This window comes from Elephas maximus, chromosome 19, assembly GCF_024166365.1.
Source record: "Elephas maximus indicus isolate mEleMax1 chromosome 19, mEleMax1 primary haplotype, whole genome shotgun sequence".
NCBI classification, from domain to species: Eukaryota; Metazoa; Chordata; class Mammalia; order Proboscidea; family Elephantidae; genus Elephas; species Elephas maximus.
Genome location: NC_064837.1, coordinates 15,756,716 through 15,900,894, shown reverse-complemented (window position 1 = coordinate 15,900,894; position 144,179 = coordinate 15,756,716). Strand labels below are relative to the sequence as shown.

Here is a 144,179-nt window from a genome sequence, read left to right as displayed (position 1 = left end):
CGTGTCCATCCAACCTTGACAGCCAGAATCAACGATTTTTTCCCATGTGGGACTCACGAATGCCTCTAGCCCCCTCATGATTTCCATGCATCCAAAACGCCTCCAAGGGAGGGGAGGTTCACCGCGATGAAAAGAATCAGGTTCATGTGAGTTGGCATCAAGACAATTATAAAGTAATTCAATTAATTAAAAGGAAAACTTAATTGAGGTGGGAGGGATTTTTCAGCAGTCCTTCAATAGCTCGGCTTAGCCGAGATGATGTATTAGACTAGACTTCTGCTTCTGATACAGAAATGTGAAGCTGAAATAAACTCAGCAGTTTCTATTTTCAGTGGGCAATTCAGACTTTGGATTTCCACCTGTCTAATACTTGTCAATGCGTTAGACGGACTGTTCCAAACAAGCAAGAGCCATTACTACAGAAGCTGGTGGAGGCTCTACCACACCTGCTTACAGCAGATCTGAAAAACACCAACAAAAGTAAATAGTATTTAATGTGTCTAATTGACATCCAATTATCTTTATATGGAATTACTAGTCAAATCTAAGAGGTTTTAAATATCTGATATTGATAAGGAAATCATTATCGCTGAGCGTTTACTTACCATGTACGCCAATTTCAGTTAACTATATGACAGTAAGATTTATTCCCTACGTCAGCCCACTTCCAACAATGAATTGATAGCTAATTAACATAGGTCATCTCGTTAAAGTCCTATCTGGGACTGGAGGGCCCCCACCAGCTGTATTTCTAGAAGCCCCCTGGGCTTTCTTGTGTCCTTTGGGGGGCATCTCATGGTGGAGGTGAACGATGAATTACAGTGGTTCCCAATCTCGGCTGCATATTAGATCATCACCTGGGGAGCTTTTAAAAATCCATATGCCCAGGCCGGGTCCCCCATAACAATTAAATCAGAATCTCTGGGAGTGGGACCCAGGGCTCAGCGTTACTTTCAATTACCAGGATGATTCCATCGTATCTCCAGGTTGAGAGCCAGGGGCGGATCAGACTTGAGATTTGAACTGGAGGTGGCTCCCCTGCAGTAACTGGCTTGTGGGCAGGTGAGTTCTGGGCACAGGTGGTGCAAAGGTCTGTCTCCTGTCCCATAAAGGCTGGATGGTCAGCCCTGAGCCCTGGCCTGGCTCAGCCCCTGTGCACTTGACCGCGTTCCTTACGATGGAGCTCTGCCCAGTCCTCCCCAAGCCCACTGTCTCCACTCAGCATCTTGTGACCATCTTTCAGCGGGTGCCCTTGAAGGAAGACTCACTCTTCTCCCAGCCTGCTGAACCTACCTGAGGTTGGTCTTCGGCTTTACCTCATACACCCCTCTTTTCCTCTCCCAGCCCACCCAACTCTCCTGTCTTCTTCCTTGTTCTCCTACTTTCACATCTATGAGTGTGCAACTCATTCATCACCCAGGCTGCAGTGCCCAAGTCTGTCCTCCTCTGGGAAGCCCCATAGCATGGAGCTGGGCACGTTGGCCTGGGAAGGGAGTCAGCGCCACAGGGGCAGGGACCACAACAGCTTATATATATATTTTTTTATGCAGTGCCCAGCAGAGTGGAGACTTCATAAATATTGTTAAATGAGCATTTGAAAAGCAAAGCTTTGAATAATTAAATCAGGGTCTATGTGTAGATAAAAGTCCCTGGGCGGTGCCAACGGTCTGCACTCGTTGGCAAAGGTTGGCGGTTTGAACCCGCCCTGCGGCCTGCAGAAGGAAAGCCTGGCGATCTGCTTCTGTAGAGATTATAGCCAAGAAAACCTTATGGAGTAGTTCCACTCAGTACCATATGGGGTCGCCATGAGTCAGAATCGATTCCACAGCAATGGGTTTAGTTATTTTTTTGGCAGATGACAATGGGTCCACATTTGACCGTTGTGCAGGCTGTAAAGGCGAAAGGAGTTGCATCGTTTTGCTGGAAAACTAGTAGGAGTTCATTTTGCTATTTAGTGTGGCAAAATTCTCGCAGAGGAGCAGTGCGGATTGACAGATCCAGTGACGGGTGGGTGAATATGGGAATGTCCTTGTGTACACCGCATGCGGTTTGGAAGTGAATGCAGAGTGCACACAGGGGGTGTGTGTGCATGTGTGAGCCTGCACGTGCACACGTGCATTAACCAGGATTCATGGACACGTGCGTGCAGGTCTGAGTACATCCACACGTGTCTGTCTTGTCTTTTGGGGGAGGCTCTGTAAGGGGCCATTACAAATACGACTTCTGCAGGCAAAAGAGAGAACCTACTGCATGACTCCATTTATTAAAATTCTAGAAAATGCACCCTAATCTACAGTGACATAAAGCAGATCAGTGGATGCATGGGGGCAGAGGATGGCAAAGGACAGGAAAGAAGGATGAGAAAGAGGCACATGGAAGCTTCTGGGGGTGATGGACGTGTCCATTATCTTGCCTGTGGGGACGATTCTATGGGTGTGTACACATGTCAAAGCTGATCCAATTGTATACTTTAAATGTGTGCAGGCTATTCTATGTCAACTATAGCTCAATAAAACTGTAAAAAAAAAAAAAAAAACTAAAGAAAGTGGCAAATTTTTTTTTTTTAAAGCAAGGCTTCTAAAGTCAGCCTGGGTTCCAATCCTGGCGTCCCTGCTTCTTAGTTGGAATGACCTTGGGCAAGTTACTGAAGAGCTCTGTGCCTCAGTTTCTTCATCTGCAAAATGGGAACGATAATGTTATTTATTGTTCTGCTGACCCCTCATAGTTGTTTTGTGAACTGATAAGATAATCAGTGAGATAATAATGTGCTGAGTGGTTATGACCGTGCCTGGCACATTTTTATTGCTGAGTAAATGGCACCTATCACTCTTAATCCTATCCTTATCACTATTATTGGACTTGTCTGGACATGCGTATACATGTCTGTGTGCACATCTGTGCATGCCAGTGCCTGTCGGTGCCTGCAGACACGCAGGGGTGTGGATGTGTGTGTCTGTGAGGGTGTGAGGGGGTTGTGGATCGTGCTGGGAGTGTGTGTATGTGTGTGTGCTGAGCTCAGGCATGGACCCCCCTCCCCACCAGCCATTACAGCCCTCTCCCCTGCCTGCACCAGAGCTGGTGGGTATTGACTTTTTTTTAACAGTTACTAAACTGCTACACTGACTGACTCATTCAGTCTTTTATCATATCCAATAATGCAGTGCATTTTGGAAATCCCATTGCCTCGGCTCCTTCATGGCTTCTGCAAATCAAATTTATTTTACCGTTGAAAATGTCAGAAGGATTCTGCCAAAGGAAACCGGGAGCTTTCTGGGGTGGCAGGACCCTGAAGCTGGCTCTTGGCCTGCAGTGAAGGCGGGTAAAGCTCCTCCTCGGATTCAATTTCTGCGAATTCCCTGAAGCTGGTAGGGAGTTAGCACATCACCCATGAGAACAGAGGCCTCAGACCTCTCTGGAGTGGGCTCACCCAGGAGGAGGGAGTAGGCGGAGGCCTTTGGGTCTGCGTGCACGATCAGCCAGACTTCCCTGGGCCCTGTCTGAGCTGCCCTGTGCTGGGGAGGGGAAGTACAAGGATCCTGGAAATCCTTGATGTGGGGTGGGGAGGGGGTGTGGATCACAGATGAGAGGGACAGAGGAGAGATCAGTGCTGCCCCCATAGCTCCCGGCTGTGCACACACCAAGCAATGGTTTCAGGTGGTGGGCTTTGGGATCTGGCTGCTCCGGGCTTGAGTTCCAGTGCTGCCACTTGGCACCTGTGCAACCTCAGTTAGGCTGCTTAACTTCTCTGAGAGTCTTATCTGTAAAATAGGATGAGTTGCCCCCCACTCCTGCCTGCTTCCAGGTTCTCATTAATATACGTCAAGTCTGAATTTGAATTTATTCCTAGTCAGGGAATTAGGGCATCTTTATAGAAAGATCACAGCTGTACAAGGTCACAAGCCTCAGGTGCTAGGAGTGTTAGTTTCCCAGGTTTTCAGAGGTGGGAGGCATCTCCGTCAGGAGGATAAAGCTCAAAAACCTTCATAGAGAATCCTCTGTGTGCCAGTGTCTGTCCTGGTCCTTGAGAAAGCAAACACAAATGGGGCCGAGTCTTTGACTTCCAGAACTCACCACTTTTAGAAACACGGGTATGACAGGACTCCAGGTGCTGTGTTAAAGGGACGAGCCAAGTGGGACAGAGCATGAGGCAGAGACATCTGGATTCTGGGAAAAGAGATCTTCTGAGAGGGCTTCCTGGAGGGGTTGGGTGGCGACGAGTCCTAGTGAATGAATGGCAGCTGTATACAGCAGTTAGGGATAGAAGCAGGAGTGCAGACGGCCATGGGAAGGTAGGCGGGGAACAAGGAAGAGGAGGCTGAAAGGACAGGCAGAGCCAGATCACAATGGTCCTGGTGTCAGACGGAAATGTGGGATTTGTCCTGGAGGAATACTTTAAGTGTTTCAAGCAGGGTGAGTCAAAGGTCCCTAAGACCATCCCTTAGATGATTTGCTAGGATCCTCAGGACTCAGTGTATAGTCTGTCTTAGGCTGGGTTCTCTAGAGGAGCAAAACCAGTGAGGCATATATGTGTGTGTACACATACATAAAAACATACATATACACATACATTTTCATATATATACATACATTTATATATGTGTGTGCATATATATATAAATGTATATGTAGAGAGATGTATTTCAATGAAATGGCTTATGCAGTTGTGGAGGTTGGCAAGTCCCAAATCTGTGGGTCAAGCATCAGCCTGGAGGCTTCTCCTGACTCACGTGGTTGCAGGGTCTGATGAACCCAAAATAGACAAGTCAGATAGTAGGCTGCTGGTTCATGGGGCTGCGGGCAAATCCTAAAATTTGCAGGTCAGACAGCAGGCTGTTGGCTCAAGTCCCAAGAACTGGAGGTCAGAGGATGACGAGTCGGATGTGGGACTGAGAAAGAATGAGCTTTGCCAGGACATCCATATATATTGGGTGAAGGCCACACTCCCAAAGAAACTCGCCTTTCAACTGATTGACTGGTCACATCAGACCGCAAAATGGAGGATGATTACATAATATCTGCCAGACCACGGAGAATCGTGGCCTAGCCAAGCTGACACATAACCGTAACCATCACATAGTCACATTCATGGCTCAGAGTCATTGCTCACATTTATTACAGCGAAAGGATATGAAGCAAAATAAGCAAAAGGAAAAGGCATGTGGTGTGAGGTCCAGACGACACCAGGTGCAAGCTTCCAGATCCCTCTCCTGGTAGAATCACACGGGATGTTCTTAATCCCCCAGCAATGAGCTGTGACAACACATGTGAAAAGTGGTTACCAGGGAAGCTCCTGAGAGACTCGGTGCTCAGGGTTTAACTTAGGACAGGTCACCTGGGCACTCCCTGCCCAGCACGTACTGAGACTCCAGATTCCGGGAAGGAAGCAGGCGGTTTGCACAAATCACGTGGTTTGCACACACAGATTAGGCCCAGTGAGCCACTCTTATCAGAAGTGTATTGCCAGGCCTTTCTTCCGGGGCACCTCTGTGTGAACTCAGACCTCCAACCTCTCAGTTGGCAGTTGAGCGTTGTTAACCAGGGAGCTGGGGATTATACAGTATAAACATGGCTGCCCCACGAGATGGTACAAAAGGGAATGAACACATGGGATTTTGGAATCACTTACTCTGACTCTGTGATGTGTCCTCATGGTCTCCATGATTGAGTATCACCCTAAGCACCCTGAAGAAATCAGGCAATTTACTGAAAATGGGGGACAGCTAGGGCTTTGTGACATTTCAGTTCTCCTGGGGAGAAGCCAATTTCCAATTGCATTCCTATGAGTCTAGGAGAATAGGGATGTCCCAATGGGATTCAGTGTGTGTGTGTGTGTGTGTCCATGTATTCCCCAAGTATGTGTATGCGTGTGAGTGTGTGTATGCGTGTGAGTGTGAGTACTGAGTTGTGTGTATGAGTGTGTGTGTGTGTGTGTGTGTGTGTGTGTAAAATCAGAGAGCCCTCTAGAAGTGTATCTTTAGCCTGATCTTTTTTTGGCCAAAAGTCAGATTTATGTTATTGTTTTCGGTTCATAATTTCACTTCTTTTGGGTGAGGAGACATTATACTCAATATCTCTTTGGCAGTTTCACCTCTCCCATGTCCATGTCAATACCCTCCAGCTGAAGACCACGAGACACACACGTGTAACTTGACCACATCAGGTTTATTCGCTTGTCACAACAAAGGAGAAAGCCCACAGTGGGGAATCGTGACGCATCTCAGTGAGAGGCATTAGAAAGGAATTAGAGGATTTGGGTTCGTTTTGAGTGATTTGGGGAACAACGAAGTCCAGCTTTGCTCTGGATTGGATGCTGTCAGAGAGAGAGGGTAACTCTGTGATTTTGGTATCTTAATTCTTTTCTGTAAGGTGAGAAGAGCAGAGAGAGGCTAAAGGTGTGACTGATAAAGAAGCAGCAGTCATATATTTACAACAACAAGAAAAAATAAAAAGAGTGCCTGCTGAGGCTGCTTATGTACAACGGAGCACCTCGCAGGATTTGGTTCCTTGGTTTAAAGGTTTAGGGTTATGGTTTCATGGGACATCCCAGTTAATTGGCCTAAAAATGTGTTTAGTACTTCAGTTCTACCTTCTTGTTCATTGAGTAGTGACTAGGGTCTTAAAAGCTTGCAAGCAGCCATCCAAGGCACAACAATTTGTCTCTATTCACCTGGAGCAATAGAGGAAGAAGGAGAGCCAGGAATAGGAGGAAGGTATGGAATGTGTGGCTAATGGCGTCTGTGAACAACTGCCTCCTTTGTCATGAGACCAGAAGAACTGGATGGTGGCCGGCTACCATTACTGAACATTTTGATCAAAGATTCCATAGAAGAATCCTGATCAAAAAAAGGAAAACGCAGAACAAAATTTCAAATTTTCATGGACTCCAGGCTTTCTGGAGCCATGGAGGCTGGATGAACCCCTGAAACTATTGCCCTGAGAAAATCTTTAAACTCTAAACCAAAAATACCCTCTGAAGTCTTCTTAAAACCAAACAGTAGTTTAGCTTAAGTAGTAAAAGACATCTGCCTTGAGCATTATGCTGTTTTAAGAACTGTCTACATGGGATCAAGTTGACAACAGCAACTAGAAAGATTAGATAGGAACTTTGGGGGGCAGTGAGTTTATGTTAATGGAGGAGGAACAAACTCTGAAAAGGAGGGTGAGAATGGTTGCACAACTTGAAGAATATAATCAGTGTCACTAAATGGTACATGTAGAAACTGTTGAATTGGTGTGTGTGTTTTGCTGTGTATATCCTCAACAACAACAACAAAATAAAATTTAGAAAAAAAGCAGCAGCAGTAGCAGTCACTCAGGTTAGTCAGCATTGGGGCTATTTAGTCACGTGCATGTTTTGGATAACGTTCATGTTTCGGATTGGTCTTGCTTTTGTCTTGATCCATCACAGTTGTGGGGTCTCCTTGTCTGGTGTTGATGTCCTGTGAAATTGTTTATGACCCCTTGGGTGTCAAGTCACTGGAAAACAGGAAAAGGAAAATAAAGAGACAAAGGGAAAACTAAGAAAGTAGAAAACAAGGCAGCTGAAATCGGTGTGAGTAGAATCTCACTGAGGTGGATGGATTGACACAGTAGTCAAAACAATGGACTCAAGCATACCAGCGCTCACGAAGACGGCACATGGCCGGGCAACGTTTCGTTCTGTTATACATAATGTCGTCACGAGTCGGGGCTAACTCAAGGAAAACTAACAGCAACAACAAAGACAACAATATCATAAGTGACAATAAGTGCAAAAATATTAAACCTACCAATTAAAAGAGATTCCTATATGTGACTTAAAAAAAAAAATAGCCACTTGCTATTTAAGAGCAAAATAGCTAAAAGTAAAAGACATGAAATTGTTAAAAAATAAAGAGATAAAACACAATAGTCCTGCAAAAGAAATACTAAAATCAGGGAAAAAAATTAATTTAACATGAAAGATATTAAAAAGGTCAGTGATAAGCATTTCATTGTGTCAATCTCACACACATAGGCCTGAAATACATAAAGCAAAAGCTGAAATAATTAGAGGGGAAAGCTGACAAACCTACGAATCTGGAGACAAAAGAAGCTGATAGATTAAGAGTCGCGTAAGGTCATGCGGGCATGCAAGTGTAAATTGAACTCAACAAATACAAAAATACATCGGGAACGCTTATAAAAACAGGCTCTGTATTAGACCACAAAGGAAGTCTCAATAAATTCCAAAGAATCTTGGTTACCGACAGGCTCGCCAGCCAGAGTACAGTAAAATTAGTAACCACCAACAAAAAGATGGTTTAAGTAGATGTTTGGACACTAAAAGACAAGCTTCTAAATTATTCCTGGGTTAAAAAAGAAAATCATAACAAATTAACAAGGGTTTTCAACGGAAAATCATGAAAGCACTATGGACCCACGCTTGTGTGGCCTGGTTTAACGGGCTCTTCAGAGGGGTGGTTTATAGTCCTGAATGCGTTCATTAGGAATTCACAACAGCTGTGCCTACCGCCCCACAAGCCAATCAATCAGCTCAAGAATCTAGAAAAAGAAGAATAGAAACTAGAAAGAGGGAAATAATAAAGGTAAGGATAGAAATGAGTAAACGATAGAAGAAATGATAGCCCATCAACACAAAGAAAAGACATCGACAAAACTAAAATGAGTTCCTTGGAAAGGCCAACGCTTTATTGACAAATCTCAATAAGACTGATCCAGAAAGAGAGAGAGAAGGCATTCCTCAGCCATATACAGAATACAGAGAGAAAACGGCCCCAGTTAGACTAGGGATTTTTTTTTTTTTTTTTTTACCGTAGAAGAATACCATGAAGCAGCATGTGCTCATCTATCTGAATTTCTGGAGAGTGCTCCCCCAGGACAGGGCACGGAAGCCTGGGACAGAACGCAATCTCCAGGGAGATGTGTTGATTTGCAGAACTGTATTTAAATCCTAGAGAAGAACAGCACTTCATTGTTTTAAGACTCCTTTCACTCAATTTTTGGGAATAAAACGCAACCAAGTGGTATTTGTTTTGGTGTGATGCATTGAGCCAGGGGAGTTTGATCAGAGAAGGTGAGGTGGAAAATCAGAGCACGAAGCATTTACCAGGGTCTGAAGCAAAGAAAGGAACCCACTGCTAAGGGAGCAGCAATCACCTAGGGAAAGAGACCGGGTCTGGGGACTGATGGGGAGTTCTTAGCAGTGTAACTTTGAGCAAGAGTTCCTGGGTGGTGCAAACAACCAGTTAGGCTGGCAACCAAAAGATTAGAGGTTCCAGTCCACCCAGGAGCACCTCAGAAGATAGGCCTGGCAACCTCCTTCTGAAAAATCAGACATTAAAAACCCTATAGAGCACAGTTCTACTCTGACACACCTGGGGTTGCCATGAGTCAGAGGTGACTTGATGGCAAGTGGTAAGTTTGAGGAAGTCCCTTAAATGAGCTAAGGCCAAGTATCCTCACTTCCAAGCTGAGGATGGTCATAGCACCTACCTCATGGAACTGTGACAATGAAATACGATGAAGAATGCAGAGCTTCTGGTTCAGGGAGTCAGCGAGCAGTAAATGGAAGTGGTGGTGATGAGCGATGACAGCTGTTATTGGTGGTGGTAGGGAGGCACAGGATGTGTGGGGTTGGAAAGAGGAATGTTTGAAGACAAAAAGGAAGAGCAGGTTCAGGCCAGATTGTGAAGGATCACAGATGCCACCCCAAAGGGGTAAACTTCATTCCATACGAGCCACGGAGTCATCAAAGGCTTTGGAGTTAGGATCTGTGAGTAAAATAGGGCACAGCCTAGTGAAAGGGAGATGTGTGTGAGGGTCATCTATGAAGGGAGAAAGATCCCCAGGAAAGAAAACACTTTGTGGGTCTCAATCTGCCGATATGCCATAAGACTTGTTGTTGTTAGCTGCCATGGACTTGGCCCCTGACCAATGGCGAACCCATACACAACGGGATAGGACTGTTGTGATCCACAGGGCTTTCACTGGCTGACTTTTCGGAAGGAGATCACCAGGCCTTTCTTCCTAGTCCATCTGCCTGGAAGTTCTGCTGAAACCTGCTCGACATCATAGCAACACGCAAGCCTCCCACAGACAGATGGGTGGTGGCTGCTCGTGAGTTGCATTGGCCAGGAATCGAACCCAAGTCTCTCACATGGAAAGCAAGAATTCCCCAACGAACCAGCACCGCACCCAAACCAGTCGCCATGCAGTCAGCCCTGGCTCATGGCTACCCTATGTGTGTCAGAGTAAAACTTTGCTCCATACGGTTTGCAATGGCTGATTTTTTGGGGAAGTAGATCAGCAGGCCTTCCTTCCAAGGCTCCTCTGGGTAAACTCAAACCTCTGACCTTTCAGTTAGCAGCCAAGCACGTTCACTGTTTGCACCATCCAGGGATTCCACCATGGATCTTGGTGCCACTAAAATCCCTGCTTTTTGATATTTTCATCCCTTTTCGATTTTCCCTGCTGTATTCTGTAGCATTGGAGCTCTCTCTCTCTCTCTCTGGGTGTGTGTGTAAGTCACTAAAAATAGAAGAGAAGCTTTATGCACATTCACTGTGTGGCCACGTTTATTAGGCTTCATCTATTCTTTAAACAAGAGCGCGGCGGAAGACTGTTAATCAAACATGGCTAATTAGGAAAACTCTGGCCCTGCCTGACTAGAAGGCCAGGATGGGAGCATATCTGGTGTTCTCCAGCCACGTGCATTGTGGAATTGGCTGGCCTCGCTGCTGAAAAAAGCTTCAAAGGGTGCAGCCGCTGCATTTAATTTCCCTATCACTCTGTATCCTGAACACATTGGCAACCTCAGAGGACGCAAAGAGCTCCAGTCCTGATGATTCTTAATAAAATGTGCTACAGAAAGTCAATAGCCTGTCAACTGTGACCTGCTGGCTTCCTTCTGTTAAAATAACTTTTTTCTTTTTTTTTTTTTTTAAAGCTAATTTGTAGAAAAATATAGAGTCTGGTTGATGAGTTAGTGTTGCTATGCCAACTGACCCACATCTTTATTCCACATCCCACACCCCACTGGCCTCCACGTTTACACCTGGAGCCTCTCCCATGTGGATACCCTCTTCCTTTCCCTGTGCCTCCATCGGGTTTGCCAAGATAGAGGCTGAATTAATTTCTTGGACAAACATTCATGCGGCACTTACTGTGGTCCAGGTCCAATGGTGGGCACGAGTAATCCATCAATGCGGTATGTGGTCTAATTGGGGAATACGCAATGGGCAGCAGGGGTCCTGGACAGGCAGAACTTTCTAGACTGTCCAATAGAACCAGAGAAGACTTCCCTGAAAAGGTAGCATTTGAACTGAGTCTTGAAGAATTGTTGTTAGTTGTGTCAAGTTGGCTTTGACTCATGGTGACCCCAGGTATAACAGAATAAAGCATCGCCCAATCCTATGCCATCTTCATGTTGGTTGGTATGTCCATTATTGCAGGCATTGTGCCAGTCAATGTCATTGAGGGTTTTCTTCATCTTTACTGGCCCTCCATTTTACCAAATACAATGTCCTTCTCCAGTGATCCGTCCTCCATGATGATACATCCAAAGTAAGCAAGTTGAAGTCTCAGACAATATTCTGTGATCCACAGTGTTTTTCATTGCCAGGCCTTTCTTCCTAGTCTATCTTAGTCTGGAAACATAGTTTTCCAGATGAGTGTGATGGGGAGACTATTCCAAGCAGAAGGGACCACATGATCCAAGATAGAGGTACAAGGCACCCTGGTGTGATTGGCTAACTTCAAGGAGGCCCCTGGGCTAGAAAAGCCACCTTGCTCAGCAGGGAGTCTACACGGGAAGCCCCCCAGCCTGTAAAGACACCAGCGCCACCAGCTGGGAGGATTTCCTGACAGAACTTGCTGAAAGGAAGCACCATTCTCACTGCCATCTTCAGTATCCTTGTCATTGCCACCATCACCACCATCTCCATTATGATCACTGTTGTTGTTAGCTGCCATCAAGTCAACGCTGACTTATGGTGGCTTTATGTGCCACCGAAAGAAACGTTACCTGGTCCTGCATCATCATCACAATTGCCAGCATGTTTGAGTCTTTCATTGCAGCTTCTGTGCCAGGCCATCTCACCAAGGGTCTCCCTCACCCTCGTGGGGCCTCTACTTCACCAAATATGATGTCCTCTGCTGAAGATTGGTTCCTTCTTACGACATGTCCAAAGCAAATGCACTGGAGAATGTTCTGTTGTGATCCATAGGGCTCTCACTGGCTCATTTTCAGAAGCAGATCTCTAGGCCTTTCTTCCTAGCCTGTCAGTCCGGAAGCTCTGCTGAAACCTGTCCACCAGGGACGACCCCTCCGGTATTTGCAATACTGGCAGCATAGTTTCCAGCATCATAGCAACACCCAAGCCACCGCATTATGACAAATTGACACACGGGTGGTAGATGATGATTGAAGGAGGAACCACTTCCTCCCTTCCCCTACATTTCTGCCAAGGTTCATAAAAAATAAAAGCGGGAATTTCAGGAGGTGTGGGCACATCGTTTCTGCTCTCGTCTCCACTCACTCCTCTGCCAGGGAGAAGTCTTATCTGGTTGTAAGATTAGGTTAGAGGACTGAGCGTGGGGTGGCTCAGTTTTTCTGGACCACTTTCTTTCTTGACCAGCCTGACCACAGATACAGGTTGCTTTCTTCTGCCCCTCTATGTGATAAGCTCACCTGGGCAGTCATGAACGGGTGTATTTAATTTAGGTAGAAACTGGTTTTGTTCACAAATTTCAAGTAGCAATCTCCAATCAAGTTTTACCAGGAAAAAAAAAAATGTTTTGTTCCCTGTCTGTTTTGTGTATATATTTATTAATTGCTTCATTACTTATTGTCATAATAATAGTGCATAAAATTATCACGAAGCCTCAGTGGCCTACAGCCATAGGTATTTATTGTTCACGTGTCTGCGGTCAGCTGCAGCAGGCAGGTGGCTCTGTTGATCTTGGCTGGGCTCGTTCATGTATCTGGCAGTTGGTGGGCCAATGGCTGATCTAGAATGGCCTTGACTGGGGCAACTATCATGACTTGGCTCTCCTTCATGTGACTCTCATCTCCCACAGGCTAGCCCAGGCATGTTCTCACAGTGATGGCAGAGGTGCAAGAGAGAAAACAGAATCTCGTAAGGTCTCCTGAAGCTTAGATCAGGCCCATTATCACTCCCTCTGCATTCTCTTGATCCCAGCAAGTCATAAGACGCACACAGATTCAATGGGTGGGAAATAGACTCAGCCTCTTTAGGGAGAGGATACAGGGCATGGATACAGGAGGGGTCAAGACCTGGGAGAATGGGCACGACTGTTAGAAATACACTTTCACCACATCATTAACTCCAGTATCATTCATACTGTCACTTCTGTGCTCACCTCCATTATGGAAACTTCTGTCCATGTGGCATCCATCTCACAACACCTAGTTCTTCTTCTATAACGGATGTGAGCATGTCTCGCAAACTCTGAAGTTAGAATCTAATGAGGGGATGAATTATATCCTTGAGGGAAGAGTGGAAGATGTCCCTTTCATTTCATACATGAGGAAACTGAAACCTAGAGAGGTCCACAGATTTGGCCAAGGTCACCCAGCTGGGCTGTAGGAAGGACCAGGCTCTTTTCCCCATCCTGTCATTGAGCATCAGATATGTGCCTGTACCAGCATCTACAAAAGGGTTGGTGTGTCTTTTGCTTTCTCCCATCCACAAAGGCTTCCTTGTGCAAAGACTCTTCCAGGATTCGGGCTGCTGGGCTCCCTTGGATCTGGGAGGCTGCCTGCCTCACCCCTGAAGCTTAATTAAAATGAAGTGCTCTCCATGACAGGTCACGCTCCGTGGCAGTCGCTGTGCCAAGGACCCCGGCAGGGCCTCTGATGTTGAGAATTCTTCTCCAGCTTCTGCTCTGGCAGCAGCTTCCACAAGGAGCCTCATTATAATTCTTTTGGTAATTAAAACAACAGATGTTATAATTAAAAGGCTCCTCATTAAATCACAAATAACTGAAGCTTGAGGTGGGTCCTCACTGAACGGTGTCATCAAGTCACCTTTGGAGGAAATAAAAAGCATGTGAAAGGGAAGTCTCACCCCAGCTCAGAGCTGCAGAAGCCTGCTAGGTTGGGGGTGTTGTAGAGATGCTGACAGCCACTCTGAGAAAGCCCTCCAGGGATCCTTGGGCTTGAGTGGGAGAGTGGAGTTACCCCTGAGGGCTCCGTGGGGCTGAGATGGAAGAAACAGTCGAGCAGGCAGAAGCTGGTGAGATGCCTGCCTTGCTCCTTCTTTACTTGGGGATCAGGCACACTGGGGGGTCCCAAGACCAGTGGCATACTGAGATCTTGGCTCCATAGAGAAGGGAAATAGTACTCGGACTAGGGGCCAGGACATCCAGTTCTCATCCTGGCTGGGCTGTTTTCTCCCATGCTGTCTCTGAGCAAACCCCTTCCCTTCTCTGAGTCACAGTTCCCTAGTCTGGGAACTGGACAGAATGACACCTAACTCTGAGCTGTGGGGGCATGAGGTGTTTGTCAGTCCTCTAGCTCAGGGTCTGGGGAGAGGGGAGGGACCTGAGAATGTGAACCACCTAGGCTGCTGTGACTTGTTTCTAGGAGGCACATCACCAAGGAGGTACTTGAGCACAGCTGAGGATGACGGCTGACTTCTGGCAAATGTCCACCTGGGGGTCTGTTGGAAGAGCTGCCTTAGGGAGGAATTTCTCAGGAGTGTGTGTGTGTGTGTGTGTGTGTGTGTGTGTGTGTGTGTGTGTGTGTGGTGGGGGGAAACCAACCAGCTGAGGTCAAGTCACGTCCAACTCACGCTGCTGTTGGGTTGATTCTAACTCATGGTGACTGCATGTGTGTCAGAGTAGAACTGTGCTCCGTAGGGTTTTCAATGTCTCATTTTTTGGAAGTAGATCACCACGCCTTTCTTCTGAGGTGCCTCTGGGTGGGACTTGAACATCCAACCGTACAGTTAGCAGCCAAGCACGTTAACTGTTTATACCACCCAGGAACTCCACGGCGCGGGGTGGGGGTCACTATTGCTGGATCAAACTGTCACAGAGGGGTAATGCCACTGACTTCATGTCTTCAGTCGTTCCTTCCTTCCCGCTGGCAGCATCACTCAGCTGGAGGGAACCATAAACAGTGGAATAATGGGTTTTTATTGAAAGAACCTGACCTTGGTCCTTCACTGTGGTAGAGGAGAGGGTACTCTGCCAGTCATTCAAACTTCGTTTCCAGTCCCTCTTGCCTCTTCCTAGCCTTGTGTCCTTAGACAACTTTGGTTTGCTCTCTTAGCCTGTTTCCTCAGCAATAAACTGAGGGTGATATTGACCCTGCGCAAGTTGCCTTGAGCGTTACATGACACAATAGTGAAAGCCAATGCTCCAGGAGTGCTCACTACTAGAACTTTACCCACCTCAAGTCATTTAATCCTCACAACCTGTTGGGCGGGAACATTCTAGAACTTTACCCACCTCAATTCATTTAATCCTCACAACCTGATGGGGCAGAGGATATTATTATCTACATTTTATTGATAGTGAAATAAAGACAGGGAGTGATTAATTAACTTCCCAAGGCCACATAAGTAGTAAGTGTAGAAGTGGGATTCACTCCCTGGCACCTCCAGAGTCTGTGCTCTTAGTCTCTAGACTACAGGGCCACTCACATAGCACTTGCTCAATAAATGGCAGTTCTTTTTCCTTACTTCAGGATAATGAGCACTTTTAACCCATGTGATCGTCTGAATAATGCCCCTCCCCAAAGATACCTGCTTTCTAATCCCTGAAACCTGTGAAGGTTACCTTACATGGTAAAAGGGTCTTTGCAGGCGTGATTAAATTAAACCTATTGTGATGGGAAGATTATCCATGATTACCTGGGGGGGGTCCAATCCAATCACAAATAACCCCTTGCTGTCAAGATGATTTCAAGTCATGGTGACCCCGTGTGTTACAGAGCAGAACTGCTCCATAGGGTTTTCTTGACTATAATCTTTATGGAAGCAGATAACCAGGACTTTTCTTCTGTGATACTGCTGGGTGGGTTCGAACAGCCAACCTTTAGGTTAGTAGTCGAGCACCAACTCTTTGCACCACCCAGGAATCCCAATGTAATCATAAGGGTCTTTATAAGAGGGAGACAGAAGAATCGAGTTGCCATTGAGTTGACCCCAACTTGTGGGAACCCCATGTGTGTCAGAGTAGAACTGTACTCTGTAGGGTTTTCAATGGCTGACTTTTTGGAATTAGATCACCAGGCCTTTCTTCCAAGGCACCACCAGGTGGACTCAAACTGCCCACCTTTTGGTTAGCAGCTGAGCACTCAACCATTTGTGACACCCAGGGACTCCGGGAGGAATAGAGTGAGTAGTAAGAGATGAGACAATGGAAGCTTGAAGTTGGAGTGATGTGAGGAAAGGGCTGTGAGCCAAGGAATGCAGGCAGCCTCAAGAAGCTGAAAAAGGCAAGGCAGCGGATTCTCCCCTTGAGCCTCCAGAAGGAACGCAACTCTGCCGACACCTTGATTTTAGGGCTCCTGACCTCCAGAATGTAAGAGAATAAATTTACATTGTTTTCAGCCACTAAGTTTGTGGTAATTTGCTAGAACAGCCATAGGAAACTAATACAGTCCATGCCACTGATTACTGAGTTCAAAAAAGACAAGCCACCCATAACATAGTTTACAAAGAAAATGTTCTACACTAAACTTTGGTGAGTAGCATCTGGGGTCTTAAAAGCCTGTGAATGGCCATCTAGGATCCTCCACTGGTCTCATTCTTTCCAGAGCAAGGAAGAATGAAGAAAACTAAAGATGCAAGGGAAAGATTAGTCCAAAGGACTCATGGACTACATCTACCACAGCCTCCACCAGACTGAGTCCAGTATAACAGCGGCTACCACCACTGACTGCTCTGACAGAGATAACAGTAGAGGGTCCCGGACAGAGCTGGAGAGAAATGTAGAACAAAATTCTAACTCACAAAAAAAGACCAGACTTACTGATCTGACAGAGACCAGAGAAACCCCAGGAATATGGCCCCTGGACACCCTTTTAGCTCAGTAATGAAGTCACTCCTGAGGTTCGCCCTTCAGCCAAAGATTAGTCAGGCCCATAAAACAAATTGAGACTATAGGGGCACAGCAGCCCAGGGCCAGGACTAGGAGGCAGGAGGGGGCAGGAAAGTTGGTAATAGGGAACCCAAGGTCAAGAAGGGAATGTGGCATGTCCTGTGGTTGTTAATCAATGTCATAAAACAGTATGTGTACTAACTGTTTAATGAGAAGCTAGTTTGTTCTGTAAACCTTCATCTAAACTACAAAAAAAAAAAAAAAAAAAGAATAGAGTGTAATGAGAAAGAAAGAAAGAAAAAAAAGCCAGCCACTTCTTTCTCCACTCTTTGTATCCCTGTCCCTGCTGCACCCCTATCAGTGAGAATTCAGGTTGTTCACCCCAGCACCTCCCTGTTCAGACAAAGCTGGCTGTGGATGCCAGTGCCTAGGCACTGCAGCCTGACGCCATGATGGTGTGACTGCCAACACATGCGGGATCCCTGTCCTATCCGCCCAGACCTGTGGGTTGTGAGTAGACATCCTGTCAGGGTCTTGCTTCTTCCCAGAAAGCCTGAGAACCAAAGGTAACTTTCGCGGTCTTACCCGGATCACTTGCACATCCATTCGTTCATGGGCACTCACTTTCCCAGCCGCTCTCTGTGCCAGGCCTGGCACTGGGGGCTGAGGACTCAGCCCAGGGATGAAAGAGATGCATGATCTATCCTGGGAGCTTTTTTTCAAGGGGTGGGATGCATGTACTGTGATCCCAACACTGATGCAGACGGGGACTCTCTCTGTGGCCTGGCCCCCACCCTCTCTGGTCTTAGGTTCTCATCTATACCATCATGGGAGAGATGCACTCCGAGATTTCCGGTGACTTTCCGGCCCTGATTGGTGAGAAGGCGTGGGCCCTGCCACATGGTAGAGCTCCGTGCTTTGTCTCCAGGCTGCTGTAGGCATTCAGAGGGGCCAGAGTCCTCTTCCTTCTGGGACATCCTGGGAAGCTTCTGAGAAGGAGCACTAGGGCTGGCCCTTGAAACAGACACTGAATTGGAGCCTGCTGACCTAGGAAGGTTCCAGGCTGAGGGAACCTATCAGTCAAAGGAGTGCAGTGGGGCAACAGTAAGGCAGGGGAGGGGTGAGATCAGCTGGGAGGGAGTCTGTGGGAGGCCAGACCATGGCAGGGCCACACAGGAGGCCTGCAGAAGTGCCTCCGTGTGGCTTAGTGGACATCACTCAGTGCCCCAGGCCTTGTCCAGCACAATATTGAGCCTTCTTGGCCATCTCTGAGGCCCACCTCAAGGTGGCCCAGGCCCACATGCCCAGGTGGACAGGTTCAGAGGGCCAATCCTCCCCCTTTAGGTGACCTGAACCAAGCCAGGCCAGGATATCCATCCCGCTAGCTCAGAGCAACACCATGTCAGTCAGGAGTAGGGGAAATAGGAAGGGAGAGAGGCAGTGAGTGAGAATATTCCAGAGCCTTCTTGTCCTGCTTGCTCACTCCCATATCCCCAGTCTAGCAGCATGTCAAGCACACAGTAAGCACTCAATAAATATTGGTTGGTTGGTTGGACAGACGGACGGATGGACGGATGGGTCAATGGATGGAAGCAGTGATGGGTGGGCCCAAAGCTACCATTTACTGAGCACCTACTATGAGCTGGACACTATATACTTGTCTTATCTCTTCCTCACAGCAAGGGACTTTGCATGTGTGGTTAAGCGAATGTAATAAAAGTATTGTCCCCATTTTGTGGACAGAAAAGCGCAGTTAATTGACTTGCCTAAGTGCACACCCAGAGTGATGGCATGGGTATTTGAACTGGATGGGAGTGTCTCCAATTCGTATGTTTTATCTTATGCTCTTACGGACGTCTCACGTTCTTCCCAGTATGCCATGCCACTCTTCAGGACCAGTGCTGAGATCAGTTCACTGTCCCTGTTTAGATGAATTCTGGGCTTCAATACGTGTCCCCAGGATGCAGCCACCCAATATCATTATGCCTTCCATGCAAGTCCCTTTGCCGAGCTCCGGGAACACTGAGACGACTGTAGCCATGTCTCTGCCCTGGAAGAGCCTGTGGCCTGGCAGCAGAGGAGAGCTCTGGGTTTGGGGGAGGTTCAGGGCCCAGGGGCAGACTAATTCTTTCTGGTAGAGCTCAGAGAAGGATTCCCCAAGACTGTGGTATTTGAGCTGGATTTTGAAGGTGAAGTAGGAGCCAGGCAAGTAAAGGAAAGAGGAGAAAGGGCATTCTAGGTAGAAGGAGCAGCATTTGCAAAGTCCAAGAGGCATGAAGAAAAGGGCAGATTACTTGCCGGTGGCAGTAATGGGGCAGAGTGGCAGGGAGAGAAGATGAGGCAGGAAAGGAAGCTTGAGGCCAAGCTATGAAAAGTCAGGAAATGGAGACATGGTGCCATGGGCACTGAGGAACCATCAGAGGTTAAAACCGGGGTGTGTCATTAGAGGTGGGGTATGCCGTGCTCAGATGTGTGCATAAGAAAGCTCAGTAGCATTATGGGTGATGATGGCAAGAGGCTGGGAGACCTGATCACGTATCTGGGCGATTCTAGTTATGCTTGTGAATTATAACATTATAGCAGACTGGGATGGAAATGATCCTTAAAGACCATTCACAACCTGCGGGTTGCGTAGATTATGAACCCAAAGCCCAGAGAGGGGTAGCAACTGGCTCAAGGTCACACAGCAACTGGGTCACTGCCCAGGACTGGAAGCAGCACCGGGGGAGAGGTGGGCATGCGTTCCCTTTGTCTCTCGTGGCTCTTGGGTGTTGAGTAGCAACCCAGTCAGTGGCTTCATGCACTGCAGATTCCTAGCACGTTTGGGAGGTTTTTGTAAAGTGATGCTCGTAATAAATTTTCCCCCTTGAGGACAATGAAGTACAAAAGGAGGGGGTAAGTGCTTGACAAGGGCTCTGATTAAAGCCAAATACAGACGTTTTCAACAATAAAGGCTGCTGGCGCCACCGAGACATGAATAACACAAAATGCAAAGCTCTAGGCCTAGCTGGAGAGAAGGGGGGTATAGGGTGACTGTGTCAGAGGCTCAACTGGAGGCAGGGAAGAAACCTGTGGTTGCTGGTCTCCTACCTCCCCCTCCAAGGGAGAAACTCTGCACTTCACACCCAGGCTCCCTCCCTCACTCCTGTGCCTGCACATCACCCTCATTTACAGCCCGACCGCCAAACATCCCCCTGAACATTCCTCTAGTCTCCAGTCCCACCCCCTTGAGTATCACCCAGCTATCACCTCCTCCTTGAAGCCTTCTTGGACTGCACCAGTCCATACTGCTGTCCCCAGTCTGAGCTCCACAGCCTCTTCAGGCTTTCCAAAGGATGGAGCTTCAGTTCTGTCCATTGCGATCTATCTCCTCTGAACATACCACTACCCATCATCCCTCAGGGGTCAGAGCTGAGAAATTGACACAGTCCCACAGCCCAGATTCCCCTGGGCTCACTCTACCCTGGAGATACAGCTTGCAATACAGGTAAACTGAGGCTCTGACTGATCCCCCTCCCCCCCCACAGGCAGGGGAGAGCAGTCCTATACCTGGATTCCTATTTGTAAAATACACAATGTGTCCCCATACCTGCCCAGCCACTCCAGGCCACCTTGTGATTTCCTGCTTCACCAGTGTCCGTCTGTCCTCCCAGGTTGATTTGAACTCCAGGAGGAGAGGGCCTGTGGTGTCTTCCCCCCTTACTCCTGCGTCTTCTTCTTCCAAGGTGTGGCCAAGGAGTACTCCGGGGAAACCAGACTCTGATTACTCAAGTGGGGTTTCGGAGCTCACTCTTCAATGGGCCTTAGTTCTCCTGCCTATAAAGAATTGGTCTGCATACCTTTCAAGTTTGCCTGAAGAATCAATGCATATGAGATTGGACCCCAGACTGTCGTACAAGTGACACCAGCCAGCAGTTGAGATGGGGTCAGACACAGGTTCAGACAGGCTCATGCACGGAACCATAAGCCTGCAAGCCCCTGGGCCTGAGCACGAGCTTGGAGGGGCTCTAGAGGGGCCTGCCACCATCGGCGCTCGACAAGCACTGGGAGTAACAAGGGGCAGTGGGAAGGGCCCAAGGTGTGGATCCACAGGAATTAGCCTGGGCCCAGACACAGCCACTGACAAGCTGCTGAGCCCTGCATGAGACAGTTCTCTTCTCTGGGTCTCAGTTTCTTTACCTGCAAAGTGGGAATAATGCCTTCCAAGCTGTTGTAAGCACAGAATGACATCATGTGTGGGCAAATGGGTTTTTTCTTTGTCTTTTATAATTAATAGTATTTGAATTATAGAATCCCTGTGTGATACAAAACAGTTAATGCTCTCGGCTGCTAACTGAAAAGCTAGCAGTTGGAATCCACCCAGAGATGCCTCAGAAGAAAGGCTTTGTGATCTACTTTCTAAAGGTCATAAAACCAAACCAAACCTGTTGGTGTCAAGTCAATTCCAACTCAGAGCGACCCTAAACGACAGAGTAGAACTGCCCCATAGGATTTCCAAGGAGCACCTGGTGGATTCAAACTGCCAACCTTTTGGATGGCAGCCATAGCTCTAACCACTTCACTGCTAGTGTTTCCCAAAAGATCACAGCCTTTGAATAGTCTATGGAGCGCAGTTTGACCCTGAAACACATGGGGTCGCCATGAGTTGGAGTCAACTCCACGGCAGCAGGTTAACTGGTTTTATTTAAATTAGTCAAGTGGCGAATATATTCTTACTGTAAACATTCAAACAATGTTTGGATAAAATATAAGTAAGGCTTCACTAACTCTCCTCTACCCCAGACCCAGCCCCTCCTCAGAGTAACTGCTATCATCATTTAATATCTATCTTTTCAACCCTTTTATCGACATGCGTTTGAGCGCAATTATGTATGCACATATTGAAATAAACAGTTTTATTTTGCATTTTTTTTTAACATAATGAGATTATACTAGCTGGGTTCTCTGCTCAGGGTCTCAACAGGCTGCAATCAAAGGGTGTCTGAGCTCCATTCTCATCTGAAGGCTCAACGGGGAGGAATTAGCTTTCAAGTCATTCAAGTTGTTGACAGAATTTCTTTCTTTTTGAGGTGATAAGATTTTTGCATTGATAAAAATTATCCATGGTGATGGTTGCATCTTTCTGTGAATATACTAAAAAACATTTAACTGCACACCTTAAATAGGTGAATTTTATGGTATGTGAAATATATCTCAATAAAGCTGTTTTGAAAAAGTATTGCCACTGATATTTTGATCTCCATCTGCAAGACTTGTGTCTCTCCATCAGTTCTTCAGACGGCAATAACAATCATCAATAATAAGTAAGACGTGCCATTTTACCTATCAAAGTGGCAAAAATGAAAAAGCGAAAAACAATCCTAGTGACATTGCAATGAGATGGTCATTCTCATATATATGTACGGTTGTTAGTGGAATAAACTGGGGCAAACATCTTGGCATATAATTTGGAAATATGAACCAGAAGCATTAAAAGGTTTGTAATTTTTGTGCTCAGTAATTTCACTTTAGGATTTGGATAAGAAAGTGACCTGAGATCCCAGCAAAGATTTATGGGCAAAGATTAATCCCAGCGTGACAAATAAGAGGAAATCTGGAGGAGGGTAAATGTTCGTCAACAGGGAAATGGTAAAGTCAGCTACAGTATACCCAGCCCAAGAAATACTGTGGAGCCATTAAAGTGATATTTGCAATGAGTAGTTAATGATGGGAAATCTGATTATGTTATGATGTTAAGTGAAAAAAGCAGAATAGAAAATTCTTGAGCACGTGAGACCAGTTATGAAAATGTGGAGGAAAAAAGACTGGGCTGATTCTGTGTGTCGGGTATAAGCCCATCTTTACCTTTTTCTGTTTTCCATTGTAAACACGTATATCCGCCCCCCCCTTCCCCCATAGAGTTGCAGAGGAAAAGAGAGACCACGTGCCATCCGCTTTCCGAGGATCCCTGACGTTATTAAAGGGTCATAGCGTGAGCTGCAAGATGTTTCTGCACGAGTACCGTTCCCTAGTCTTTGAAAACAGGATGCTGACTTCCTGGTGTTCCTGGTGGTTGTGTCCAAGGTGCAAAGGCGGAGGAAATGCCCTCCTGAATGTTCTTTTCCTGACCTCTTATGGCACGGTTTCTGCCAGAGCTCCTGCTAGGTCTTTGTGAAACATTTCTCTCCGTGCCCTCGGAGGATGTTGGAAGTGCATTGTCCCCCTTGCACAGACTTTGCACTCCTGACATGCATTGTCACAGCGCAGAAGACTGGCTTTGAATGCTTACCCTGGACACACATCCACACCACATGTACGCTGAACTTTGGTGTTCTCTTTTATGAATATGCAAAGTTGTGTTGCCACCCTGCCCTTTGCTCTGATAGAGGAGCCCTTGTAATCACGGAAATGACCCTACTGTTCCGCCCTAGAGGAAGAACAGGAAGGGACATCAGAAGCGGGAAAGGACCAGGGCCAGGAGAGCAGCACCATCTAGTCAGCAGACAGTGCAAACCTGAGACCCGCAGAGAGGCTGCTGGAGCTGCCAGAGAGAGGGAAAGCCCAAATCTTGGTCATCTCACCAGCAGGTACCAGCCTCTGAGTCCCATTCCTGTCTGCTTTCAAGGACCCGGGAGGTCTGGGCAGCCACAATGGGAGAAAGAGTGCTCGGAGAGGTGGCCAGAGGACCTGGGAAGAGCCAGGGCCGACCCAAGGTAGCCTTGGACCACGAGCTTGTTATCAAGTATCCTCCAAAGATTAAATGTTACACATCTCTTCCTGTTTGAGATTGTAACTTCTGCTTCCCAGTTGCCATCAAGTTGATTCTGACTCGTGGCGACCCCACGTGTGTTGAAGTAGAGCTGAGCACCGACCCCACGTGTGTCGAAGTAGAGCTGGGCACCGACCCCACTTGTGTCGGAGTAGAGCTGGGCACTGACCCCACATGTGTCGAAGTAGAGCTGGGCACCATAGGATTTCCAATGGCTGATTTTTTGGAAGTAGATCACCAGGCCTTTCTTCTGAGGCTCTCTGTGTGGAATCGAACCTCCAGCCTGAGGTCAGCAGCTGAGCACATTAACCCTTTATACCACCCATGGGCTTTCATGGTTTCCTGCAATAGAAAAGCTAACTCGTAGCGTTTGGTAGGGGAGGAAGTTGGTCGGAGATTCAACAGGATCCTACTTCATTAGCAGCTGGGTAATTTGGGGAGATGGGTTAGAAATGCTTAGACCTCCAGAGGGGTGTCGGGGGGGGGTGTGCCAAGCCACCTACACTAAATTGTGACATGGACTAGGGGTTGGAGTACAGTCTGTGGACTGTGTTAGGAGCTCAGTCTGGGGCGGAGATTGGACTCAGTCTTTGGCCAGGCCAGGCCTGCGTCTGTGAAGGGGGTGATGGCTTAATCTAAGCCCACGATTGGAGGCAAGTCAGTGACCAGAGTCAGGGCTCTCGGTCTCGGCTGACCTCAGGGCCTACTGTGTGGCCAGTTCAACACTCATCCTTACTTTGGAAGAACCTGTTGCTCAGTAGGAGAGGCACAAGGATGGGCTGTTAGATTCCAGGCTGCTCTGCCCTACTCTTACCTTGATCATTGGACTTAAGAAATGAATCATTCTGAGAAGCTGAGGACTCAGAAACCCAACCTCCCATGGGGCAGTGCCCACCTGGCACAGCCCTTCCTGCCTCTTTCTCTCCTCTCACCCGGCCTTGCTTGCATGCCCTTGCCTCCTAACATGTGTTTCGTGAGCCTAGGCAGGTGTGTTGGGGAGAGCTCAGAGAGTAGGGTGTCTGGCCCCACCCTGGAGCACTTCACACTCTAGGTGGGGAGGATTCTGACCTGTGGAAACAAGAACAGTTCCATAGCCTGTGGCCCTGATTTGGAGCCCTAGTGGGGCAGTGGGTAAGCATTCAGTTGCTAACCATAAGGTCAGCAGTTCAAATCCACCAGCCGCTCCTTGGAAACCCTATAGGGCAGTTCTACTCTGTCCTAGAGGGTTGCTATGAGTCAGCATTACTTGACAACCATGGGTTATGGGTGCTCTGAGAAGAGGCAACTTCAGGGGGCTGGAATAGCCAGGGGAGACTTCCTGGAGGAGGTGGCGTTTGCACTGGCTGGTGAGACTCTGACAGGCAGTGAAGAAGGCCCCAGTGTTGTCAAGAGATACATAAAAACCTGGCAAAACTACCAAAAGCCTTTTCTGGATGTTACTTTACTTCAGACACAATATTTTGATCATTTCCACATAAGATGAATCAGAAACATATGCATTAATTTCCCCTTGAAAATATACACTTGTTTTACTTGGCAAAATGCATAATGGGATTTGATGAATGTAACACAACTGAAGAATTGTATGGGATCCAAGACTGGAAGGTCTCAGCATCTTGTGGCCTCTCCCTGGAAGCTGCTTCTTCAATGCACACTTGGCTGGGGCTTGAGCCTTTCCACTTGCCCAGCTTCTCTTGCTAGGAACATCCTGGTACCCAGAAGCCCAAACCCAAAGCCAGACCAGATCTCAACTTTTACAGAGGGCCCAGGACACAAGCTAGGCCCATCCTGGCCAAGGGGCTGGTTTCTTGGAAAAGTCATGGAAATATCTGGTCCACTAAAGTTGTTTTTTTATTTTAATCAAGCCTCCTCTCCCCCTACAAATGTCATCATGTCCCACAATGAGAAACATTGCCTACACAATTGTTAACCGACATCCATGTTGTTGTTGTCAGGTGCTGTCAGGTTGGTTCTGACTCATAGCAACCCTATGCACAACATGACGAAACACTGCCCAGTCCCGCATCATGCTCACAATCATTGTTATGTTTGAGCTCATTGTTGCAGCCACTGTGTCAATCCATCTTGTTAAGGGTCTTCCTCTTTTTCAATGATCCTCTACTTTACCAAGCATGATATCCTTCTCCAGGGACAGATCCCTCCTGACAACATGTGCAAAGTATGTGAGACACAGTCTTGCCATCCTTGCTTCTAAGGCTGGTGAGTTGGTGCTGGCTGTTGGCAGGAGCCCTCCGTCCCTCTCCGTGTGCGCCTCTCCACAGTGCTGCTTGAATGTCCCTATGACACAGTGACTGGCTTCCTTGGAGAGAGTGATTCAAGACAGCAAGGTACAAGCAATCATACTTTATGACCTAGGCTCAGAAGTCACACCCCATTCCAAACCAAACCAAACTCATTGAGGTCGAGCATATTCCAACTCGTAACAACCCTATAGGATAGAGTAGAACTGCCCTACGGGGTTTCCAAGGCTGTAACCTTTCTCCCGTGGAGTGGCTAGTGGGTTCGAACTGCCTACCTTTTGATTAGCAGCCGAGCACTTAACCACTGCTCCACTAGGGCTCCCTTACGCACACCATTACTTCTGCCATATTTTATTGGCCACATAGGCCATCCCTGATGCAATGTGAGAGGGGGCTACACAAGGGTGTGAAGACCAGATGGTGAAGGCCACTGGGGAATATGATGGGGACTGGAAGTCCTGTTTCTATGGGAACTCCCACCTATTCAGTTGGATACCCCATAAAAAAGGCAGTAAATCACCCAGATGCCCTCTGTTTTCCCTATTAAGCCACCAAAAGAGCTTCTCTACACTTGATTTGTTCCATTGGGATTGGTCTCCCACCCTGGGACCAACCTGTACTTTACAGGTTGTCACGTTACAATCATTGATCTGAGCCTTAGTCACTGAGTGAATGCCTAAATGCTTGGTGTCTGATGTTAATGATACTGGAGTCTTGGGGAGAAAACGCAGAGGCAGGCAATGGGCTAATAGAAGGGAGACTGGAGGGCTGGGAGTCAGGAAACCTGTGTCAGTAAACCAGGAGGCACTGCCCCATGGGCCAGACAGAGATAGGCATTCTCAGTTAGCAGCAGTCTAGTGAGATGGTTAAGTGAGCTGTTATGGAGCCAGATAACCCTGTCACTTTCCAGGGGACTGACTTAACTTCTCTGAGCTCTGTTTCCTCACGTGGAAAGGACATTAAACAAGGTTGTTGGGAGGTGGCTGCTGTTATTCCAGTGTTATTATGACTATGCTATCCCACCACTGAGTCCTCCTCTGGGTCAGGCCCGGTGCCACTGTGTGTTAGAGATTACCTTGTTTCACTCTCCTCAGCATGGATTTCCATTCCCACCATCCTTTCACAAGGCCATGCATGGCTGACACAGATGCAGCCACAGGGCAGGTCCGGTTTAAATCTCCGGAAGTGGGGGTGCAGATGCAGGTGGACTGGAAGAATTGGTGGCTGGTGGAGAACGAGGTCTCTCTTGTCTGGTTGAGTCTTGGGTTGGGTTCCCTAGAGAAGCAAAACCAGTAAAGCTTGTAAATATATATAGAGAGAGATTTATAACAAGGAAATGGCTCACGTGATTGTAGAGGCTGAAACATCCCAAGCCTGTGGATCAGGGTAGAGGCTTCTCCCGATTCAGGCAGGGGCAGGGGCTGGCGAAGCCAAGATTGGCAGGTTGGAGAGGAAGGCTCTTGCTCAGAGGCTGTGAAGATGGACGAATCCCAAGATCGGCAGATAGGCTGATAGCTCGAGTTCCAAGAACCGGAAGGTCAGATGAACAGGGGGCAGCCGCAGGATCCAGAGCGAGCAAAAGCCAGAACATCTGCTTATATTCAGATGCAGACAACATGCCCAAGGAAACTTCCTTTCAAATGACTGGCTACTCACAGCCTATCCCATCAGGGAGTGACTATATACAAACACTGAGAATCATGGCCCAGCCAAGCTGACACACAATCTTAACCATCATAGGTTGCTTCTATTTTCTGGGCCACTGAGAGGGGGCTGTCCCCTGGGCCTGGCCATGTGCCCTGGGCTAAGATCAGGGGAAGGGAAAGTCCCTTTGTCTGGAGTCCTCTTTCTGTAACAGCCTCCAGGACAATAGCCAGGTCAACAGCTTTACAGAGAGCAAATGGGAAAGTCCTCGGCAAAAGTCCAAGGCATCCCACCTCTTGGAACTCTGCCTGTAAAGTGCTTAGAATAGTGCCTGATGCACAAACAAGGTGCTATATAGGGTCAGCTCTGACTCATGGCAACCCCATGTGTCTCCGAGTAGAACTGTGCTCCATAGGGTTTTCATAGCTGATTTTTGGAAGCAGATCACCAGGCCTTTCTTCCAAGATGCCTCTGGGTGAACTTGAACTGCCAACCTTTTGGTGAGCAGCTGAATGCGTTCACTGTTTGTACCACTCAGGGACTCCTCCTGGTGCGTAGTTAAGTGTTACCTAAGTATTAGCTGTGGTTGTGGTTGCTGTTGCTACTACTACTCTGTAGACATCCTTTAGCCAGAGATGGAAAAGTTGTGGGGAGCAGTGGTGGTGGACAGGCAATACCTGGTAGGCGTAGGGCAATAGCAGCCAGACAGCCACTAACCAGGCTCTACCCAGCAGGAGCCTGGAAGACCTGATCAAAGACCCACACTCACGCTGGTAGTATCAGAGAGTCCAGAGGCCATCCATACAAGTTTATGAAAGGGGTAACTGAGACCCAGGAAGAGGAAAGGACTTGGCCCATACATCACAAAGAGCAGCAGAACTGGACTGGAACCCAGCGTTCCTGACTCCCCTGGCCCGAGGCTCTTTCTACTACTCGGCATTGCCTTTTCTTGTGCATCCATAAGTCTTCTTATGCATATAAATCTCATTATATATTATTGTTATGGAGCCCTGGTGGTGTAGTGGTTAAGGTCTTGGCTGCTAACCAAAATGCTGGCAGTTCAAACCCACCAGCTGCTCCTTGGAAACTCTATGAGGCAGTTCTACTCTGCCCTATAGAGTCTCTATGAGTTAGAACTGACTCAATAGCACCCAACGAGAACAATAAATCTTGTTGTCTTTGCAGAGTTCCCTTGACACTTAGCTTTTCTTTTGATTGATATCTTAGCTGTGGGCATTTCAGTCTGGACCATAGCAGTCTCCTTAGAAGTTCTGGCTCATTCATTCCTTAAGAGATACAAGCACAATTTAAGAACCAGGCTCTCTGCTAAGCATGGGGTATTCCTAAATGAGTGAGGCATAGTCAGCCCCTACCTGAGAGGAGCTCAAAGAGCAGTGCACGGGGCAGACAGGTACATGGTCAACAAACAAATAAATTGCAGTACCCAGTAATGAAGGCAGCAACAGAAGCACACCTGGGGTGTGGCAGGAGCCCGGGCGGGGGTGGTCACCCTGCCTGGCCACTTGGGGAAGGTTTGTCCAGGCAGTGACACCTGGGTCTTCAAAGATGAATAGAACTTTGCTGGGGAGGGCAAAGCAGGGAAGGGCATTGGAGACAGAAACAATGCATGAGAGAAGGCGCAAAGTTGGGGAAGGGTGAACCTGCTGAGCAAAAGACAGGAGAATACTTGGCTTTGGAAGAGACCACCTATACTGGAGATGCAATTGCAAGGCTGGCTGGAGCAGAAGTGGGTAAAGACCTGGACCTCTGCAGCTAACGCCCTGCACTACCACTTGTTAGGCCTGTGACCTTGAGCAAGACACTTAAGCTCATAGTGCCTCAGTTTTCCTGGATGTAAAATGGGAATGACAGCAGCATCTTCTTCACAGTGCTATCCTAAGGATTGAAAAACACATGTAAAGTACTAAGCACGGGCTGACGCATAGCAAACACTCAACCAATTGTGGTTGTCGTTGTTACTGTTATCATCATGGAGGCCTTTACATGGGACCTCTTCATAGGCCAAGGGGAGCCAGAAAGCACCAGGGCAGGCATGTTTGAAGGGTAGAGGGAGCCAGGTGGACCTGAAAGACAGAGCCAGACCAGTGGAGTCTGAATTCATCTCAGGAGGAGCTGAGTCACTATCACCGCTGACCAAAGAGCACAGGGTCTCACAGGGTGGGGAGCTCCCATCATCACAAGTCAATGATGAGCAGTCACTCGGTGCCAGTTGCCATCAAGTCAATTCAACTCATGGCGACCCCACGTGTGTCAGAGTAGAACTGTGCTCCATAGGATTTTCAAGAGCTGTGATTTTTCAGAGGTATATATTTTTATATCACCAATCCTTTCTTCCGAGGCACCTCTTGCTGGACTCGAAATACCAGGCTTTCGGTTAGCAGACGAGCCGGTTAACCGCTTGCACCCCCCAGGGACTCAAGTCACTTGGTAGAAATGTGGAATGTGAGTGTGTGTATGTATGTGTGGGTGTATGAGTGGGCGAGTTGTCTTCCCTGAACTGGGAGTGCCCTGCCCCCTCCATTCCTGAGCATCCATTGTTCTATTTCTAAGCCCCAGGTGCCAAAGGGCTAGGTTAAGTTAGCTTTCTGGATTTATCACAACCTCACACAATGGTCATGCTCCTGGCAGCTTTACAGTGGCTGAAAATCTTCCCTGGGTAATCCACAGATCGAGCTAACGAAGGGGCAGATATTAATTAAAGCACAGATTAGCTGTCAGTCATAGGCATCAGTGCCAGGGCTTAGAATTGCTTAATAAGAGGGTTTGTTACACTGTTTTGCCTGGAGAAGGCAATATTGATCAGAAATCCCTGGCCTGGAACTAATTGAATATTCACCCACAAATTGCAGTTCCTGATTACTTCTGAGGTCATCTCTTTCATTGTAACTTGGGAAATTGCAGATGGGTTTGGGGCACAGCAAAAGAGAGAGGGAGGGAGCAGGAGAGAGAGGGGGGCACTGAAACAGGAAGGGAGGGAGAGGCAGAAAACGAGGAGAATGAGGCAGGGAAAGAAATGGAGGCCTTTTTGCCTGAAAAATCAGATATGACAAGGCAGATAAGGCCTTCGTCTTGAAACTACTTCTTATTCCTTGGAGAGGACTTTTCTTGTTGTCCAAGTTTATCAGGAAGTGTTTGCAGTACTGCAATTTTAATGAAGGAAGCTTTCACTATGTTAACCTTGGGAATAAACTAATATGAATTCATTCCTCTCCATTCCCTCCCTCCCTCCCCATAGCAGCTGCAAAGTACAATTATAAGGGGCTCTCAGTGATGTTTGGGGAATTCTGCCACTTCCAAGGGTGAGAGTGGGATCTTGGGGATGTCTGCAGGAGCTGAGAAAGGAGGAATGGGGCTTGGGGGCCTGAGGGCTCTGCAGTTCTCAGCTCTTATGATGGGACCACAGGCCTGGGCCTGATTGCCCAAGAGGCATTGGGAGGCCTGTGTATCTTCCTGACCGCAGCTTGATGACTTGCTACCTCCTTGCCTGAACATGGACAAGGCTGGGCACTGGTTCAGCCTCGGATGCACGAACATCTTGTCTCTCGTACACCCCAGTACATGCACCCTGATTTTCGGGTTTGTGGTAGAGTGAGGGGATTAAGAAAGCAATGGAAGACACACAAGCCAGGGTCACGCAACATGCCAAGTACTCAGAGGCAAGAGCCACAAGCTCTACCCCACTGAACATGGGCTTCAAGGATGAGTGTGAGGGCTGCTGGCAGAGAAGAGAGGAGAAGCTATTCCAAGGAAAAGTGAAAAGTCAAGGGCACTAGAAATGGCACTGTCCATGTGTTCAGGAGAAATCAAGGATCTTAACAGGGTGCAGGGTCTTGCAAAGTTAAGGGTCCCAGAAAACATGGGGTGTGTTCAGGAGATATCAAGGATCTTGATAGAGTGCAAAGATCTTTAAAAGTCAAAGGTTCAAGGACAGTGTGGTCAATAATAGTAGGAAATTCAACATACCACTCTCGGTAAAGGACAGGACATCTAGAAAGAAACTAAATAAAGATACAGAAGATCTAAAGACCGTAACCAACCAACCTGACCTCATAGACATATACAGAACACTCCACCCCACAACTGCAAAGTACACATTCTTTTCCAATGCACATGGAATGTTCTTCAGAATAGGTCACATCTTAGGCCCTCAAAAACCCTCAACAAAATCCAGAAACTTGAGATAATACAAATTATCTTTTGTGATCACGACACCATCAAGTGGAAATTAATAACAGGAAGAACAAGGGAAAAAAATCAAATACCTGGAAACTGAGTAACACCCTGCTTACAAACCACTGGGCAATAGAAGAAATTAAAGATGGAATAAAAAAATTCCTAGAAATGAGAGAGAATGAAAACACATCATATCAAAACCTTTGGGACATAGCAAAGGCTGTGCTCAGAGGTCAGTTTATAGCAATGGATGCACACACATCAAAAAAGAAGACAGGGACGAAGTCAAAACATTAGCTACACAACTCGTACAAACAGAAAGAGAACAGCAAAGGAAGCCCACAGCCACCAGAAGAAAGGAAATAATAATAAAGATCAGAACAGAAATAAATGAAAGAGAAAATAGGAAAACAATAGAATCAACAAGGCCAAAAGTTGTTTCTTTGAAAGGATCACCAAAATCAACAAATCTTTGGCCAAACCGACAAAAGAAAAACAGAGCAGGAAGTAAATAACCCAAATAAGTTAAGTAGAGAACATTACAGCAGACCCAACTGAAATAAAAAGGATCATAACAGAGTACTATGAAAAACTATACTCCAACAAATTTGAAAACCTAGAGGAAATGGACAAATTTCTAGAAACGGAGCACCTACCCAAACTAACACAAAATGTTGAAAATCTGAACAGAACCATAACAAGAGAAGAGATTGAAAAGGTAATAATAATAATAAAAAAAACTCCCAACAACAACAACAAAACACCCTGGCCCAGATGGCTTCACTGGAGAAATCTACCAAACGTTCAGAGAGGAGCTTACACCAGTACTACTCAAAATTTGAGAATGTAGAAAAGGAAGGGATGCTTCCAAATTTATTCTGTAAAGCCAGCATAACCCTGATACCAAAACCAGGCAAAGACACCACAAAAAAAGAAAATTACAGACCAATATCTCTCATGAACATAGAGGCAAAAATTCTCAGCAAAATTCTAGCCAATAGATTTCAGCCTTATATCGAAAAAATAATACACCATGACCAAGTGTGATTCATACCAGGTATGCAAAGATGGTTCAACATTAGAAAATCAATCAGCATACTCCACTACATAAATAAAATAAATGAAAAGAATCATGTGATCATCTCAATGGATGCAGAAAAGGCATTTAACAAAGTCCAACACCCATTCCTGAAAAAAACTGTCAATAAAATAGGTATAGAAGGGAAATTTCAACATAATGAAGGGCATCTATGCAAAACCATCAGCCAACATCATTCTTAATGGACAGAGGTTGAAAACATTCCCCTTGAGAACAAGAACAAGACAAGGATGCCCTTTATCACCAGTTCTCATTTATCATTGTGCTGGAAGTCCTAGCTAGAGCAATAAGACTAGAAAAAGAAATAAAGGGCACCCATATTGGTAACGAAGAAGTTAAACTGTCCCTATTTGCAGATGATATGATACTAAACATAAAAAACCCAAAAGACTCCACAAGAAAACTACTAGAACTAATGGAAAGATTCAGGAGAGTAGCAGGATATAATACAAACATACAAAAATCAGTTGGATTCCTATACACCAATAAAGAGAACTACAAAAAAGAATTCAGGAAAACAATACCACTAATAATAGCCCCTAAAAAAATAAAATACTTAGGAATAAATCCAACCAGGGTCCTAAAAGACCTATACAAAGAAAACTATAAAACACTACTGCAAGAAACCAAAACAAACCTACATAAGTGGGAAAACATACCATGCTCACAGATAGGTACACTTAACGTTGTGAAAATGTCAATTCTACCCAAAGCAATCTACAAATACAATGCAATCCATCTCATTCTTTAATGAGGTGGAAAACCTAATCATTAACTCTATGTGGAAGGGAAAGAAGCTCTGGATACTATTGAAGAAGAAGAATAAAGTAGGAGGACTTGCACTACCTGACCTCAGAACCTTCTACACAGCTACGGTAGTCAAAACAGCCTGGTACTGATACACTGACACACATACTGACCAATGGAACAGAATTGAGAACCCAGAGGTAAATCCATCCACTGATGGTTGCCTGATCTTTGACAAAGGGCCGAAGTCTATCAAATGGGGCAAAAGACAGTCTTTTAACAAATGGTACTGGCAAAACTGGATGTCCATCTGCGAAAAAAATGAAACAGGACCCATACCTCACACCATACACAAAAAATAATTTGAAATGGATCAAAGAGCTAAATATAAAACCAAAAACTATGATCATAGAAGAAAAAATAGGATCAATGCTAGAGGCCCTAATACATGGATGGCATTAACAGGATATAAACCATAACTAACAAACACAAACCCAGAAGATAAGCTAGATAACTGGGACCTTCTAAAAATTAAACGCTTTTGCTCACCAAAAGACTTCAACAAAAGAAGAAAACGACAACCTATGGACTGGGAAAAAAAAAAATTGGCTATAACAAATCCAACGACGGTCTAATCTCTAAAATCTATAGGAAAATCCAACACCTCTACAACAAAAAGACAAACAATCCAATTAAAAAATGGGCAAAGGACTGCATCCCACTTTGAAATGTGGCGTCTGGGGTCTTAAATGCTAACAAGCAGCCATCTAAGATGCAGCAATTGGTCTCAACCCACCTGGAGCAAAGGAAAATGAAGAACACCAAGCCCACATGACAACTAAGAGCCCAAGAGACAGAAAGGGCCACATGAACCAGAGACCTACATCATCCTGAGACCAGAAGAACTAGTTGGTGCCCGGCCACAATCGATGACTGCCCTGACAGGGAGCTCAGCAGAGGACCCCTGAGGGAGCAGGAGAGCAGTGGGATGCAGACCCCAAATTCTCATAAGAAGACCAAACTTGATGGTCTGACTGAGACTGGAGGAATCCCGGCAGTCATGCTCTCCAGACCTTCTGTTGACACAGGACGGGAACCATCCCTGAAGACAACTCATCAGACATGAAAGGGACTGGTCAGCGGGTGGGAGAGAGACGCTGATGAAGAGTGAGCTAATTATATCAGGTGTACACTTGAGATTGTGTTGGCAACTCTTGTCTGGAGGGGGGATGGGAGGATAGAGAGAGAGGGAAGCCGGCAAAATTGTCAAGAAAGGAGAGACTGAAAGGGCTGACTCAAGACGGGGAGAGTAAGTGGGAGTAGGGAGTGAGATGTATGTAAACTTATATGTGGCAGACTGACTGGATTTGTAAACGTTCACTTGAAGCTTAATAAAAGTTATTATAAAAAAAAAAAAAAAAATGGGCAAAGGATATGAACAGATACTTCACCAAGAAGCCATTTGAGCAGCTAACAGACACATGAGGAAATGCTCGAGATCACTAGCCTTTAGAGAAATGCAAATCAAAGCTACGATGAGATGCCGTATCACCCCAACGTTACCGGCACGAATCAAAAAACAAAAAATAATAAATGTTGGAGAGGCTGCGGGGAGATTGGAACTCTTATGCACTGCTGGTGGGAATACAAAATGGTACAACCATTCTGGAAGATGATATGGCACTTCCTTAGAAAGCTAGAAATACAAATACCATATGACCCAGCAATCCCAGTCCTAGGAATATATACTAGAAAAATAAGAGCCATCGCACTAATAGACATATGCACACCCATGTTCATTGCAGCATTGTTCACAACAGCAAAAAGATGGAAACCACCTAGATGCCCATCAACAGATGAATGGATAAACAAACTATGGTATATACACACGATGGAATACTACACAACGATGAAGAACAGTGATGAATCTGCAAAGCATCTCACAATATGAATGAATCAGAGGGCATTATGCTGAGTGAAATAAGACAATCACAAAAGGGCAAATATCGTATGAGACCACAACTGTAAAAACTCATGAAAAAGTTTATACACAAAAATAAACAATCTTTGATGGTTAAGAGGGAGGGAAAGGGTGGGGAAGGAAAAACACTAAACAGACAATAAACCACTGCCCACTGTTCTATAGACAATAGATAAGTGGTAACTTTGGTGAAGGATAATACAGTACACAGTACTGGGGAAGCCAGCACAGCTTGTCCAAAGCAGGGCTGTGGAAGCTCCAGAGACACATCCAAACTTACTGAGGGACTGAATTACTGGGCTGAGGGCTGTGGGGACCATGCTCTCAGGGAACATCTAGCTCAATTGGCATAAAAGTTTATAAAGCAAATTTTCTACATTCTACTTTGGTGAGTAGCGTCTGGGGTCTTAAAAGCTTGTGAGCGGCCAGCTAAGATAATCTATTGGTCTCACCCCTTTGGGAGCAAGGGAGAATGAATAAAACCAAAAACACAAGGGAAAGATTAGTCCAAAGGACTAGTGGACTACAACTACCACAGCCTCCAGCAGACTGAGTCTATCACAACTAGATAGTGCCCGGCTACCACCAGGCTGCTCTAACAGGGATCATAATAGAGGGTCCCGGACAGAGCTGGAGAAAAATGTAGAACAAAATTCTATCACACACACACACACCACACACACACACCACACACACAAGACCAGACTTACTGGCCTGACGGAGACTGGAGAAACCCCAAGAGTATGGCCCCCAGACACCCTTATAGCTCAATAACGAAGTCACTCCCGAGGTTCACACTTCAGGCAAAGATTAGACAGGCCCATAAAACAAAACAAGACTAAAGGGGCACACCAGCCTGGGGGCAAGGACGAGAATGCAGGAGGGGACAGGAAAGCTGGTAATAGGGAACCCAAGCTCGAGAAGGGGAGAATGTTGACATGTCGTGGGGTTGGTGACCAATGTCACAAAACAATATGTATTGTTTAATGAGAAACTAGTTTGCTCTCTAAACCTTCATCTAAAGTACAATTAAGAAAACTAATTAATTAAAAAAAAAAAAAGAAACAGTGTGGTACGTTCAGGGGATATCAAGGATCTTGACAGAGAGCAGGCGGGTGTGGCGAGGCCTGGGCGGGTGGCTGGACCAGGAAGAACTTCAGTTTTAGACTTCACCCTGAGTGCTGAGGGGGAATTGGTAGAGATGCTAAGCAGGGGAGTGATGGGTCAGGTTTGTGTTCTGGGAAGAGCGTGGATTTGGAAGTTGGGGAAGAGGTTTGGAAGGAGACTGGAACTGGTGAGGCTCTGATCCAGGGAAGTGACTTGAGGTGGAAAGGAGAGGGCTGTTGATGCAGGAATGAGTGACTGATTAGGTTAGCAGTGGGGGAGAAGAGAGAGAGAGGAAGAGGTCCAAGGTGGTGTTTCTGACTTAGGTAACTGAGTGGACCGAGAGGAAGAGCACATGTTAAGGAACACATTTGGAGAGAAAATGGCATATCCAGCCTCGGCTTTGCTGAGTCTGTGGACTCCTCGGGTGGTGCAAACAGCAACACACTCGGTGGCTAGCTAAAATGTTGGGGGTTGGAGTCCACCCAGAAGATAGCCTGGAGGTAACTTCCGGTACAGCAGCCACTGAGATCCCTACTGAGCCCAGTTCTACTTCGACACACATGGGGTCGCCCTGAGTCAGGATCAACTTGACGGCAAATGGTTTGATTTTGGTTGGTGCCGAGTCTGAGGTCTTGAGAGGTGTCCAGGGCAATTGGATCATAGGCCTGGTGCTCAGGAGACAGGTACAAGACAGACAGTAGTTGAAGCCACGTGTGAGAAAGCCATTTGATGTCCAGGGGAGTGGAGAGAGTAGGAAGAGGACAGATCAAACCCCAAGGGACAGCAACACTTAAGGCAAAGATAAAAGCCTCCAGTGATAGAGAAGCCGCCACCCAAAGCCCAGGAGTGAGCATAATTAAAGGCAGCACACTACTTTAACAAATCCTCTGTCCTACAGACCTAACAGGAGAGAGGAAGCCTGAGCTTTAGTAGTAATTTATCTCAATGTAGGCTTTTAAGCCTCAATTTATCATTGTCTCTGACAACACTTGGATTAATCTCTTGCTCAGTGTCTTTCTCGCTGCTGCGAGTCCCAAAAGGATAAAAGGGAATTGATATACATAAAGAACTGAATTTCAATTAATGCAAGCCGGTGCTAATTTTCCAACACATAACCTAGAAACATTCTCATTCATTACAATTTTGTTGTTGCTGATCCTCCAGGGAAAACATGCCCACGGATTTATTTATTTTTTCTGGCATCGAATTCATCATCAAGGGCATTATGGATGAGGGAGGAAGGGAGCTAGCCGGACGGACCCCTTGCCTCTCTCCAGCAGTCCATGTTTTGCCGAGCAATAGAATGCAGTTCCAGAATGTTCCTGAAGTTTCTGGAGTGCTTTCAAAAACTCTTCACCATCTTGAGGCTTGGGTCCTGGGTGGGAGACTGTGGAAACGGAGACTGATGCAGATTCGGGTATTTTGAAATTGACCCAGTGCCTCCCCGTCTGTCAGGCCCGGACTCTACTAACTTGTCGGGGTGGGGAACCTCAGCAGAGGAATACAGTATCATGGCTTCTCTGAAGGCAGAGCTCTGATCCTCATGAGCTTTAATTCTGGTGGGGAAGATGAGCTTCACCCCAATCTGTGGGAAGAAGGTAATGTACTGAAGAAGAAGAGTGCTTCCCATTGGGCTGTACTTTCTCCTCCCCCTCCCCAACACCCCCAGTGGGCTACTTGCCATTTGCCAGACCCTGCATACGCTTGCCCACCTCTGAGCCTTTGCACTAGCACTTCCATTGGTCAGGAGTGCCCTTTTCCCATCTGCCTGTCGAGTCTTCCTTATTCACCAAGACCCAGCTAAGCTTCTGTATTAGTTTCCTAGGGCTGTCTGTAACAAAGGGACACACACTGAGCAGCTTAGAACAACAGAAATTTTTTGCCTCACAGTCCTGGAGGCTAGACGTCTGAAATCAGGGTGTGGATGGTGTTGATTCTTTCTAAGGGCTCTGAGGGAGAATCTGTTCCATGCTTCTCCCCTGGCTTCTGGTGCCGACCAGTGATCCTTGGCGTTCCTCGGCTTGCAGATGCATTACTCCAGTTCTGTCTCTGGGGTCACATAACCATTTTACCTCTGTGTGTCTCTTCTCTTTTATAAGAACAATACTCAGATTAGATTAGGACCCACACTACTCCTGTATGATCTCAGTAACCTAACTGATAACATCTTCAAAGACCCTATTTCCATAGGAGGTCGCATTCACAGGTACCGGGGATTAGGACTTCAATATATCTTTTTTGAGGACACAATTCAACCCATAACAGTTCTTTTCAGAGACTCTTTCCTCAACATACTCTCTCAAAAATGCTCCCATAGATAGCTCTTTTTATATATTTTTTTACCCTCTACTCTCTTCTCCCACCAGTCTGGGGTAACCACTAATCTACTTTTGTTTCCATGCCTTTGCTTCTTCTAGATATCTCATATAAGAGGGATCATACAATATTTGTCCAGAACCTGGCTTATTTCACTCAGCATAATGTTTTCAAGGTTCATTCATGTTGTAGCATGTATGAGAACTTCATTTCTTTTTATGGCTGAGTAACATTCCACTGTATGGATATACCACATTTTCCTTATTCATTCATGTTGATGGACACAGAAGCTCTTTGTTTATGCCTCAGTCCTAGCACGTGTCTTCTTATGGGATGACAACCCTCTGAAGGCGGACAGAAGCCTGCTGTGTACAATTGTGCTGCTGAAGTCTGTACAAAACTACCCACCTGAAGGGCCAGGGGAGGCTGTCTTCTGGTCCTCACTCTGCCCAACAAGTTGCTTGTGTCTCCTGGAGGAGGGAACACACTTTTTTTTATTTTTAATAGTCTTTATTTTTTAGGGTAGTTTTAGGTTTACAGAAAAATTGCACAGGAAGGACAGAGTTCCCGTATACTCCTGCTCCTTCCTGCACACACTTCCCTGTTATTAACATCTTGTGTTCCTGTGGTATAGCTGTTATCAACATTGATACATTATTATTAACTAAGGTCCATAGTTTACATTATTGTTGTTGGGTGCCAGGAATCATGGCAACCCCGCCCATACCGCGTGTTATAGAGGGTAGAACTGCTCCATAGGGCTTTCTGGGCTGTAATCTTTGCAGAAGCTGATCATCAGGTCTTTTTTCCAAGGAGCCGAAGGGTGAGTTCAAACCACCAGAGCACTTAACCATTGTGCTGCCAATACAGTCCTATGGGTTTTGACAAATAGATAATGTCATGTGGCCACTATCATAGCATCACGGGGAAATGTACTTTTTTTGCCCTAAAGTACATTACTTTGGCAACTGTTGGACCCAAGAGGCCGCACCTGCCCAGATGGGCAGTGTTTTTAATCTATCTATCTAATCTTTCTAAACTATCTACTAAATTGTCAAATCCACTCTGACTCACGGTGATGCCATGTATATCAGAGTAGAACTGTGCTCCATCGGGTTTTCAATGGCCGATTTATTGGAAGTAGATCGCCAGACCTTTCTTCTGGGTGGACTTGAACTGCCAACTCTTCAGTTAGCAGCTGAGGTGGTTAACCATTTGCGCCATCCAGGGACTCTCAGGGGATGCCTTATTCTGACAGGCACAAAGGCATCCATGCCTGCTGCCCTAGGCTGCCTCAGCTGAGGATATTTCTTCACTCTGGCCCCTGGGGATGTTTCTGGGTGGGGGCTGGCAATCTCGAGGAGCTGGGCCTTCCTGCCAAGCCAGACTCTGACGCTTCCCAAACAAGCTCATTACAATTCCTTTTCCACTGGGTCTCCCATGACTGTATGTGATTGGCAGGAGCAAAGCCCTGTTTAAATTGACTTGGCCCAAACATAGGGAAGAATCAGAACAGTAACCCTTTGAGACCCTCCACACAACCTCCGTCCCTACGCATGGTTAGCTCCAGTCCAGACACTGGGACATCTCTGCCCATAAATCATAGCTTTTATCTGTTCTAGTTTTCCTCTGAGGTCCTCCCACTGCTGGCCAGAAGACCACTGCTTGCCTCCTTCATGTTTGGGGAACTGGAGCCTTTGCACAGGAGAAATCCCTTTGTTTTCACTCCAGAAAGTTAAAGGAGCTGTTTGCGCTTGACCACTAACCTAAACGTTGGTGATTTGAATCTCCCCGGTAGCACTGCAGGAGAAAGCCTTGGCAATCTGCTTCCATAAAGGTTACGGCCAAGAAAACCCCATGAAGCAGTTCTACTCTGTAACATATGGGGTCACCATGAGTCAAAATCGACTCAACAGGCAAAGGGCTTGGTATGATTTTATTCCTGTGTCACAATGGACCTCAAAACTGAGTTTTGTTTTGTTAAAACAGCAACCATTTATTTGCTCACAACTCTGTGGACCTGCAACTTGGGCAAGGGTCAGCAGGGACAGCTTATTTCTGTCTGCTCCACATGGTGTTGATTGGGCCTAGAGGATCCAAGATGGCAGCCCACTCACATGTCTGATGCCTCAGCTGGGATGGCTGGAACCTCTGGGGCCTGACTGGGCCCCTCTTCCACGTGATCTCCCTGGCAGGGTTGGTAGCCAGACTCCTTTACATGGTTGGGCTCAGGGTTCCAAAAGTACAAAAGTAGAAGTGCCCAGGTTAAGGCGTTGGCCTGGAGCTGGCACAGCATCACTTCAATGGCATTGGCCAAAGCCAGTCACAAGATCAGCCCCAAGGGGAACAGACTCTTCCTCTTGCTAGGAGGACGGCTTGTCCAGACAGGGATGGGAGGAATTGTTAGTGGGTATCTTTGCAAGCAATGTACAATTGATTATGGGTATGGTGGAGGGAGGGCCACTGGAGGAAAAATGTGTCCTATTTTTGTGTTAGAGAGCACAGGTCCCACGACTCCTAAGCAAGGAATAGTTTCCATGTTTCCAACACTTCAATAGCCAGCCTCACGGGAAACAGCATGATATGGCAGCAGGGGACAAATGCAGGCTTTGAATACATGTAGCCTTTGGTTCAAATCCTCTGCCTTTTACTAGATTGGAGCTGAGTCCATCAATGACATCTCCTCTTGTTTAGAACAAGCCCCAGGTCCTTACTGAAGCTTCCAGGGCCAGGTGATCTGGGCCTGCTGCCTCTCTGCCCTCCCCTCCTCTGACGCTCCCCTTCACTCCCTGGCTCCGGCTGCAATGGGCTCCTTGCTGTACTTCCAGCGTTGCAAGCAGGCGCCGCCAGGTCCTTTGTACTCACTGCAGCATCTTCCTGGCCCTTGCTTTCCCCAGATAGCTACATGGCTCTCTCCCTGTGTTCACTCAGGTCACTGCTCAAACTTCTCCTCAGACAAACCTTCGCTGGGACCTACGTGGAGCACACCCCTAAGTATCCACTCTCTCTCCCGTGCCTTTTTCTTCATTGTTCTTATTACCACCTGACCTTATTATGCATCGTCTGTCTGTACTAGAATGTAAGGGTGAGACAGGCTGAGTTTTCTTTTGTTCACTGCTGTGCTCCAGTGCCTCCGCAAGTGACGCGCAGGATAGATGCTCAGTGTATCATCCGTCATGAAGATGGCACAGGATTGGGCAATGCTTTGTTCTGTTATGCATAAGGTCAACAGGAGTCAGGACTGACTACATGGCAACCAGCAACAACATATCAATGGTAGCATTCTTGCCCTCCATGAGGGAGACCTGGCTTCGATTCCAGCCAGTGTACCTGATGCACGGCCTCCACCCATCTCTCAGTGGAGGCTTGCATGTTGCTATGATGCTCAGCAGGTTTCAGCCAAGCCTCCAGACTAAGATGGGCTATGAAGAAAGGCCTGGTGATCTGCTTCCAAAAATCAGGCAATGAAAACCCTAAGGATCACAACGATCCAATCTGCAACTTACGATGCGGATGGCTCAGGACTGGGCAGCATTCTACTGCCTTGTACATTGGTCACCATGAGTCAGGGGCTGGTTTGATGGCAGCCAGTAACAACAGTAACATGTATGTGTTGAACGAATAAAAAAAAACCTGACCCTTGATCTTCTTACCTGTAAAATGGAGACGCCAATATCCATATCTCAGCGTTGTTGGAAAGAATGAACAAATGCTGAGTGGAAAGGCAGTGAGTGAGTGTCATGGATTGAATTATGTCCCCCCAGAAATGTTTGTATCACTTGGGCTGGGCCATGATTCCCGGTATTGTGTGATTTTCCTGTATGTTGTAAATCCTGCCTCTATGATGTTAATGAGGGAGGATGGGCAGCAGTTGTGTTAGTGAGGTAGGACTCAACCTACAAGGTTGGATTGTGTCTTGAGGTAATCTCTTGAGATATAAAAGAAAGAAGCGAGCACAGAGACGGGGACCTCATATCACCAAGAAAGCAGTTCCGGGAGCAGAGCACATCCTTTGGACCTGGGGTCTCTGTGCAGAGAAGCTCCTAGTCCAGAGGAAGATTGATGAGAAGGCCAACAGAGAGAGAAAGCCTTCCCCTGGAGCTGACGCCCTGAATTTGGACTTTTAGCCTACCTTTAAAAAAAAAAAAATTTTTTTTTTTCTTACTGTGAAGAAATAAACTTCTCTTTGGTAAAGTCACCTAGTTGTGGTATTTCTGTCATAGCAGCACTAGCTGACTAAGACAGTGAGCCTCTGTCACCCAGTGGGCCCTTGGAAGATGGGTGCTTCCCCCCTTACTGACTGGCTTCTTCAGAGGACAGCAGGTTTGGAGAGGCCCCCTCTGAGTGTCTGTCCTCAGCCGCGGTGGCTCTGCCGCTGTGGGCGCTTGCTGGCTGCTCAAGCTGCGCCTCCCCCAGCGATGACGCTATTCAACAAGTGCTGCCTCTGTTTGCCTAAAACACTTCAGGGTGTAGAGGCAACACTCCTCACAGGAGGAACACATTGTCTGCCGTCTGGGACTGAGCATGAGCGCTGGCTTCTGAACTCATCCTTACGCAGACAGTGTGCAGTAATTAGTATAATTATTAGGGGGGTTAATGAAGCTGGAAACAGCACTTCAAACGCACGTTTAAACAAAACCTTTTTTAGAAAGTGGGTGGGAAAGTTTGCCTGCTCGGCTTTCTCCTTTTTTTAGAATCAGGATTTCAGTGTTTGAACTCAATATGCCTACCTTCCCCCGAGCCCACCCAGCTCCCGGTCTCCAGCTGTTCATTATGGAATCACCACTCACCTGACACCTAGGGTGAAACTGTAGTGGTCTGAGATTCCCCCATTTCCGTCACCATCTGCATCCAGTCAGTGGCTGGTATGAGTTGAATTGTGTCCCTCAAAAAGATATTTTGGAGTCCAAACCCTTGGTACCTGTGAACATGATGTTGATTGGAAATAGGGTCTTTGATGATGTTATTAGTTGACTTAACATAAACTCATTCTGGCACAGGGTGTGGGCTCTAATCCAGTACGAGTGGGTCTTTAAAAAAAGAGAAGAGACACAGAGACAGAGACAAAGAGGGAAGATGGCTGTGATGATGGGTTGTGACGATGCGGGCAGAGGTTGGAATGAAGCATCTACAAGTGAAGGGACACTAAGGATTGCCAGGAACCACCAGAAGCTAGGAGGAGGCAAGAAAGGCTCTACCTAGAAGCTAGAGAGAGAGCAGGGTCCTTCTGACACCTTGAGTTTGCACTTCCAGCCTCCAGAACTGTGAGACGATAGCCTTTTTATTGCTTTAAGCCACCAAGCTTGTGATGCTTTGTTACTGAGACCCCAGGAAGCTAGTAAAGTGACCAAGACTGCTCATTTCAGCTCCTTAGTGTCCTTGAGTTGATCTCTTCACCATCACTATTCCCACTGTCCAAGGTGAAGGCTCCCACACCCTCTCCTGGATGACAACCTCTTATCTGGTCCCCAGGCTCCATCCAGATCCACTGCTTCCTGGTCACCTTTTTCTTGGGTGGGGTTTCCTAGAAGCAGACCCTGAGACAAAGATTCCTGTAGGAGAGACTTAGTAAGGAGTGTTCCCCAGAAAAACCAGGAGGCAAGCATGGGGATGCTACTGCTAAATCAAATTCTGACTGGAGGAGTGGGGGGCCCCGCACCCTAGCTCCCCACCCATGGAGTTGGAGATCCATGGCTGGCTTTCCCCAGGGCAAGTGAGTTCATATAATATGTACTCAGCACCCTGGGTCCACCTTTGCCCTGAAGTACACCAATGCTTTCATCCATGCCAACAGCTGCCATGAGCCTCAAGCTCAGTCTGTTCACCTGCAGAGGGGACAGAGGAAAGGAAGTGGAGCGACTGGGTTTTGGCATCAGCAAGGTCTGGGTTCGATCCTGGCTTCACCTCTCCTCTGGTTATGCATGTAATTTGCGCCGTTGTCCCCATTTCTTTTCTCCTGGTGTTGAAATTAAACATTGCCACCCTTTGCTACGTGACTTTGTAGTACCTCCCAGTAGAATAATCAGTTGTCCCTGAGTCGTTTCTGATTCATGATGACCCCATGTGTGTCAGAGTAGAACTGTGCTCCCTGGGGTTTTCAGTGGCTACGATTTTTTCCAAAGTAGATCACCAGGCCTTCCTTCTGAGGTGCCTTTGTGTGGTATCAAACCGCCAACCTTTGGGTTAGTAGCCAAGAGCTTAACAGTTTGTGGCACTCCGGATCTCCCCCAGTATAATAGGTGAAATATATTTTACCTTCCCATTGGTGTAAGGCTTGGCCATAAACTTAGTTTTTACAAAAGGCTGTTATGCATTTACATGTCTTGGCTTGAAGTCTTGTTCTTCTACCTACTGGCAAGTGGGAAATGCGCTCTGAGTAACCACTGGTCCCAGGAGAAGGAAGAGACTCCTGACACAGACCCAGCCCTCAGCCTGGAGCCAAGCCCGTCGGAGCCACAGCTGTCAGTGAGAAGTAAGTGCTCGTTGTCATCTGGAGAGTCTGGAGATTATTTGTTACAGAGATTATTGCCACAATAGCTGACCAATGGACTATGGGATGTTTGGCTAGTTCCTTATGTTAATCTCCGTGGGATGCTGTTTCCTCATCTGTAAAAAATGGGCAATAACACCTTGCAGCACTGGTGTGATGGTTTAATGGACTATGACATAAGTAAAGCACATGGCGCAGCCTCTGCTACGTGGCAGGCGTGCCATAAATGGAGATTTTTAAAAGAGGGTAGGGTCATCCCATAAAGCTTGATTTGTCAAAGGGTACTGAGTTCCCCTGGTGGAAGGCTCAGGGCCAGGCACCACGAGGGATGGATGTAAGCTCCCATTCTTGTTGCACGATTCACATCAACACCAGATGGGTCTTTGGACTGAAGCTGAGGCAGGATTGGGGACAGGGCAGAGGGAGCGAGAGAATCTCCTCCCCTGAACCTCAGCCCTCAGGACTAATAACTGAAAGAATGTACTTCCTCCATTCTTGACTTGCTCTTTTCTGAGTTTCTTGGCAACAAAAGCAACTTTACCAACCTTCTGTCACCTCCATCAAACCCTGTTGCCATTGAGTGGATTCCAACTCATAGTGACCCTATAGGATAGGGTCAAATTGCCCCCTAGCGTTTCCAAGGAGCAGCTGGAGGATTTGAACTGCCGATCTTTGGGTTAGTAGCCAAGCTCTTAACCACTGCTCCGCCACTTCAGTAGGGAGCAGTTGTTACATCATCTGAAGGACATGAGCAACGGCAGCAATGCTACACAGGTCAGTTAAGGGCATAACGCTGGCAACTTGGAGGCTCTTCACATCTCCCCAGATGCCCTCCTCCTGTCCTGCTGGTACGGCCCTCCATGTCCACACCCCTCTCCAGACCCTAGACTCCATTACAAGATGACATGATGTTGACCCTTGTTTCTAGTAACCAAAAAACTCCCACATCTGTTGCTGTCAAGTCCATTCTGACTCATGGAGGTGCCTCTGGGTGAACTCGAACCTCCAACCTTTGGATTAGCAGCTGCATGTGTTAACTGTGCCACCCAAACCCAAACCAAAACCATTGCTGTTGAGCCAATTCTGACTCATGGTAACCCCATGCGTTACAGTGTAGAACTGCTCCATAGGGTTTTCTTGACTGTAATCTTTACAGAAGCAGATTGCCAGGCCTTTCTTCTGAGGCACCATTGGGTGGGTTTGAATCACCATTTCAGTTCAAGAGTTTCTACAAAAATGGGACGGGGGGCGGAGTGCACTCTCAGGATATCACCAGGCCCTACTGGCTCATCTGGGCACATGCTGTGGTCACTCCTCTAAGGGCTCATGGGCAGAGGGCTGGAAGGTCAGTTGTGGCTAGACTCTGTCAGGTCTGGGCTTGGCTGTCTGCCTCGTGGCCCCACAGGCTTGGACTGGGAGAAGGAGCTGAGTCTGCTCAGGAGCTGGGAGTCGGGCGTGGGTCATTGTTGGATGACATCCAGGGCTGTTTTGGAGGGTGGAGCTTGGAGCAGGGGCTTGCTAACAGTGTTTCCAGGGGGTGGGAGGGGAAAGGGGCAGTGGTAAGCACTCGAATTCAGCTACCTGGATCACTGACAATATTTTTTCCCCCAAATGAAAATTGCTTCCCCTGCTCCCTGCTCAGAAGATGAATACATGTTCATGTTAGAAAATTCAAATAATACAAAAATATATCAAGAAGTAAAAGCAAAAAAAAAAAAAAAAAAAACACTCAAAATATCATTACTCAGGGAGAGGGGAAAAAAAAGAACTTAACATTTTGGTGAACATAATTCCAGACAGATTTGTCTTTACACATATGTGTGTGTATGTGTGTTGAATGCATGCTATTTACAACCCCAGCTGCTTTCTAAGGAGGGCAGGCTCTGTTTCGGGAAAGGCCCCTTGTGGGTTGACCCTGCCCTTGAAGGGTTGGATGTGTACAGGGTGGCCTGGATCTGAACGTTGGGGGGCAAGGGGCAGAAGAGGACTGAGTTTGCTCTGCTTGGGTAAGGGGAGAGCAGTGTGGAGCTCCCAGGTCGATCAGACCCAGAAGGAGAGCAACAGAGCTGGAAATAGAAAGAAAAAGAAGGGAGCAGAGCAGAAGCCAGCAGGAGGCTGGAGCCCTCAGCATGGGTGTGGCCAGCGCCCTTTGGGAAATCAGGGACACCTAAGGGCTTCTTTTCAAGTTGCTTGCTTGCGTTGTTGCTATGAAAAGCTTTGCATCTCTGCAAACCTTCAGTAATGTTTACCACGCACAGTCCTGGCGCGTGTTCTCTGACGGAGACGTTAAGGAATGGGTTCAATCCCTATCTGGGTTGTTGTGTGGAACCAAAGTAGGTGCATGGACAGCAAGGAAGACAACCCCCCCCACACCTCCACCCCAGCTAATTCAGCAGAAGAGGGGAGGAGGGAGGAGGGGGAGTGTTAAGGAAGAAGGGCTTGGGGAGGGGAGATCCAGATGTGACCATGAGAACAAAAGTCCTGGAATTCACAGAAATATTGGAATTGGGGGTTCTCCAATGTATGGATGGAAGATTCAAGCCAACTTTCTCTAGATCTCAAACTGTGAGCTGGTCCTAGATGTCTGGGATGTATTGATGTTTATAGGTTTCTACACCAATAGAGTTTTACTGCCCTTGCTGTTTGCCATGGATTGAATTATGTCCCCCCAAAAATGTATGTATCAACTTGGTTGGGCCATGTGTGGTTGTCCTCCGTTTTGTGGCTGTAATTTTATGTTGAGAGGATTAGGGTGGGGTTGTAACACCACCCTTACTCAGGTCACCTCCCTGATCCAAGGTAAAGGGAGTTTCCCTGGGGTGAGGCCTGGACCACCTTTTATCTCTCAAGAAATAGAAGGAAAGGGAAGCAAGCAGAGAGTTGGGGAACTCATACCACCAAGAAAGCAGCACCAGGAGCCAAGTGCATCCTTTGGACCCAGGATCCCTGTGCCTGAGAAGCTCCTCGACCAGGGGAAGATTGAGGACAAGGACCTTCTTCCAGAGGTGACAGAGAGAGACAGCCTTCCCCTGGAGCTAATGCCTTGAATTTGGGCTTTTAGCCTACTTTACTGTGAGGAAATAAATTTCTCTTTGATAAAGCCATCCACTCATGATATTTCTGTTAAGGTGGAACTAGATGACTAAGATGCTGATATCTTTTTTCACCCAGCCCTGTCTTCCACATCTTTGCTTGTCAATAAGTCTATATATAGCTCACTCTTTTAATGTATGTGGGGGCAGCGGTGGTTCAGTGGTAGAACTCTCACCTTTCATGTGGGAGACTTGGGTTTGATTCCCAGCCGGGGCACCTCATGTGCAGCCGTCACCCATCAGGAAGAACAGTACCAAGGTTATCGGAGCTTCCTGTCAATGATGGACTAGGAAGAAATGCCCGACGACCCACTTCCAAAAACGAACCAACGAAAACCCTATGAGTCCCCAGGGTTTGGGATGGCGTGGGACTGGGCAGTGTTTCATTCTGCACCTGGGGTCACCATGAGTCAGGGTTAACTTGACAGCAACTAACAACAATAACAATTTTTAATGTCTAGCTGGTAAATGATTGGAAGGAAAGTCTGCAGTGCTTACATCAGTGTGGCCACTCCCCTCCTGATAAGCGTTTAGAGGATTTTCGGTATTTCGGTGATAACATCCTTCTATTTGCATTTTGACTCATTTGCTGAAGTGGCCACTTTAAAAACTGGCCTCCGTTGTTAAATAGCAGAATGCCAAAAAGACAAACGCTCAGAGACAGGGCGAAGATTAGTGGTTACAGGGGCTGAGGGGATGTCGGGTGGGGAGGCATTGCTTAACGGATGCTGAGTTTCTGTCTGGGATGATGGAACAGCTTTAGACAGAAAGAGTGGTGATGGCTGTACCACATGGTGAATATAACCAATGCCGCTGAATTACATGCTCAAAAATGGTTACCGGGACAAATTTTTATGTTACATCTATTTTACCACAATAAAACTAAACAGAAAATGTGAAAAAACAAGATTCGCGTTGATTTTTTTTCATTCTACTGAACATCAGTGGTTTGAAGGCCATTCTGGCAGGCTCCACGATCCCTTCCCGCTGTCGATGATGGTGGTGGTTTTAGTAAAAATCACCTGGCCCTCTGGGCTGTAGGTGGTGCATCAGCCTGTCAGAGATGCCAGCACCTTAGCCCGGGAGAGTCAAAGAACCCAGAAGCAATTCTCCTTCTGACTTGGAAAATGGACCTGGACCATTTAGGTCTTTAACACAAACTCCCTTCACAATCCAGGGCTGTGACCACTGCTGGGGAGAGGAAGTGAGGGAAATGGATTTTGCGTCTCTGAGAAACACACCAGGTCAGGAAAGAGAATGCTGTTTGGTTCCATTGAGGATTACAGAGACTATCAGCTCTAGAAGCCTCCTTAGAGGTGACTGGGCCCACTTCTTCATCTTACAAATGGGGAGACTGAGGCCCATAATCATGAAGTTTGTAGGAAAATAATAAAAGCTAACATGGTTAGGTGCTTGACTACTAGCCGAAACGCTGGCAGTTCAAATCTACCCAGAGGTCCCTCAGAAGACAGGCCCGGCGATCTGCTTCCTAAAATCACAGCCTTGAAATCCTACATATATATATATATATATATATATATATATATATATATATATATATGTGTGTGTGTGTGTGTGTGTGTATGGAGCCCTGGTGGTGCAGTGATTAAGAGCTCAGCTGCTAACCAAAAGGTCAGCATTTCGAATCCACCAGCCACTCCTTGGAATCCCAGTGGGGAAGCACTACTCTGTCCTATAGGGTCACTATGAATCCGAATCTACTCAACAGCAGTGGGTTTGGTTTTGGTTTATGGATATATGTGTGTGTGTGTGTATTGTCGTTAGGTGCCATTGAGTCAGTTACAACTCATAGCAACCCTATGAATGAAACCCTGCCCAATCCTGCACCATCCTCACAATCACAATGTTTGAGACCATTGGTGCAGCCACTGTGTCAATCCATCTCATTGAGGGTCTTCCTCTTTTTCACTGACCCTCTACTTTACCAAGTGTGGTATCTTTTTCCAGGGACTGGTCCCTCCTGGTAACGTGTCCAAAGTATATGAGACAAAGTCTCACCATCCCCACTTTTAAGGAGCTTTCTGGCTGTGCTTCTTCCAAGACAGATTTGTTCATTCTTCCAGCAGGCCAAGGTATATTCACTATTCTTCACCAACACCGTAATTCAAAGGCATCATTTTTCTGTATTCACTGCCCAGCTTTCATATGCACCTGATGGATTAAAAATACTGGGGCTTGGGTCAGGCGCACCTCAAACCTAAGGTGACATCTTTGCTTTTTAACACTTTAAAATGTGCGTGTGTGTGTTTATATATACATACATACACACATATATATATACACATATATGTAATCAGTACTCTAATATTGCTGTTGTTGTTAGGTACCATCGAGTCAGTTTTGACTCGTAGTGACCCTATGTACAACAGAACAAAACTCTGCCCGTCCTGCTCCAACCTCACAATTGTTATGTTTAAGCCCATTGTTGCAGCGACTGTGTTGATCCATCTCATTGAGGGTCTTCCTCTTTTTTTGCCAGCCCTGTACTTTACCAAGTGTCTTAGGCTGGGTTCTCTAGAGAAGCAAAACCAGTGAAGTGTATAAATGTATACAGAAAGAGATTTATATTAAGCAAACAGCTCATGCGATTCTAGAGGCTGGACCATCCCAAGTCTGTGGATCAGGATACAGGCTTCTCTGGATTCACGTAGCCACAGGGGCTGCTGAACCCAAGACTGGCAGGTCAAGGAGAGCAGGGCTCTTGCTCACGGGCTGTGAAGATTGACAAATCCCAAGATCGGCAGATAAGCTGATAGCTCAAGTCCCAAAAGCCGTAGGCCAGACGAATAGGTGGCAGCCACAGGATCCAGAGCAAGCCAAAAAGCCAGACAATCTGCTTATATTCAGATGTAGGCCATTCCCTCAAGTAAACTTCCTTTCAACTGATCGGCTACTCACAGCAGATTCCATCAAGAGAGTGATCACATACAAACTCTGAGAATCATGGCCCAGCCGAGCTGACACAAAATCTTAACCATCACACCAAGCATGATGTCCCTCTCTAGGAACTGATCCCTCCATGGGGGTCGCTGTGAATCAGAATCGGCTCGACAGCAATGGTTTTGGTTTATATTTGTGTGTGTGGAGAGAGTATATATACTGTATATATGATATGGTGATATATATATGTGTACATATATATATTTAACTCTAAAATGCAATAACAATCCTGCTAGGTGGGTAACACGATGAGCCCATTTTTCCATTGTAGAAGCAGGAAAAGGGAAAGAGGGGAGACCTGAACCTGGGCAGTCTGAAGCCGGAGTCTGAACACCTCATCACCATAGAATCACTACCCCTTGGAACTGACAAGGGGAGGGAACTTAGGGTCTTTAACCCAAAGCTCTCTGCTTTGTCCCTGTCATTAGGTAGCTCTCAGGCAGAGCTGCCCAAGTGTGGAAGGGCCCTGGGCCACTCACCTTTCTGTCCAAGTGTCTGTCTGTCACAGTGGTGAGCCTGGAGGGATATGCTAGGTGGACTATGCAAATGAATAATTCAATAACAGTGAATAATTTCCATGGCAACCTTGCCAGCACGTGACCCACTCGGCTGCCTCTGAGGGTTGGGTTCACGCTAATAAAGAAACACATTTGTCGGACTACAGAGGGAACTGGGATCACTTTTTCTTTCCAGGGAACTGAAATGAAACTAGGTCGCTGATGGCAGCCGGGGCAGGGCTTGTAGGAGCCTTGCTGAAACACACGGCTGGCAGGTCAGGTGGTTGCTGAGGGCCTAGAGTCCCTGCAGGGTTGGGAAAACGACTGCCCTTTCTGGCAGGCAAGGGGCATGAAAGTCCGTCCCCAAGCACCCCTGAATCTGGGACAGAGAATGAAGAACACTTGATTATCCCACACTTTACAAAGGACGCACAGGCACTAGGTTATAACAGCCCTTCATGGTGAGAAAAGAAAACTGGAGTCCAGAAAATTGTCCCTCAGAACCTCACCTAAGATAACATAGCTGGTGAGTGAGGAAACCTGGACTCAGAGTCAAGTGAGGTGATCTTTCTGCTGTGACCCCAATGCTCCTGATAAGCTGGCCCACCCCGGCACGTGATATGGGAGCTGAACCCCATAAAAAGGGTGAGAGGACTGAACTGTGCCATTCAGCTTCTCTGTCACCTTTCCTGTTTAAATAAAAAACTACATCTATGAACTGAATTGGGTTGGAGAATCTGGGATCTTGTTTGGGACTCAGCCCAGGTTCAGGGTCAGAACTCAGTCTGGGGGTAAAAGCACATTGGGGCGGAGTTAGGAGATTAGCCTGGGATGAGTGTTGGGCTAAATCTGGGACATGAGTGAGAGGCAGATAAAGATATAGGTCAAGGTCAAGGCCAGGGTCAGGGTTAAGCCTGGGACAGGTCAGGTCAAGGCTCAAGGTTCAGCCTGACCTGGGGGATTAGAATCTTCTCCATGTAGAACTTGCTGAAAGTACGTAAATATTCTCTCGGTGGAGCAGTGAGACAGACTGAAGGGCTGAAGCCCTGGCCAGGCTAGACACCTATTAGGCATGAGTGGGTAGAACAGAGTTACTCCAGAAACTTCTAGAGGGTTACTGAGAGTTGCAGAGGGCAAAAACACACCCCATACCCAAGATGTGCCGGAGGGAGTTTGTCACGTCATGTGGTGTTGCTATAACAGAAGTGCCACAAGTGGATGGCTTTAACAAACAGAAGTTATTCTCTCACAGTCTAGGAGGCTAGAAGTCTGAATTCAGGGTGCCAGCTCCAGGGGAAGGCTTTCTCTCTCCATTGATTCTGGGGGAAGGTCCTTGTCATCAATCTTCCCTGGTCGAGGAGCTTCTCAACACGGGGACCGCAGGTCCAAAGGACGTGCTATTCTCCTGGCTCTTGTTTCTTGGTGGTACGAGTTCCCCAGGTCTTTCTGCTTGCTTCTGTCTTTTATATCTCAAAAGAGATTTATTGAAGACACAACCTAATCTTGTAGATTAAGTCCTGCCTCATTGACATCACTGCCTCCAATCCCACCTCATTAACATCACAGAGGTAGGATTTACAACACAGGAAAGTCACATCAGATGATAAAATGGTAGGCAATCACACGATACTGGCAATCATGGCCTAGCCAAGTTAACACATTTTTGAGGGGCAAAATTCAGTCCATAACAGAGGTGGTCTCCAAGATAAGACAATGAGGAATGAGGAGGCCAGGTGGCCTGGGGGATGGAGCAGGTTGAGAATGAGGATGGAAGTTCAAGTGAAAGCATCCGAGCAGCTTCAAGAGATGGAGGTGGTATGGGGAGAGCAGAACAAGAGCCACACTGGGGGGCTTCTAGGGCTGAGTCTTTACGAGGAAACACTGGAGAGGCACCTGCCCTGGGCTTTCCACCTATGAGGCTAGGGAGAGCTGCCTCCCCCTAAAATGCCCTCAGTGGAGCACTTCTGGGGTTCTGCAAACCTTCCCCATTCACTCAAACCCACGTATCTAAACCAGCACCTCCCAACTCCCTGCCACTGCCAACAACCCTGGTACTGTTCTTCCTGACAGGGAGCTCACTCCCTTCTAGAAATCTGCGCCTTCTTCCTTGGACAAATCTGTTGATTTTTTGGATGTTTGGGGTCCTGATCAAAAAATGGGGGAAATATGTCCCCATTATGCGCTGAACTCAAGGGCGGAAGTAGAGTTCATGGTTTGCCTAAGGTTTAGGGTTTGTGGGTTCAAGGTTTATGGGTTTGTGGTTTGGTTCTACCTCCCAACTGCTACAGGGCTGCTGCCAGCCTTATGATAAAAAAACAAAAACAAAATCAAAAACCCAAACCCATTGGTGTTGAGTCAATTCTGACTCATAGCGACCCTACAGGACAGAGCAGAACTGCCCCACAGGGTTTCCAAAGAGTGCCTGGCAGATTCAAACTGCTGACCTTTTGGTTAGCAGCCGTAGCACTTAACCACTACGCCACCAGGGTTGCCAGCCCTATGGGACTTTGATGCAAATTAAAAACAAAGACCAACCAACCGACCAAAAACACTATTGTGATCCACAAGGTTTTCATTGGCTGATTTTTGGAAGCAGGCCTTCCTTCCTAGTCTGCCTTGTTCTGGAAGCTCCGCTAAAACCTGTTCAGCATCACGGCAACATGCAAGTCTCACTGACAGGTGAGTGGTGGCTACACATGCGGTGCTTTGGCCAGGAAATGAGCCCTGGTCTCTAGGGTGGAAGCTGAGAATTCTACCACATCACCACTGCCCTGTAAGGGCAGCCAACTTGAAAATGCACTCCTGTCTTGGATCTCCCTCCTTCCCAGCTTCACTCCTGTGGTTGACTGAATAACTGCCCCTAAAGACATTCCGGTCCTAATCCTTGGAACCTGTGAATGTTAATTTAGGGAATTTGCAGATGTGATTAAGTTAAGCATCTTGAAATGGGAAGATTATCCTGGATTACCCAGTGGGCCCAGTGTAAGCACACGTGTCCATGTCATCAGATAGAGGAGAGGGACAGCTGACATACAAGAAGGTGACAACGTGATGGCTGAAGCAAGATGCGATGCTGCTGGCTTGGAAGATGGAGGAAGGTGTCATAAGCTGAGGAATGCAAGGAATGCAGCTCTAGAAACTGGAAAAGCAAGGAAAGGATTCTCTCCTAGAACCTCCAGAAGGAATGCAACCCTGTCAACACCTTGATTTCAACGCAGCGAAGCTGGTTTTAAACTACTGACCTCCAAAACTTTAAGAGGGCAAATGTGCCTTCTTGTAGGGCCACCAAACCGAAAAACCTGTTGCTGTTGAGTCGACTCCAACTCATAGCGACACTATAGGACAGAATAGAAATCCCCCATAGGGTTTCCAAGGAGTGGCTGATGGATTCGGACTGCCATCCCAGCCAAGTTCTTAACAACTGTGCAACCAGGGCTCCAGAATTGTGGCAATTTGTTACAGCAGCCAAAAGAAACACATATAGCCTCTACCTCTCCCTTCTGCTGCCTAGGACCACACTCCTTGGTCAAGGGCTTGCACGTAAGCCTCGTCATATGCTCTGCTTTTTGAGGAGCCTGGTGGGGGAAGACATCATCTAATTAGCAATCGATCCCCAGCTTCATGTACAGACACCATGGCTCTCTCAGGCCCACCATTCTTGTGGACAGCAGCGCACAGCTGCCCCATCATCCATAACAAGGCAATCAGATCGGATTCAGAGTCTGGTATGGACAGGGATGGGAATCAGGCCTCTGAGAGCCAGGGTGGTGAGAGAAGCGACCTCTGGGCTGCCTGGGGCAGTTAGGACCTGGGGCAGCTGTTCGCCTGTGTGCACCAGTGAGGCTGTGAGTTCCTGTGTTCCAAGCGCGGGCGTGGGAACACATGTCTTAGGTTCATTAACGTTTGGCCTCTCTAGGAGATGGCTGGTGGTGCAGAGGTTAAGAGTTATGGCTGCTAACCAAAAGGTCGGCTGTTCAAATCCACCAGGTGCTCTTTGGAAACCCTGTCCTATAGGGTTGCTATGAGTCAGAATCAACTCAAAGAAATGGGTTTGGTTTTTTTGGTTTAGGCCATGGCTGGGAGGCCTGGAATCTCTGTGCCCACTGCATGCTGTCATGTAAATTAGTATTTGTATTTGTCTACAATGTAAATGTGGTCCTGTTAGGTGAGATTCACTTGTGTAGTGCACAACCTGAACAACAATACTAAACCCGTTGCTGTCGATTCCAACTCATAGTGACCCTATATAGGACAGAGTAGAACTGCCCCATAGGGTTTCCATGGAGTGGCTGGTCAACTTGAACTACTGACCTTTTGGTTAGCAGCCGCGATTATTACTACTGTGCCACCAGGGCGCCGACAACCATACTAGGTAGTCCTAATGAGCTGTTTCACCTTGGTTAAGTTATCTTACCTCTCTGTCGTGGATTGAATTGTGTCCCCCCAAAATGAGTGTCAACTTGGCCAGGCCACGATTCCCAGTATTCTGTGATTGTCCACCATTTTGTCACCTGCTGTGATTTTCCTATGTGAGGTAAACTCTACCTTTAGGATGTTAATGAGGCAGGCTTAGAGACAGTTATGTTAATGTGACAAGACTCAATCTACAGGATTAGGTTGTATCTTGAGTCAATCTCTTTTGAGCTATAAAAGAGAGAAGTGAGCAGAGAGATGGGGTACCTCATACAACCAAGAAAGCAGCGCTGGGAACAGAATGCGTCCTTTGGGCCCAAGGTTCCTGTGCTGAGAAGCTCCTGGGCCAGTGGAAGATTGATGACAAGGACCTTCCCCTGGAACCAATGGAGAGAGAAAGCCTTCCCCTGGAGCTGGCACCCTGAATTCAGACTTCTAGCCTACTGGACTGTGAGAGAATAAATTTCTCTTTGTTAAAGCCAACCACTTGTGGTATTTCTGTTACAGCAGCACTAGGTAACTGAGACACTCTCTAAAGCTCTTTTTTCAAATAGGAATAATCAGATGACCTCCCTTGAGGATGTTAACCTACGGATTTGATAAGATAATGCACTTGAGCCCTGGAAGAAGTCCTTGGTAAATGGTAATGTGCCTGTCATTGCAGTTATTTTTATTTCTGTCAAGGTGATATGGGTACTTTCTTGGAACTCTGCTTTTCAAAATTATTGCCCAGCTACTTAGGAATGGATGTCCCGTGGCGATGGAGATGGTTAACGTGCTCAGTTACTAACGAAAAAATTGGAGGCTCAAGTCCACCCAGATGCACCTCAGAAGAAAGACCTGGCAATCTGCTTCCACGAAAGGAGCCATTGAAAACCCCATGGAGCAAAGTCCTGCTCTGACCCACATGGGGTTGCCATCAGTTGGCATTAACTCAATGGCAACTGGTTTTGGTTTGGGAATGAGGTAATGAGATAAACTCCTTCAAGATCAGAGGCTGCTGGTCGAACATTATAGGCCTAAGGTGGCCTTCTGTTTTGTAAGATGAAGCTACAAACCTGAAGCCTCTTTACTAAAGAGACCACAAGTTGTAACCGGCCCTGGAGGTGAGGCGAGCTGCAGGTGGCCTTTGGCAGAGGGAGATTAGAAGCACCAGGCAAATGAGAGCTCAGCTGGGCTTGTGACCAGGCCCACATGCTGTGGGCTTACTACCCCTTTCAGCTGGTGGGAGGAGAGAGCCTGAGAAGGGGGAGTTGAGTAGTCCAAGGCTACACAGCTGGCAGATTGTAGACCCAGGATTCAAAGCCGGAGCTCCTGACTCCAAGGCCTTCCTCTTACACTTCCGTCAGGCCTCTGGCAGCTGAGGAAATAAAAGGAGCTGAGGAGGGAACAGAGGAGGGAGAAGCTCCTGCGAGCCGCTTCTACTTCCTCGGAGGGGCTCTCACTTCGGCCCTTTGGACGACAGCCATGAGAAAAAAGAATGAAGTGACAATCTGAGAGTGCGGTCTCTCTTTTTCCAATTCAACTACGTCTGCCAACAGCAAATATCATCATTTCAGGCCATGGGAGAACCGCTGCTTTCGGGAACCTTTGTCATTTCAATGTAAATCTCTCGCCATTCCCTTCTGCCCTGGCAAAGACATTGGCTTAAATTACATTACACACACTGCACGCCGCTCCCACCCGCATCCTGGGCGTGCGTGTTTGACTTGGCCATCAAACACGCTCCGATTTGATTTGGGGCCTTTGTAGCCGTTAAGAATAGTGTTCCTTTATGCGCCAGCTCACCAGACTGGGTCATAATAATAGTGAAAATAATAACTGGCGTTGACTGAATGCTGACTCCTCTGATTCTGGCACTCTGCTCATCTCTTGACGTCTAGTATTTTATTTCATGCCCATGGCCACTAGATGAGGCTGCTATTACTATTATTCTCATTGTGTAGGTATGGAGGCTATAGGCATAAATGGGGGCTCAGAAAAGCTCATAGACAGAGCTGGAGCTGCAACGTGGCTGTCTCCAACACCAATGTCCATTATCTTAATATGCTGTCTCTGAGTCCTTTGTGAAGAGTTACCTACCTGACATCTCTTCCACTTCAGTTAGACCTGCATCCAATACCCAGCTGCAAGTTAGGATGCTCAGTAAAGGCGCCAATGAACTAGAGGCCTGACCCTCTGCAGGTCTAGGGCAATGGTTCTCAAGCAGGAGTGATTTTGCTCCCCAAGACACATTTGGCAGGGTCTGGAGACCATCTGGAGTCCTCGGGTGGTGTAAACGTTAAGCACTTGGCTACTAATCAAAAGGTTAGTGGTTCAAATTCACTTGGAGCTGCCCCGGAAGAAAGGCCTGGTGACCCACTTCTGAAAGATCACAGCCATTGAAAACCCCATGGAGCACAGTTCTGGGAACCCAGGCTAAAAGGAAATGGGAGGGTTAGGGAAGTTACTTTAGCTAAATTAGGTCCTGTGCTAAATATCTCAGGTAACTTGTCTCAAGTAACATGTCCAAGGCATCTCTGCAAGGGAGATGGGAAAAATGCACTGGAGTGAGATCAAGTGGCTGAACTGGGACTCGAACCCAAGACAGTTGGAACTAAAGCTCTTGCTCACTCCCCACATCCTGCTGCCTTCAGATCCTGGAGGGCTCCAGCTAGTAGACACTTTAGAAGCCGCTGGTCACCTGTCAGGCAGGGCATATGATATGATGTGAAGTTTAAATGAAGGGGGGTTCTCTGAGCCTGGACAGACATGACTTCCTTCTCAGAAAGCCTCTGGCAGCTGAAGGAAATAAAAGGAGAAGAGGAGGAAACTTTCCTGAGCCTCCTTTATACCTACAGCCCATTGCCATTGAGTTGATTTCAACTCATAGTGACCCTATAGGACAGAGTAGAACTGCCCCATAGAGTTTCCAAGGAGCGCCTGGTGGATCTGAACTGCCAACATTTTGGTTAGCAGTTATAACACTTAACCACTACACCACCAGGATTTCCTTTATACCTAAAGCCTCCCATATCTATAAAATGGGAACAATAACATTGGCCTTATCTAGAGGTTATGGGCATTAAATGAAATATTAGAAGGAGGGTAAACTAGCTCATCTCACTTGCACTGTTTGGCCTCTTGCAAAGACCAATAAGCTTGGGGAAAACTGAAGCAGCATAGCTTTTAACTTTAATTCACAAGGCAAGCTTTCTTGGAACACGCTCAGGCTGGTCATGCTAGCCAGATGGTGATCTTCAACTCTCCCGGCCCGAGTGTCTGATGGACCCAGGAAGACGAGGTGAAGCTTGACTTCAAGACCAGTGTGCACAGAGACGTCAGTCCCCTTCCAGTGGCATTAACAACAAGAGCTTCATCTTCTAATCGCATTACCTCACCCCAGGGGGTGTTTCCTGGCCCATTATCACATGGTGTGGTTGGCTGGGTCTCCATTTGTCACCGCAAACATCAGGCATATGGTAATGGTCCTCTAAAACATGCCCTGTTGGGTCTTAATGTCTATTTAATGACACCTGCTATAAAGGCTCCCATAACTGAACTCCTAATGGGAGATGAGGGGATATTAGATTTTGGAGAAGGAGAGCTCTCTGAATGACAGGCTGCCTCTCCCCGGGAGGCCAGCACTGCGAGAGGCTGGTGGGGTGGCTGTTACGGAACCACAGGGTTTAATGGCGGGAGGGACTCTAAGAGATGGGCTGGCTCAAAGTCCTCTTTGTCCTAATGGGAAGGGGGTGAGGCCCTGAGGGAGGTGCACAGAAATGGTTCCCATGGGGAAGCATGGACTACCAAGCTTGACTTAAATTTCATTTAATGACCATTGATCTATGTTCAAAATGAATCCCAACCATTGCATTTCCTATTTAGGGCAGGGAAGAAAAACTGAAGCTTGGTAGTAGTACGAAATAGCAAGGGATTTATTTCTTATCTTCCCTCTCTCTCTGCCCCCCTCCCTCAGTTGTTCTTTCTGAATCTTTTGACCTCAATTCTCACCCTTGGGTAGGGAGGGGCAGAGTGGGTCCTGGAGAAAAGAAGGTTTTAGAAAGGAGAGAGAGATTTCATTTCCCTTCCCTGCCAAAACCTTATCCTGGGAATGGTGGCAGGTCTCAAGGCACTTGAACCCTGATTCATTCATTCATCCACCTTACACTGGTTAAATGCTGAGATGCTTACTGTGGCAGAGAGTATTTTCCAGATGGCTGCAACAATAGTTTCCATCCCATATGCTTTTCTAGAATGTGACCCATGAAGAGCTGGAGTTTAATTCCCCTCTCCTCGAATCTGTGTTGCCCTTATGACCCACTTGTAACCAATAGGGTGTGGTTGGAAGTGATGCTGCTCGACTTCTGAGGCTAGGTCAGAAAAGGTCAGGCAGCTTCCACCTGCGCTCTTGAGATACCTGCTGTGGAGAAATCCAGCTACCTTAAGAAGTCTGACTAGAGAGGCTACTTATAGATGCTCCAGTCCACAAACCCATCTGAGCTCCCAGCTGACAGCCAGCATTTACTGCTGGCCATGTGAATGCGCCATTTTGGACTTCCAGCCCAGTCGAGCCTTCAGATGACTGCGGTCCCCGCTGATGTGTGACTGCAAAGTGTGTGACAGAACCTGAGTGAGAACTGCCCAGCTGAGCCCTCCCTGAAGTCTCCACCCACAAAATTGTGAGCAAAATAGAACTGATATTTCAAGCCTCTAGGTCTTGGGGTAATTTGTTACACAATAGTAAATGGAAAACTTTCAATGATGAATAAAACTCAGCCCTTGCCCTTCACACAATCACAACTTAATTAGAGATTTGAGCTTCTTTAACCACTACACAAACTATGACACAGTGGGTGCTGAAATGCAGGATCATAGAAGGAGCAAACCATTCAGCCTGGAGTGAGCAGGAGGGTTTGATAAAAAGTTGAAATGGGCCTTGAAGGAAGCACAGGAGTTTGTCAGACATCCAGGAAAAAAGTGCAATCGATGAAAAAGGAATGGCACATGGAAAGGCAAGACGTGACATGGAGAACAAATAGGTAAGCTAGATTAGGAAGGGTCTTGATGCCAGGACAAAGAGCTCTGGCATGCCTTCCACAGTAGAGAGTGGTACACGAAGAAGCACTCAGAACCACTGACTGAAGATAGCACGTCTTCCCGGAATACGAATTGAGCCCAATGGGAAGTCAGTTAAAACATTTTCATATTAAAACCATCAAGGATACATTAACACAATAACAAATGCAAAAATTACATGATTTTTCAGGATTCTAATAAATTTTGTACCACTTCAGGCCTTCTGCAACCTCCCTGGAGGTCTAGGTTTTCTTTGATGGAAACTTTGAGCAGTTCTGTGTAGGTGAAGGGGCACTCTCAGGAGGTTTTCAAACCTCACTAGAAAGGTTTCTCTGGCAAACAGTGTGGATGATAGTCTGGAGCAAGGCTGAAGGCAGGGGGCCTGTTCAGAGCCTGCTGGGATGGTCTGAGGTAGAGATTTTGTGGAATGGGAGGATAGTGGAGTGAGAAGAGGGGATGATTTGAGAAGGTCTTTCCAAGTTAGAACTGACTGTACCCCCTGACTTTCTAGGTCTCTGTTTGGACTTCTCTTTCTTCAAGAAGTTTTCATATGGTATGGACTAGAACCCCTCTTAAGTGGTTGGACAGTTCCCTGTGGTTCCCTCATCACGCCACTTATCACACTGCATGGCCACACCATCAGCAGCATTGTTGGCACATATGGAATGCTGTCTGTGCACCAGGCACTCCGTTTTCAGTTAGGAATACATCCACCTGACCAGGACAGAGACCCTCAAAAGAGGGGCTTAATCAAGAAGGTAGCTGAAGCAAGAAATATTCCTTCCATGGTAAAGAGCCTGGAAATAAGTGGAATAGAGTTAATGCAGGTGACCACAGATGCCACTTGGAAGTCAAGTTCCTTTCAGTTTCTGGCTCCATCATCCCAAGTATATGTTTTAATCCTCATTTTCTCAAGATGGCTGGCTATTTCACATACATGTTTCTGACAAGAAGATGAAAGACAGAGTCGTTCATGAAGCTGTGTCCTTTTATTCATGAACGAATGCCTTCCCAGGACTTCTATCTACTCCTCATTGGCCAGAACTGAGGTATAAGACCACCCTTAGCTGCAAGGGAGTCTGGTAAGGAGAGCATTTTAGCGGGGTGCATTGCTACTCCAATAAAATCAGAGGTGTCTCAGTGAAAAGGAGATGGATTACAGATATCAAGTAGGCAACCAGCTGTAACTGCCATAAAATGTATTAACTTACTGATTCTTATAACAATCCTATAATGTTATTATTATAATTTTATGGATGAGAGAATTGAGGGACAGAGAAATTAGGTACTTTTTTAAAGATTACATAGTAGATGGAGGAGCTGGAAATGGCATGTTTAACTATCTGTATCTCCTATTGAGCCACCACCCATCTATCATTTTGTCATAATGTAGTGGCTCGCATGTTGCTGTGATGCTGGAAGCTATGCCCTAGTATTTCAAATCCAGCAGGGTCACCCATGGTGGGCAGGCTTCTGCAAAGCTTCCAGACTAAGACAGACTAGGAAGAAAGGCCTGGTGATCTATTTCTAAAAATCAGCCAACCCAAACCTTATGGATCACAACAGAAGATTCTTCAACTCACTTGCTTTGACAAGTCATCAGGAAGGAGCAGTCACTGGAGGAGGACATCATGTTTGGTGAAGTAAAGGGCCTATGAGGGCATGGGAGACCCTCAGTGAGATGTATTGGCACAAGAGTTGCAATAATGAACTTGAACTTGCCAGTGATTGTGAGGATGATGCAGGATGGGCAATGTTTTGTTCTGTTGTACATAGGTTGCCATGAATTGGAGTCAATGTAATAGCTGCTAACAACATCTCCTATGAGACCATAAGCAACCTGAGGGCAGGACCATATATTTATTAACTTATTCCTGTGCGCCTATCACCTGGCATAGCATTGTTAAATTGACTTGATGGCAGATTGGATGCTTTATTGACGACCTAATAAAAATCTGTACTTATCCTCTAGCTGGCTTTCCCTGTCCTCCAACTCAGAACGGAAAAAGAGATCAGAAAGAGTCTCCACCCTGGTATACCATTCCTCTTGGTCACGGTCAGCCTGGACTTAGTATAAAGACTAAGCTCTGCTGACTGCCAGCCCAGCCATGCTTGGCTGAGCACACCAGGACCTAACAAGGCCTGAACTGTTTCAAGGAGTGTTTTTAACAAGTTGTAAATGTATTTCACTGAGTCCCATTGCTGTATATAATTGATGTAGCTGATGAAAAGCAATCATAATTCCGTGAATCATTTCTGCCTGTTTACAAGTGCTTTTCATTCCCCATCTTCCAGAAGGATGCATAAAGCACACTTTAAAAGAAAACGTATTTGATATTGACATATGGTAAGACTGTCTTGCGTTGCACTTCTTCACTGGCTCATGAGATAAGTGCAAAAGAAAAAGACAAACTCATAATTACTATAGATTTCATTTTTTTAAATACCCACAGATAACTGCTTTTAAGTATAAACAAGGGTGTTTGCAAGAATGATGATTTTTATCTCCACTTGGTTTGCTTTAGGATAAGAATTATGGCAGGCACCTTGGGATGTAATTATTTGCTTACAGGTCTTTTTCACTTTAAGAGATGGAATTTGTCTCGTTCCAATTTATTCCATTGCCGTTGAGTCAATTCCGACTCAGAGTGACCCTACAGGACAGAGTGGAACTACTCCGTGAGATTTCCAAGGCTGAAATTTTTGCGGAAGCAGACTTCCATATCTTTCTCCTATGGGTTCATACTGTTGACCTTTCAGTTAACAGATGAGAGCTTAATCACTGTGCCATCAGGGCCACTCCTTATCTACCTCCACTGCCCTTGCTAAAGATTAGCACAAGTCATCATTTGTTGAGGGTATGAGTGAATGAATGAACAAATGAATAAGCTTTCTAGGAGAAATACTGAAAAACCCTGAAGTGGAAGTCGTCCTTGTTTATAATGATAATTGAGATTGTCTAAAAGTCTATGTGGCACTTGGACTTGAAGGAGAGAGAACTTGAACTACTGAAGCTGTATCAGTCAGGTAACGTTGCAGTAACACTGCATAACGAACTCAGTGGCTTCAAACAATATGTATTCTCATAACCTTGGGTCTGCATGCTGTTTGCTGTATGGCTGATCAGGGCTGGGCTCAGCTGGGTGCCTCTGCTTCAGGCCAGCTGGGTGGGAGTGGCTCCAGACTACACACAGTAGACTCAGGTCTATCCCACATGTATTCGTTATGGGGCCAGTCCAAAATGGCAGCATCCAACTAGCACATAACCTCACAGTGAGTCAGGGGAGTACAAAAGGGCAAGCTCCACTGCACAGGAACATTTCAAGCCCCTGGTTAATTCACTTCCCTTAACACCTCATTGACCAAAACAAATCATATGGTAAACCCAAAAGTCAAGGAGTAGGGAAGTACAATTTGTAGACCATGGAAAGGGTGTGTCCGTAAAATTCTACAAAGCAGTTAAGAGTTGGAACCAAAAACTCAGTCTACCATGAAGGAATCCATAGGAGCAAAGAAGGGGAAACAGCTGTGTGAGACAATAAGCAGGGAGAATAAACAGAAGTTGGGCTCCTCAGATCACACCTGATAATTTATGCTCATGAGGTGACTCTAGGTGGGCCCTTCAATAATTTAACCCAATAAAATGACTCAGGGTGGGGACTGGCCTTGCAAGGCAGACTAACTACGTGTTTGGAGCTTGAGCCATGTGATACCAGCTTGACCTGGGGTGGAGGGTGGGTGAGGCTGGAGTTTGAGTTCAATCAATCATGACTATGTAATGATACCCCAATAAAAACTCTGGACATCGAAGTTTGGGTGAGCTTTCCTGTTTGACAATACTCTGCATATTGTCACACACCAACATACCAGGAGGGTGACATGTCCCTGAGGACAATAGGAGCTTTACATTTGGGCCCCTCCCAGATATTGCCCTATGCGTATCTCTCTCTCTGGTTTGTTCTGATTTGTATCGTTTTGCTACAATAAAACTGTAATCATAAGTATAGCACTTTCTTGAATTCTGTGAGTCATTCTAGAGAATTACTGAAACCAAAGGATTACTGGGAACCCCAGAATTTGTAACCAGTTGGTCGGAAGTATAAGTGGACTGCGAACCCCCAAAACGGTGGCTGGCATCTGAAGCAAGACCAAAGGACTGTGCCCTTAACCTGTGAAGTTTGGCCCAACTCCGGGTAGCTGGTGTCACCAGTCACTGTGCCTTGGATTCTGCTTTGCAATTCCCATTTGGGTTGCCCTCCTGTCTCTCTGAACATACATTCTCAGTACCTTCTACCTGGCTGACTGTAATTTTTAAGGAGGAAAATGTCAGAGACTGAGATAGAGTTAAGAAGGATTTGGCAGTAAATGGTCCAAACATCTTTTGCTGTGGAAGGAACCGGAGTGTCATGCTAACAGTGCCTGCTGTGATATGGATCGGGCGGCTGGTGAGCCCAGCTGGGCTACTGCCTCACTTAAACAACCATCCCCATGGCCCCGATAATAAGTGCAGATACAAGCTCAAGTCAGTATTGGCCACCTCACCACTCCCACCTTCCTTCTGAGCAGCTGCTTCGGGTCTACATCATATAGGTCTCCCACATAGCCCTTGTTCAGGGTCCGGAAGGTAGTAAGTGTGCCATCTTTATTGCATCAAGTTAATAGTTATTGTATACGCAGAGGCGAGGAGAAATGGCCACATCACAATCAATCACAGTTAACCTACCTTTTGCTCCACCTCTCAGCACTCTTCACCTGCCTACACTCCATGAAAATTGCTCCCATGTTGATCTGAATGAACTCTACCTCCATTTTGTTCCTCAGAATGGTCATAACCCTCCTCTCCTCCTACACTCTCCTCCTTCAAGGTTCAGCTCAAATGCCACTTCTTCCATGAAGCCTTGCCTAATTTCCCAGCAAGAAGCAACCGCTTTGCCTCTGAACTTGGTAGTCCTCTTTCCGCATCTCTTCTGGAGCATTTAATACCATCCGTCTCATATCCCAGCTCTTTCTGTTGGATGCTTACACACTTCCCCACCCAACTGCCAGTTCCTTGCAGTGGGGAGTCTGTTTCACGTTTGGCTTCACCCCAATATTTAGCCAATGGTTTGAAGATAGTAAGTCCCCTATAAATAAATCCATTGCCATCGAGTCAGTTCCAACTCGTGGTGACCCCATTAGTGCCAGAGTAGAACTGTGCTCCATAGGGTTTCAATGGCTGTAATCTTACAGAAGTCGATCGCCAGGATTTCTTCCGCGGCACCTCTGGGTGGATTCAAACCACCAACCTTTCAGTAAGCAGTCAAGCTGCAAACCGTTATTCGCCACCCAGAGACCTCCTCTCTAAATAGTTGAGTATTAAACCAATCAGGGTGATGGTGCCAACCTGGGAAGACATCTGATACGTTCTTAAAAACTCCTAACCCAAACTTGCAGTTTTGGAAAAGAGACGAGTAAATTCAGTTTTTATTGAATCCATCTCCTCTTTGCAGAATTATTTTGTGGTCTCTTTCATTGGGCCAATTACATTTATGAAGATAAATTAGGACAGGCGAGAACCCACTTGCGTGGATTGCTGTGTGCTAACTATGTAATTAGCGGCCGTCATCTAAGAGGGGAGTTGGTTGGATATTTCCATCAGGAAAAAAAAAAAAAACAACAAAAAACATTATGATCCATAAAAAACAATGAGCAATGATAATTTCATTTTTATTGCTCATTTAAAAACATTCACTGATAATTCTCCCCATGCTTAATAGGCATATGTTTGCTTCCTTCAAATATATACCCATAAACTTGTCGCAAAAAACACTTACATAATTGTTCTGCCTCACTTACATCATGCAACCTAAATGAAAGACTTTCAAAGACAGTAAGTGTGGAGTTTGTCAAGGGAATTCAGGCAGGTGGTATATGTCATCAGCAGGTCATTCCTGAGACCCTGGCACTGGTCAGGCCTGGTACTAGGTACTTCATGGTTCTCAGGCCAAGGGATTTTTCACATCTGAGAGAGTGAGTGCATGCTCTGTTTTGCATTTGGATTAGGAAAGGATGAGTCCTTGTAGCCGGGACCCTTCCCTTTCCACGGATGATGAAGAGGAGACCTGAGGTCTGCTCAGGTACCTGAACCCCAGGGCCAGGCCAAAGGCAGACACATAGCAGGTGATAATAATGTTAACTATGTGAGTGAACGGCCCAAAGCCTGGGTGGGTGGGTGGATGGGTGGGTGGGTGGTGGGTGGGTGGGCGGGTGGACGGGTGGATGGGTGGGTGGGCGGGAGGACGGGTGGGTGAATGGATATGTTCAGTTGAATTGGATGGGACGGCCCACACTCCATTCAGTGTGGTGCTGGTAGACACTGCTCGCTCACTATCTCTGGCTCCTCACTCTTGTGGAAAGAGGTCCTAGCTCCTGAGTATCTGGGGAACCGGTTACACCCTCCAGAGCAGCCTTGCACGTTCAGAAATGCTAACACTGTCACGTGTTTCCAAATTCACGGTAGGAAGTTCTTTCAATCTTCTTAACTGGACGTTAAATGCCCCGTATAAGCTGTTTTCTGTTCCTTCTGGCCATCCCACTCTGTTTTCTGGCTCCTGACTGACCCCTGGCCCCGAGGTACACGTTCCTGTCATGTGCGAGGCCAAAACCCACCGAAGATGAAAACGGAGAGCAAGGAGCCAATTAGCTGCTTCTGGGAATGAAGAACCCAGCTCAAGGGGCCTTCAGGAAATGCTGATTTTTCTCCAGAAACAAAATCCACCCATCTACCTGTGCTTTGATGTGTTTAGAAGCCTGAGGGGTGTGTGTGTGTCCCTGATTGTCTGATTGTATCATTGAGTGTCTGTGTGTCACTGAGTGTGGGTATCACTGATTGTGTGTGTGTCACTGCCTGCGTGTGTCACTGTGTGACTGAATGTCTTTGTGTGTGCCTGTGTGTGTGTGTCACTGTGTGTGGGTCACTGTGTATGTCATTGTCTATTGTGTGTATCTGTGTGTCACTGAGTATGTGTGTCACTGAATGTCTATTGCATGTGTGTCTGTGTGTGTGTCACTCATTGAGTGTGTGTGTGCCACTGAAAGTGTGTGTCACTGAATGTCTATTGTGTGTGTGTCTGTACGCATGTATGTATATGTCACCGAGTGTGTGGGTGTCACTGTCTACTGTGTTTGTGCCAATTTGTGTATGTGTGTGCCACTGAGTGTCCCTGTGTTCCCAGGTCTCCAGAACTCTTTGTGAGGTGAGTGGGGAGAAGGGAGGACAGGGAGGGCTCCAAGGCTTGCCCTCTGCTTCCGAGAATCAGGCAAGGCTGGGTGGCAGCCAACAGGCAGGTGGGCTAGACTCCGCTGTGTCTGCCCTGGCTGAGCCCCAGGTCAGTGTGGCCCTTCCTGAGCCAAGCATGTCTGCATGTGCTCACCCAGCACCCACACATCTCCGGAGCGGAGGCACAGGTGATTCCTCCCACACCCCCACACCTGTGTCCTCAGTTCTGCCAGCACCTGTGGTTCCCACAGGTGGAGCTACAGCCGCGGCCTGGCACCCAGGCCTGTTCCCCTTCTACCCTGCGACTGTCGCCTCCTCTCCATCTGCCCTTCCTCTTGTTTCCTACATCCCGCTGGGCTGTCTTTAGGTCTCTAAATATTTCCTGCCTGCGTGGCTCTCTGACACTACGTCACCACCACTACCAGTTGCCGAGGACGTGATTCTGACTCATGGCGACCCCATGTGTGTCAGAGTAGAACTGTACACCATAGGGTTTCCAATGGCTGATTTTTCTAAAGTAGATTGCCAGGCCTTTCTTCCGAAGTGCCTCCAGGTGGACGCAAATGGAGCTTTAGAGAGGTCTTGTGGAAATGGCGGAGTTTGGGATTTGAACCATTTATTGCCAAATATAGTATCTAGAGGTCCCTGGGTGTCGCAAATGTGGTGGTTCGAACCCACCCAGTGGCACCACAGAAGAAAGGCCTGGTGATCTCCTTCCATAAAGATTGTTGTTGTTAGCTGCCATCGAGACAATTCCAACTCACGGCAACCCCATGTGTGCAGAGTAGAACTGCTCCATAGTGTTTTCAAGGCTATGACCTTTCAGAAGCAGATCGCCTGGCCTGTGTCTTGAAGCGCCTCTCAGTGGGTTTGAACCACCAACCTTTAGGATAGTAGTTGAGCACAAACCTGTTTGCACCACCCAGGGACTCCTCTATAAAGATTACAGCCAAGAAAATCCTGTGGAGCAGTTCTACTCTGTAATACATGGGATTGCCGGGAGTCAGAATTGACCCCATGGCAATGGGTTTGGCTCTTGTTATGGTATCTGCCTCAAGAGATTGTTCTGAGGATGAAGTAAAGGCACATTTTAAACCCTCCATAAGGTTAGCTATGGTTACTGTTATTGATACTATTATTGCTATTATCACTTAGAGCCAGCTGTTGAGTGGGATGCTGGAGAAACATAGATGAGTAACATGGCCCTGTCCTGCTGGAGCTCACGGGCTAGTTGAAAAGGCAGATACAAAACGCACCAAGGAAGGTTAGAAGCAGGGCGATAGAATTGTGGGCTTCTTAGGCGAGAGACCCATTCATTCAGCCGGGGGGATCAGAGAAGGTTTCCTGAAGGAGATGGTCCATTCTAGCTGGGCCGTGAAGGATATTTAAGTCTTTAATAGTCAGAGAAGGTGAAGAAAGACATTCCAGGCAGATGGAAGAGCGTACCCAAAACCAAATCAAACCCACTGCCACTGAGTTGATTCTGACTCATAGTGACCCTATAGGACAGAGTAGAACTGCCCCATAGGGTTTCCAAGGATGTAATCTTTACGGAAGCAGACTGCCACATCTTTCTCCCATGGAGAGGCTGGTGGGTTCGAACCACTGACCTTTCAGTTAGCAGCCAGTGCTTAGCTACTTCGTCATCAGGGCTCCTGGAATAGTGTAGACATGGACAAAGGACAGCAAGCCGTCTAGAGTGTCTGAAGTGTGAATGGGGAGATGACAGCCATGAAAAGGAGGGTTAGCTGGTCAGAGTGCAAGGGGCCTTGAATGCCAAGCCAAACGGGGCATTTGGGTTTTATTCTATTGGCCATGGGGAGTGATTCCAGCATCTTAAGCAAGGGAGTAATGAGACCTGATCCCTGCCAAGGGTAAAATTTGCCATTACAAAAATAAATATGCTTACCCAAGGCTCTGAGAGAAATTGGCAAGAATAAGCAGCCAGATTTTCAGTTCCTTGCCTGTGTGGGTTTGCTTCCTGACATAGGCAAAAGGGCCAAGAAGAATGATGTCACAGAGGCCACAGGTGCTTCATGTCCAGAGCAGGCTTCTGCTTACCAGAAGCAATGAAGCAGGGGAGATGAAGGCATGGGTCAGCTCAGCCCTTAGCACCACACTGAGCTTCCTCTAATTCCTGCAACCCCAAAGGGCTCTTAGAGATCCATGGAAATTAAGAAGGGAAACCGAGGTACAGGTGGATCAATAACAAAGCAAGTTGGAGACAGATGGGCCTGAGTTTGAATCAGCTTTCTACCAGTTACAGGTAGTCCCTGGATTACGAACAGAGTTCTGTCCCTAAATCTGTTAAGTTGAATTTGTACATAAGTTGGAACAGTTAGATATGGTTCATATCTAACGTCAGTTAGTCAAACGTTTGTCTTAGTATATAGTATACAGCGTACTTTTCTATGCATAAAAACTTTAAAGAAACACTTCCAGATACACTAAAACATCTTTAAAGTAATAATACAGTAATAAAAATGTTTTGATACGTGTCGCAAAGTAGAGACCGTTTGTTATTAGGTACTGTATGTACCTTGAAATTTTAACATAATAGGCTTTGGTGGGGGGGGATTGGTTTGTAACTCCTGGTTGTAGGTAAGTCAGATGTTTGTAATCCAGGGACTGCCTGTAACTAGTTTTGTGACCTTGGGGACAAATTGTGCAACCTTTCTGAGGTTCAGTTTCCTCATCTGTAAAATGGGAATAAGGGAATTATTTCACAGGACCAGTGCGAGGACTCAGTGGGAGACTGTACGGGAAGTTTCTGGCATGATGCAAACTGAAAACTAACCAGTTGTCGTCCAGTTGATTCTGACTCACGGCAACCCCGTACCTTTTTTTCAGAGAAGAACTGCCCTCCATAGGGTTTTCATGGCTGTGACATTTCATAAGCAGATTGCCAGGCCTTTCTTCTGAGGCATGACTGAGTGGTTTCAAACCACCCATCTTTTGATTACTAGCCCAGTGCTTAACCATTTGTTGCTCTCAGACGGTAAGCACCCACCAAGCTATTCGGAGACACTGGTGAGACTCTGAAAAGGCTCAGCACATAGAGCTTCCTAACCTCTCCCCACCCCTTCCTCCCTCGGTCTTTCTTGCCAGTTGCCCTCTGACCAGGCTGTGACCCATCCCAGGCCTAGCTAGAGAAGAGCAGGAAAGAAAAAGGACAGATATCTGCCTGGGAGGGTTTATCGTCAGAGAAAAACAAAGCATCTCCTAGCATTTTTCTCCACATCGCCTAAGAGGGTAAAATATGAACCATACATCTTTTTTCCAGGACCTTTGAAATTTTAGCTATAAATGGTAAAACACATCAATGAATTTCCCCATGAATATTTATTGAAATAGCACTTTTAATACAAAGCCATTTGAAAAGGGAACTTCCAAGGAAAATGCATTTTGTGTAGCTATTGATCTTAAAATATTTACTATGCATATGCTCATCCTAGAAATATTACACACCGCTTTTTATTATTTGTTCTGGATAAAATTGCAGAGCGTTGGCCTAGATGGATATTACAAGCTGAACAGTACTGGCAAGATGGTCTTCTGGACTTCATTCAGCTTTCTTTCTTTCCAGCCTGTGATTTGCTGGCTTCTGGCAACTTTTTGAGAGATCTCACTGTAAACACTTAATGCATTCAGCCGCCAATCGAAAGGCTGGAAGTTCGTGTCCACCCAGAGGTGCCTCGGAATAAAGGCCTGGCAACCTGCCTCAGAAAGGTCATAGCTGTGAAAACCCCGTGGAGGGCAGTTCCATGCTCACACACATGGGAGCCCCATGAGTGGAGAGCAGCATGACAGCAACTGCTTCTTTTTTTTTAATTATACACCTGCTAACAGGTGAGCTCTGAAAATAGATAATCAGGGAATCTTGGATCTTGAGCTACAAGAAAGCTGGTTGTTGTCATTAGCCGCTGTGAAGTTGGCCCGGAGTCATGGTGGCCCCATGCACAATGGGACAAACTGCTGCCTGGTCCTGTGTCATCCCCATGATTGGCTGGGGACAAACTGTTGTAGGGTTTTCATTGGCTCATTGGCTGATTTTCAGAAGTAGATTGCTAGGCCTTTCTTCCTAGTCCATCTTAGTCTGAAAGCTCTCCTGAAACCTGTTCAGCATCATAGCAACCAGCAAGCCTCCATTGGCAGACAGGTAGTGGCTGTACATGAGGTGCATTGGCCGGAATCGAACCTGGGTTTCCTGCATGGAATTCTACCACTAAACCATCAATGCCCACCCCTAGAAGGAAGCTTAGGGGTCATCTTGTCCAATGCCCTCATTTATATATGAAGGTCCTCTTTTTTGTTGTTGTGTCGCAGCCGCTGTGTGAACCTATCCCGCCGAGGGCCCTCCTCTCCCAGGACGACCCTCCACCCCACAAAGCATGATGTCCCTCTCCCGGAACAGTCCCTCCCCCACCACACACACACAACAAGCCCGAAGTATGTGAGATGAAGTCTTGCCATCCCCACCTCAGGTGAGCACTCTGGCTGTACCTCGCCCAAGACAGACCCGCAGTCTAAGTTACTCCCAATACTCCCAGGCCATAACTCAAAGGCATCAATTCGTCCTCCACCCTCCCCACCCATTGTCCAGCTTTCACGTGCATATGAGGCGATTGAAAACACCTGGCTTGGGTCAGGTATGCCTCAGTCCTTAAAGTGACATCTTTGCTTTCCAACACCTTTAAAGAGGTCTTCTGCAGCAGATTTACCCAATGCAATGTGTCATCTAGTATCTTGACTGTTTTCCTCCATGGGGTGTCAATCCCTGACATCTCAATCCTTTCTTCGTTTATCGTGATGTTGTCCACTGGCCCAGTTGTGAGGATTTGTGTCCTCTTTATGTTGAGGTGCAATCCACACTGAAGCCTGCAGTCTCCGATTCCCATCAGCAAGTTCCCTTTGCTTTCAGCAAGCAAGGTCATGTCATCTGCACATAGAAGGTTGTCAGCAAGTCTTCCTCCAATCCTGATGCCATGTTCTTCCCCATACAGTCCAGTTTTTCGGATTATTTGCTCAGCATACAGACTGAACAAACATGGCGAAAAGATATAGTTCTGATGCACACCTCTCCTGACTTCAAACCATGCAGTATCCCCTTGTTCTGCTCGTACGGCCAACTCCTGATCCATGCATAGGTTCCTTCTGAGTACAACTAAGCGTTCTGGAACTCCCTTCCTTTGCAATGTTATCCACAATCTGTTACGGTCCACACGGTCAAATGTCCCCGCATAGTCACCAAAACACAGGCAAACATCTATACAAAGATGCTCTTAAAGATACTCTTAAAGCAGACTGGTAACCCGCCCACTGGACTGGTAACCCACCCACTGGACTGGTAACCCACCCACTGGGTTAGAAAAAGTTGAAAAGAGCGATAACTCCGAAGGTCAGTATAGATGCAGGGAAGTGAACATTTCATATATTTCTTGTGGGGAATATAAATTGCTACAGACTTTTTAGAGAGCAGGTAGCCAATATCAATTAAAATTCAAGCTATACATATCCTTTGAATCAGCAGTTTTACTTTTGGGAATCTATCCTATAGAACTAATATCCCCGGTATGTAAATGGATAGCACAGCTCTGCTTGTCACAGCATGGTTTGTAGTAGCCCGACTAGAAACGGCCTGGAGACCCACCCAAAGGGCCACGAGTGCATCAACTGTTCCCTGCTTTTGTAGATGGCTGGTCTCTAAGCGTTTTAATTGCTCTCATTTCCTGATAGTGTACCTCCGGTATTTGGATATTTACTTGCACGTATGACTATCTTAAGTGTATTATAAGCAAAGGCAAAATAGGAAATTTAAAACAATGAAATAAAAGGAAAAGTTTGATTTTTTTGTCTCGTGTCAGCAAGGTGTATGCACCCATTTTGGAGACCACTACTAGAAAATATTATGCTACAATTCCTACAGGAATTTTTTTTTTTATTATTTAAGGAAAAAAAAAGGCACAAAAATGTGTGTATTATATGATCACATTTTTGCAAAAACAAATGATGACTCTCAATATCCATATATATGTATATGCGTGTGTGTGTGTACTTTTATATAGTGTATAAGTATGGACTGCAGTGTGAATAATACCAGGCTATTTTTTTATCCCTATTGGTTACTCTGTTGGGGACTAAGAGGAAAGTAGTCAAGGAGAGGAAAGTAATATATTTTAAAAACATAAAAAGGGAAAATATTCATGATATAATGCTAAATACCACCACCGACTGCTCTGACAGGGATCACAATAGAGAGTCCCGGCCAGAGCTGGAGAAAAGTGTAGAACAGAATTCTAACTTACAACAAAAGACAAGACTTACCGGTCTGACAGACTGGAGAAACCCCATGAGTATGGCCCCTGGATGCCCTTTTAATCCAGTAATGAAGTCACTCCCGAGGTTCACCCCGATTAAATGGGCACAGCAGCCCAGGGGCAAGAATGAGAGGGCAAGAAAGGACAGGAAAGCTGGTACAGGGAACCCAAGGTTGAGAAGGGGAGAGTGTTGACATGTCTTGGGGTTGGCAACCAATGTCACAAAACAATATGTGTATTAATTATTTAATAAGAAATTAATTTGCTCTGTAAACCTTCACCTAAAGTACAACTAAAAAAAAAAAAAAGGAAGCAGCATTGTATGTATTACATTAGTTCATTCAGGTAAAAAGAAAATTAGCATATGAAAAAGAACCAGAAAACCACACAGACAATGACATCATTGATTTGATTAGGTGCACAATTTTTTTCTTGAATTTTGGTTGTCATTTTAACATTAACAATATTATTATTAACATTTACTATATACATAATTATCATTAAAGATTAAAAAGAAAAATAAATTCTTACCACAATTAAAACAAAAACTGAGAAAGAGTGACGAGATGGGCTCTTGAAGCTCTTTCATTTTCAAGTCACAGAAGCCCACTCAAACTAACTTCAGCTGGAAAGGGGGTGCAATATAAAGGGATGGGGTGGGTAATTTATGGAACTCAAGATTGAGTAGGCCAGCCAGGCCTGACCAGGGGCTAGAACCAGGCCCTGGAATGCCAATGGTTACCATGGCAGGTACCATCTCAGTCTCTCTCTCTTTCTCTCTGGGGCTATTTCCTTCCAGGTTCTCCTTCTCTCAGCACACTGATGTCATTCTTTGGTCTTCTGCAGACCAGCCCTTTCTGCTCCTGTATGCCCGTTGTGGCTCCATGTTCCCCATGTTTACATGTCTTCATTTCACAGAACCATAGACTGGCTGGTGTCTTTCAGGCCCCAGTCCAAATGACCAAGAGAATCCGATTGCCCTGCCTCAGGTCAGGTAGCCCCAGTGGTCCCATGAGCTCTGACCAGGGAGACATGGTCATGAGGTCAAACCCAGCTGTCAGCTCCATCACAATGCTGGCGTCATAGTTCTCAGAGAAGGAGGCAGTTGCCAAAAGTTTCTGCCACCACTGCAGCCAGTTAATGGCAGGGCCTCTTCTAGAACCCAAGTGACCTGGATTCCACCTGGTCTGTCTACTCCTTGGAGTTGCCTTATTCTCCATATCCAAGGGCTCGTGGCCCTAAGAAGGAATTGCTCAGTGATTTATGATACTAGGACAAGCACTGGTGGCAAAGTGGTTAAGAGCTCAGGCTGCTAACCAAAAGGTGGGCAGTTTGAATCCACCAGCCACTCCTTGGAAACTCTATGAGCAGTTTCACTCTGTCCTATAGGTTCACTATGCGTTGGAATCGACTTGACGGCACACAATGCCACCACTACCACCAGCTGCTGTCGAGTTGATTTCAACTCATGGAGACCCATGTGTCAGAGTAGAACTGTGTTCTGTAGGGTTTTCATGGCTGTGACCTTTCAGAAGCAGATCACCAGGCTTTGCTTCAGCGGTGGCTCTGGGTAGGTTCAAACCATCAGCCTTTCGGTTAGTAGCTGATTACTTAACACATTTGCACCCCCCAGGGACTCCTTAGGACAAGCAAGAGATGTCAAAATGGATTGTTTATGTGGGAACATGGTTGAGTAACTCTCAGGACAGAATGTGGCTTTTTAAGGCAGTGAAAATGGATCAGAGTTTCTCTGGATTCTAACCACCATTCTGTGCAATCTAAAATCTACATAAAATATTTTCCTTATGGTGCCCACTGGCCAGTGCGGCTCTCAGATCTGAAGTTTTGCTGCCATCCTGGGCTTAGAACATCCTTTTCCTGGCCCTGTGCCTGGGCCTGACCCTGAGCAACATAGCAAGTTTCAGCCCACTGGCCAGAGAGCGAGAGAAGACGTTGGGACAGAAGATCTTGCTCAGACCTGGGGTGCTACACTTGGGATACGCTCTGCTCGGTGCTCTGAGACAGCAGGTAGCCGAACCAGGACCAGGGCACTTCCTTGACCAGAACATGGTGGTCCCAGAGCTGGGCCCACTGCCCTTGGCTACTGGGCCACTTGAGGGAAAAATTAAATTATAATCCTAACATCCTTTGTACATCTGGAAATGTGTCATAGTAATTAAATGCTAATAAGGTGAGGGAGATTAAACGGATAGTTTCCTTAAAGATTACCCGTCACCACCCAAGGTCAGGTGGAAATTATAAGTAATGTAGCGGCGTAGTCAGATCACTCCGGCTGAATAAATGTCACCACTAAAGCGAGGAGTCATTCAGTTTTCTATATTTGAACATCTCATTAGAGCCTGTGTCATTCAAAGACGTATTGGGTGACAGAGAGGTGACATTTAAGGTCTCTCACGGCAAGCCAAGCCCTTAATTATCTGATGGAGGTTAATGTGGCCATGGAGCAGGGGAAGCCTGGGTGGAGCAGGGACTAATGGATTATGTTGAGAGCAGGTTTCCCAGGAAACAGAGAAGGCTCTTGGTTTGGGTGGGCCCGTGGAGTGGCCCATCCCACTAGGATGTCCGGCCAGAGACTTCCTGATTTGTCCATTTCCTGCTAGGCTGAATTTGGAGACCAGGACAATTCTTCTTGGTATAAAGAAGAGGCAGTTACACAACTATAGAAAACTAATACAGGTGATTTTGCTGTGGCGTGACTTCAACTTGTGGCAAGTTCCATGTACGATCTGGGGGACTCCTTGGGTGGTGCAAAGAGTTAACGTGCTTGGCTGCTAAACGAAAGGTTGGAGGTTCAAGTCCACCCAGAATTGCTTTGGAAGAAAGGCCTGACAATCTATTTCCAAAAAATTAGCCATTGAAAACTTTATGAAGCCCAGTTCTACTCTGACACACGTGGGACCGTCATGAGTCAGGGTCACTGTGACAGCAACAGGTACTGGCGAAGGCTGGAGCGGGTGAGAAGTACCACTACTCTGCTTTCCTGGGCTTCCTCCCAGCCACATGCTAAGTGCATGCCCTGTGTTCCAAATTGGGGGTAGGTTATATGTCATATGGATTTGGTAGTTCTGACAAAGGGAGGGAGGGCTATCCAAGTGAGTTGATGCCAAAGCCCAGGTGACTAGGCTCTTGTCACTTGTAATTTTCAGGCTAGCTGGCATGGGACTCGAAGGAGCAAGACGTCTTTCAGCAGCTGGCTCACATCTACATGCACCCGTACTTACGAACGCAGACATGCTGCTGGGCCCAGACCCACCAAAGACACTTGCCAATCAGTATCTTTGAGTACAGGGCCTTTCTGCTGCTCGGGATGGACGGTCGCAGCTCTGGGCTCCTAGTCTAGTGGCACCCCTTTGGAAAGGGCTGCTCCCTTTGGCAACAAATTAGCAGTGACATTAATGAAGCTGCTTCTAAATGAGCTGAATATACAACCACCTCATTTCCAGCCACTTCCTAAAGAGTTGTATGGATATAGTACAGAGGCAATCAGATGGTTTAGTGGAAAAAGCCCACGTTCTGATCCTAGCTCTGCACTCGTTCTCACAGCATAAACTCCTGAGACCCTTTCCCTCTCTAACCATCATTTCTATCACTTGTAAATCGAAGGGGTTGAAGGTTAGGCAACTCAATACCGGAAATGAAGTTTTCTTTTCTCCCCAAATGGAAAGAATACTGTCCATTTCACTGAGGCACACGTGGAATGATTTCTGTAGAACTCCGTGATCCATAAGAACACTATTTAGTGTTATTGATCATCATTGGCAAAACCTTCAAGCCATGCACCTGTCACTACTGATGTCTGAGCCTGAAAAAATATCTCAAACACTAGAGAAGGTTCATTCTCTCAGTTTATGCTTGCAGCATCTACTAAAATTGTTTTTATTTTTGACATCAAGAATCTTCATTTTATATAAGCAATTATGTCTGTTTTCCAGGGTGGATTTGCTCACATTTCTCACGGCAGGGACTTGGATTTATGCAATGTTTCTGCATAATGAAAATTCTTTTTGTAACTGAACATAGATCTGGGCCCAGATCTATGTTCAGTTACATCAAGGAATGCTGTGGACAAGTATACTTACACTGACTTCCTTGGATCCTTGGTTTTCTCTACATAGTGTACAGGCCTCCATTCTGGCGTATTATATTATAGTCAGACATTCCAAGGAGAGTTTCTTGGAGATAGAGAACACATATCCCTCTCTCGTACCTCAAATATATCGCACACAGTAGGGTTAAAGAGCAAAGGACAGACAACGAACAAATCTCAGTAGCATCCCTCTCTCCCAATGGTAGCAAATCCATTCTGTCCCAAGCCTGCAGGCACCACTCAGCAAAACCAAAGCTGTGTGGTTAACCAGACCTACCCTCTTTAGAAGGCATTTTACTGTCTGTAGTGGGTTGAATTATGTCCACCAAAAAATACGTCCACCTGGAACCTCAGAATGTAACCTTATCTAGGAAAAGAGTCTTTGCAGATGTAATTAAGGTAAGGACCTTGAGATGATATTCTGAATTCGGGTGGGTCCTAAAACCAATGACTACAGTCCTCATAAGAGACATAAAAGGAGGAAGAGACACAGGAGGGAACCAGTGAAAATGAAGGTAGTGCTTGGAGGAATACACCTACAAGCCAAGGAACACCAACAGCCACCAGAAGCTAGGAGAGAGGCATGGAATGGATTATCCCTCAGAACCTCCGGAAGGAACCAACCCTGCCAACACCTTGATTTTGGACTTCTGGCCCCTAGAACTATGAGAGAATAAATTTCTGTTTTAAGCCACCAAGTATGTGATAATTTGTTAGGGCAGTCCCAGGAAATGAAAACCCTGGTCATCTGTTGTTAGTCAAACGTGTCCCTTGAAGGGGACCTCACCCCCAATTCAAGTGTCTTATCAAAGCATGCCTTCCAACATATCACATTCTCTGTGAGAGTTATGGCCAATTCAAAGAGCACCACACTTAACATTCATTGGTGCAGGCTGGTGTCTCAGTCCTCTCTCCCGTCAAGAGGAGATAATAGCAATGTCCACATCAAAAGATTGATTAAGGATTAAATGAGACAACCAATGGTTTGGGCTGGCATCCAGGAAGGAATATTTTCTAAGGACATCTGGGTGACCTCAACATGTACTGGCTTAAAAATGCTACTTGTCCTGCTTGACTGAGCACAACTTCCTTTTGAACATTTCATACCCAGCCCCATTCCTGTAGATAGCAACTTCCCATTTCTACTAGGAAAGACACAACTGCTCATGCTAGTCTGAGTTTCAGGCTTTATCTCCATCAGCAATTGAGACAGAGAAGGTCAGAGCTCCCAGGGCCTTCCAATACAAGCCATTTGCACAATGCTCTGACTGTAAGCAACAGAAAACCCAACTCAAATTAATAACAGGGATTTATTGGCTCATGTAACAACAACAAAAAAAAGTCCGGAGATAGATCCAGCTGATAGAAAGGCTTGACTCTGAACTAAAACAATGTCACCAGGGGCCTGATTTCTTCCTGCCTCTCAGCTCTCCCTTCAGTGGTATAGCTTCAAGCTGAGAGTGGTTCCCTTTTATGGCCCCAAGGTGGCCACCATCAAGACCCGGGATTACCTATTTCTTCTTTCATATCTAGCAGGAGGGTAAAATGAGTCTCTTTACCCAGCATTCACAGCACTGGCTCAGATCACATGCCCATAACCTGAACCAATCACTGTAGCCAGAGAGATGGAATGTGTTGATTGGCTTAGACCAGGTCATGTGTTCCAACCTTGACCTTGGTGAGTCAGTTCCTCCACATTATACAAATCCCCAAACAGAAAACAGGGGCTACTGGCAGAGGAAATGGGGGAATGGATAGTGGAGATGCCATCGACAACATCCACCATATTCCTCATTTTACGGACAGGAATCTGAGACCAAAGAGGGAAAAGCCCTTGCCCAAAATCACAGAACAGAGCTGGAACTACAACCCAGCCCTCTGTCTGAAGCCCCTGTATTTTTTCCACTCCACTCCACTCCCTACCTCCTTCAGTCCAACTCACCCAGCACCAGGTGGTGACAATCAATGTGAGGCAGACGAATCAATTTCTCCCCAAACCTAAATGAACTGCTTTTGGAGGCATCCTGGCTCAAAGCTCCCCAAACAGCTTCCAGTTAAAAAGAAAACAAGCCTGTGCCCCCAAAAATTCTCGAAGCTGCAAGGATCAACCCCAGCACTTCCTGGTTCCCTCTTGGGGCCCCTTAAGAACCAAGTAGCTCCTGCTACTTTTAAGGGGGGAAAAAAAGCATTCTGGTGTGCAAACATTATCACACATTCGTGCACTCCAAAGCTAATTTTAGCTAGAAGAGACTTCATTATAAGATGCTCACATAATTAAGCAGCTTTCTTCCCAGGGTTTGGAAGCCTGTCTATTCTTCTCTCTCATTTACCCATCACTGGGACTAGCAGTGTGTTTTAGTTTTTTAAAATGATGTATTTTGAGTTTTCCAAATTGATCCACGACGGGAGATAAAATCCATGAAAATTACATGTTTTAACATAGGTTTCTGCTAACTCCATAGCGTTGCGATTAGAGTTGGAATTTGTAGACAGGTGAGGCTTCCCTGTTCTGTTCTAACTGGATCCTGATGCATTTGCTACACTTCTCCCCTAAATACAGATGAGCTTCTCCTTCTTGGCTGGTTGGGACAGCATCCTCTTTACTGAGTGCTACAGATGAAATATTTTTTACAGATGAAATCTAAGTCGGAGAGAGACAGATGGACTTGTCTAAAAGGACAGATCCCCTTTCTGCATTTCCGATGAGATTGCCTACAGAGGAAGACTTGAGTTGAAGGCTGCTGAAGACCAGCAACATCGGGCAGGGCATCTGCATTCTTTTGGACCACCCAACATCTGGGAGGCAAGTATCCAGTGGGGAGTGGCTTGCTGTGACCTGGGTAGATCCTGACCCTATCATCTTGCTCGTCTGCACCCCTAAGGTGTGTGGTAGACTCCAAGGCATTTGAGCAGGTGGTGGTCCACCTGGAAGGAGATGAAGACTCTGGGTACCTGGTGACAGTGACTGTATCGACCCACCCACCAGAAGGAACAGTCCGGTGCTGTTGCTCTCCCCAGACTCCTGGTGTGGCAGGGGAAGCCCAAGAGGTCATGCCCAGGCTGCTGTCTTGGCCGGTCCTCCAGCCACACCCTTCCAGCCACCATGGCTTCCAAGTCTTCTCCCCTGAAGGTCATCCGATGGCCTGGAAAGTGAGGGCCAAAGCCAAGGAGCAAATCTCAGCAGGAGGCTGGGCCCCCGGTTCTCCATGTGCCCAATGCCCGTTTCTTTTGAGCCTCTAAGGTTTGCTCTGGGGTGTGGGTGTCATTGCTTCCTCACCCCTTCCAAGGCAGGGTGGGATTCCTGGGTGCATCTCAATTGTCCCTACCACTTTGGAAGCCTTATCAGGGCTTCAGAAGACTTGACCATGGAGCCACCCTGCACCGATAAACATTTACTAAGACCTGCTGTCCTCAGCCCTGAGCTTAGCGAGGCTGTAGGAGGATCAAGAACAGCCTCAGCGTCAGTGTGGCTCTGAGGGCATCTCAGTGGAAGGACTTGGAGGTCCTGAGGAGCACAAACGCTCAAAGCCACCCACTGAGAAATGGAAGGCTAGGGAGGCTCCGCTCTAACAGAGGCAGCTCCAGTGGGCTCCAGCCCTGGTGGATGGTGCTCTCTGGGCCACGGAGCAGAGGACATGGGGTGTGCTCTGATGCCAGGGCCTCCAAACCATTTGCTCCGTCTTCTCCCAATGCAGCTTGGCTCAGGCTGATGGGTCTCCCTGCTGATGGTCCTCGCAGGGCAGGTCCATAGGCCCATCCCGGGTTATCCCAGACCTGCAGAAGTTGCAAAGGGCTCAGGGGCTTGCCAACTCCCTCCCCTCTGAGGTCAACATGCAACCTGAGCTCCTCAGCAGTGCTCCTGTGTCTTGGCTGCCTTGAGCCTGCTCCAGGTCGCACCCCTGCCTGGCGGGCCTGAGCCTCCTGGTCTCCATAGCCTCAGACAGGGAAGGGTGACCCAAGACAGAAATTAGCATCAGCACCCCTCCACACCCAGGCCTGGGAGTCAGGCTGAGCGCTCAGTGGCTGGAAGGACAGAGTCCCTTCCTCTGCCCCCACATCCAGCCTCACCAACCGACTCCCCTCCTCCCACTGCACAGAAATGGGTGCACATGCCCCACGCTCAACTCTTCACACATTTCTCAAACACACCGGGGTTTTCCAGGCCTCTGAGCCTTTGCAAGTACTGTTCTCTCTGCCTCAATTCTCCTTCTCTCTCCTTGGCCAGGATAATTTCTACAGATTCTTTGAGACCAGTTCTTAGCCCTGTGATGCACTCCCTGCAGAGGCAGAGGGGACTGGCTGATGTTCCTGGGCCTGCGCAGCACACCCTCTTTTGCTATGGGGCTGTCCGTGCCCATCTGTGATGTCTCCCCCTGTTCCTATCGGACTGTGAGCTCCAGTGGCCAGCACACATCACACAGCCTCAGCGTCTGTCAGCGCCCTTGCCCTTTTGTCAAGGACATGGATGAACAAGTGGGAAAGATGCCAGCCTCGCAAAAACAGAGAGTGTGGCAAAGAGACCAAGTGTCACAGCAATGACAACAGGAAGTGGTGGAGTGACTGTCAGAGCTGCGGCACTGCCTGGCCTCTGGAGGTCTTGTGGATGGGCAGGGCGGCTGCACCTTCCCCTGAGCAGCCATCCAGCTCCGGCTCTTCCCAGGCCAGCCTGGGATGCCATGGATGCAGGGACCAGTTATGTTGGGGGAGGGAGCACAACCAGGTACCGTGATCCTCGAGACCATCCCTCTACAGTCTCCCATGTCCAGCCCAAACCTCCTCCTGCTGGTGTATCAGCCCCTGGAGTTCAGGGGCTTCCTTGCAGGCCCAGCCTCTGCCCTACTGCTCCCCCTCATGCCACTTCTGGGGCATGGTGTGAACCCCAGCTTTCCTGGGGATGGTCAGAGAAGAAGCCCAGCAAAGAAACCCACTCCAAGGATTGCTGGTGTAGGGCAAGTGGGAAGGGGCAGGTGGAGGGTACAGAGGACATGTAACAGCCAGGCCTGAGGTTGGGGGGGCATGTGGCGGGGGGAACCCACCATGCCCATGGTGCTGCCAGCCCATCCACAGAGAAGGGAGAGGCGGGCTGCAGTAGTCACACATTTATGGATGTCAGACACGCAGACAGGGCCACCTGCCTGGCAGCAAGTCTATGACCCCACCTCCAACCCAATGGTCCTTGCTGCTCAGAGCATGATATCACCCAGCCCAGTGCCCCCAAGTCCAGGGGTCAAGGTTCCGTCAGATCAGAGGGCCCTGAAGAGCAAGTCTGTGCTGGCCTGGGAACAGGACACCAGGGGTCCCCAAGAGTGAGCTTGGGGTGCACGTGTGTCTGTGAGCGAGAGAGCCGGCCAGCCTCCGGGAACATGGAGCCCAGCATCTGTGTATATATGTCTGTGTGTGATTACGTCTGTGAGTCTGAGAGTGGGTCTGAGTGTCCTGGAGCAGCCTATGTGAAAAGCTTAGTTGCGTCCACACGGGCATTGTGAGCATGGGGTAGTGTGTCAACTGTGTCTACAAGCACGTGTGTATGTCGGTGCTGCTGTGTGAAGCGTGAGTGTGGAGTTGAGGGCTGTGTCGGGTCTCCTGGCCTAGAGGCAGCATCTGGTGGGCCCTCCGTCTGGCTGTGCAGACTTCGCTGTGTGTCCCCACGAGGCTAAGGGCCAGCCTCCAGGCATGTGCGCAGCTGGCACAGTGACCACGTCCTGGCTGGGGTGAGGCCAGGGGCCTATCATCTGGGCACATACTCTCTGGGCAGCCCGGCCCAGTTGTGGTCACGCAGGGCCTTGTCCACTGTCTGGATATAGCCATTGATCAGGTCCTTCATCTCCGGCGTGAAGGGCTCGGAGTCACGGGGGCGCTGGCCGCGCCGCCGGAAGCTGCCCTCCTTGTTGTTCTCCACGCAAAGCAGCCGCTCCTCACTCACGGACACGTTGAGGAAGGCCACCATCTCCCGCAGCGTGGGCACCAGGCTGCGACACAGCTCCTCATAGTGTACCACCAGCAGCCGCTTCCCATACTTGAGCCAGTCCAGCACGTGCGAGGACCACCACGATGCATAGCTGTTGACGAAGTCTGGCCACTCTGGGGCAGGAGGAGAGGGGACGGAGGTCAGGGGCAGCCGCCCTGGCCTGGTCAAGAGAGGGAGGCAGCCAGGACTCCCCATTACCCAGTGCCCAGGGCCACCATGCCTGAATCTCCTGCAGAGAAAGGCCCTTTGGGTGAGTGTGAGTAGAGGGTTAATACCAGGCTGGGCTCTGCAAAGACCTGCATCTGCCTGGAAGATGGTGACCTTGAGTCTGCCTCCACACAACAGCACTCCCTTGGAAACACACTGAGCTCCGGCAAACGTGGAATGCCGTGTGCCAGAAAGTGTTTCTCTCTCCTGCTTACTAGGAAACCCCTGAGCCATGGGTTGGAACCTGGACTGAATTAGGAGATCTGGGAGGTGGCCCACGGGTATTAGGCCTCTGAGACACAGATACAGCAGTATAAAAGACCAGGGGGTAACCAAGACAGTGGTTTCTCTATCAAGATGAACCACATACGCCTTGATCTTGAACATGGCAACTACCCACATCCAATGTGAGTGATGAGAGCCTGAGAAGTGGTGGGTATGTGGGTAGCTGCTGAGCTGAAGAGGCCAAGCAGGCTCTATTTCCTGTAAAGGAGTCTCTGGCTGGTGCAAACGGTTAACATGCTCACTTCTAACCAAAAGGTTGGAGGTTCAAGTCCACCCAGAGGCACCTAGAAGAAAGGCCTGGTGAGTTCTGAAAAATCAGTTACTAAAAACCCCACGGAGCCCAGTTCTACTCTGACATACATGGGGTCACCATGAGTTGGAGTCAACTAGACGGCAACTGGTTTTTATCTTTCTTTAAAGCAAGTGAACGTGTTGCTTGATTCATGTCACTGTGTCTTGTGCATTTGACAACTGGAACCAATGACACGCCCAGGCAGTAGGAGACATACTGAGGCCACAGCCAAAGGGCAGCCCAAAGCCTCTGCAGAGGATCTACTCCATGGGATTTCTTACCCAGCAGACTAAGAATTTTTTTTTTTGGCAGGGGAAGGTGATCCCTGAACCTTGTCCATGAAAAATGAGAGGGCCCCTTTGGAGGAAAGTGGTCATGGGGTTCCAACTCCCAGGGTAGCAGACAGGTCAAGAGTCATCCTAACAAAAACAGTTTCCATAATTGGGCTAGTAATATACGTCAAGTACAGCAGGAGGCGTTTGTTTTCTCTAATCTTTACCACACGCCTATGGGACAGTGTTATGCATTAAGTAAATTGTATCCTCCAAAATGTGTGTTATAAATCCTAACCCCTATCCCTGTGGATCTAATCCCATCTGGAACAGGGTTTTGTTATATTAATGGGGCCGTATCAGTGTAGGGTGTGTTGTAGGCCAATCACTTTCGAAGCAGGTTAGGCACTGAAGGAGGGAAACAGAAACAGGGGAAAGACAGATGCCACGTGGAGAACTCCAAAGAACGCCGAGAAGAACGCCAGAGAAGCTGAGATGAGGATTTTCCCCCAGAGCGGACAGACAGCCTTCCCCTAGAGCTGGTGCCCCGAATTTGGACTTCTAGCCTCCTTAACTGAGAAAATGAATTTCTGCTCATTAAAACCACCCGCTTGTGGTATTTCTGTTACAGCAGCATTAAGAAACCAAGACAGATAGGGACTGTCGTTATCCTCGTCTTCATAAATATTGAGAAAACTGAGGCTCCGGAAGAAGAGGTGTGCACCTTGCCCGGGGTCATGTGATTCATACGATACACAAGAAGCCCCACAGCTTAGCTCTGCCTGAGGGAGGTGAGCTCCTTCCATGATCCCTGCCCTCCTCATGGGGTTACTGAGCCTTCTCTGAAGGGGAGTCGGCAAGGGGGACAGGAGATGGCTGTGTGGGGCTGGTCTAGGCTAAGGGTGATGGGGGAAGGGGAGCCCGGGAAGCCAGCTGAGGACACCAATCTGCCTCAGCTGAGCCAGAATCAAGAGGGGACAGAAGGATAAGCCTGCTTGGCCATGAGGTCCCCACACCAGCTCCTCTCCCCACCCAACCTGCCAGGACTAAGCTTTCTTTCTCACTGATTCATTTTCATGTCCTGTTCCACAATGTCTTTCATCTCTATTATTCATTGCCCAAAGGCTAGACTGAGAGTGCCTCGAGGGCTGAGGCCATGACTTCGTTGGGCTGAGGCCATGACTTCGTTAGCCCAAGGTCCCTCTGTGCCCTGCCCAGTGCCTGGCACACAGTAGGCCTTCAGTGTGTGTCAGCAGACTAACTAAAAGAATAGTTTTAGTGGGGAACAGATGGAATCAGAAAATTTGGGTTTGGAAAGCCATGAGGCTGTGCTCTCTGTGCCTCCACTTCCCTCATCTGGAAAGCGGGAGTGGTGGCCATTCCCCAGCGGGATGCTGTGGACGGTCAGCGAGAAGCTGTTTATCCACGGCCAGCTTCCATCAAGTTGACTCTGTCTCATCACGACCTCATGTGTGCCAGAGTGGAACTGTGCTCCGTAAGGTTTTCACTGGCTGATTTTGGGAAACAGATCGCCAGGCCTTTCTTCCTAGTCTGTGTTACTCTGGAAGCTCTGTGAAACCTCTTCAGCATCACAGCAACACGCAAGCCAGGTGGGTAACAGTTGTGCACGAGGTGCACTGCCAGAAATCAAAGCCAGGTCTCCCGCATGGAAGGTAAGAACTCTACCACTGACACACCACTGCCCTCAAGCCAGTTGTCTCAAAGCAGTTGCTGTCGTGCAGATCCCACCCCATGGCAACCCCACGTGTGTCAGAGCAGAACCGTGGTCCATAGGGTTTTCAATGGCTGATTTTTTGGAAGTAGGTCAGCAGGCCTTTCTTCCAAGGCACCACTGGGTGGACTCGACCCTCCAACCTTTTGGTTACCAGCAGAGCAATTAACTATTTGCACCACCCAGGAGCTCCAGGAAGCAGTGTAGGAGGGGGCTGACACACTGAGTGCTGGCCATAGACTGGGCACATGCATATGCTCCCTGACCCAGGTGCCCCATGAGGTAGAAGCAACCTGGTCTTGGAGGCAGGTGAGGAGGCAGCTGGGTTCAAAGCCTGTGCTCCTCCCATAGCTCCCCATGAATGCCTGGGTGTGAGCAGGGATGGAAGGGCGGGGGGCGGTGTAGATCACCCCATCTTGAAGGACAGACACGATTCTCGTCATCGAGCTTGGTGTTCCACGTAAAATGCTGTGCTGTCTGACCCTGGGCAGGTGGGGAAGGGGTGGGGAGGCGGTGAGATATGCTGCCACACAGTGACTACGTGGATAGACAGGTAGAGCCTGTCTTCCAGCAGTCATTCAGGTGCTAAGCCAGTACTGTTCCAGGGGCCCAGGAAGGGGACACCGTGAGCCACAGTGACAATGGGTCCCCAGGAGGATGGGTGAATACACGCATGAGTGGACTGGCCCTGTATCCCCACGGGGTCCCCATCCTGCACTGATGAGACCTCCGCCCCAAAGACCCTGCCCACTTACCTTTGCTCTTCCAGTTGCGGTCAGCCGCGTAGCCCAGGTGCCCTGCGCACTTCCTATTGAATTCGGCCACCAGGGATCTGTAGGGGTTCCGGATGAGCAGGATGGCCGAGTCGAACACCTCGATCTCCCTCCTGCCACTCTCGTGCGTCTTCACACAGATGGTGCGCCGGCTCCGCCAGTGGTCCTTCTCGCCCTTGAACCCTGCCCACAAGAAATGAAGGCCCTCTGGAAGAAGGCACCCATGGGGCCCCTGCTCCCAGGGTGGCAGACAGGTCTGAGTGCTAACTTGCAACCCTGAAGGACAGCCAACATTCGGGGCATATGACAGGCCCATGGAGCTCACAGGAGGAGGGCCCGAGGGGTGGCCTCCACAGAATTGACCCCTGTCCAACAGGAAGTGAGAGCAGTAGGCATTGTAGAGTGGGTGTTTGCAAGAGAAAGGAAATAAGGACCTCCTGTGGACCTCAAGCCAAGAAGCAGAGAGCCTAACCATGCTCCATTTACAGACACTGGGAATGTATATGCTGTGGGCACTTTCACAGTGATAATTTCACATGAGCCTGAAGAATAACCATAGCTGCTGACATAAGTGGATGAACAGTCTGAGGGTCAGAGTGGGTGTGTGGCTTGCCCAAGATCTCACAACATCATGGCAACAGCACCAAGATTCTCTACATGGCTTTATGTTTCCCTCCCATCCACTTCCCTACAGTGCGGTTGGGGTCCCCACCATCAGGCTCAAAGGCTGTAAGCAGCTGTAGCCCCACCCTCTGGTCTTACGCCATGGCTCTACAACAGGGCCCCACGTTGCATATGAGGTGGTTCTCCACCTTAGGCCCCAGAGCTCATCTGGCCAGGGTCTCAGCTGCTCCTGTGGAACCAGGGCCCAGTTTCTATAAATAGAGCTTTGCTCCCATTGACCAACATATCTGGAGTGTGTCCCCTTCTTGGGTCCCTTGGGCAGTACTGGGTACTCAGAACTCAAATGACTGCTGGCTAGAAAGGCCAGGCTCTATCCATCCATCCACAGAGTCACACATTTATCAACAAAGATTATTATTTGAGTACTCTGTGTCAGAGGAGCCCTGGTGGCTCAATGGTGAAGTGCTCGGTTGCTAACCAGAAGATCAGCGGTTCAAACTCACCCAGCAGCTCCATGGGAGAAAAGACCTGGCAATATGCTCCCATAAAGATTACTGCCTAGGAAACTCTATAGGGCAGCTCAACTCTGTCTTACAGGGTTGCTATGAGTCAGAATAGACTTGATAGCATGCAACAACAACAACTTGTGTCAAACTTTATGTCAGGGATAAAAGGATAGGACTCAGACCCTGTCTTCAAAGGGCTTACAGTTATAACAATATTAGACAGCCAAGTACAATACAGAGCACCTGACTTGTGAGAACAAAGAGTGGAGGGATCAATTTAGGGAATGTAGTGGGAGGGACCAATAAGCAATATCATGATAAATGAAGAAAAGACTGAAGTTGTCAAGGATCTCATTTTACTTGGATCCACAATAAATGCCCATGGAAGCAGCAATCAAGAGATCAAATGACGTACTGCATTGGATAAATCTGGTGCAAAAGATGCCACTTTGTGGAGTAAGGTGCACCTGATCCAAGCAATGGTATTTTCAATCACTTCATATGCATACAAAAGCTGGACAATGGATAAGGAAGACCAAAGAAGAGTTGATGCATTTGAATTATGGTGTTGGCGAAGAATACTGAATATACCATGGACTGCCAGAAGAATGAACAAATCTGTCTTGGAAGAAGTACAGACACAATGCTCCTTAGGAAGAAAGATGGTGAGACTTTTCCTCACATAATTTGGACATGTTATGAGGAGGTACTAGTCCCTGGAGAAGGACACCATGCTTGGTAAAGTAGAGGGTCAGTGAAAAAGTGGAAGACCCTCAATGAGATAGATTGACACAGTGGCTGCAACAATGGGTTCAAACATAGCAACAAGTGTACAACAGAATGAAATATTGCAGGGCTGGGCAATATTTCATTCTGTTGTACACAGGGTCACTATGACTTGGAACTGACTCGATAGCACCTAACAACAAACAACAACAACAGTGGGATGTCATCAAAGGCTTCCTGGAAAAGATGTCATCTGAATCTAGTGTCCTGTCCTTACCACATGTCACAAAGACCATGCCATGGATACATTTTACCATTCTACCTTGGAGACACACTCAATAAATGTTCCTGAGCTTATCCTGAGCCCTTGGAAACATAAATGAGTTCTATCCTTTACCTCCTTCATGCATGGCTAGGAAACGTTTTTATCTGCGGTAAGCAGTGAGGGATTCTTTGATGCCTGGAAAATGTAGGTCTTTTGAATCTGGAAGTCTGGGTTCACCCATTGAAACTCAACACACGTTTCACACACTCATCTCTGCCGTGGGCAACAGCCTCTGCTTTGATTCAATCTGTCAAATAGCTGGGTGATTCCAGGAAAGGAAGAGTTAAACCATGGGCTGAATAATCTTGAAGTCTGATGTTTGACAACCCTGAGACACAGGGTGCCTTCTCCACTGCCTCAGCCCATTGCAATGACAGCCATTTGCCTTGTACCTCAGTCAGACTGTATCTACCCATAAGATTGGCTCTGGAACTGTCTTGGGATTTTTTCGCATGTGTGTGTCATTGCTCTGTCAATGTTCTGAAGCCAGCAGCTAAGTCTAACCAGCCCCATAAGGCTCAAAGATGCACTGGGCATCTCTAAGACCTACGAAGCAGTATCACCTATTTCTTACACCTAGCTATTCCACCCACTGAGCCATTTGGCCATATGTAGACCAAAATGGCCAGCTGCTTGAATAAGGTAAAGGCCTTCTAGATGAACAAGGTGGGTAACTGTAGCCTGTGCACAGTGAGTGATTCCTAGAGGACTAGGCCCGAGTAGGCAGGGCCATGTGCTTTGTCTGGCCACTTCCCCCGTCATCTGCAGGTGTCTGTAACACTCAGGGCTCCCCAGGAAGATAACGCTGGGTTACGTGGACAACCTTGGCTTTTTCCCAACCAGACCAAGACTGCTATGGGTGATTCCAGAGTCCACTGCCAGGCTCAGCAGTTTCCATTTTTCTCTAGGATGTTACTGATATACCGTCTCTTCCTAAACCAGGCACTAGTTAAGAAACCCAGAGAAACTTTCAAATTTCAAATGTGAAAGTGGAGAAATAGATTTTGCTAAATTTAGATGCCACTTGACTTGTCTGAGGTCCTTAATTCTTAAACAACACAGACTCAAGTCATTTAAGTTAACTTACTTGGCATAATGTGTCCTCTGATTTCTACAGGCAGAAAATTAGAAATCATAAAACTCTTGAAGATTTTTATACCTATTTGAAACACACACACACACACATTTTGATGATCACCCCCTTGTCCCTTATTGAGAGTTCTAACGATTACAGGAAATTCAAGAAATGTTTATAAAGAAGGAAATCAAACTGCTAGCCTTTCCTTCAGATCTAGAACATTCTTTCATTCAGTTCTGCTTAAAGTGTGGTCCTGGGGCTGCTGCAGCAGCATCAAGTGGGAGCTTTCGAGAAATGCAAGTTCTCAGCCCCGTCCCCTCCAGAACAAATAAATCAGAACCTCTGGGGCTGCAGCCTAGGAATCTGTGTTCTAACCAGCCTTCTGGTTGCTTCTTATACATGCTAAAGTTTGAGAAGCACTGCTCTGGTGCTCTGAGTTGCTCCACAGGGCCAGCAAGATGCCAGTCTGGCCACAGGGAGCAGCCTTCCTCCCCTCCCCAGCAGGCTTGACTTACCTTTATTATAAAGGGTTCCATCAAAGTAGTAGCTGCCTGTATAGAAGCCAGTTGCATGCTCGATGAGGTGCCGCGCCCACGTGTTCCCAGCTCCTGGGAAACTTGACAGAGCCACGAACACTTTGGATTTGGCGGGCAGGAACCTCCGGTCTGTGCACCGAGTGTCTGAAAGTCCGCAAGATGCCTCAGGGTTACGCACCTCCCCATAACCCACGGATTCAAGGCTCAAGTCCCCTAGATATGAACTACTGGACCAAGACTCCCGTTTAATAGATGGGGGAACTGCGGCCCAAGGAAGCGAAGGGATCTGCCCCCTGTACCCTGGCTGCACAGGTTCGTGGCTAGCCAGAGAAAGCCTCAGTGACAAGGTCTCCCGTGCCCCGTGCAGGAGTGGAGTGGGAATCAGGCCCTGTGGAACCTCAGCTCCACCTCTGCCTCCATGGCCACAGGCAAACCCTGGCTCCCCAAATTCTACATAGGAGGTGGCTGGGACTGTGGCTGACCTGAGCATGCCACACACCCAGGTACATTCCACAATGAACCAGGGCTGCACTAATTCCAGGTAAGTAGCCTCTCTGCATCTCATCTTCCTTCCCCCCGGGCTGATGCAAGGAGCTCGTGAAATCACAGGGAAAGCCCCAAAGCACCCAGGGCTGTGTCTGGTCACAGCAGGGACTTCATAAAGGGTGGGGTCATGCTCCTTCCCACCTGCCCTTCCTCTCATCAGCTCCTAAGGTCAGCTGGGCAGGCTGGACCTGACATCAAAGAGGAGGCCCAGGACCACAGCCCAGGGGCCTGACTGGTCCCAGGTTCTGGCCAGTCTCTGAGACATCAGAGGCTGCTGTGGCCACAAGGCTCTGATTCCTCCCATCCTCTGGTCTCTACCTGCATGTCCATCCCCCACCACCTTGCCATCCCCCTGGGCCCCATCTCTCGCTGCACTTCCTCTCACTACCTGCATCCCCAGAGAGAGATTCAGATAAAGGTTCAACTGCTCTGCAAGCAGGAGAGGATGGAGGCCTCACCCTCCTCACTATCGCCACCACCCACTAAGATGCTGAGGTCCTTATGCAGATACCCTCCACATCTCACGTCTGCAATGCAGCCAGGTCTGGCAGCTCCAAATCCTGAAAGCTCCTCTCCAACCCCCAGGCCAAATGCCCCAACCAACGGCAGCTGCAGGGAGGAGGAGGTCCCTGTGTACCTCATCCACCTCTGGGCAGAGCTCACCTTGCACAGGCGTCTGGTAGACCTCACAGTAAGCCCCCAGCCTCTGTGCCTCAGGCTCCTGGCTGCACAGTGAGCTGTCCACTGCATCCTGCAGGTTGAACTGTGGTGTGGGGTAAGCACAGTAGCACTCCCAGCCCCTGAGGATGGCCAAGGGGAACTCCTGCCAGGGAGCAGGAAGAAGAGAAGAGAGCATCTTGGGTGAATGTGAGGATGGTGCTTCCGCAACTCAGGTACGGGAGGAGCATGATGGGATGTACTATCACAGGTGGCACGGGGTCAACAGGGATGAGCGTCCATCCTTCCTTTGCCTGGTTCTGTGCCCACACCCAGGGAAGACAAAGCTCAACCAGACATGAGTTCTGCCCTCAATAGCTCACAGTGGGTCAGGCTGCTAAGTAAACAGTCACAACAGAGTGTGAACAGTGCTGTGACAGAGCTATGGTACTGGTATGTCAAATATCAGCAGGGTCAGCCATGGTGGACAGGCTTCAGAAGCTTCCAGACTAAGATTAGGAAGAAAGGCCTGGCAATCTACTTCTGGAAACCAGCCAATGAAAATCCTATGGATCTCAACAGAATACAGAATTCTAGTGCTGGAAGAGGAGCCCCCTATGTTGGGGGGCACTCAAAATACACAGTGACCACAACAATGGACTCAGGCACAACAACGACTGTGAAGATGGTGCAGGACCAGGCAATGCTTCGTTCTGTTTTACATGGAGTAACCATGGAGCAGACTTGACAACAGCTAACAACAGCAAAAAGGTGCCAAATCCACCTTGCAGATTTGCTATGAGGCCTGGCACACAGTAGGTGCTTTCACAGAGAAGTGGTTACCTTTACCTCCTTCCCGACATGGGCACCAGCCACAGCTCGCTCAAAACTTCACCTGCCCACCTATCCCACAAATAGTTTTTGAGCACCTACCAACAGTTAAGTGCTTGGCTGCTACCCCAAAGGTTGGCTGTTTGAACCCACTCAGCAGCACCGTGGGAGAAAAGGCCTGGCAGTCTGCTTCTGTAAAGATTACCCATTGCCGCCGAGTCGATTCCGACTCATAGCGACCCAAGAGGACAGAGCAGAATTGCCCCACAGAGTTTCCAAGGCTGTAAATCTTTATGGAAGCAGATTGCCACATCTTTCTTCCTCGGAGTGGCTGGTGGATTGAAACCACCGACCTTTCGGTTAGCAGCCGAGTGCTTTAACCACTGAGCCACCAGGGCTCCCTGGAAAGATTACAGCCTAGAAAACCCTATAGGGCAGTTCAACTCTGTCGCATGGGGTCTCTATGAATCGACTCTACAGCACCCAACCATGAAAAGATACCAAGCACCAGGTAGGCCACTGGCCCAGTTCACCTCTGCCCCTCCCCGCATCTTGCATCGCAGAGGCCTCCTGGAGTGGGAAGAGGAATGAGTTGTTTATGAGTGTACGTGCACACTGTGCGGGGGACAGGGGCTGTGGGAGGAGAAAAGTTCTCCCCGCCGAGGGAAACACGCCATAAACCTTTTTTATTTTTGCCTACAGCAAAATCTCGTAAATAAATAAATAAAGGACGATCAATAGCAGCATTTTCTGAGGGTGGCTTGGCAAGGCCCAGGCTTTCTGCACCCTCAGCAGATGACAGACAGCGCCCCCGCCAAGGGACAGCAGATGCAGAGCCTGAGGGGTGATCTTAGGAGGAGGGTAGGAGGAGGTGCTGCTGGAGTTGCCCCCTCCATGTCTGGCTGCTCCTGTAAGCATAGGCTGGGTCCCCCCACAAATGCCCAGCAACGCTCCATGCAAGCCTCTCCCGGCGCCCACATCCTTCAGGTGCTCCCAGGCTTAGGGGCAGCTTTGCTTCTGCCAGGAATCTCACCAGGGCCCAGGCCCATGTCTCTCCTACAGAGCCGAGCTGCTCTGGGGTGAGGAGGAGAGATATTTTCACCATTCTCACACTCTACACACACACACACACACATACACACACACCACCTTGCTGCACCACCTGCTTCTAGAACTCAGGGTTCCCTTTCCACTGGAAACACTCTTACATTCTATGGTACCATAAGCAAGTCATTTCCCCTTCTGGGTCCTCAGTTTCTCTATCTGTAAACTGAACAGATTTTATGGGTCTGCCTGCCTGGAAGAATCAGAGGATGTTACTTTTCTCTAGTCCTCCCACTAGCTTCCCCTGGTCCCTCCTGAGGGTCCCCCCACGCCTTCCCTGGAAGAGGCCTGGGACTAGGACTTCTCCAAGGATGGAGGATGGGGTAAGGAGGTGCTCTGGTGTCCATGGGCTCTGTGTCCAGCGTGACCAGGGAACAAGCACCATGGGGTAAGAGAAAGTGCCAGGTTCATAATCCAACAGACCTGGACTCAAATGCCAGTGCCATAGTTCTTATACCTGTGTAAGCTTGGACAAGTCACTGCCCCCTCTGAGCCTCAGTTTCCTTATCTGTATAATGGGATAACAATGTCTACCCCACAGGGTGTTGGGAGAATGAATGAAGGAGAATGCTCAGTCTATGTAATAAGTGTTCGCCTATTCTTTTCCTTATCTCTCAAGAACCATCAGTATATATTGGGAGCAGGCCCTAGGCCACTCTCTTAACACTGGGTACCCGAGAATTTACTTCCTAAAATCCCTCACCTTGGCCATCTTCAAGGAAAGAAGCTCAGGGCAATCAAAGGTCCGATGCCCCTCCCCCAATGACCACGTCTGTTCCTTTCCTCTTGGTCAACTACGTAAAAAGAACTGCTTTGGACACCAGCTGCCACACTGGGCTGCAGCCCTGGTTCCAGCCACAGCTGCAGCGTCAGAGCTGCAGGGATGGTCATACCCAGGGCCACCATCACAGATGCCACTAGACTTAGGGAGAAGTGGACACAAGGCTGATGATGAGTCCCATTGGTCTCTTCCACTGGACTCCACCTCCCACGGACCCTCAGGCCATTGCTCAGCAGGAAGCAAAACCTGTGACTTGACCCTCGATCAGGACTCTGCTGGCTTCTCTGGAAACAAGTTCCCCTGCTGATGTAAGTGGAAAGCCATCACGAGAACAGCAACCTCCGGCCTCTGCCATCACCATCCATCCTCTCCCCAGGCCAACACTGTTGTCACAGGGGAAAGCAGAGACAAGAAGCCAGGCTGCGTCACTGGCACTTCCGCCCACATTGGCTTTCTTGTCGTTCCTTGAACCTCAGGGTCTTTGTGCTTGCTGTTCCCTCTGCCTAGAATTACTTTTCCCCCAAATATCCTCACGGCTCTCTCTTAGAGTCTTCAAGTTCCCTCCTCGGTAGAGCCCTGGCCACCCCATGTCAAGCTGTACCCCCCACCACCTTCACCGATACATCCTACACTTTAAATTTTTTAATTGAAGTGTAATTTGAGATGAAATGTTCCGGTCTTAAGTGGACCATTCAATCAGTGGTGATGAATGTATGTGTATCAAGACACACGGCATCCCCATCACCCCCAAAAAGTTTCCCTGTCCCCTCTCCAGCCCATACCTCCCTTCCCCAGAGCCGCCGCTACTCTGATTTCTATCACCACAGATTAATTTTGGCTATTCTAGAATTCATCGAAATGGAATTATCCAGTACATATTTGTTTTTGTATCTGACTTCTGCCATTCAGAAAAATATATATTTTTAAAATTCATGCTCAGGGATCAGTATTGCCCCTTGTTGTTGCTAAGTCATGTTCAATCATGTGGACGGACCACACCTGCTGATGGACACGTGGACCTTGTCCAGGGTTCAGCTCTTGTGAACAAAGCTGGTATGAACATTCTTATACAAGGCTTTTACTGTATAAATATTTCCATTTCTTAAATACCTACGATTCCTGCTTCGTTCTTCTCCACAATACTTTTGACCATTCAACACGCTAGATATTTTACTTGTGTATCTGGTTTGCTCTCTATCTACTAGAGTGTAAGAGGGATTTCTGTGTTTTGTTCACAGCTATTTCAGTACCTAGAATAGTGTCTGGCACACAGTAGATGCTCAATACATGTTTGACGGATGAGTGAAAGAATGAATGAGCAAACGACTGAACAAACACAAGTCCTTTCCAGACCCCAACCCCCTCAAAAGCTCTTGGCCATGGGCTTAGGTATGATCCTTTGTTGGTCAGCTGGTTGGGTGTGCGCCTGAGTGTGGGGCAGGAGTAGAAGGCCCATTACATATAGACTAACACTCCCAACATCAGGAGCCCCAGGGGGGCTCTGCTGGCCCAGGGTTCCTGTCCAGAGGAAGAACATTTCACCAACAAGACACGCTGGCTCTGTCTCCCTCCCCAGCCATCACAGTACTGTGACGCGGATGACTTACAATCTGTATCACTGGGCTGGGGGAGCAGGCTGCCCCCACCACTGACCCGAATCTTTTTGTTTCCTTGAGTGGATTAAACTGTCAAGTTTCCGGGTGTTTGCAGGACAACGGGAGAATTGCAGACAGTAATGTGGTTTTATTCACAACATAACCATTTCGGCAACATCACCAGATTCTGAAAACACAGAACAATTTTCGGCCCCTTGGGGATGTCTAGGACATGATTTCCATAAAAATTAAATACTGAGGAATCTTATCTCTCTGCCAACTCACCCGCTCCTTACTACCCCACCCCCTCCAGCTTTGGTGAGAAAGAGCAGAGAGCAAGACAGAGAAAAGGCTGGGAGAAAGCAAGGCAGAAAGAGAAAGTGAGAACACAGATGCTGAATTGTTTCAACGAAGACATTAGTGTTAAAGAGGGAGCTGGCTCAGCCTGCTTCTGAGGACAGAGTGGATATTGCAGCCTGGTCCTACATCCAGCCTGAGCCTGGGTGTCCAGGGTTGGGGCTCAGGCAGGGGCTGGGCAAGGTCTCAACATGTGCCTAGGGCTGGGGCTGGGCCTGAGGTCTGGGTGGGCATTGGGCCTGAAGCCAAGTCAGTTTTGCAAGGGCAGGGCTCTGTGGGTGGTGGGGTTCACATACAAAGGCTTGGTTTGTGGCTGGCGTCACAGATGGACATTCCAACAGGCAAGAAGCAAGGCCTCTCCAACAATCGGACCCTCTGGGCCTCACCTACTCCATCTCAATTCTTCCTTGAGCACCTCCTCAGGGTCTCCAGGAGTACACAGAATTAGAGATTTCAGAGATCACAGAAGGGGAAACTGAGGTTCATAGGCAAGCCCAACATCTCCAGGCCATCAGGGCCAATGGGATCAGAAGCCAGCCTCCTAGACTGCCAGTCAAGCCTCTACCACACCATCACACTCCACTCCTTGGAGGCAAACACATGAATGCAACGGATTTTTTTTTTTTTCTGGGCAAACAGGATGGAGTTTAGCTCCGAGTAGTTTCCTGCCTCTAGGGCGGTTCCCTTCACTTTGAGGCCAGGTCTGGAATTAAAGATACAACAGGGAAAGGGGATGTCCACAAAGGTCGCTGCAGGGCTGGGGTGAAGGGGCAGACTTTCACTTCCAGGCAAATGTCATAATGAATGAATGCTACTGTGACCAAGAGCCATATTTCCCTGTGACCTGGGTCTCTGGCCTGGAAGGTGAGAATTCCACCACTGAACCAGCACAAAACCCAGACTCTGACAGTCCTAACCTTTGACAAAGGTGTGAAATTGCTTGCCCCATGTAGACAAGGAGCCCATCGCTCTTGGGATCCCAGGGTATTTATCAAGAGTTGCCCAGCAGTGAACACACAGGCTCCACATTAATACAGGTCTTTCCGTTTCAAAAGTAGAGGATTAAGGCTACCATTAAATGGCCAAAGGAAGAAACCACCTTAGAAGAAATGTCAATGGGAGACCGTCCAGGTGATTAACATTCTGAATGAAGAACACAGACACTGGCAAGAGGCTCGAAGAGGGCAAGGAGGAGGGTAAAACACTTGCCTTTCTCCTTCATCCTCTCCCTCTGATTCCTTTGTCAATAGAACCAACAGATTCTGGGAGCACAAACCTCCGATCACATGCCACTGTAACTGGTGAAGCTTCACACATTAGTAACCTATTTGCAGATGGTGTTAGATTTTGCTCTGCGGTCCCATTCCGGGAAGGCGCGCTCCCACAAACGGTCTATCTACTGGTGCACAGATACCTGGCTTCAAAGTTAATTATCCCAGATCCGAATTGGTAGCAGTGCAAATAGCTAAGTTTGGGCTCTGCTCTTTCTGACCTTCCATCTAAATGGCGAAGGCAGAGGATCTTGGGGGCTTCTGAGAAAGAGCAGGTTTCCTTCCATCTCCAGTATGATCGCGGAAAATGAGAGCAGGTCATTTCGCTGGGTTTTAAAAATGCATTATATTGGTCAGGTCCCTCTTGCTGGCAGGGAGTCAGATAATTAAGATGCTGATATTGCCCCAAATGTTATTTCCCTGTCAAACTACTCTTGGAGCTCCCCAAATCTATTTTAACTAACTAGCAAAAAAACAGTCGAGATTTTTATCGGGGCCACAAATAAACCTCAGATGGTACTCAGAAGTGGGGGTGCTACAGGGAGGGCTCCCCTCTTTTCCTGCCTTCCAGCCCCACCTCTCACATCTGCTGCCCCAGGAACCACGGCCCAGTCAGCCCTAATTAAAGCCAGGGCCCCCACCCCAGGTTTAGCTCTGCCCCATTTGACATTCTACTGTGAGCATTTGCCATCATAAAAGATTCTGAAAACATTTTCAACAGCTATATCATAGTCCACTGTAGGGCCGAGGCATAATTTAACCATTCCCCTATCACAGGACATTTGAGCCTGCTTTCAGCCAAATTACGATGGGATTCAGTTGCCACTGGGACCGCCCTGCAGCCTCCATGCCACTGGCCCTTCAGAGAGGAAGTGTTTGGCAGTTCTGAAGGGGAACGCATAGCCAGACATGCCAAGTTCACCTCTCTCACCCACCCTCAATGGTCAAGAGGGAGTATCGAACACCATTTCCTTCGAATAGGTCCCTGGGCTCCGCAGGCCTGGTCAGATGACCAAGCTGATCCTGTACCCACCAGACCTCAACACGGGAGGAAGAATTTGCTTTTTCATCCTCATCCAATAGCAGGCAAAGATGACCACCCATCAGGATTCTGACCCATGGGGAAGGGGCCACGCCTGGACAAGACAGAGCTGCCACATTCAAGGAGGCCCTCTAGGGCAGTGGTTCTCAAACAGGGGCAGTTCTGCCCTCCAGGGGACATTTGGCAAGGACTAGAGACATTTTTGGTTGTCACAACAAAATATGACATCTAGTGGGTAGAGGCCAGGGGTGCTGCTAAAGGTCCTACAATGTAAAAACAGAACGTATAACAAATAATTACCTCATCTATTAATAGTGCTGAGCTTGAGAAATCCCGCTCTAGGGGGACGTCAGAATCCCGCAAAGTCCCCACTAGGAACCTACAGATCTGAGAGCTGACAGTCAGAGGGTTTACGCTAAAGTTACTCCAACACCCACAGGACTGGACACAGAGAATCGATGGAGAACGGTCTGTGAACCAAAAGCTCACTCTGCTAAGCAGACGGTGTTTTTACTTGGATGGAATGACATCGAGGCATCGTTCCTGCCCTACCTGGAATCCCTAACTCTAAAGCCAGGTCTCAGGTTGGCTTTCTTGCAACTGTGGCATCTCTGAAGATGACCCTGAGGATGGCTTTCTGACGTTGTGTCCCAAAGGGGTCCATAGTGAGCCTCTCCCTGGACCACTCACCAGGTCTGCCTGTTCTCCATGCCCCAGGGTCCTCCATGCTGACGGTCCTCCTGGGGGTTTCCCATGTCTCCTTCCTTTGAGCCCTCACATGCTCTTCCATGGATCTTGCCCCTGTAGCATCTCTCAGACCTGCTCCCTCCTTTACCAGCTCATCCTCTCCCTGCTCCAGAACATCCTGCCGATAGGTACCAAGTACCGTGCTGGTCCCACCACTCCGTCGCTGCCACACCATCAGGAGCTCCCACTTACTCACTGAAAAGAAGTCTGAACTTTGAGCAGGCATCCAAGGCCCTCCGTGATTTGTCCCAACCCTAGCATTCCCACCACTCCATAGAACCCTTTGCTCTAGGCGAGCTGGGCTGCTTTCCTGCCACCTTGTTTCCACTCAGCAGTTGCCTCCTCTTGCCACACACTCCCCAAAGCCCCCATCTGCCTGCCCACACAGCGCCACATCCTCCAGCTCCGATTCCTCCAAAAAGTCGTGGTCCTCCTTCTTCCTAAGCCTCCCACCAGGCTTCCTTCAGCCCCTTCTGCACTGACCTTACTCTCAAGTGTTAGAGTCACTTAGGCTCCTGTCTCAGCCCCTCCCCACCTGGAAGCTCCACCTTCTGAGTGGGGGCTGGGATCTGCTGGCACCCAGCAGATGGCGTCACCCACCCTGTCTGCATATGGGTTTTGCCAAATCCCACTAAATGTGCTCTGCCAAGACCTGATTTCCACTTCCAAGCTGGAAATGATGACTCTGCCCCTCACAGCTGCAGAAGGCTGCGGATGGGAACAATGGGACTTGAGGAAACACCCACCCTTCCAGCTCCATCCAACAACCCAGGGGAGGCCGGAATATGAGGGAAGCTGCCAGCACAGATTAAAATGCCTGTGCGTGCTGAGGGCAAAGGCCATTTCTAAGAACCCTGGTGCCCTGTCCAAATTGTTCTGACCCCAGTAATTCACAGCAGCACTAACCAAAGCAGGAGCTGGGAACCTGTCCTTGAAACACACAGGGAGGGACCCACACAAGGTGCTAAGGTGCAAAATAGCATCGGGTACCAAGAGCTTGCAGGTCTCATGGCATGTCCTCTGATGCGACATTGTAGCAAACTGGGCTTGTGTCAATAAGTATCAACGAAGGGTGATAACAAGAAATCAAACAGTTTTAATCTTTAAATTCTGTGTCCATAACTACAAGGTGAGGCCATTGTTGGTTCAGAGGCAGAATTCTTGCCTTCCACGCATGAGACCCTGGTTCGATTCCTGGCCAATGTACTTTACGCACAGCCATCAGCCATCTGTCTGTAAAGGCCTGCATGTTCCTATGATGCTGAAAAGGGTTCAGCGGAGCGTCTAGGCTGAGGACGGACTAGGAAGAAAGGCCTGGAGACCTACTTCTGAAAATCAGACAATGAAAACCCTACGGGTTGCAATGGTCTGATCCGCAACCAGTCATGGGGAGGGCGCAGGACCAGGCAGCATTTTGTTCTGTGGTGCATGGGGACCCCATGAGTCGGGGCCTACCTGAGGGCAGCTTACAGCAACAACAACTACTACAAGGCAGAATTTGCCGAGTCCTAATGTGCTGACCAAAAGGGGGTACCACTAGAACCCTGGGGCATCAACCTAGGCTGCTGCTTTCAAGCCACCCTCCCCCTAAAAAGGGTCATTCCCTCAAAAAAGTGCCCCTCCTCCTATGGGGAACAACTCTTTCGCACACCCCTAGTGGGGTGTAAATTGGTACAACCTTTGCCAAGGGCGATTTGGCAACACTTACCAAAAAATAACAAAGACACACATTCTCTGACCCAGCATTTCCTTGGGATTTTTATCTTACAAACCCACTCCTGCAAAACAACTTACGCACAAGGATATCCCTGCATTGTTGTTCGGAAGAGCAAAAGATTGGGAAAACAACCCAAATGCTTAACAGTGGGGGTTTGTTAAATAAATAATACACACTCCACGCCAGCTGCCGCGGAGTCGCCCCTGACTCACGGCGACCTCACGTGTACCGGGGTAAAACCGAGCTCCGCAGCATCTGCAGTGGCTGACTTTGCAGACGTAGATTGCCAGGCCTTTCTTCTGAGGTGCCCTGGGTGGACTGAAACCTCCAACCTTTCAATTAGCAGCCTAGTTCATTAACCGTCTGCATCACCCAGGGACTCCGAGTAAATGACGGGACATCCATATGCTGGAATACTAGGCAGCCGTCAAAAAGAACGAGAAAGCTCTTCTTGTCCTGCTTTGAAACAATCTCTATGACAGATTGCCCAGTTAAAAAAAAAAAAAGCAAGGTTTAGGTTCTTCAAAAAGCTAAACACGGAATTACCTTATGACCCAGCGATCCCACTCTTAGGCACATACCCAAATGGACCCAAAACACAGACCCCAGCAGATACTCATACGCCAGTGTTTACAGCACCAGTATTCACAGTAGCCAAATGGTGGACACAACCCAAGTGTCCCTCAGCAGATGAACGGCTAAACAAAATGTGGTACACGTGTACAATGGGATATGACGCCGCCACAAAAGAGAAATAAAGTTCCGGTACATGCTACAACATGGGAGATACCTAAAAACAGTATGCTGAGTGAAATAAGCCAGACCCAAAAGGATAAACTGTGTATGATTCCACCTGCATGTCGTATCTGGGACAGGTAAATGCAGAGAGACCAAAGTTTATTAAAGGCTACCAGGGGCTGGGAAAACGGGGTACTGAGTATCTGTCTGGGGTGCTGAAAAACGTCTGGAAACAAAGAGGTGAAGGTGGCACAACATGATAACCGTAATTAACGCCACTGAATTGTACACTTAACAATGGCTAAAACGGCAAATTTTGTGCGATGCAGATCTTACCACAATAAAATTATATAAAAAATATGCAAGGTACAAAACACCGTGTCTGTGTGTCTGTAAGGAGCAGCGGCATCAATGCAGGCATTTGAATATTCATAGAACCTTTCTCGAAGTGGGCATGAGCGGCCAGGACCCTCGGAGGCCTCCGAGGAAGGAAATGGGGCAGATGAGACACCGGGGTGAGAGGAAGACTCTTCCCTTCAAACCCCTGGCTACTGTTATGGGCTGAATCGTGTACCCCGGCCCAGAATTACGTGTTGTAAATCCTCACCCTTATACCTATGGGTGTAACCCCATTTGGGAACAGGGATTCTTTATGTTAATGACATCATTATCAGTGGAGGGTGTGTCTTAAGCCAATCACTTTTAAGATGTAAAAGAGCGGATGGGGCTCAGAAGCAAGCAAGCACAAATGGAGAAGGACTGAAGTCACAGGAAGGTCCCCCAGGGTCCCAGTAACAGGAGCTGAGACAAGGATTTTCACCCAGAGGGAAGAGAGAGCCTTCCCCTAGAGCTGGTGCCCTGAATTTGGATTTTTAGCCTCCTGGACCATGAGAAGGAGCTCTGGTGGCACGGTGGTTAAGAGCTCAGCTGCTAACCAAAAGGCGGCAGTTTGAATCCACCAGCTGCTCCTTGGAAACCCTATGGAGCAGATCTACTCTGTCCTATAGGGGTCGTTATGATTCAGAATCAACTCGACAGCAAGGGGTTTAAGACCGTGAGAAAATAAATTTCTGATGGTTAATGCCACCAGCTTGTGGTATTTGTTAGTGGAGCACTAGGAAACTAAGACAGCTATCTTTTTATTTTGTTCCAGGGGAACATACTACCTATCAGGAATTAAAACAAGTACAGGGCACACAGCTGTACTGGCTAACGTTCCTGTCCTTGTTCCGCCTCATCTCTCAGCCTCTCTCCTCTAGGCTTACTTCTCCTCCTCCCTGGCTGTCACCCCAAGAGGCAGCAGAGCGTCGGAAATGTGGGACATGGTGTCAACAGCTGAGCTATAATGCCGGGCACGCTGTGCCTCCATGCGGAAGCTCTCACTTGTGGGAACCTCCAGGGCTTCTTGTAGCAAGCCAGGATCAGCCCATCCCGGTGCTGCTGAGAGAGCTGGAGCAGACAGCTGTGGGGAGGGCCTCCAGCAGCATCCACCCCATGGGAGGACACCTCTGTGTTTAGTGACCCTGAGGGAGGCCAGCCTTGGGCAGGGTGGAACCATCTGGGTTCCTTTCATTCCGATGGGGGTCTTTGCAGAGAGCGCTGCTTTGAGTGGCAGGTGTGAGGAGAGGCCCTGAGAAGGTCGGCTCGTTTCCGTACAGGTGCCAGTAGGGCTGGTGGCTGAGCCGGTGTTGGTGCTGCCCCTACCTCCAGCTCTGCTCCCACCAAGAGGGTGAGAGGACAAAGGGGTCTGCAGGCCAGATGGTCTGCCAAACAATAAAGCTGCCCCTCAGCTTGCTGCATTGTGTCCTGCAAGCCCTGACACCCAAGACATCCTTGGCAGTGGCTTCGGAAATGCTGGTGATGCAGGAGAGCCACTTCAAAGGATGCATTTGTGCAGAGCAAAGCGCACACAGAAGGCTCTGTGCTCCACCCACCCACTGAGGGAAGTGGGGGGCGGACTCCAGGTGGAGGGGGTGGACAGCGAGGGGTGCTGTCATTTACGTCCAACCATTTCTCCTTTCACTGAAGCCCACCCCCTCCACCCTCCACACCACCAACAGCCTGTGGAGCTAGACTGAGTTCAAACTCCAGCTCCGCCACTTACTGGCTGTGGGACTTCAGGCAGACAGGCTGCCTCTCACTGCCTTAGTTTCCCTCCCTGTAAGATGTAGATTAGAGTAGTGCCTCTCCCACAGGGTTGCTGTGAGGAGGCAATGAGTTAACTCATATAAAGTGCTTAGTACCTGGCACGTAATATAGGGTCAATAAATATTAGCTATCGTTGGTTTTCATCATCAGGAAAAGAAACGGATTTCTGGCGAGAAACGGTGCCCACGGTTGCTGATACCTGGCACCAGGGAAAATAACGGGCTTCCAATCCTGAAACAGGCCTAAATAGACTCCACAAGGGCAGCTTTGAAATTAGAAAGGCAAATGTAATGGACTAAATATGCTGAAGTCCTAGCCCTTGTACCTATGAACGTGACTCTGTTTAGGGAAACAGGGCCATTACCATCGCCAAGGCTATCTTCTCTTCTGAGCCCTATTCTTTTATGCTGCCAAGTACCACAGCGCTGTCAGAGGACAGCTACTGAACCCCAGCACACCAGATCCAGCCCCTAACCCCAGCCAACTGCCACCTCGGGCCATTTCTAAAGCCACAGCATCCACACCAATCTGGACGCCAGCCCAAGGTCTCAATGCTCTTTGGACACTGCCTGCTGGGTCTCCTGGCCTTACTTCCCACACTCTGGGGCCTGCCCTTTGCATGCCCTATCTGGCCTTGGCCAGTCTCACCTACCCTGGAGGTGGCATGTAACCCAGGGACAGTGGCCTCTGGGGTCCCACCCGGCCCTTGTACAGAGTCCCACTCCACTTGTCAGCCCAGGCTGCATCCCAAGTGCACATGTACAACACAGTCCCTCTCGTCAGCTTCACGGCCCAGTGCTCTCTAGCAAAGAGCAAAAAATCCATCAGCTCTCCCCAAGGCCCGAGCCAGCATCTTCTTGCTTCCAAACCAAGTCAATTTAACATCTGACACTTGTGCCAAGAACACACATTGGGAAAGGCACCACCCTTCCAGCTTTGCAACTTTCTCTGACAATTCCTCGCCCAGTCTCAAAGCACCGATGTCAGCTGCAGGGTCCCCCCAACCCAGCACCCACCCTAATGATGTCCGATGCATGGCTGGCCGCCCTCCCCAGGCCCCTAGACTTGAGATCGGGCACATGCAGCCCGGCCCGGGCATCTGCTCCCTCCCTGGGGACACTGCACATGTGGGGTTGCTACAGAAAAGGGTCTTACTTTCTGGGAACAGAAGCCCGCGCACGTGTCCACAGTCACATTGGCCTGTATCAGGGAGTCAGGGAAGGCGTGTGTGACATTCTCTGGTAGTCGGAAGCACCCGCGATACATGACGGTCCTCCCTGTAGGAAAGGAAATGGGTGTCTGGTGAGAAATGGTACCAACCGTTGTCGATGTCTATCAACGGGTCCTAAAAGCCTGGGTTCAAGTCCAGGCACTGCCAGTGACTAGCCATGTAACTTTGGGCATGGCATAGACTCAGACATCTCTGCTGAGTTGTTTTGAGGAGTAATGTGTACCCATTTGCCATCCCTTGACCAGCCTATGTCTCCTCACAAGCATGTTTCTACCCTAGCTCTTGGTGTGAAGCCCTGAGGTGATCACTAGTGCTGGGCTCATAAAATCCTTCCCATTGTATTGCATGACTGGGCCCCAAAAGAGCAAAACACCTAGATGCCCTGGGCTTCTCAGCCAGCTCCACTAGAGTGGCCAGACTTGAAGAGACAGGCTCAGTGGCCAGGGGAGGGCCAGTCAGGCAAGACATGGGAAAAGCAGAGTGGTCAGCCACCCAGTGAGTCCCAGAGCTCAGGGTGTTCAGCAAGGGACCACAAGGCATCCAGAGCAGAGATCCTGGAGAGGGGGCTATATCAGATCACCTGTGTCCCCACGCCCAGCCCCGACCCTGACACGTAGCAGGTGCTCAATGTTGTTGCTGGCCACTGCCCTCAAGTCAGGCCCTGGCCCATAGTAACCCCACGCACGATGGAACAAGAGGCTGCCAACTCCATGATTGGTTGCGGATCAGATTATTGTGATCCACAGACTCTTCACTGGCTGATTTTTGGTGGCAGATCGTGGGCCTTTCTTCCTACTTTATCTTGGTATGGAAGCTCCGCTGAACCCTGTTTAGCGTCATCGCAACATACAAGCCTCCACTGACAGATGGGTGGTGTGGCTGCGTGTGAGGTACACTGGCTGGGAATGGAACTTAGGTCTCCCGCGTGGAGGTTGAGAATCATACTACTGAACCCCCAGTGACCACAAGTGCTCGGTAAGGCTTATTAAATGAATGAATTAAATGAGACGATGCACATGAAGGCATTGCATGAACTGTAACATGTTAAAAACGCTTGAGTGGCTACAGGTGGTGGCAGCAGCAGCCTCTCAGCTTCACTGATGTGACCATCTGGGAACAGGCTGTGACCTAGTACAGTCCACTCCACAGCACTCTTCCTCACTTCCCAGGTGGGAATCCAGGGGCCATGTAGGGAAGGACTCCTCCAAGTGAAGGCATTAATAAATTGCTCAGGGGTATCCCCTGACAAGGGAGCATGATCATGGCTCTCATGCCTTTGAACGCTCCTTGTGAGTAAGAGTTACAATTTAAGATGGGGGATCACCTAGGCACTTCTTGAGGTCCTTTCAGTTCATCCCGTTGAGAAGGGAGTGGGAAAGCACAGGTCAACTGCACAGTGCTCCATGGCCTGCCCCATGTTTTCAATAATGACCTTGACACCAAGTCTAGCTGACTCAAGATCTGGGGCTGGCTTGAACTGACTGCATTATCTCTTCCTTAACTAATGGGCATCTTGAAGCACAAAGGACTTCTCCAAAAATTAATGACGAAGCAGGCAGCTGGGGCTGGCAGGGCAGCCCATGCCTACACTCAGGCCTGCCCCTGCTGAGGGTAGAGAGAGGGTCACGGGTGACTAATGCTGTTTGAACCCAGAAAAAGAGAAGATCCAAGAAGCCAGCGTGGAGCAGCTTGGTCCTCAGGACGCCCATTTGGATGCCCTGGTGACAGGTAGGCTCTTCAAGGACAGGACTGTGTCCATGTATCAGGAAACCCCTGTGCCCAGGACAGGGCCACCCTCAGAGTAGGTGTCAATGAATATCTGTTGAATGAATCAGTCCTTAATTAATTCTCAAGCTAAAGAGTTGCTATCAGTGTCACCACCCTGTCCCCATTCCCCTATCTGTACCCTCTGGTTCCCAGACACAACCTGGCTGATGCAAGAAGCAGCTCAGGAGCCTCATCCCCTTCCCAGCACCAGTTGGCTGGGGCTGAGCACTGAATCCCTCTCCCTGTTGCTCTGATCCCAGCGATACACTGTAGTCAGTGTTGGACTTGGGGCTCATCCATGGATCTCAGGACTGGGCTGCTATAGTGCTTGGCAAACTCATTTGTTGCTAAGAGAGCCGTCCCAGGAACCCTTGTGCAGCCTCACCTTTGTACCTGACACCTCCTCCTCGAGCTATGCTCCCTTCTTGGACTAATCCATCAGCTCTCCTGGAGCCTCGGTACCAGGACCATAGCCAGTGGCAGTTGTCTCCCTGAGTCAGTGGGCCTCTAGGCTGTCTCTATCATCAGCTGCCCTACACTCACCAGTGGAGGTGGGTGATGGGCTCTCTGCTCACTCTGACTCCTTTCTAGCTTGGCCCCTCCTAACCAGAAAAAGGATAGCTCCAGTATGTGCAAATGTGTACAAACACATTATTTTATAAAAGAGCGTTTTATACTTAGATTAAGTGGCCCTGGGGCTCACCTCCCTGCAGTGAGGACAAACATGAGTTTCAGACCCACCTAGTTGGACACCTTCAGCTATACTCTCTATTTGATAGCTCCTCTAGCTAAAAGTCTTGGGAGGGGAGGTAGAGAGCCTATCAATCTTACTATTTATTGTATCAACTTGTGCTCCCTCGAGGTTGATTATTTCCACTTGAGTTTTGTAATTTTGAATGGTGAACTCACCTTCAGTGTAATTTTACCTACGGGAACCCTTCACATCCTGCGTTGATGGCACAGAAATATTTTGCATCTGCCTCTCCCAGGTGCCCACAGGTACCCTACAGCTAACTTTTCCTGGAACTTTCAGGACCAGAGAGATAGTATAAATTTGAACCCCAAAACTCAAATTCTAGGAAGTTTTTTTTTCCCACCTAAAGACTACATCAGAACAGATACTCTTTCCATATCCCTGAACTGGTGTGAGGGGGTATATACATATATATATATTTTTTTCACATACTTATACATATATTCACGTACACACTCATACATACACAAAGTTTACTTGCTTGAAATAAACTGCATAGAGAGCCATTACAAATACATTCTTTTCAGTGAAATGTAATAAGGCATATTTTGTGACACTGTACATATTAACACACCTAAAATAAAATCTCCACCTTTTTTTCTTTGCATTTACAACTCGTTAGCAAATAGAAAATGCCCACTGGATGTTAAGATATAGAAGAATAGTTGCAGCAAGTAGCTGGTTCTTTCCAAATTTTTTTTTTTTAATTTTTATTGTGCTTTAAGTGAAACTTTACAAATCAAGTCAGTCTCTCACATATAAACTTATACACACCTTACTACATACTCCCACTTGCTCTCCCCCTAATGAGTCAGCCCGCTCCCTCCTTCCAGTCTCTCCTTTCATGACCATTTTGCCAGTTTCTAACCCCCTCTACCCTCCCATCTCCTCTCCAGACAGGAAATGCCAACATAGTCTCAAGTGTCCACCTGATCCAAGAAGTTCATTCCTCATCGGCATCTCTCTCCAACCCACTGTCCAGTCCAATCCATGTCTGATGAGTTGGTTTTGGGATTGGTTCCTGTCCTGGGCCAATAGAAGGTTTGGGGACCATGACCGCCGGGATTCTTCTAGTCTTAGTTAGCCCATTAAGTCTGGTCTTTTTATGAGAATTTGGGGTCTGCATCCCACTGCTCTCCTGCTCCCTCAGGGGTTCTCTGTTGTGCTACCTGTCAGGGTAGTCATCGGTTGTGGCTGGGTACCATCTAGTTCTTCTGGTCTCAGGATGATGCAGACTCTGGTTCACGTGTCCCTTTCTGTCTCTTGGGCTCATAATTACCTTGTGATCTTGGTGTTCTTCATTCTCCTTTAAGCCAGGTGGGTTAAGACCAATTGATGCATCTTAGATGGCCGCTTGTTAGCGTTTAAGACCCCATATGCCACACTTCAAAGTGGGATGCATTTTTTTTTTTTTAATCTAAATTTTCACTGATTTATACCTTAGGGAAATTGAAACCTACCTTTATGCAGAGGTTTCAATCAAATTCCCTACCCTGGCAGGCCCAAGGCCTCCTTTCCTGTCCTGCTTGGACATTAAAATCTAAGTCCCATGCCAACAAGCCTGCAACTTCCCTCTGCTGAGCCCCAGGGCTGCACGGTGTCATCTGTTATTCTCAGCACTGGGGTCCTTGGTTCCCTCTCCATTTCTGGACCCAGGGATTTTGCTTTCCTGCAATTTCAGCTCTATATTTAAAACCATGTCTGCTAAAATTTACGCAGCACTTCTAGGTGTTTTGTAGCTAGGAAACTTCTGGATTACTTAGTCTGCTACATTGTTAGAAATCTAGGTCTGCCTCTGCAGTTTACAGAGACTGGAACCCAGAGAAGCAGGTTGCCTAAAACCACACAGCATGTCTGAGGTGCACAGCGATCATTAAGGTTGTGTGTCAACTTGGCTGGGCTATGATTTTCAGTGGTTTGGCAGTTATGATGTAGTTTGGCAGTCATATGATATTGTGATCACTTCCATGATGAGATTTGATATAAGGTGATCACCTCCATGATGGGACCTGCTATGAGTAGCCATTCAGTTGAAGGGGAATTTCCTTGGGGGTGTGGCCTGCATCCAATATAGGTGGACTTTCAGACAGGGCTCAGGGGCTTTTGCTCTGCTCTGGATCCTGCAGCTGGCTCCTGTTCCTCTGACCTCTAGCTCTTGGGACCTCAGCCAGCAGCTTACTTGCCATCTTGCCTGCCGATCTTGGGATTCGTTGGTGTTCACAGTCTGTGAGCCCGCTGTCTGGCTGCAGATCTTGGGTTCGCCAGCCCCTGTGGCTAGTGAATCAGGAGAAGCTTCCAGCCTGACCCATGGACTTCAGATGTTCCAGCCTCTACAACCATCTGAGCCATTTCCTTGATATAAATCTCTCTCTACTTGTTTTGCTTCTCTAGAGAAGAGTACTCTGTCTAAAATATGCACCTAGACTTCCGGCCTCCTGGTCAGTTTTTCTCCTGCAGGGCTGTTATGGATTAAACTGTGTTCCCCTAAAATATGTCTTGGAACCCTAACCCCTATACCTGTGGGGGTAATTCTGTTTGGAAATGAGATTTCTTTTGTTATGTTCATTAGATCACACCCAAGTAGCCCCAAAAAAAAACCAAACCCAGTGCCGTCAAGTTGATTCCGACTCATAGCAACCCTATAGGACAAAGTAGAACTGCCTCACAGAGTTTCCAAGGAGCGCCTGGTGGATTCGAACTGCTGACCCTTTGGTTAGCAGCCATAGCACTTAACCACTACGCCACCAGGGTTTCCTACCCAAGTAGAGTTGAGTTCTAAATTTAATCACTTCTGAATTATAATAAGAGCAGATTACACACAGAGATGTGCACACACGTGGCGGGAAGGAAGATGTCACATAAGGATCACCTACAAGCCAAGGAACCAAGGAACACCGGGACCACCCACAAGAAAGGAATCAACGTGGCCGAGGCCCTAATTTGGACACTTAGTCTCCAGAGCTGTGAGAAAATACATTTCTGTTCTTTAAAGCCACCCACTCTTGGGATCTGTGTTACAACGCCACTAGGTAACTAAGACGCTGGGGGACGAGGGAAGATATACCTCACTCATGAGCTCAAGCAACCTTTGATGGACCTTATCTCCACTCCCAGCCTGGCCAAGAGTGATCCAGGGAACGTGATAGGGAGGGAAAGCACACGGTCTGCCCAGGTAGCTTGGACCAGCAGCCAGAGGTGGCGGAAGAGTAAAGGGGACAAAGCTCAAGGAGAGCCGGCACACTCACGCTTCCTGGAGCCTGGCTGCAGCTCCTCCACGCGGTACACAGAGAGCCGGTTGATGCCCCCACACACTGAGCCCTTCTCCCCCTTGCACTCGTGGTTACACTCCTCCAGCCTGACGCTCACTGCTGGGAGCCGGTTCCCACAGTAGCACTCTGCTCCAGCCTCCAAACCGGCATAGATGTAGGACCTGCAAGGACAGTGGGAAGGTGGGGCCTGAGGTCAGTCTGGAGCCTAGGCCAGAGGTGGGGCGGGAGTCCTCACTGCATGGAACTCTGGGTTCAGAAATGGCAGCTGGGCCTGTGCCCAGGACATGAGCTAGACGGGAAGCTGAGGTTGGTTCTGGTGAAGAGGCAGAGGCCACAGACATCAGTATGTGGCCAGCCTTAGGGACCAGTCTTCAGCCAGTCTTAAGGGTCATCTGGCTAAGCCTAGGGAACAGAGTCTTTCCTTTGTGACTGGTCCCTCTTGTCGTCCCTGAGCTTTGTCCCCTAAGGTGCTATCCATGGTTACAGGTTAAATGAGTCTAAAGCAGTGGTGTGCTGGTTAACCAGTTCCCAGCATGACAGCGAGGAGCCCTGATTTGTAGTGTTTGCCAATTTCTGTGGTGCAAATATCCCCATCATAGCTGATTTCAATCCACCAATGGTTTAACAATCAGATCACATTTCTGTAAATGTAACAGTTGGCTCTTTTGTGAGTCTGCACAAGCCAGCTCCTGCACACCACTCGTCTGAAGCACCTGCCACGGCCATTGTGTTATGAATGAGTCTGCTGCACGGCCCTCTTCCTCCAAAGCCATGTCTTTACCTGGTTCGCCCAGTTTTAATAGCATAAGTAAAGAAAGATTGGAAATAGAACCTACAAGGCATGGCACGGATTTTAACTATACAAAGATGCCAACATTCTCAAAATTCCATCTCAGTGGATCTAGGTATAAAAAGCCCATATTGAGATTGGACTGGACTATAAGATAATGATACTGGTGAGGAGTGAGCTTCTTGGTTCAGGTAGACACATGAGACTACGTGGGCAACTCCTGTCTGGAGGTGAGATGAAAAGGCAGAGGGGGACAGGAGCTGGAATAATAGACATGGGGAATACACGGTGGAGGAAGGGGTGTGCTGTCTCATTAGGGGGAGCGCAGGTAGGAGTACATTGCGAGGTGTGTCTACCTTTTTGTATGAGAGACTGATATGATTTGTAAACTTTCACTTAAAGCACAATAAATAAATGGAAAAAAAAAAAAAAAGCCCATATTGAAAAGCCAAACTTAAGTTTCTAGTCCCTGTCTGGCTGCTGACTAGCTGTGAGGCCCTGAAGGACACTTAAAACCTCTGGGTCTGTTTCCTTAACAGTTAGGAGAAGAAAATTGAGATTGCCTCACTCTCGGCTTTAGCTTTGTTTAAGTCGTAAAGCACATGTGAGCAGGGACCCTGCCTTCCTTCTCCAGCCTCAGTCCCTCCATCTGTAAAATGGGGATAAGTAACTGCTACCTAGCTGAGGGCAGTGAGGATTACATGAGATAACAAACATGAAAGAATCTAGTGTGACAGAAAGAAATCAAGAGTACCATTTACTGATGCTGTTTCCTTCCCCTACCCGCCCCCTGAATTGTGAGTGACCTGGGAGGAGAGACCATTACCTGGCACATGACGAGAGGCAGTAGTAGAAAAAGCAAACCTTGCTACAAACACAAGACAGAAAATAAACTTTCTCTAACAGAGCTAGAAATATCTTCAGAGAAACCTGGGTTAAAGCCTTTATTTTAAGCATATGAGGCACAGGGAAGGAAAAGAACTCACTAAAGGCACATGGTGAGTCCCTGGCACAGCTGGATTAGAACCCAGGTCTCCTGGGTCCCCATGCCAACTCATCAACAAACTTTGTTGGTTGTAGATGACTGGACTCCGGTCAACTGATGTTTAATTATTCTACCACAGCCAATGGGTAGGCAACATCTTGATGAGCCACCTCATTCTGGGGCTGTATCCTGACTCCATTCCCAGTGGCATCAGCCGTCCAGGGCCCCACACTTACCGCTCAGCACAGGCGTCCTGACAGTGGGAGACGGTCATCTTCCTCAGGTCATAAAACACAGCCCCCTTCAGAGTTCTCTCCTCGCCCTCATCACTGAAGCATCCAACGTATGTACCTGTAGGGAGCACAGCGGAGACTCGGAAGCCTGGGAGGCGGAGGGAGAGTCCTCATCTCGGACCCGCCCTTAGAAAAAGCCAGAGGCCTCTCAGCCCTTCCTGGCCAAGGCACCTCGCAGAGAAGCCCCGGAAATGAGAACTGCAGAGCAATTTTCCACTCAGCTGGAGCCGCGTGGCACCAGGACACCTCTGCCTTGTTCATTTCCTGCCCCTTTGCTTGGTTTTGGGTTGCTTGGTTAATGGCCCACTGTCTACCTGGACATCCCAGCCAGGACCCCGGAGTCAGTCTGTCTACCACCTCCTTCCATCTCCCCCAAGTCACCAAGGCTGGATGCTGATTTGCCTCTCCTGGACTCCAGGACAGGGAAGGAGCTAGTGCTGGAAAGGATGATCATCTTATATAAGGAAGATCTTTCAAAGAGGAAGAGCTGTTTCAAGAAAAATAGGCTGTGCCAGGAGGGACTTAGCTCCTACCGCTGGAGAAGGGTAAGCAAAAGCTGTACAATGATCTGTTAGGGGTCTAAGTGAGATGCCCTGGGTGGCCAACAATAGGACCATGTGACTCTGGAGCCCTCTTCTAGCTCGGTCCTCTGGCACACCCCTGCTCTGGCCTGACTCCACCACTGAGGGGTCAGGTGGAGCCTGTGTCAGCCCTGCTCCATCACCCCGAGGGAAGAAGATGCCTCCCAGACAGGCCCGGAGAGGATCAGAGCGTTCGTGCACACGCAAATGCATTCAGCATGTAAATGTCACACGCACCACAGTGTTTGGAAAGAATGGCACACTGGGAATTTGCAAACATGCAATCACACAGTCCCCAAGCTGTGAGCGCACCCCCACAATAGCTGTTCCGAGATCTGGATCGGCACCTGTGATAAAGACATTGCACATCTCCCGAGAATATCTGTATCCACTCCTGGGTGCCTCTGAAATGTCACCTGTGGAGTGCACTGCAGCCTCGAGAAAATGAGGCTGTCTCTGGGAAGTCACACGCCCAAAGCCTCCCAGCAGCCTGCCAGCTCCGAACAGCATTTCGGTGAGGAGTAAGGCCTGGTCTATCCATCTGGGAGTCTGTATTCCTGGCAGGAACCTGGCCCAAAGCACCACCTCTGGGGCCACCTGCTGAGTGTCTTGGAGGAGCGGGCCTGCCAATCAGCCATCCTCTGGAGCCCAAGGAAGGGAGTGATGTTTCTGTCCATGAACACCGCACTTAATTGTGCCCCTGGCCTTGGCTGACTCACTTCAATGTTCCATGCCTCAGTTTCCTCAATCATCAAAGGGATCAATGCCCACCCTTTGCTTCCTACTGTCCTGGAGGGCTTAGATCCCTGACCACCCCAGACCGCTCTGCTCTCTCCTTCCTCTGGATTCTTAGAGCTCTTGTGTCTGAAGAAAGAAAACCTCATTTGCCATCCACATCTCTATAATTAACTGAGCGTGTTAGAATCTTTAAACCTGTGTGTCCTGTCTCTGCAACATGACTTAAGGCTCCCTGAGAGCAGGGACCACATCTTCACCCTATCTGGTGACCTCCCCGGTGACTTATCAGGGTTAGCAAACTGTCAGCGTCAACTACTTGTCAACAGTGTGTTACAGCTCCTAAAACCACAGTGATGACCTCTGAGGGGTCAGGGCAGAAGTCAATCAATCAAGCAACCACTTGCCACTGAGTTGACTCCAACACATGGCAACACCACGTGTATCAGAGAACTGTGCTCCATACAGTTTTCTTTCCTTTGTTGTTGTAATAATATATATAACACACTTGTCAATTAGACATTTTTCAAGTGTACAATTTAGTGATATCAGCTCCACAGGGCTTTCAACAGCTGATTTTTTTTTTCAGAAGTAGATCGCCAGGCCTTTCTTCTGAGGTGCCTCTAGGTAGACTCAAACCTCCAACCGTTTGGCTAACGTGTTAATGGTTTGCACTACCCAGGGACTGACTCCAGGGTAGAAGCACAGAGCCCAACTTCAAGGAGGGAACTGTCCTGTTGACTTTACACCAGTGTACAATTCCCAGGACCACAGTTTAAGAAAGCAAGACAGAGGTGACCAAGATGGCAGTTACTGTAATCCCTGCCACACAAGAATGGCTGAAGGACCCAGAGATGCTCAGGTTAGAGAACACGGGCTGAGGAGGGAGGAGTGACAAGCTTCAAGTGTCTGTCAAAGGATCTTGCCCCCCTTCCAGGCCACGAACCTCCCGAGGCTACCTTCATCCCAGGACGGCCATCAGCACACACGTGGCCACGCCCCGCAGGCAGTCAACAAGCTCGTGCTAAACCCCTCAGTGGCAGAATTCTCGTCTTCCATACAGGGTGCCTGGCTTCCACCCCTAGTCAATACACCTTATGCGCAGCCACCAACCATCTGTCAGTAGAGGCTTGCGTGTTGCTATGATGCTAAACAGGTTTCGGTGGAGCTTCCAAACTAAGACAGACCAGGAAGAAAGGCCTGGTTATCTACTTCTGGAAATCAGCCAGTGAAAACCTATGGATCACAGCGGTCTGATCCGCAACTCATCCTAGAGCTGGCGTGGGACGCGGCAGTGTTTTTTTTCCCTTGTGCACAGAGTTGCCACGAATTGGCGGCTGACTCAACGGCAGCTAACAACCCTGAGACCACTGAGGACTGAGCCCAGACACCCAAGCCCCTTCCAGCTTCTCTCTCTCTCTTTATGTATGTCTCAGGATGACTGGGACCCAAATGGACAGTTGCAGAAAGCTTTCACTCAGGCCAGGAAGAATTAATTTTTCTTTTCAGCTGCCTACTTACTACAAGAAAACTAATATTTGAGAAATGTGTGCTGTGTCACTCAGCAAAGAAGAAATTCCATTACTGGTTTCAATTAAACATCCAAAACACAAGCGCAGGGGCTGTTAAACATTTACCACTGTAAATGGGGAAATTAACCACAAAGCCCTGAAAGTGCCTGGGCTCAAGACCTTAGAAGGCAGAGACTGGGACGTTTCTGGGGAAGTGGATGGAAACAACCTTTGGAAACAGGCAGACTTAGGTTCAAACCTCAGCTCTGCCACTATCTGGCTGTTATGACCTGGGATGTGCAGCTTTCCGTCTCTGAGCCTCAGCTTCCCCATCTATAAAATGGAGATGTAATGCCGACTCCATGGGGTTGCGAGAGAATTCCATAAGATAACACATGTCAAGTGTTTAGTTCAAGGTTTGCCATATAGTAAGTGCTGAGTAATAACCGTTAATAACAAGCATTTTAAAATTACCTCCCTGAAACTCAATTCTGTCATTAAAATGGTGGTAACACCATTTATGGAGCCCACACAAACGATTAAGCATTTGGCTGTAACCGAAGGGCTGAAGGTTCAGGGCCACCCAGAGGTGCCCTCAGAAGAAAGCCTTGGAGATCTACTTCCAGAAAATCAGCCACTGAAAACCCTATGGAGCATGGTTCTACTCAGACACAAACAGGGTAGCCATGAGTCACAGTTGACTCAATGACGACTGGTTTGTTTTTGTTGTTTTTAATACTACTTACATCCTAACGCTTTTTGAGGATCCAATTAAATGCAGACTGACAAGGAATGATGCTTGGCACCTCACAGATGTTTGAATAAATAACAGCAGTTATTACTCTGATCCCATACTCTAACCTAGGACCTGGTGGGATGGTGACCAGTGAATATTAGCTGAATGGCCACATTGGGGAAAGAGAGAAAAGATGGCTGAAAAGTGATTCGGAAAACAAGGCCAGTCACCCAGTTACCAGCTGGCCATCGGATGGTGCTGACCAGTCAGGAGAACATGCTGACCCCTGGCTGGCCCCCACTCAATTTGCAGAGAGGCCCTGAGTCACAGATGGCCCCTCGCTGGTGAGCAGGAAGTGAGCCCCCTTTTTCCTCTTTCCTGGAAAATAACAAACAGCGTTTCTCACTCCCTGACAGAGGCAAGGATGTGCAGGAGAGAAAGGACTTCTGAGGGATTCGCTGGGACATGTTCAGAGGTGGGTTTATTACTTTCAGCTGAAACGGAGGCGACGTGTTATTGTCTGTGACTCCGCATCTGTTCGTCTGCACATCAAAATGGACATGCCGTGTGGCTATTAGCGATGGCTTTGGAGATATTGGAATGTCTTTGGAAATTACTATCAATAAAAAACAAACTGGCGATGGAGAAGTTACTATTTTTCCCCCAGTAAACTTACTGACATTTTATTCCATTATGGATGTTGTCCAAGGTATAATGAAATGCTCGGTGATTGATGGAGCCTCCACAGCTTCCGCAGCTTCAGGAGCCCCTTTCAGGAGGATGGCGGGCTGCCCGGCCGCAAAGAGATGCTGGCTTTGTCTGCAGCCCACAGCTGTCCCCAGTGCTGGACCTCAGCTACTCCCCACCTGGGAGGCTGGTCTGGCTATGAACGGCCCACGGAGTCCCCTTTACCCCTTCTCATGAGGGTCTCCAGTCAGGTGACCCCACAGCCCTCCCAGCCTTGGTTTCCATATTCTGCAGGGACAGCAAATTCTTCCTTTAAATCCTGAGGGGTGGGTATTTAATATACTTAACAAGCTACCGACTGCTCAGAAATGCCCATGTTCAGCACTGGAGCAGGACCCTGGATGCCCCCGCAGCACCAGGTGTTGACCGTTTACTTGCCAGGTAATGTACCTTCTACTGGCTGCCTTCCCTCCCCTGTCTCACTTCCCATTCCCCGACCAGTGTTTCCTGGAATCAAATATGCTAGGTGTATTTGAATCCTTGTTTCAGGAGTTGCTAAGAGAATGGCCTTCGGTAACTGATTTAACGTCTCCGTGCCTCATCTGTAAAATTGAGATCTGATACTAATAACGTCTACCTCACAGGTGTACTGCAAATAAAATAAAAAAAAAATTTTTTTTTAGGTTAGCCATTTTTCCTAATAATAATAAAAAAATTTTTTTTTTAAACCATTTATTGATATGCCAAATGATACACTAGGTCCTCTATCCCAGTGGTTCTCAAACCTAAGCGTGCATCAGGATCACCCAGATGGAGAGAGTGTTCACCTGAAGTGTGCATCAGAGTCACCTGGAGGGCACGTTAACCCTAAGCCTGCATCTGAGTCACCTGGCAAGCAAGCATGCTAACGCACAGATTGCTGAGCACCACCCCCAGCCTTCGTGACTCTGTAAGTCTGGGGAGAAAGACAGACTTTGCACTGTGACAATTTCCCAGGTGATGCTGCTGCTGCTGGCCTGAGAGCCAGTATTCTCTACTACCCCATTTAATTCTCACAATAATCTTGGGGTGAGGATGTGAATCTCCATTTCAGAGGGACCCAGGGAAGTTAAGTGCATGTCTAAGGTCACACGACAAGCTGGTGGCTGAGCTAGGACTCCAGCCAAGGTCTGTCTGAACCCGGAGGCTGAGCTCTAGGTGACCTGCTGGCACATCTTCCTGAATTCCTGCTGTGAGTGAACAAAACCCGCAAAGAACTTCACATGGCAGGTCCTCCAGGCCTCCTCGGAACAGGAGGGAAAGAGCGACTGGAAGGACACGGGCCTGCAGTGCCTACTTCTCAGGCTGCCACCAGGGCCGGAGAGAGGGGACACCATGCCTGTGACCCCCAGCAGGGCTCCTGGGGGCAGCTCCCCAATACACAAAGGGAATCAGGGCTGAGCACCTACCTCGGCTGTGAGCGGCGGGCCTGGGGGCTTCAGGTCCCAGGGCGGCCGGCCCCTGGGTGTCACCCATGAAGTGGTGGAACCGGCGCCGCCGCAGCTGACGCAGCTCTGAGTTGCGACTCCGGAGCCAGCGGGGGCCGGGCCGGGGCCGGGCCAGGGGGCTCCGCAGCACATCCATGTCGAGCAGCAGCTCCGGGCTGACGTGGGCGTCGTGCAGGGCTCTGCTGTCCAGCAGACCCACACCCAATGCCATGGCGGCCACAGGCAAGGCCTGCAGGGGGCTGGGTGCCCGGGGGCCTTGCGGGAGGGCCACTCGGGCCCGCTGCAGCAGCAGCAGGCTTCCGGTCATCAAGTAGGCAGCCGTGAGGAAGAAGAGCAGGAACTGTGTTCGGCGGAGAAACTTCTGGAGTCGGAAGAAAGGTTTTGCCATTACCCTGGGCAGCAGGGCTCCCAGCTGGAGCCCAGGGACGGCTCCTAGCGCCCGGGTGGCTGGCAGGCCGGGACCCCTGGAGGCGTCATCCCTGCATCCTGGCTCCTGGCACCAGCGTGTGCTCTCTTCCCCGTTTTCAAGAGGTGTTTAAAGGGCACCATTACTTTTCTCCACTGGCCGCTGGGCCCCGTAGCAGCACCTTCTGCCCAAGTGTCATGGCCATTGCCATCCGTGAGCTCCACCAGTCCTGATCTCCTGGCCCAGACGTCTGGAAAGGTGGAGAGAGGGCACTTAGATTCAATAGGAGGGCCCACTGCCCCAAATGCTGCAGGGTCAGGCCCCCCTTCATCCCTGTGCTCGAGGAACCCATGTTGCAGGAACACTGGACCAAGAGCTAGGTTCAAATCCCCGGCTGTGTGACATTAGGCAAGTTGCTTAACCTTGCAGGCCCTCAGCTTCCTCCCCTGTAAAATGGTTATAACACTCTTCCCCTTACACTGTAGTCAACATCCAGTAATGATAACCAGTTGCCATGGAGTTGATACTGACTCGTGGGTAACCCCATGTGTGTCAGTGTAGAACTGCGCCCCATAGGGTTCTCAATGGCTGATTTTTCAGAAGTAGATTGCCAGGCCTTTCTTCCAAGGCACTTGAGTAGACTAGAAGCCCCAGCCTGTCAGTTAACATCCGAGCATATTAACCAGCTCCACCACCCAGGGACCGCCAAATAATGGCAGCATTAATAAGGTGGAAGAGGTGGAGAAGGAATGGCAGCTTTTTACCCAGCCCTTACTCCGTGCCAGGTACTGAGCTAAGCCTCATTATACATTAGCTCGTTTTATCCTCACACCAATCCAACAAGGGGAATGATATAACATCCCCATTTTACAGACAAGAAAGCTGTGGTAAAGGAGGTGAAGTAACTTTCCCACAGTCACACAGCCGGGAAACAAGAGGAGCCAAAGTTTGCGTGTGTATTCAGAACCCACACTTTCAACTACTGCAGGGCCCAGTCTATACACAGGCATCACCATAGTGAGTGCGCCTAGACCCGGGTTCGACTTCCGACCAACGCACCTCACACACAGCTACCGCTTGCCTGTCAGTGGAGCCCTGTGTGTTGGCGTGGTGCTCAACCAGTTTCAGCAGCGTTCCCAGACCAAGATGGACTAGGAAGAGAGCCTAGCGATCTACTCCTGAATATCAGCCACCGAAAACCCAATGGGTCACAACGGTCTGATGTGGAACTGATCACAAAGACGGTGCAGGACTGGGAAGTGTTTCACTCCGTTCAGCGTGGTGTCACCACGAGTTGTGGGCTGACTCGATGGCAGCTAACGACAATGAAGCCAGGACATGAGTATGCAGCAGGTGTTCAATACATGTGCGTGCAAGGACTGCCGGGGGTGCACTGGGACTTCGAGTTATGTTTTGAAAGAGCTTCTGTGGAGGCTGGTCAGCTTTAACCTTGGTCTTTAACTTCGAGGGGGAGGGAGAAAGTTTGCAGGGCCTTCCTGGGCCTCCTGAATGCAACAGGCCAGTGACAAAGGAACAGGGAAGTGTCAGGCCACGCACCTGCACACAGAGGCTGGGGCCCCTGATGAGAAGGGCCCCTCCACTGCCTGAGCCACTCTCACCCTGGGTGTCAGTTCCTATCAGCGCCTCACTGAAGCGTGCTGTCAGGGTTGGCAGAGGGTCCTGCAGCTGCCTCGAGCCAGGCTGCTGTGCAAGGAAGGCCCTTAGCACAAGGGCAGGCTTGTCCCAGAAAGAAGGGCTCGTCGGAGCGTGACTAAGCTGCTGCCTGTAACTAACGTGGCCTAGGACCCCTGCCAGGCCCTGCAGCTGCTCAATGGCTTCTCTGTGCACCGGGAACACCCGGCTGGGTGTGAGAGGAAACACAATGTTTGGGCTCTTGTGGCCTGGCATCGCAGGCCCTTTAAGACCCACAGGGGCTCAGGCCATTGTGACCCTTTCAAATAAATGCTGAGGCCCCCAGGTTCTGAAACCTCCACGGAGGGGATAGGCCTGGATGCTGGTCAGCTGTTCCTTTAGGCTGGGGGTGGGGGTGGCTGGCTGGGAAATCAGGAAATGAAAGGGGAACTAAACTGAGTCAAGAAGCCACCACAGAGCAGGTCTCCCGAGCTTCTATTTTTCTAAGTTGGTGTGTGCCAGGCCCACCCCAGCCATCCTGGTCAGATTTGTAAAACCACAGAGAAAATCCCAAGAAATCCGGCCTGATCCCCTGCCTCCAGCCTTGGCCCCTCCAATCACTCCTCCATGAGGCTGCCAGGGTGATCCTCCAAACATGCAATGCTGATCATGGCACTCTCCTGCTTAAAACCCTTCTCAATAGTTCCCTGCGGTTTTAGGATAAGCTCCAGGATCCTTAACACAACACACAGGCCTCCGTCTTGAGCCAGCCCAGCCAGCCTCACCTTTTGCCAAGCCCCTTCCCTTGGCCACCCATCTCTCTCTCTCTCTCACTCTCTCTCTCACTCTTTCACACACACACACACACACACACACACACACACACACACACACACACACACGTTCCAGCAGAGCCCCCTGTAACCACAGCACACCTGCCTCGGTGCCTTTGTACATGCTGTCTATTATGTCTTTTCCTCTCTTTGACTAGCAAATCCCTGGAAATCTCAGCCCAGCCAGGGTCACCTCCTCCAAGAAGCTTTCCCTGACTACCATTCACTCACTGGTTTACATCCTTCTATCTTCCCACAGCCCATGCTGATGCTTATCCCAGCACTCTCTATCCTGGGACAATTCTGTCTTTACTTGTCAATCACCCCTGCTGGTCTGTAAGCAACTAAGGCATTGGACCAAATCCTATTCATTTTTGAAGCTCCAGACCCCAGCATGAGACTGGGAGCAGGGTAGATGCTCAATGATTTTTTTTTTAATTTTTATTGTGCTTTAAGTGAGAGTTCACAAGTCAAGTCAGTCTCTCATACAAAAATTTATATATACCTTGCTATATACTCCTAATTGCTCTCCCCCAAACAAACAGCACACTCCTTCCCTCCACTCTCTCTTTTCGTGTCCATTCAGCCAGCTCCAGGCCCCTTCTGCCCACTCATCTCCCCTCCAGACAGGAGACGCCAACATGGTCTCACGTGTCTACTTGATCCCAGAAGCTCGTTCTTCACCAGTATCATTTTCTATCCCATAGTCCAGTCCATTCCCTGTATGGAGAGTTGGCTTTGGGAATGGTTCCTGTCTTGGGCTAATAGAACGTCTGGGGACCATGACCACTGGTGTCCTTCTAGTCTCAGTTAGACCATTAAGTCTGGTCTTTTTATGAGAATTTGGGGTCTGCATCCCACTGCTCTCCTGCTCCTTCAGGGGCTCTCTGTTGTGTTCCCTGTCAGGGCAGTCATCGGTTGTAGCCAGGCACCATCTAGTTCTTCTGGTCTCAGGCTGACATAGTCTCTGGTTTATGTGGCCCTTTCTGTCTCTTGGGCTCATAATTGCCTTGTGTCTTTGGTGTTCTTCATTCTCCTTTGCTCCATGTGGGTTGAAACCAATTGATGCATCTTAGATGGCCGCTTGCTAGCGTTTAAGACCCCAGATGCCACTCTCCAAAGTGGGATGCAGAATGTTTTCTTAATAGATCTTATTATGCCAATTGACTTAGATGTCCGCAGAAACCATGGTCCCCAAACCCCTGCTCTACTACACTGGCCTTCGAAGCATTCAGTTTATTCAAGAAACTTCTTTGCATTTGGTTTAGTCCAGTTGCACTGACCTCTCCCGTATTGTGCGTTGTCTTTCCCTTCACCTAAAATAGTCCTTATCTACTCTCTAATTAGTGAATACCCTTCTCCCTCCCTCTCTCTCTTCCCCCTCGCATAACCATCAAAGAATATTTTCTTCTCTGTTTAAACTATTTCTCGAGTTCTTATAATAGTGGTCTTATACAGTATTTGTCCTTTGACACTCAGTGATTTCTGTTTCTAAGTTCTAAAAATGAATGGGAGGGTTGGATGAAGTAATGGGCGAATCCTGATACCAGAAACTCGCTTCTATGGGGTCTGTGGGCAGTGAAACCTCAAACTCCATTCATTCAGAGCTGACACAGCTCATTGGAAACATGGAAACACAGGCCCTCTGAGCTGTCCCACGACACAACTTAACAGAGCTGAGGGCTTTCGGACATGTGGATGTTAATAAAGAGTGCCTGAGCTTTCTACGTTACTCTTTCTAGGCTGAGATTCTAAGAAGAGGGATTTCCAGGGCTGTTCACAAAGGGGTTCTGGTTAGGAGGATTGGAGTCTGTCAGTGAAAAATCCCATAAAACTAAAAAGGGGAGGGTGGGACTCCTGCTGAGAAAAGACCACTTTCGGTGAGCTGGAGCAGAAAGGTGGGAAATGGATCAAGCTGAGAGTTTTGAAGGCAGGGTGCAGTGTGAATTTCATATACTATATTTCATACACAAGGTTCGGGAACACGATACGAGTAGTAGGGATGGAATGGGTGGGTGGGAAGAGTTGTCAAGGTTAATTCATTAGGATTCAATCAATCACACCCGGGTTCCCAAAGAGCCTCCAGATGTCCTTCCCAGAGGGGCCTCCCCGGGCCTGTGGAGGCAGGCAGTGGGCTTGGAGGCAGGGGGATTGCCACTTTGAGGCCAGTGTTCCACACCTCTATAAAGCAGGCTGCTACTCCAGGCTTTTCAAATAGCAAAGCTGATTCCCAGCCCTGACAAGAGGATACCCCCGTGTGCTTGGGGGTCTGCATGCCCATAACATTAGGAACGAGCTGCCCTGGCCCCTGCCCTGGGCTTCCCCCAAGCTTCACCATGAATATCACATTCACACCAATCACCCCTCACCCTCTGCCATGGCCACCTCTCCTCTAGTTTGGGAGCCCCTCCAGGGAACAGGTGACACCTTATTTATCTTCATGTCCCCAGATCCACCAGGGCAGCTATTGTAAATGCTGTTGAGCAACTGAGCCTGAATGAGGCCTAGGTGGGCCGGGAGGCCATGAAGCATCTGTACAGACTCACCTGCAAGCCACCAGGTGAGTCACACAGCAGAACTGCCAACACTGGGGCGGGGGCATCTAGCTGCTGTCTGGCTGCACAGGGACTGGGAGGCCAGCAGCTGTGCTCATTGCACCCCAAAGCCAGAAGGGCCTCCATTCAAGGAGACCTACGTTGGGCAAACCATTGCACGGGGCTGAGCCTCAGTTTCCTCATCTGCTCAATGGAACTAAATCGCATGGCTGCAGGGAACAAATTCAGGAGGAAAACCTCTCCATTACCTGCAGATTGTGGCATGCACTGATTATGGATGGAAACGAGACAAACAAGGAAAAGCTAGAGGAAGGCTGTTAGCAGCTACGCCACTGGTGAGATCAGTCTCAAGGGGAGCCCTCCCCTCCCTCTTAGGCCCCCACTCCCTGGGGTGGACCCAGTATTCCATTCTTACTTGAACCTGATCCCATGCTAAGGCTGCTGATAGCAACTGCTTTATTTTTCATTGCCACCATTTATTAAGCATTTGCGGCACTAATAAGTGGCTGAATCTGGGCTGTGCACTTTGCATGCATCATCTCATTGACTCCATACAACCTCCCAAGGCAGATGCCCTTCCTGTCCCTACTTAAGAGCTGGGAACTCTGGGGTTTGGCCAGCACTCACCCCTGGGCCACCCGATTCCACCCTGGCGCTAAACTCCCTGCCTCTCTCTTCACGCCAGCCCTGGCTTCACAGGCGGCAAGATTTATTCTTGAAAGGAGTTTAGCACGCCTCCGTCAGCACCTTCCTGAAAACATGCCAGGCCTGAGCTCCCGGTAATGCTGCCGCACAGGGCGTCCCTGGAGCCAAACCTTCCAGCCACTGCCATGTGGGTAAGTGCTGGCCTCCTGGGGCAGGCGGGAGGGGGCCTCAGAGCCCTCCCTCCTCTGGAAGTCTGGATAATTTCCTCCCAAGGCTCCTATCCCAGTGGCACCTCCCACCTTGCAGCCTTTTGAAGTGTTTAGCTGGTGAGCTCTACCCCTGCCTGAGGCTGGGGCCTTGTGGGAGAGGGGGAACCAGGGCTGAATACCCAGCCTTAGGTTGGACAAGGGTGGACCCCCACTGTCCTGCCCAGTAGCCTCCCTCCATAAAGTCACCCAAGAGAAGGGTAGGGCCTAGGAAGGGGGACCCTGAGTTGCCTCTTAGGAATGAGAGGAGAACAATAGGCTAAAGGGGCTTCTGGGAGGCAGCAGGAAGGGAGGCAGGAGCCCAAGGCAGGCAGGGACTCAGAAATGCTGAGTCTTTGTTTCTTTGCCATCTGGGCCCCAGGAGGCTGGAGGCAGCCAGAAGGGAGCTAGGCTGGGCAGGTGGCACCTACCCCTCAGCAGGCAGGGGTCTCAGGCAGCCCCTGGGCCTGGCGGCTGGAAAGCAGAGCATGAGAGCTGGCCAAGGCCTGACCAGTGTCCTTGGGTTCAGTCACATGACTCTACCTCCCTGAAGTCTCCTGGCCAGGGAGGACGGGCAGTGGCAGCTGAGGTGCGAATGACTCCAGATGCCCCAGAAACGTCTAGGCCGACATGGCCAATGCAGAGAAGGCTCTGAGTCTGTCTCAGGACTCAGAGGTGAGTGCTCCCGGCAGGGCGAGAGTCCTGAAAACAAAGGGACAGCCCAGCATGCTGCTCTCCGGGCTAGAAGGAGGTGGCACTCGTGGTCCCAGCAGCACAGCCAGGGGGCTCTCAACCTCAGGACCTTAGTGAAGCCACACAAGGGAGCCTCCAGCTGGCTTGGGGCTCTGGATTACCCTCCCCTGGCTTTCCCATCCCTTTACCCATCCCCCATACCCTCCCTCAGGTTCAGAACCTGTCATCTGGGTCCCACCCCCCTCTCCAGGAGCTGTGCTCTTCCAGCAGCCTAAGAAAGAGAGCTTTCTAACACCAAGAACTGATAATACTGCAGCCAGCAATGGCTCCCCAGGGCTGCGACAAACAAGTTCAAGCTCCTTAGGCTGACATTCAATGGCCCTCCATGGTCCAGTTCCCAGAGATCTCTCCAGCCCCACCTTCTCAACATTCCTTCAAGAGCTCTGCGTCCCAACCTGATGGTCCCTAGCCAGGTTGAGATACTTCACGCCCTTCTCGCATGCTCTCCTGCCAGCAGGGATGTCTGTGCCCCATATCATAGATCTGAAATGTTTCTTGGCCATCGTGGCTCAGATCCAATAGCCACCTCTTCCATGAAGCCTTCCTGATTGCTGGAGTTCTGCTGCCCGCCCCCCAGCGCCGGGATGACGAGGCTGCACGCTGCCGTGAATCCTTCCTGAGTGATCTGTTCTGCCTTGAGTCAGGGCTGTCTACTAATGAACAGGTCTACTCCTCCCAGACTGCAAGCCCCTCTCAGACAAAGACTGTCAGGGCCTCTGCCCACTTCCAGGGACCCAAGGCAGGCCCTCAGAAAATCTGTGCCCACAGGCCACCCTCCAATGCTCAGGGCCATGCTGCCCTAATTCTGGACCCCCACACCTCTGGGTCTTGGAGGCTGAGAAAGGGAACACGGGGCCCACTAAACATACATGTGCTGGATGCCAGGGTACGAACACGGGCTGGGGATTAGGAATAGGATGGGATCCCTGCCTTTAAGGAGGCAAATCTCTTGAACTTCTGAACTTCAGAGAAAAAGTCCCCCCAAAAAAACATTGCTAAAAAGGTATAAAACATAATACAAGGTCAAAACTCCATTCGATGCAAAGGAAAAGCCAACAAAACAAAAATCTCCAGCAAACATACTGCTAAGTTCATAGATAATTTTTACATATCACGTTAGAGATCGCAAGCTACTTTTACGAACTATTAAGTGTGCTGAATGAATAAATGGAACAAATGAATGAGTGATTGTCCCAGAAGCCTGTAAAATCAAAATTGTTATCATCCCCATTATATAGAAACTGAGATACAGAGGCCAATTAACTTGACCAAAGGTGAACAGCTATTGCTGGACCGCAGTGAAGCTTTCTGACTCCAAGTCTGTGGTCTCATCTGCCATATCACGTGGGCTTCATTTGTTCAGCACCAGGGATCAAGCTCCTTCCATGTGCCAGGCACCGAGCTATGGGCTGGGGCTGCAAAGAAAGACAGGACCCCACCATGTGGGCTGGCAGTTTTGGTTGGTCTGGAGCCCACACCACTGTTCAAACAGCCAATTACAACCTCTTCTGGGCAATCTCTGGGCTACATCGGCTACAGAACCCTATTCTGTTCACTTGTTTGCCACGTTTCTCCCACCTGGTGGTAAACCCTTGAGAGTTGTCTATCTCAGGGTCTGGCCTGGGAGGTGTTCAAATCACACTGAGTGACGTGGATAAACCCAGGCAAGTGGGTGAAGAACCCCACCAAAGCCAGACTTGTCCTTTTCTGGCTCTATGTCCACAGTGCCTGCAGCCACTGGGATGCGGCACAAGATGTCTGGTTATCCTGTCCTTGTAACCCTGGCGGCTTTCCAAGCAGCTACCCTCTGTGAGGGAGCCCGCATCCCCTGGGTTTCCAGCAGCAAGGGAAGGGAAGCAGAGTGGAGGGAAGGGGCCTTCACAGCTTCCAAAAGGTGTACCGTATTTTGTAGCTTATGAAATGAATCCAGTCCATTCTGCCACCCACACCCATAAGCAGTAAGCATAGACAGGGTTCCTCTCCCAAATGTGTCCCCCAAAAGTGGTGCACTTGTTCATTTTTAAGGTAGTAAGTCAATATGGTGACTATAAAGCCATGACGAGAAGACATTACAGGAAACGCTGCAAAAACAAGACCGGGAGGCCAGGGAGAAGGTAGTCGAAGGCCATGCCTTTTAGAAACCAGTCTGCTCACTCATCAACCGACTGGGCAGGGCCCCTTGAGTCCAGCCAGGCCTCAGATGGTAGGACCCAGCTCTGCCACTGCCGTTGGGCTCGATGACCACTCATATCTATGGATAAAGACCCTAAAGGTTGAAAAACAGAAGGGCCTTCAAGTCTTTGGCCTTGACTTTATTGTGGCTCCAGGAGGAGAGTCAGGGAATCTGGTCCACCAAAGCTGAACCGGGTCTGAGCCATGCAGGCGAACAAGCTGAGTGTCGACAAGGATAAATGCCCCTTTCCAGAGGCCCTTCTCAAGTACAATTCGATCCAGCCTGGAGTTTCTGGACTTGGACCACCTGGTTGCCTCTCAGGCTGACCCCGTCGGGGTCAACTCTGTCCCTCATGCTCAGACTGAACTTACTGGACTGCAGGTTCAGGCTTGAGCAGTAGACCAACTGGTGGCACAGAAAAGCCACTTCTGCTTGGTTAGGTGGAGTCTGTAGGTGGTGAAAAGAGTTAACGTGCTTGGCTGCTAACAAGAAAACTAGAGGTTCGAGTCTACCCCACGGTGCCTCCGAGGAAAGGCCTGATGATCTAATTCTGAAAACTCAGCCACTGAAAACCCTATGGAGCACGGTTCTACTCTAAAACACATGGAGTCACCATGAGTTGGGGTTGACTTGACAGTACCTGATTTGGTTTTGGTTAGGCAGACAGCAGGCGATGGGGAAGGAAGTGGGGGTCTGGCTTTTGCCTAATCCAGGCTTCTCTTCCCTTCCAGCCAGACAGACTGACGGCAGGCACAGAACAGCAGCCCACAGGGCTCCAACGTGAACTGAAAAGAGGAAGCCCCTCACTCCAAAATAAAGCATTTTTTTCAAGAGGAGCATGAGATGAGGGCCAAGAGGGCTTCTCCTGGGGAAGACGAGCCTGCCAGGCTCAGCCTATCAGCCAGCCACCTGCCAAGCTTCCTTCAGCAGCCATGCAAACCTGCCTTTGGTCGAGCTGAACAAATCCAATCACAGATCAAAGGGGCCACCCTTCCTCAACCACCACGGGAACGCAGGTTTCCAGTGGCCCCATGAGGCACCTTCTCCAACTTCTGAGGGTCACGCTAAGTGAGAGGGGGACATGCTTACACCTCATTCTTCCCTAACCCCAGGAAACTTCCCTCTTGCCTTCTCTCCAGCACTTGCAGCCATCAGATGGGGGCTGCTGGCAACAGGCAGACAAACCTGTTTGTTGTTTCCTCTAACTATTCAACTTCCCACCAGCCCTAACTCCCTGGGCCTGATAACACCTGCAATTGAGGGGAGAAAAGAAAAGGTCCCCATCCCTTGATCCTAGCCCGGGGGGCCCAATATGGGATAACGCGAGGGTCTCCATCAACTGAAGCATGCTAGCCCAGCAACAAAAGGCATCATGCCATCTGCTCTGGTTAGAAAAGTACAGTGGAGTTATAAAGAGTCTGTCCATCCCGGGACCAGGGGGGACCAGGCGAGTGCCGGCAGCAGCCGGGTCCCAAGGGAGGGCTATGGGTGCTGCAACCCTTACATTCAGCTTCCCCCAACACCCATCAGAAGGGACAGGAATCCCCCGCCCCACGTCCCCATGTCCCCAGGGCGAGCAGGCACACAGATGCTCAGAAAAATAAACGAGCAGCGAGGCTATCCAGAGGTAGGGACCCAGCTAGGGACGCTTCTGACTATCCGGTGGTGAGTCTCTGTCCACAGCTAGGAAGATGCAAAACTCCAGCTCGGGGTGTATTTTCCGAACAAAATGCATCCTTTTCGCTTTTGCTTCTGTATCTGTCCAAGTTCACCAAAAGCCAAGAGAAAACCCTCGGCTGACCGGAAACCTCGCTGGGGAGCGGAACGAGAGGAGCTGCTTCTTGGTATTTTCTCCTCTTAGGGAGGAGGCAGTGCGCACCCCAAATCCTGCTCTAGCCCCCTCCCCGGGCCCAGGTCCGCGGCTCCCTCTGGGGCTGCAGACCTCGTATCGTCCCCACCCCCCGGGAAACGACGGTCTCCCCGGACTCCAGGAGGGGTGAGCGGCTTTGGAAACTGCCCTGCGCGCCCCCGCCCCAGCCGGGTCATTACGAAGCGCTCCCACACGCTCACGTACACCCGCACCCCCTGACCCGCGAAGCTGCCCCGGCGCCCCGGAAACGCGCCCCCCGCCAGCCAGCCCAGCAGCCGGAGCAGGTGCAGCCCCGCCGCGCTCCCCACCGCGTCTCCAGAAACTTGTGTGCCCGCGGCCGGGGAAAGCCTGCGCTCAGCCGGCGCGGGGGGCCCGGTTTGGGCGACCCGGACACAGGACTCACCCCGCTATCCCGGCCGGCGGAGCTCTGGCACAGGCGGCGGCGCGCCCGCTTCCCCGGGGCCAGAGCCCGCAGCCCCGCAGTGCCCGGAGCCGCTGCGCCCCCGGCGCCCGCACGCCCCCGGGTCGCCGGCGGCGCGTGGACCCGGGCTGCCTGGGCGCGGGTGCCGCTGCCTGGCTCCTCGGGCTGCGGGCGGGCGTCGGGGCTGAGCGCGGCGGCGGAGCGAGCGGGCGCCGAGCGGGGCGGCGGCGGCGGCGGGCGCGGGGCGGAGGGCGCCGAGCGGGGCGGCGGGCGGGCGGGCGAGCGGGCGCCCGGCTCTGCACATGCTCACTCGCGCGGCGGAGGGACAGCGGCCGGCCGCCGCCGGGTCCTAGAGGAGTCGCTGCGCGCGGCCGGCCGCGGCTGGTGGGGAGGGGTCGCGGCGTCGGTGGTTAGACCCACGTACTGACCCGGGCCGGAAGACGCGCACACGGGGCACTGCCACAGGGGGTACTGCCTCCCGGAGGCCCTGATCCCTTCTCTCTCGGATACTCACAGGCACAGCCTCACTCTAATGCACGCTCCAAGGCGAATGCATTGGCACTCACACACCAACACACGCGCACACACACACAAACACGCTGAACACCGCCACACAGGAGCGCGCCGCCACCCTCACTCATATGCAGTCACACAGCGACAGACACACACCGTCTGACACAAATACACACTGAATCACTGCTGCAAAGACAGACACACTGACACCCACGCGCTCATGCACTCACTCACCCACACACACACACACACACTCGCACACACACACACACACACGAGGGGCTCTGCCCCACTCAGAAACAACTGAGACAGGCACACACACACTGCCCCACAGTTTGTGTCACTCCGGTCCAAACCCACAAAGTCAGACCTACGCTGGATCCCTGTTGCGTGGAGAGTTTTAACACTGACACGCACATTCCATGCACACACACACTGCCACACTTGCTCACAAACAAGGACATACGGGAACACACTCACAGTGTCTGGCACTGTCACACACGGAATCGCCACCCCGCAGACAAACGCACTGGCACTCCGCTGCCTACACACACAGGGTTACCACTCACTACACTGCCACCAACTTCCTACGTTGCCCCACACTGACCCAAGCATCCACACTTACACAGGGTGACAGACCCACACCTTGACACTGTTGCCCACAAAAGCAGCATCACACTGAAGTCCACTGACACACGCTTGTATAAAGACACACACTGAGTTGGCCAGGTGCTGATACAAACACACAGGTATACAATCACACTGTTATACACAATCCGCCTCTTTAAGGGCTGGATCCAACCTTGAGGATGTCCCTCAAGTCCTGCCCTTGCTCCCCAGAAGCCCCCAAATCATGGCATCCACCCCTGCCCTGCCAGATGCACTGGTGGCCCCTGTCCTCACCAGGGGCTGGCTGCTAAGATGCTCCGGAGACTGGGGACTAGGAGAGGCAGCAGGAGCAGGTGGTGTGGCTCTAACCCTGTCTTCCTGAAAGAGAGTTGCATGCCTCTGACTCCCGCTAGGGGCAGAGCTGATTGGCAAAGGCTCAGAGAACCAGTTTTCAACAGGTGCAGGGTAGGCAGGAAGAGGATTAGCCTGGGAACTGGCTGGAGCACCACTTTATGTAGGTCAGTCAGGTGGCATCCAGAGGGGAAAGGGACTTGCTTGCATTGGCACAGAGAGCCCGCACCCTCAGAATGAAGGTCAAGGGCTCCAGAGCCCTGGGAGAGCAAGGCGGGCACCAGGAGTGAGAGATGTATCTTGTGTTACCCCAGCATTCCTGGCTTCTGGAGAAGCCCCACGCACATACATAGCCCTTCAAGAATGTGACTATCTGTATTGTTATTGTTATCAGCAACAGTAACCCACTGGGCATTTTCACAACGCTTTTTGGTTTTCAAAGCCCTCTCTAGGAGCAGCTATGTAATTTGCCAGGCTCTGTGCAAAATGAAATGTGGGCCCCTTGTTGAGAAATTATCAAGAATTTCAAGATGACAACAGCAGAGCATGAAACCAAGAGTAGAACCCTCCTGAGCCTGGGACCCTGTGCAAAGTTCACATGTCCTGAGGCAGGCCCCGGTCCTCCCATGCCCATGGTCCCACTTAAAATTCATGGTACTTCTATGGTGCCTTCATGCACCCACTTTACAGATGAAGCTCACAGCAAGTGGAGCACGGGGAACGCATGTGCAGCTCCTCTGGAAGGCCAGGCACTGCCTGCCAGCTGCCTTTTGGTGGGAGAGACCACCTTGAGTGGCAGCCACTTGGGACAGAGGACTTACATTGAGAAGCAGATGCAGCTCGGTGTACCTGCTGACTCTGATGACAGATGTGGGGAATGGGAGTGCATAAGAGAATCTATAAAGTAGTTGAGGAGGGCTTGGGAAATTCCACCTGGGGCAGTTATAGTTGTCAGAACGACCAGTAGTATTTCAGAGCTCTGAGGTGGCAGATAAAAGGGTGTGAGAAGCATTCCTCCCTAGCAATGGTAGCAGATAAGACGGTGTGAGGAGGCCACCTGGAGTGGGCCTGATAACAGAGTGACCCTTCAACCCAGTCCACCTCCTGCCCCACAGCTCTCCTCTTGACATAGCTGGGACCGTCTAATAGTCATTTGCATACCATCCCAGTCTATACCCTAAAAGCAATTGTGGGAAGATACTCTGCCATCACAGGGGCTTCTGTGTTGGCCCCGCAATGGTGTCGACACATGTCCAGTGACTGCTGAGTAATGCATTCCTCCCTCCTCCAGGTCTGGGGCTCAGAGACAGGCCAATGTGATCCCACTTTGATTCCACCCCTCTGTGTCTGGCTGTTGACTTCATCTGCTCCTCTGTGGATCGCAATGATTGGATCCCAAGTGTCTACATCACTTCCTAATATCATATCATCTGCTGATTTATTCTCCCCACCTTCCATCCATGCAACCTTTCATTTATTCACCTAGCAAGGCCCCCCCACCCCCATGTGTGACATTTTGTACTGACACTGGAGACTCTTCAAAAAGCAGGAACAGTTCCCTCAAGGAGTTTCCGGTGTAGGGAAATGAACGAAGAAACAGGCCCGAAGTGATAATGCCCTCACAAAGAAGGAGCTCTGCTGTATCTGTTAGGATGCTTACAGCTTTGAGTAACAAAGAGCAAAGCAAAAGTGGTGTCCATCAAAGGGCTTTTGATCCCAGGTAACAAGAGGCCTGGAGGTGGGAAGTTCCAAGGTTAGGTGATTCAGTAGCTCATGATGTCAGGATTGCCTGAACTTCCCCTCTTGACTGCAAGATGGCTATTACAGCTCTGTGCATGATTCCCCCAATGACAACACCCAGCGGCAAGAAAGAAGGGGACACTTCTTGCCTTCCAGTAGATTCCAACTCATAGTGATCTCATAGGACAGAGTAGAACTGCCCTAGATAGTTTCTAACAGCTGGTGGATTCGAACTGCTGACCTTTTGGTTAGCAGCTGAGCTCTTTAACCTCTATGCCACCAGGGCTCCTTTTCCCGTAAGTATCCCTTTTTACAGGGGAAGACAAACTCCCAGAATGCCCCCACCCTAGGTCCAATTGCAGAACCACAGGCACACTCCTAAACCAATCACTGGACAAAAGGAGTAGGTTTATGCAAATTATGACTCATCCTTGGGGCTAGCCTAGTCTTTTCTGGGCACCTGATCAAAATTGTTCAAATGTTAGCAAAGAACAAGCAGGGCGATGGCTGCTGAGAAAACAAGTAGCTGTGGGTACCACATACGTACATGATGCATTGGAAACCAGAAGACTTGCAACATCAGCTTGGAGGGATTCAAGGACGACTTCTTGGAGGAGGTGACATTTAAGCTATCTCTTGAAAGAGAAGGTGCCATCATCTGGATCATTGGGAGAAGGGGCTGTTCCAGATAAGAGTGGCTTTCTGTGCAAAAGCAAGGAAGCATGAAGCACATGGTGTGTTGGGGGAATTGACAGTAACCTGGCATTTTTTTTTTTTTTTTGGCATAGCTGGTGCATGGCCAGGGGAGGTTAGTGAGGAGGCTGGACCATGATTGGCTACCTGAGCCCTCATTCAGATGATTGACACCAATGGACAAGGGAGGGCTGAGGACCAAGCCTGAGCCACCACCATGGCTCCCTCCGTAGGGGTGTCACCTAGACATCATCACCCTTTGGAAATTGTTATTCAACAAGTTATGGATCATTAATCCCACATTTGTGCACCAAGTTGACAAAGGCAGCCTGAGCAGTTGGAGGCATCGTGATGACAAGCCCAGGCAGGGGTCTAATCCAGCTCCATAATTCTCCTTCCTGAGCAAGTTACCATCTCTCTAAGCCTCATCGTTTTTGTCTGTAAATTAGAGAGAAGTCACCCATTATTGGGTTCTTGTGAGGATAAAATAAAATGCCTATGGAGTAGGTGGAGCCCTGGTGGCGCAGTAGTTAAAAGGTCAGCTGCTAACCAAAAGGTCAGCAGATGGACTCCACCAGCCGTTCCTTTGAAACTCTACGGGCAGTTCTACTCTGTCCTATAGGGTCGCTATGAGTCAAACTTGACAGCAACGGGACGGTAGATGGCATAGTGTCTGCCACAAAATTATCACGTATCATATGTTAGTAATTATTATATGAAGGGATTTTCCTCAAGGCATTGCTAAAACACAGATACGCCACATGTGCAATGCTCTCCTGGTCTACCTGGCTTGACGTTCTTTCTCTCCCTCCAAATGCCATCTCCCCAGGGAGACCTTCCCTGACATTCCAGCTAAAGCAATCACCTCACGCTCCAGTTCCCGGTCTTCGCAGAACTGATTATCCCATCGTTACCTTATATATTTATTAGTCTGTTATCTGTCTCCTCCTCCCCAGCCCTCACAGCCCCCATAGCTAGAGAATTTAAGCCCCAAGAACACCAGGGAACTTTCTATCTCATTCAGAACTATCTCCCTAGTGCCTAGCTTAATTCTCAGCACATAAGAGATGCTTGCTAAGTATTTATTAATAATTGATTGACTTAAAAAATGAGATGTGTCTAGCATGAGATATTTTTCATAAACCCAAATTGGGTCCCAGTGGTCACCATGTTTCTTCCCAAGAACTCAGAGACTTCTCCCTCTTCTCCTGGTCACAGACTGATCCTTGGCTGTATCTAACCATTTTCACAACTGTCCGTTGGATGCTACCAGCCACCAAGAAGACCCGGGACAGGAGGAGTGTGGATGGCTCACCGCACCTGTGATGAGATGAGGGAGAAGGTGCCCCTCCAGGCTGGCAGCACCTGCATCTGAGCAGCAGCCTCCTTTGACCACAGAGCTCCTGGCTCCTATTCCTCCACTGCCCTGGCCCGAAGGGCGACAAGGGCCTGGCTATCCCAGGGCGTCCTGTAAAGGTTGCCTTTTTCTCCCATGAAGCATTGCATCATCTGAGAAAGTGTCCTTCAGAGACCGATAGAACCTTTGTCAACACCTCAAATGGGGAGGTGCAGTGTCTTCTTTGCCTTTTTTTTTGCCGAGTGCTGTGTGCACTGTGGGATGCCCTTGGTGCAATCAGACCTGAGGCCGGTTCAGCACTTGTCTGGGCTGCATATTTACTTGCTCGCTCCTGTGAGTGCCGCAGCGACTTTAATATGCCTCTGTAAAGATGCCAGAGACACAGATGGTAACTGGACCCCCTGCTGAGCTGTGCCTGGAGACACCAGGATTGGGGGGAAGGAGTGGAGGAGGAGTGGGTAGGGCTAGGAATCTGTGTACCTGCCTGGGAAGGGAGGAGCCTTCCTGAGGAATTGTCTGGGAGCAGCTGGACTTCCTAGCAGGTAGGCACTTGGGTCAGAGGTACCCAGAAAGCTCCAGGAATTGAGAAGCAGCACAGAGAGCACTGGGCTTGCAGCAAGGAAGCCTGAGGTCCTGTTCTCGCTGGATCTGAACAGGCTGCGTGACTTCCCAGGGGCTTCTATGTTGGCCCCACAATGGCGCTGACACAGGGCAGGGTTCCATAAATACGTGTTCAGTGAGTGGGGCTTCCTAGCTCCCCTCTCTCTTCACCACCCCTCCATCCCTGTCCAGGGTTGAGCATGACAGCATGCCTACCTCTCTGAGTCCTGGTTTGGTGCTCTGTAAAATGGGCCGGTCGTCTCGCTGATATTGAAGGGCCTTTCCTTAAGGGAGGTAAACGAATAAAATGAGAGTGCTTTGGAGTCAGTTCTGCCTCTACAGCCAGCCAAATGACATCATTTCTCCCAGATGTAGTTTTTGAATCTGCGACGTGGGGAAAGTGTTTCATCCCTAGAGCATAGCTCCTGGCTCAGAGTAGAAGTTCAATACATGGTAACTGTGACATTTCTTCCAGCTCTGACAGCCTGGACGTGGGGTCCGACATGGCAGATGCTGGAATCAGGATTGTTGGATTGGGGTTTACACTGGCCTGACCCCACCACCCCTCGGGCAGCTACTGGGCCGGTCTGAAGAACAGACATCACCGAAGGACCACCGAGTGCAGGAGACTGTTGGGCCAAGTGCAGAGTCCAGGGGACCAGTCATGAGCTGGAGGCTGAAGGTGCTGGGATGCCAAGTAAACCCTGGTGCTAGAAGATGGCAGAAGGGGACCCACATTGTTCACCCTGCCTGCCTAGTGTGGGGGCTCCCTGGCCCAGAAGAACCTGTGGGCAGACACAGGTGCTGGGAAGATCACTGTGCTCAGTGGAGGAAATACCTCATCTCATCCATTTTTATGAACTTCCCTGTGCGTCATTTATCAAAGGCCTTGAACTTACTGTCTTCTAAATTCAGCTGCTGAAATCCCCCAAGTTTATAGAATCGATAAAAGAGGAAGTGGGTTTGTTTTAATAAACTTTTCATTTTGGAGTAATTTTAGATTTAGTGAAAAGTCACAATGACAGAGTTTCCGTGTACCCCTCACTCAGTTTCCCCACTGTTAACATCTTAGGTTACTGGGTACCTTGGTCAAAACAAAGAAACCATCTAAGTCCGAAGTTCCGTTAATAGTAATGTCCAAAATAACCATTAAGTAAACATTACCACAGCCTTCAGTATGGTTACACCTCAACATAAAGAAAACAAAAATTCTCACAACTGGACCAATAAGCAACATCATGATAAACGGAGAAACGATTGAGATTGTCAAGAATTTCATTTTACTTGGATCCACAATCAACACCCATGGAAGGAACAGTCAAGGAATCAATTAGGCAAATCAGCTGCAAAAGGCCTCTTTAAAGTGCTGAAAAGCAAAGTGGTCATCTTGAGGACTAAGGTGCGCCTGACCCACGCCATGGTGTTTTCAGTTGCCTCATGTGCATATGAAAGCTGGACAATGAGTAGGGAAGACTGAAGAAGAATTGATGCCTTTGAAGTGTGGTGTTGGCGAAGAATATTTGTCATGGATTGAATTATGTCCCCCAAAAAATATGTGTATCAACTTGGTTAGGCCATGATTCCCAGTATTCTGTGGTTGTCCTCCATTTTCTGATTGTAATTTTATGTTAGGATTAGGGTGGAATTGTAACACCCTTACCAGGTCACATTCCTGATCCAAGGTAAAGGGAGTTTCCCTGGGGTGGGGCCTTGCACCACCTTTTATCTCTCAAGAGATAAAAGAAAAGGGAACCAAGCAGAGACTGGGGGACCTCATACCTCCAAGAAAGCAGCACCACGAGCAGAGTGCATCCTTTGGACCCGGAATCCCTGCACCTGAGAAGCTCCTTGGCCCTTGGAAGATTGAGGACAAGGACCTTCCTCCAGAGCAGACAGAGAGAGAAAGACTTCCCCTGGAGCTGACACCCTGAATTTGGACTTTTAGCCTACTTTAGTGTGAGGAAATAAATTCTCTTTGTTAAAGCCATCCACTTGTGGTATTTCTGTTATAACAGCGCTAGATGACTAAGACAATATTGAATATACCATGGACTGCCAAAAGAATGACAAATCTGTCTTGGAAGAAGTACAACCAGAATGCTCCTTAGAAGCAAGGGTGGCAAGATTTCCTCTCACATACTTTTGACATGTTTTCAGGAGAGATCAGTCCCTGGAGAAGTACATCATGCTTGGCAAAACAGAGGGTCAGCAAAAAAGAGGAAGACCCTCAATGAGATGGATTGACACAGTGACTGCAACAATGCGCTCAAGCATAGCAACAATTGTGAGGATAGCACAGGACTGGGCAGCCTTTCATTCTGTTGGGCATAGGGTCAATATGAGTCAGAATCGACTTGACAGCACCTGACAACAGCAACGAACACTACTATTCACATTATTACTAAACTTTACTATTAACTAAATTCCAGACTTTATTTGGGTTTCACCAGTTTTTCTATTAATATCCTCTTTCTGCTCCAGGATTCAATCCATTTAGTTGTCATGTCTCCCCGCCTCTTCGTTGTTTCATTGTTTTTCATGACCTTGACGGTCTTGAGAAATGCTACCCAGGTATCCTGTAGACTGTCTTGGCTGGCTCATCTTAAACCAGATACGTCAAACAACAGTGTTTTTCTTTAGCTAGTGACATCATGTGACTAGTGATGCCATCTCTTGGTGTGAGAGGCCTATTGGGAGACCTGACCAATGTCCTGAGAAAAGGAGAGGGAGAAAGAGAGACCACAATGGAAGAAATTCCAGCACAATAGGGGCTAGCAGATGGCTGATAATGGCCAAAAGAAAATTCTGAGAAAACACAATATCAAGTTCCGAATGGACTACTGACCAATTCCCAGAGGCACACCTGGTATGCAAGGCCAGCTTGATATCTGGGTCTCTCCTCATCCCAGGTGTCCCAACCTTATAGGAATATTCACTTAAGAAAAATAGTTTCGCCTCCCCAGCCTCAACCTCCAGCTCTGCCCCTTCGCTCCATCTTGTGTGCGGCTCCAGTTTCATGTACATATTCAGCCATTTCATGTTGCCCCACCCCTTGTCTCAACCCAATAAAAGACAGCACACTAATATCAGTGGGCACACTAAATGCCCCATAAAATCTTTTTCAAGGCAAATTAACCCTTTGCCTAGAAATATCTTTTTAAAGAAACTTTTTTATTGTACTTTAGACGAAGGTTTATAGAACAAACTAGCCTCTCATTAAACGGTGCATATATTGTTTTGTGACATTGGTTACCAACCCCATGACATGTCAACACTCTCCTTTCTTGACCTCGGTCTCCCTATTACCATCTTTCCTATCCCCTTGTGCCTTCTAGTTCTTGCCCCAAAGCTGATGTGCCCCTTTAGTCTTGTTTTGTTTAATGGGCCTGTCTAATCTTTGGCTGAAGGGTGAACCTCAGGAGTGACTTCATTACGGAGCTTAAAGAGTATCCAGGGCCATACTCTTGGGGTTTCTCCAGTCTCTGTCAGGCCACTAAGACTGGTCTTTTTTTGTGAGTTAGAATTTTGTTCTACATTTTTCTCCAGCTCTGTCTGGGACCCTGTGATCCCTGTCAAAGCAGTCAGTTGTAGTAGCTGGGCACCATCTAGTCATGATGGGCTCAGACTGGTGGAGGCTTGGTAGTTGTATTTCATTAGTCCTTTGGACTAATCTTTCCCTTGTGTCTTTGGTTTTCATCATTCTCCCTTGTTCCCAATGGGGTGAGACCAGTGGAGTGTCTTAGATGGCCACTCACGAGCTTTTAAGACCCCAGACTCTACTCACCAAAGTAGAATGTAGCACATTTTCTTCATGTTATGCCAATTGAGCTATGATACCCACAGCCCTCAGCCCGATAATTCAGTCCCTCAGGGAGTTTGGATGTGTCTACGCAGCTTCCCTGACCTTGCCTTGGACAAGTCGTACTGGTTTCTCCAGTGTTGTGTACTGTCTCGCTCTTCACTGAAGTCACCATTTATCTATTGTCTATTAAGTGTTCAAAGAGAAATATATTTAGTCCTTTCTAATCCCTTTTCTTGCCCTCCCTTTTTTAGAAATTTCTATTGCAGCACTTAAAATGCAGCTGTACTTATTTTCTTTGTGACCAAAAGTGAAGTCACCATTTAGGGACCAGGAGGTGACAAGCCAACTCTCTAGGGGGCAGGTGCGAAGACTGCAGAAGACTTGATCCCCAGTGGCACCTTGAGCTGTTGTGCCAGCAGAGGACACATGTCAAAAACAATAAAGTCTACTGTATAGATGAGAAAACAACCCCTGCTCACTTACGTGTATTTCTGTGGTTCTCTCCTCCAAATCGTGAGGCACATCCCCCAATACCCAGCATTGGACCAGTGAGTTCCTAATAAACGTTTGCTGAACAAGTGAGTGGAATGCCTTTTAAAAGCCATCCTTCTGCATGTACACCAGTGTTCATTGCAGCATTTCTCACAATAGCCAAAAGATGGAAACAGCCGAAATGCCCATCAACAGATGAATCCAAACCCAATCCACTGCGTCAATTTTGACTCACAGTGACCCTATAGGACAGAGTAGAACTGCACCACAGGGTTTTCAAGGCTGTAAATTTTTAAGGAAGCAGACCGCCACACCTCTCTCCTGAGGAAACACTGGTGAGTTCGAACTACTAACCGTTTGGTTAGCAGCCAAGCACTTTAACCACTGTGCCACCAGATGAATGAATAAAATATAGTACAGGTTTCGCCTGCTATCTGAAACTAGAGCGTTCCTATGAAACCTTTTGTAAGCCAAAATGGCGTAAAGTGAGGAGGCAATTACCACTAATTTTTGAGGTAAAAATTTTTGAGCATTCTCAGACCCAAAAAATAACCTACCATATCATACCAAAATACATTGAGGTGAAGCACAGACGCTCACAGACACGGTTCACAGCTATGGAGGCTTGACGCTGAGATGCTGAGTGAAGTTCCCGGGGAAGGCGCTTGGCAATGCCACTCTAGTTTAAGTTGTGTGCTGCCTCTGTCAGCTCGTGCAAAACAAACGCTGAGCGCTATCTCCGCTTTGTGCCTTTTATCATAAAAGCAAGTATCCTCTTCAGACTTGTTTCATTCAGCAAAAACAGGTAATAATGTGGGTCTTTTGTAAAAGCAAAGTGGCGTAAAGCAACCTTGCAAAAAACAGGATACACCTGTATATACGCTCAATGCAATACTACTCAGCCGTAAAGAGAAATGAAGTTCAGATGCATATGCTACAACATGCATGAATCCTGAAGACATCATGCTGAGCAAAATCAGTCGGTCATGAAACGGCAAATACTGTATGATCTCACTTCTATGAAATAAGCAAATGTATACCCTCCCCCCCAAAAAAACCCAAACCAAACCCATTGCAGTTGAGTTGATACTGATAACTCCTAGCCGCATTGTAGGACAGGGTAGAACGGCCCCATAGGGTTTCCAAGGCTTTATGGAAGAAGACTGCCACACCTTTCTTCCCCAGAAAAGCTGGTGGGTTCGAACCACCAACCTTTCAATTAGCAGCCCGGTGTTTAACCACTAAGCCACCAGGGCTCCTAAGCAAACGTATGTTGTTGTTGTTGTTAGGTGCCGTCGAGTCTACTCCAAATCATAGTGACCCTACGTACGACAGAACAAAACACTGCCCCAAACTATGCCGTCCTCACGATCATTGTTATGCTTGAGCCCATTGTTGCAGCCACTGTGTCAATCCCTCTTATTGACGGTCTTCTTTTTTGCTGACCCTCTACTTCACCAAG

General features: G+C 48.6%; 1 protein-coding gene across 4 annotated transcripts; it reads right to left on the bottom strand.

The window, feature by feature from the left end:
- Window positions 1-77,422: 77,422 nt before the first annotated feature.
- WSCD1 (WSC domain containing 1) lies at window positions 77,423-134,061 on the bottom strand. Of its 4 annotated transcripts, none has more exons than XM_049859996.1 (9): window positions 133,977-134,061; window positions 120,989-121,683; window positions 115,234-115,348; window positions 113,199-113,383; window positions 107,357-107,478; window positions 93,877-94,036; window positions 92,647-92,811; window positions 88,855-89,055; window positions 77,423-85,424 (listed from the first exon to the last, which is right to left on the bottom strand). In XM_049859996.1, exons 2-9 carry the CDS (start codon window positions 121,413-121,415, stop codon window positions 85,072-85,074), a joined length of 1,728 nt encoding a protein of 575 aa, XP_049715953.1. In that variant the 5' UTR covers window positions 121,416-121,683; window positions 133,977-134,061; the 3' UTR covers window positions 77,423-85,071. The 4 variants fall into 4 exon arrangements, with proteins under 4 accessions (XP_049715953.1, XP_049715955.1, XP_049715954.1 ...); XM_049859998.1 differs by lacking the exon at window positions 133,977-134,061 and adding an exon at window positions 133,075-133,110; XM_049859997.1 differs by lacking the exon at window positions 133,977-134,061 and adding an exon at window positions 132,989-133,074.
- Window positions 134,062-144,179: the final 10,118 nt, after the last annotated feature.

Bases quoted from the DNA above. Each gene is read 5' to 3' on its own strand.
- WSCD1 (XM_049859996.1), bottom strand. From the start codon at position 121,415: ATGGCAAAACCTTTCTTCCGACTCCAGAAGTTTCTCCGCCGAACACAG. The intron at 115,349-120,988 runs GTAGGTGCTCAG...TGCTCCCTACAG, and splicing joins GCCCGCCGCTCACAGCCGAG to GTACATACGTTGGATGCTTC. The intron at 113,384-115,233 runs GTAAGTGTGGGG...CTGTCCTTGCAG, and splicing joins CAGGACGCCTGTGCTGAGCG to GTCCTACATCTATGCCGGTT.